The 118,435-nt window shown below is 48.2% G+C and overlaps 1 protein-coding gene across 1 annotated transcript; it reads right to left on the bottom strand.

The window, feature by feature from the left end:
• Nucleotides 1-1,412: 1,412 nt before the first annotated feature.
• On the bottom strand, nt 1,413-99,735 carry IGSF3 (immunoglobulin superfamily member 3). The gene is made up of 11 exons (XM_082664686.1): nt 99,430-99,735; nt 45,301-45,678; nt 37,135-37,545; nt 32,147-32,536; nt 30,712-30,771; nt 27,593-27,994; nt 24,286-24,690; nt 14,691-15,101; nt 10,841-11,248; nt 6,242-6,718; nt 1,413-4,404 (listed from the first exon to the last, which is right to left on the bottom strand). The coding sequence occupies exons 1-11, from the start codon at nt 99,470-99,472 to the stop codon at nt 4,154-4,156; spliced, it is 3,636 nt and encodes a 1,211-aa protein (XP_082520812.1). The 5' UTR covers nt 99,473-99,735; the 3' UTR covers nt 1,413-4,153.
• Nucleotides 99,736-118,435: the final 18,700 nt, after the last annotated feature.

Below are 118,435 nucleotides of genomic sequence, written 5' to 3'. Positions count from 1 at the left end.
GCCACTCTAGTTCTCTGGCTCTAGTTCTTGCCAAGCTTGGAACTACACCCAAGAAGCTTGGGAATCCTAGAAAGACAGAGCAAAACACTGATTCTAATCCTGCATACGTGAAAATCGTCCTTGCCCCATATGGAAGTGTATATTCACTTCATTTATATCAACCCTGGGCGGATTTGCACCAAGGGTGTGTGTGGGGGGGGGGGTAGTCTTTATTCCATAATACTGTTTCCCTTTTTAAAATGCTCCCTGGCAAAAAGAGAGCATTTGGAAAAAATTAGGCAAAAATAATACATAAGACTTAACATGGAACCATTCTGGGTACCCAAGAGATAAACAGTCACATTTCAACTCCCGACCAAGCCAGCAGCTGCAAGAAGTTGATAAGGATGCAGCAAATGGGGCTGGGGAGCAGAGGAAAGCACATATTAAAGCTTTTGAAAGGCTTGAGTTTTAAAAAGAAGAAGAAGAAAAGGAAGTACCTCCTTCTGCTTTTTACCTCCATCTAGTTCCTTTTGCATTCTGTGAATTTTAAAGAATTACAGATGGGTTCTGACTAATCACGTGTCGCTGCTATAGCTTTAAACATTCTATTATTCTTCTCAATTTGCAGATGTGGTGAACTCCCCCCAAAACCTCCCAGCATTTGAGTTGTGCAGGGAACAGAGATGGGTGTGTTCCGTGGGCTCAGTGCACGGGAATGCGCAGCTCCTGTGCTTTCCTCCATCCTGGAAAAGGCTTGCTGAGCATTTCACTGTCAGGACAATACGACAGAGTCTGAAGAAGATGGTGTGCTCTTGCTGCCAAGACAAAGGAGAACGTTGTCCCAGGTTCCTGCTCCCCTCCTCTATCAGTCTCCTCTCACTGCATCCTGTCTCCCCACCTCCACCCCACTCCCACCCAAAAGAAAGCTAGATTCTGAACTGGCCTGTCAGGCCTCCAGGCCTGTGTGTTGAGCGGTGCACGACTCTGCCCTTGACAGTCAGGGTGGATGTGTACGTATGTATGTATGTGTGATACACGCACATTTTCAGCAGCTGAGAGTAAAGTGTCTTGAGAAAGGGGTGGTTTTTATCACTTGTACAAAGGTGCCACTTGCACTGGGGGTGAGGCGTGATAATAGAAGCCGCAATTCACAAACCCTGAGTTTAGCAAGCCAAAGTCAGGGGCAGAACTCCAGGCCCCCAGGGCACAGCTCCGTAGACAGAGTGGCTGATTAGCGAGGAGAAAGAAGGACAGTGGACTCTAGTCAATGTAAACAGCCATATTTTCAACATAATTTACTACAGGTCTCTGAAGTGTATATAAAACATTTTAGTGCAACATCTTACAAATAGTTTTCCTTTAAAAAAACAAACAAAAACAAATCAACAGCTCTCTACATCATGCATGGGTAGTTTGCCTACCCTACCTCTTTTTTTTCTTCTTCAAAAGTTAACGCAGAGAAACCATTGTTTGAAAAGAATATGAAAACTTGCTACAGAAACACCCTAGGGAAAGAGGGTGTGGTCATATCCATGTCCTGGAACGGGCCTAGCACAGTGTCGTTTTTCATTAATGCAACATCGTAGATGTAGATAAGTCAAGAGAGCAGTCGGCAGTTTTCCTCTGCGTGTCTCTCCTGTAGGCAACTTGCAGTGAGGTTTCCCAGCCACCGGAGGCCACCATTATCACTCATCTGACGCCACATTTCCATAGAAATGGCCAAAGAAAGAAGGTCCTGGGGATTTTCATAGAAAGCTGAAAAGCTCACCCTTTGACAGTATCCCCTGGCCCAACAGAAAACGCACAGAAAAAAAAAAAGTTATTAAAATACTGGCTTCGGTTTCTTTTTTCCTTTCAAATCTCCTGCAAGTGCTTCACTTACTTATGTGCAGCACTGGCTTTTCTTTCTTCTGTGAACCAATTCAAACTCAGATCTTCATTATGTGTCCCAGTTCCAGCCAGCCCTCCGGCATCTTTCCTTTCAGACAGAGGGAATGTACATCGTCTTCTCGAGCTGACTATGAATTAAGGTCCAGCAATTTCCCACTGAAAGCCCACACCCTGAAGTGAAGAAATGGGGCCAAAGACCGCCTTATGTCCTCAACACTGCACCTGCTGTGTAACCTCTACAGCATTGATGCAGCACAAGCAATGGGGATGAGCACATGAGGCTTCAGTGGGATTCAGGCGGCCGCACCTACACAGTCTCACAGGAGAGGACTGGTGTATCTGGGAGGGAGAGAAGGCAGGCTATGCAAGCCCCTCAGAAGACGGTTGGGCAGTTGCCTTGCTTCCCCCTTGGCTATGACACATCAAAGCACCTGCCGAGCACCCAGGCCCCCTGCACACCCGCACACGCCAATGAGGGTCAGTACCCACGTGGCCTGGAATCCTATAGCGCTCCCCTGGAGTCTGTTCTGTCCCAGAACAGGGTTTCACACTAATCTCTCTGGTTAGACCTAGTTCCAGAATCCCTGGAGGTTTTTTCCAAAGTGGGAACTCCCTTGGGATTCAAACTGCAAGTTCATAAGGAAGGGAGATGAAACTTGTGGCCAGCAAAATTTGAGAAAGCCAGGGCAGGAAGACATCTTCATGGAGTGCACAAAAGGAAACACTTGCAACCGATGATGCTCCGGAGCCCGGCATCTTGCCCAGCAAGTGTGAAATAACAGGTGACACTGGCCTTCGCCAGGCTTTAAGGGGCATTCAAATGAAAAGCTGCCATGACAGTGAACAACCAAATCACCTAAAGCCACAAACAAGAGCTAAGAAAGGGAAAGAGAAAAAATCCACGGACAAAGGCATGTGATCACTTTCTGCTGAGATGAGGTAATCCATAAAGATTACAAAGGGCCGCGTCTGGGCCTCACCTGGGCAGATATTCTTATGGCAGTGAGATGCAGGTCAAACGGCGAAGGAGAGAGACATCTGTATCTTTGAGAAAAATCTAATTGGAAGGAAGAAGGAAAACCTAGTCTTCATATCTCCAGGGAGGTAGTTATTCCTCCCTGTTCTACAGTGGCTGGCTCTGGAAACCCCCCCTCACCGCTAGCTGACTGTCCCAACGTTCACGAACCTTAGCTGTCAGCCAGCCCCCAGTGCCTCCCGACAGTGTATGTGGGGGCTGCTGGGCCCTCTGCAGGCTCACTGGCCATTTTCCCTTAAGAGTTTGGCAAAGCACCTGAAAACAGAAGCCCACCTGCTCGCAATTATCAGTCAGAGACTGCCCTTGAAGAACAGACCAAACCAACGACCAGCCTTGGTTCCTTCTTTCACTAATCAGTGACTTTGATCAATCTGAAAGTCAGTAGCTGCTAAAAGCAGCCCTCTGCCCACTTTAACTTGCAAAGTGTGTGCTGTTTGGAGCTTCTGACTCGTTCTCCAACAGAGTCTGCTCATTTTTTGGCAAGGTTGGGATGAAGCCTATTGCCTCCCCAACAGATAGGCTAGGCTGGGCGCTATCTACTCCTAGTGGGGTTATGCAGGATTTACCTTGTACATACAGTTCTTTGAAGCAAAATTCAATGCTTTCATCTTGACTACAAAGTGGTTCCAACAACTCCAGCTGAGGGAAAATATAAGATACAAATTGGGCCCACACTACACATAATTTTCAAGTCTCGTTAAGGAAGTAAAAAATGTTTGGGTATATTTTGATCCATGGGTGGCATTTTCAAGTGTGCAAAAATGAAAAAAAGTCTTGGAAGAGATTCCTTTGCTCTATAAAGTTCGTCCTTCCTGCTGCCATCAGTCGTATTTAAGGGTAATTTGTCCACAACATGACGGAATCCAAAAAGCGTAAACCAAAGGGATTGAAAAAGCGTCCCTTACAAAGAATAAGAACCCCTGTAACATCTATATCTGAGAATGCTATATAAACCAGTGAGTAGACGTGGCACCAGGAGCTACTCACCACATTACCGAAAACAGAAACAAGCAACCTAATTCGGCAGGATGGCGCCACCTGCTCGAAAATAGCTATAACCAACCAAGACTGCCACCTAGAGGCGGTCCGCCTCTGGCTGAGCGGCGACTCCGAACGCTTCGCAAGTCCGACCGCGTTCCGTGGGAGCGCCCCAGAGGTCGGGTGCTGTCCGCTGTCTGATCGCAGAGCAAGAGGCAGTGGGGAGAGCCTCAGCTCCTCTGTGGCTTATGACCGCCAGGGGTCCCCTTAGTCTATGGCTCCTGGGTGGATACTGAGCACAGGGGGCTCCAGGCAAGTGGGGGAGTAGTTGAGGTGTGGTTCCTTGATCCACAACAGGGGCACCCCATTCTTCCCGTCGGAGTTCTTGCTGGAGTTCCGGCTCTTGAAGCGCACCAGCAGGATGGTGATGATGAGGATGCCAAAGATAGGGAAAGGGTAGAAGAAGACGAAGTAGAAGAGCGCGTCGTTGGAGCAGATGATGGACTGCAGGGTGGAACCTGAAAAGGACCGAGAGGGTGACAGGACAATGAGGGCTGAGGACCTGGACTCTCACTCACTCCTGAAGACCCCACCCAACTGCATGGATGCAACTTGGCAGGACTCCTGCATCCACCCTGTCTTTCCCCTCCTGCCACTACTGGAGGGCAGACTACCCTGGTATTCTTGTTTTCACAACCGCATCTCTTCCAACACAGCTGGAAGTTCAAACAAAGCCATGCCTCCATTTCCCACTAGGAGTCAGTTGTATTGCTCGGAAAGCCACACAAGAAAGTGTTATTTATTGATTGTGAACTCAACTGTATCTGGGGTGGTGAAGATGCTAAATCCACTTCAGCCTGAACCTCCTTCCTGGTTGTATTTTACGTGTCCCTTTGCACTTAGTTCTGCTGCCAATGTCCTTCTTTGGAACAGAACACATTCTGTACCCACCAGCTTCTGAGAGCAGTTTTACCAGAAATGATGCTCATTTGATTAATGTTATCAATTAAAAAGTCGTTATGGACCACTTACAAATGTCTGCAGTGTATCTGTGGCTGCACAGAACACAGTGTTAGTCATTCCTGGATACAGAGGAGAAGGAAACCTCACACCCCTGACCTCATCAAGGACTGCTGCTCTGTGACAGGAGCCTGGGCTCTGGGAGGCTGCATTTTCTCTGTAAAGTAAGGCTGCTGGATGATCCCTGTGTGCTATGAAGTTTACTAAGTTTGGACAGCCACCGTGGGCTGAAAAAAATGTGGTCTAAACACCTTCCCTTGTACTTTTGGACAGTGGGTTATTCAGCAGATCATTAGGGGGTCTAAGTATGATTTAGGGTTTTTTGGGGGGGTTTTTTGGGCTTTCCTTTCTACCGCACAGCTGTTGCTCATCAGTATTATTAAGAAAATTTAACGTACACTTACTAGATTTCCAAGGTCTATGAGACTACTGATATCAAACACTTTTGACCAACGAAATCTCAATTTCATAAGGTTCTATTTAATAAACAGGAGGTTATCAAAGAAAAGAAAAAGCTGACAAAACTGAAAATGATCTGATAAAATGTTGTGATTGAGAAGAAGTTGAAATTTTTAGCCGATTTTTAATTTCTGTATCATAGGCTAATTCTACTATAACAAACACCATTTTCAGTCTGATAAATTCCACATTTTGACAGAAGGCCAACCAAAAGAGCTCCTCGTTAGAGCTAATAATTCAGGTCAGCAAGAATTTCCTCCAGTCTCTGTTCATGAGTCCCTCGGTATTATAAAAACATTGGGTTCTGGATCATTCTGTAGCAATAGCTGTTGGCTAACAGAGCTGCTGCCAAGCTCTTTCCAGATGCTCTGTAACATTACTGCCCTTCTAGGCTGGTCTTCCCAACTAACCATGCAAAATCCACCTAATCCTCCAAGTTACCCTCCGAAATAAAAATGACTCAGGAACTTGAGAAAAAGGGAGAATGGCAGTGAGGTACTCAGACTTCATTTTATTTTTTCTTCCTCTTCTGCTGCTGATTTGCTAAGAAGAGACTAAGCTGGCTATTCTAACGAGTTAACAAGGTAACATCTAACAATACACTTGTATAATGAAATCCAACGAAAATTGAATCTGGTGGAGCATCAAGCTTATTATAAAGATCATCACTTCAATTATCACTTTAATTCCTCTCTCTATTTTTCCCAAGGGCAATCAAGGGTCAGTTTATGAACTGGTTTGTCAAATCCTAAATGCCCACAACAGGCAAGAAAACTGCTTAGTAGTCCACCATCAAGCTCTGATTTTATCTTCCGGACAGCTGGAATCAACAGTGACCCCCCCCACACACACACCCTGAAAACTGGAAAAACTCACTTGTGTCCAGAACCCGGATGCCGATGGGGGCGGACTCTTCCTCCGTCAGCCGGTACCATTCCTTCTGAGGGCTGGGCAGCCACTCCTCCACGCGGCAGGAGTAGTTGCCCGTGTCCCGAGGGCTTGCCTGCAGCACTGTGAGCCGGTAGAGTAGCGGGGAGAGCCTCTGGAAGCGAAGCCTGCCCTCCCAGGGGCTGCCCTCTGGGCCGAAGACAGCGTCTGGGCCCACGCTCAGCAGGGCCGTCCGCTCTGTAGGGTCCTCTTCCTCCTCTTCTTCCCCCTCCTCCCCTTCCTCCTCCCCATCTTCCAGGCCAGGGCTGCCCCTTTTCCCTCCAGCTTTAGTCCTCAGGGAGTACCAGGCCACAGCGAAGCGGGAGTCCTGGCTGGAGCGAGACACGATGCTACAGTCTAGCTGGAAAGCCGCCTTCTCGGACACCGTGGCATTGGGGACCACCGTGTCCACCTGCAGGGCGGCATCTGGGGGAGATAAGGCTGTTTTAATTTCTGTTCAAAACAACCTAAATGTCCGCCACTAAATATGTTCTAGTAATATACAAGAGGATTCTACGTATCCACTGAAAGGAACAAGGGGGCGTTGTGTGCAGGGAGGTGGAAGGAGATTCAAGAAAAATTGTTAGAGTACAGCACACTGCGTACTCTACGCATCATCGAGTGGAAGAAAAGAGAAAATAAGTTTTATACTGACATAAGAATCTGTTTATATTTGCATGGAATATCTGGAAGAATGCACAAGGAGCTGGTAACATGGATACTTATAGGAATCCAGGGAGGGAGGGACACTTATTTTCACTGTAACCCCTTGCAGTGGGGTTGAATAGTGTCCCCCCAAATTCACGTCCACCTGGACCCTCCGAATTTCCTTAACTGGTAATAGGGTCTTTGCAGATGTAATTAGTTAAGATGCACTCATATACTGATTTGGGGCAGGCCTGGATATAAGAAGAGGAGAGGACACAGAGAGACACACAGAGAGAAGGACACGGGAAGGCAGAGGCAGAGACTGGAGTGACGCAGCCACAAGCCAGGGAACACGGGGCTGTGAGAAGCTGCAAGAGGCGAGGAAGGACCCCTCCCTAGAACCTTCAGGGGAGCAGGGCCCTGATGACACCTTGATTTCACACTTCTAGCCTCCAGAACTGAGAGAGAATAGATTTCTGTTGTTTGAAGCTACAATGCTTGCGCTAATCCGTTATGGCAGCCCTTGGAAATGAATTCACCCCATCAGCAGCTTTTGAATTGAAACCGGGTGCATGTAGATTACTGCCTACACCACAGGGAACCAACCCAAGCAGGTAAAACTTCTCCAAGGATTGAAGCTAAACAAAAGACAATAAACCTGAAAGGGCCCCTCACCCTGAGTATGGACCCCCAGGAGGATAACACAGACAGTGTCCTGACAGAGGTGGGAGATGCAGACTAGCCACGGAGAGACACCTGAGCAGGTAAAGCACATCCCACAGACACCACCAGACAGCTGTATCTGTTTCTTTCTTTCGCGGGTTTTGGCTCACTGGGGTAGGTTCTAAACAAGTAATTCACTCCCTACCTCCTAAAAGGCCTCCCTTTGGCTCTGTTTATGAAATGCTCATGAAAGATGCCAATGTGGCATCAACGAAAGCAGAGAGACCAAATCGGATTCTGCTTGGACGACAACCAAACAGGAGCATTTCCCAAGTACCGTCCTGGGCTTTCAATGAAGTGGCTGAATCGGCGTGCCAGCGAACACAAAGCTGGTTACCACTGCTTCCGTGGGGCTCTAACAAGCCCCTCCCCACCCCCCTCAGCACATCTGGAACCTTGTGTGCACCGCTGGACACAAAAGCTTAGGAGCCAGCTATAGGTGGCAGCCAGCCCAGCTCTCACCGGGGCTGGGGAGAGATGCTGGAGGGCGGGAAGCGGCAGGACGGGAAATCAGTTCACAGGTGACTCAAACTCCCTCACTCATCGCCTTATCCCTCCAGGGAGCAAGGCAGACGTGCCAACAGAGAGAGATGCTGTGCAGTGAGGCAATGGACCCATCATGGCAAGGTGGTCAGGGACCGTGGGACATTCAGTTCCCCATCTACTCTCTCTTTGCTGTCTTCTTGTCTAAAGCTCACAATTTTTCGGGGCCCCTTCAAGTGCCCTGTCTCTGTTAATGCTCAAGTTTTTGGCTTCCCGTGTCTGTCCCCTTCTAGAAGAGGCCAGAGTATCTCCCTGGTCAGCCTTTGACACTCTTTCCTTCCTTTTCCGTGTGTAAGCTACAAGAAATAAGTTCGTCCCTGCCCCTCCCTGAGGCCATGCTGATGCTCCCATGCTGTGACCTTGACCAGTGACTCTGGGCTGTGGGTGAGGAATGTGGTTCTCTCTCCTCCCCAGTGAGCCAAACACAACTACTCATCTACTCAGCTACAATCTCACCCAGGGTAGTCCTTCAGTTTGTATATTTCGTACTACGGTCGCCCCTAAGCAATGCAAGGCGATTCTTAACCCAACTTTTAGAGCTCTTTTATTTCAAGTCTTCTATATGTTCAACTTATATCTCAGAAAAAAAGCTTTGAGGTACATCTACATAATGAATGTTATGCAACCAGTAAAAATGGTGGTCATGAAATGCTTTCAATGACATGGGGAAAGGCTCACAAAAGAATGCTGAGTGGGGAAAAAAAAATCACATAGAACAATAAGATCCTGACTTCGTTTAGAAAGAGAGAGAGAGGGAGAGAGACAGAGGGAATATGAAGATATGTAGGTAGTGAGATTACACATAACTTTTTGTTTTTTTTGGCTGTAGGGCATGGGGGATCTCAGTTCCTCGACCAGGGATTGAACCTGTGCCCCTTGCACTGGAAGCACGGAGTCTTAACCACTGGACCACCAGGGAAGTCCCCACAGATAAATTTTCTTTTCAAAACTATATTTTTCTGTTTTCCAAATGATCACCTTATATAATCAGGGAAGAAAGGAAGGAAGGAAGGGAGGGAAGGAGGGGGGGAGGGAGGAAGGCTACTCAACTGACTGAACACAAGGCAGCCTCAGGGCTGCAGACTTAGGGGTCACATTGTGAGCACACAGTGTGGCGGGAGGGAACCTTGGGCGACCACCCAGTCTGCTCGAAGTACTGGCTGTGCGACATTTCTCTTCAGGCTTCAGTTCCCTCGACAGTAAAACCTACCACTTGGGGCTGTGGTGAAGACTGAACATAAACAGCCTCACTGTGGCTGGGGCGCAGCTGGCTGCCTCCTCCCACGCTGCCTGGGGCCTCAGTGTGCGGATCTCCATAATGGGTGGGAGGTGGAAGAGGAGAGTGCTCAGCTGCTGTGTTTACCATTTACCTTTGGGAAAAGACACGCAGCAGCTTCTAAGCAAGGGGGACGGGGGAAAGAAAGCTCATGGGAAGTATGAGTGACTCAAAGTAGAGGCAATTTCCTCTCCAGCTTAGGCAAGACCCGGAGGAGAGAGATAATGTCCCTCTCCTGTAACAAAGGCTGTATGCACTCCCCGAAGTGTGTTCATTGATGTGTGGGGCAGGCACAACCGTGAAGCTCCAGGATTCCACCAACAAAAAGAGCTGTTCTACTTAGATGTGAAAACATTATGAAAGCTTCCAACGGTGCCCACGACCACAAACAGCACCCCGGATGCTCAGAACACAAGACAAAGCATTCACAGTGCATTTCCGCTCCATGTCCTTCAGGGGATCACCGACTCTTTGCTCCGATATGAATGAAGGATGATGTGATGTTTCGCAGGACATAGGAACCCTGCACATCTTTGCTTTGATTATGTGTGTGAATGTGGAACAATAATTCTACCCAGTAATTATATGCATTTGGGTACTTTAGAAGCAACAATAAAGAAAAGCACAAGGCCACAAAGAACAGTCATTAGTACCAATAAAATTATTAGGAAGTGAGAGTATAACGGCTGCAGTTACGTCATTTTCCATTTAAATCATATGAATCAATTCTTTTCCATTGAAAATCCACAAGCTGAATTTTCTGAACCACATGGCTACTGTTTCAAGATTTTTTTTTTTTTTTTTTTTGTGGTACGCGGGCCTCTCACTGTTGTGGCCTCTCCCGTTGCGGAGCACAGGCTCCAGACGCGCAGGCTCAGCGGCCATGGCTCACAGGCCCAGCCACTCCGCGGCATGTGGGATTTTCCCGGACCAGGGCACGAACCCGTGTCCCCTGCATCGGCAGGCGGACTCTCAACCACTGCGCCACCAGGGAAGTCCCCTGTTTCAAGATTTTTGCCACTTGTCTGAATCTGAATGTATTCTTTAAAAAGAAAATATTCTAGGCTCTGCAATAAATAATTGACAAATGCTACTCTAGCTAAGAAACAGAATCACCTTAGGCCAAGGCCAGATGTGCAATTTTCCATTCACTAGGGGAAAAAAAATCTCAGACAACTGTGAATGCAAATGTACAACGTAAATGCTCATATATTTAACTGCAAGTAACTAATTAATTGGGTTAATTTAATTAACAATTAGTTCACTTTAAAATTAACTAATTTTATGCAGTGCATAAAATATCACACTTAGAGGGGAACCACCAAAGAGGGCGGAGGCCTGGGGACATTAACTCTCACCTGGTCGCATGACTTGAACAGCCGTCTGGCCAGCGGTGTCCTCTGCCCGTCTGTACCACGTGCCACCAGGGCTGGGCAGCCACTCCTCGACGCGGCAGCTGTAGGTTCCGCTGTCCTGCACCGCCACGTTCTGGATGAAGAGCCGGTACACGCCCGGGGAAGGGCTCTCCAAGTGCAGCCGGCCCTTCAGGTTGTTCTTGGCCGCCTGCTCTCCGTAGTGGAAGGTGGCATCGCGACTCAGGCGGGCCAAGGTCTCCCGCTCTGGGTGATTGGGCTTCCACACGAACCACTCCACCAGCAGCTGGGAGGCCGCGCTCGTGCGGTTCAGGACCACACACTCCAGCTGCACCTGCCGCGTCTCCAGCACCGACAGGTTGCCCTGCGCCTGGCTGAGCTTCAGGCGGCTGTCTGCAAAGGCGAGGAAAGAGATGTTGCCAACAAGAAAGCAACGAGCCACGTGCATGCACCCCTTCCCAGCGGACGTGAGCGGGTGCCTTCCAAACGCAGGAGGACAGCAGCACGTTCAATCAGCAGAAGCACTGCTCAGGCGCACACCCTGAACGTTCTGAGTTCTTGATCACGGGTCTGAGTGCCTGAGTTTCATGGAGTTCAATGTTACGGTAACAGCTGCCCCCTAATTTATAACTCTCATCGGTTCAGATGCTTAGGAGAGGACAAGCGTGCATGGTAGATGACTCCACGTCCAAGGGACAGCAGACCACAAAGAGTATGGCCAAGGGGAGGGCGTGGCTGGGAAGGGACAGCAAAGGGCATGGTGAGAACCCTGCTGGGAGAGCAAATTTTTAAAACTGACCACATGATGGCTAGAATGTGCTGGGCTGTCAGCCTCAAAAGAACTGCAAGGGAAAGCCACGTTAATACGTTCACCAGCTGGCCCTGAGAATTGCGGTTCTTACTTTCTTTACCAAAAACACCCCACACGGGTTCCCTCTCAAGGTGGAAACAGAACCGATCTGACATCAGTAAAGAAAAGACTGATACTGATGGCTGTTTGAAACCTCAGCCAATCAGATTCTCCTCCAGAGAAAAGGTGTCATTAAACGCGGTACACTCTGATCACATACAACTTCATAAAGGCCCCAAAAGCCTCTTTGGACCCGAGGGGTTAAAAAGCTATGACACTGTAAGTGCCCAGAAGCCCCTGAGAAGGACACCTCCTGAGTGATATCTGAGGAGGGAGGGACTTTCACTTTTCCAGTTTAATACTGTCAGAATGTTTTCTAATGCACATTTATTTCACCTTTGTAATAAAAGGTCAAAAAATTTAAAAAAAAACAAGAGAATATATTTCAAATAACCAGTCTCTGAAAATATATACTTGGGAAGATATTAACTCTGCTTGTCTCTGGGTTGAAAGGTTATTTTCTCCTTTGTGCTTTTTTAGTATTTTCCAAAAGCTCTATAAATGTATGCTTTCTTATAAAAAAGGGGGGGGAGGGGGGGGACTAGACGAAGTGGGGCGGGGGGGGCGAGAAAAACACACAAATTAAAAATCTCAACGGAAAAGGGGGAGTGTGTTGTTTTAATGTGTCCTGTGAGTTTTCTGTTTATAGTGTTACTATTCCCCATAAGCAGAGATTTCACTGTTTTGACAAGAATCCTTACAGCCCTAGTGCACTGCCCCAGTTAGCTTGCGGTGAGTCTGTTAACCTCCAATGGGGAAATTCCCTTGATAAATTTAGCAACTACCAAGAACCTCTTAGTTTCAGCACAAATGAGAAAAGGGAAAGGCAGAATGATGACTAAGAGGAAACACGGTGGGGGAGGGTGACCATGACCTCCCAACGGGGAAAACGGTCAGAACTGAGAAAAGACAGGAAGAACAGAAACCTGAAAGAACATATGTGGGCCTAATGGCAACCTTCAGTTCTCAAAAGCCCCAGGGACTGGCCTGCAGGCAGGACGTAGGTCACTGGAAATACCAACAGGAATCGCTTAGACCACAGCTTCCTATTTTATGCACCAGAAGGGTCGGCATGAAATGTCACCGTGGGCAGACCTGAATCCCTGGATTGGGGCAGCGTGAGACATACAATATCCTGAGGAAAGGAGGGGACAAGCCCCATGGCGTTCAGCAAGGGCCAGGCCATATCTGGACTTCTGCATCTGGTTCCATTTGATCACAGAACTTTTTTTTTTTTTTTTGGCCATGCCGCGCCATGCGGGATCTTAGTTCCCCAACCAGGGATCGAACCCGCACCCCCTACAGTGGAAGCACGGAGTATTCATCACTAGACCACCAGGGAAATCCCAGAATAAACTTTTATTGAGGCCTCCTGGGAGACAAGCCGTGAGGATAGCATGGTAAAGAGAACAGGACCTGTGCTCACTCATGCGGCTACCCGTCTAGTGAATTTGAATATATTAAGAGTGAACAAGTGATAGTGTTCACTACAGTGAACATAATAACCAATGATAAATGAATTTCCATGAGTATAAAATCTGAACAGGTAGTTCATAATTACTCATATGAATAGGTATGCCAGGCGGTGACATGTGCTATGAAGGGGCTGGGGAAAGGGGATACAGAGTGACTAGGGTGCCATTTTAGTTCAAGCGAGCTAGGAATGCCTCCCTGAGGAAGAACGAGATAGATGGACATCTATGGTCAACACATTCCAGGTTATGAGAACAGCAAGTACAAAGGCCCTGGGGTGTCAAGGAAAGCAACCATTTATTCCTTATTCAACCAGTATTTATTAAGGGTGTCATGTCAGTGGCTGGAGATACAAAGACACAGCACCTGTCCTCAAAATGCTTACGGTATAGTGGAGAAGAAATGAAAGTAATTATTACATTATGTGTTTTATACGGAACTCCTGGTGATATAGGAGAAATCAAGGAAGGCTTCCTGGAGGTGATGCTGAGTAAAGTCTTAGGAATGGGGTGAAGACAGGGGAGAAGCCACAGGAGGGGTGCATTCCAGGAGGAGAGGGTAGCATAAGCAAAGTCAAGGAGCTCGGACTCAGGGCGGCAACACAGCATCCCACAGCTCATCGGGCACCAGAGGTAGGGATAACAACTAACTATAGGGCACGCAGGAATGACGGATGGAGAGGGAGCTTAGGGCCACACTATGTGAGAAGTTCAAAGAACTAGAGCTTTTCAACAAGGAGAAAGGGCTCCCTTCACATGTTTGAAAGGATATGACTCAGACTAATCTTGGGTTGTTCTCGGGCAGACCTAAAACCTGAGAGGGACATTACAGGGAGGAGGAACTTTTCAACAACCAGGGCTGCCCAAAAGTGGAACTGAGGGCTGTGGAGGCAGTCAGCTCTCCTGCCTGTGAAGTGCTCCGGCAGAAGTCAGACGCCATCTGTCAGGGAGCCGGATATAAACGGAATAAAGGCTGCACCCACAGGGTCTGAGAGGGGGCCAAAGGGTGGTTCTGTTCAGAGACAGGAAGGGCTCATCCGTGGGCTGTGCGTGGTACGGAAGAAGGGGAAACCAGAAAACGCCCTCCAGGCAGGAATCCTGGGTATGGAGCCGGCACCAGCCCGAGATCCAAGGTGCAAACTGCAAACCCAGAATGAGATCCAGGCGCTGCCAGGGATCCTGCCTTGCCGCACCTTGCAACCCCCAGCTGCCCCTCGGGCCTCTCCCGGGTGAAGATGCTGCGTACAACAGCAGATGCTGATAGAGGATGCGTCTCTGAGTTCGCCATCAGCACCAGGACCCGCTAGGTAAGGTGGGTGGGCCTGCAGTGAATGAGGATGATGCTCTGTACCACATGCACATCCCTCATGGACCCCGCAGAGCCCTGCCGCACCCCCAGGCAGTCTCTGCCCTCAGCCTACTGGCCCAGGCTGGCTGCACCGTCTATCCTTACCTGGCTGCTTCACAGTGACTTCCGTGCGCCCCGAAACCTCCTCTGCCAGCTTGTACCAGGCGTAGTTGGGGCTCAGCAGCCACTCTTCCACATGGCAGTAGTAGCTGCCGCTGTCGCTGACCTCGGCTCTCTGGACAGTGAGGCTGAACAGACCCCCAGACACGTGCCTCTCAAACTGCAGCCTGGCTCTCAGGCCCTCCTCCTCGGCGTAGGTGCCGTACTCAAAGGCGGAGTTGTGGGTGGTTTTGAGGATGAGTTTGCCGTCGGCGTCCGAGGGCTTGTGGACGTACCAGAGCACGGCGAAGTGGGAGTTCTGGCTGGTCTGGGACTTGACTGAACAGTTCAGCTGGATGGGCCTGTTTTCCACCAGGGTGAGGGTCCTCTTTGATTTGCTCACCTGCAGCTTTGTCACTGCAAAGCAAAAGGGGATGCTTCAGTCGAATCACCACACACCCCTGGAATGTGGCCCGAGTCCCGCCTCCAGGCTCCCCGCCTGGTTTTGTCCAGCACGGCTCCTAGAGGACCAAACACTGACGGGCTTCCCCCAAAGCGTGGCTCGGCGTGAGGACAGCAGAACAGAGCCAATCGCACCCCAAACAACCCTCCGCTGGCCTCCTCCTTGCCTCTCCCTGGCTCAGGTCCTCGCCGTCTCTCCTGCCAGCTCTCCCTGCCATCATATGGCCGCCAGGGGCATCCGGCAAAAACACACCCAGCCCGTATCAATTCCCTGCTTAAGAAGTTTAATGGCTCCCAACTGCTTATAGACAAGAAAAACATTTCCTTTCACAGTACAAAGTCCCTCCAGGATCTGGCCCTCACCCCGCTGTCCTCATCACCTCCAAGCCTCCCCCGTCACACCCACACCACACCTCCCCATGCCGCTTCTCCCTGAGCTCGGTCTCCGCTCAGCTGTCCTCCCTGCCTGTCTCCTACCATCTCCCCTCCGACCCTTCTCCCTACTCACCCTCTAGTCCTCTTCTCCCTCACTCCCATCCCACCGGGTCAGATGCCCCTCTTCTGTGCTCCCATCAGCACCCTTACGCATCTTCAGCTTGTTTTTCCTTACGTCCCTCCCATGCTATCCATGAGCTCCCCGAGAGCAGAGATCAAGCTTTCTCCATTCGATCTGCAAATACTTAGAGTGTGCCCACTCCGTGCCCCTCACGAGGCTAAGTGCTGGGGGTGCTCTGAAGAATAAGACGGTCCTGCCTGGAGAGGTTCTCATCACCGCACCCCCGGATTCAGGCTTTGGAGAGCACCCACTCAATCAACGTTTGCTGGGATGTGTGAGTTAGTGACTGAGTGAGTGGGTGAGCGAACGAGAGGGAGCTGGAGAAATACGGTAGCAGGTGGCTGGAGGATGCTGGGGTGCTCTTCCTGGAGGATGGGAAGAGAGAAGGCAGAGAAGAAAATGACAAACAGTGGGACAGAACAGAGCCGACTCCGCCTCCCCTTCCCCTCACGATCCTGCTCCTAAACCAGAAGGGAGGGCAGACTCCAGAGGGCCTCCCTACCTGCTAATTAATGACCGTGCTCTCCTTTAAGGTGGCAAGAAGCCACGGTCTAATGAAATATATCTTATGAAGGTAATTTGAGATCTCACCCACTCCATCATTATTATACTTAGCTCTGCTCCCCCTCCCCACCATCCTCCCCCTACTGAAAAAGAGAAAAAAGGAAAAAGTCACAATTCCAAGTTCCTCTTACGGAGCTAATAGTAGAAGCATCATCCCACCCTCACCTTTCTCTTTACACTTCACTTGTCGAGGACTAAATCACTCGTCAGCTGAGAAAGGAGCCCAGGACGAGCCACAGACCCTGACAGGGAGAGCAAGCTGGGCTTCCTCCAGTGACCCTGCCCAGACGGGAGGCCAGAACAGGTTGGCCTGGGCCCTTCTCCAGCACCTCTGCTGGTCATCTCTCTTGATCTAGACACAGGACTGAGCCCACTGGTCGTGCCTGGGCCTCCTCTGCCAGTGCTGGCTAGCTGGCTCGCTTAGAGCTTAGTGTGGAAAGACAGGATCAAGGTCTGAGTTCCATGCACCAAGGCAACTGACACTTCTGAAAGCCCCAGACTGTCACCTGGGCACTGGGGTAACCCACAGACAAAGGTTCTGAGTGGCTGAGAGGATTCAGCGAGCTAAGTACGGCAGAATCGGACGCCCAATACCATGACTGCGAAAGCAACTCGGAGGCTGTTTCCCGGTGCTAAATCAGGGGACACTCTTCACAAAGGAAGCTGGATTCACGTACCTACAGACCTTCTCAAGCCATCAAGAATGCACCCGGCACCCGTCTGAGAGAAATCCCCCGGCCCATGACCCTACCCTTCTGGTTTCATCTTTTTTTGGGAACAAGCCCAGTCTCCCGCCTTCTCCCTTCTTCAAACGCACAAGTCCTCCAGGGCACTGGAATACAGGGCAGGCTTTACCAGCAAGCACCCAAGCTCTGGAAACTAGATTCACCTTAGCTTGCCAGTCGACTTTTCCTATCCGCTGCCTCTAATACTTGAAACAACCAGCTCCCTTTTCATTCCTTTCCAACCCGATTCGCCGCATGCAAATGATATCTCTATCAGAGCAAATGACACCACCTGAATTATCTGGTTCTGGGCCCAAAAAACTGGGTTGTTCAGTGTAGAGTAGAAAGAGCTTTAAAATGCATTATTAATTGGGGCCAGATTATTTTTGCAACTGTTACTAAGGAAACCTCCATTGCTATAGTAACCGCATATATTAAACTGGATGCCTATGACTAAACTTCAGCTCAGTCACATGGTCTGAGAACGAGAATCCAAGGAAGAGAATTGTTTCAAAGCATTTCCATTTTTTTCCCTCCTTCCCACGTCAAAATATTGTGAAGTGTTGGAAAGCTTGAAAGAGAGGCATTTTTGAAATTTGGTGCATGTCTGACAGGTAGGCAAGGGGTCAGCTCCTCTTCTACGCTCTGAATCTCCTCCCGCTTCTCAAGGACAGGGAGGACCTTTCCTGAAGCCCAGGGGAGACAGCAGCCTGCACAACTAATTAGGAGGCACTCACACATCCTGCCCAGCACTGCCCTGGGCGGTGCGCGGCCTGCTGGCCCCACCTTCCTCCGTGGGGTTAGGAGAGCCCAGCCCCCTTAAGAACCGTAGGTATTCTCATCTGCAAGATGAGAACAATCACAGCATTGACCTGAGAGCAGTGCTGTGCAGATTAAAAGCAATACTCTACAGTAAGAGTTTAGCACAGAACCTGGTCTATAATCAACACGCAGTATGTTTTCACTATTTCCGTTTCTTTTCAGTTTCCGGGCTCAGTCCCATGTTCAAAGCTCCATATTAGATAGAGAACTGCCAAACCTGAGTCGCAAACTTGCTACTGAAAGTATCGTCCACGGACTGGCAGCATCCGTGTTGCCTGGAAGCTTGTTAGAAATGCAGACTCTTGGGCCCCACCCCAGACCTCCTGAACCAGACTCTGCCTTTTAACAAGACTCCCAGGTGACTCAAATGAACCTGAAAGCCTGAGAAACCTTGGACTTGGCTGTGTGAGTGAATGGACTTAGGCAATAAACACAAAGGTGAAAGACAAGACGCTGAGGACTTGGTTGATCGCCAACAGTGAGTCAGCAGGACGAACAGGCAGGAAGAAGGGTGTGAGGCTGTGGGCCAGGCCCCACCTTTCAGCACCCCACCTGCGAGCACAGACTCCAGCGCACCCAGCAGCTGCCTTCTCAGGTACCTCACGACTTCCAGAGCGGGGCTGTACCCTGCTGGAGGGAAGGGCCCTTTCTTTCTCCGTCTGGAGAGTTTCCTTCTGAGGCCTCCGATCCCCTGTGGCCGGGCAGCATCGGCACCACCTGGGGTGGAGACGCTGACTCACAAACGCCACAGGTGAGGCCCAGAGACCTGCGGGCTCACGTGCCCTCCAGGTGATTCTGATGCGCTAAGTTTGAGAAGCCACAGGTGTGGCAGTGAGGGGGCCACAGGTAACTCTAGAGACAGCAGTTTCTGTGCAATGGTGCAAGCAGCGGTCAGAGGGTAGCATACAGGCACTGAGGGAGCAGAGGGAGAAAAGGAAGACTCTGTTCTTTATTATAGATCCGTGACAGGAATCAGTCACGTTAGGTGGAGAGGGGGCCAGTGGCTGGACAGCAGAGATTTTTCAAACTGAGGGACGCAAGTCAGCCAAAAGACTGGGAGAGAATGAAGGAAGAACTGTGGGGGGGGGTGTGTGTGTGTGCGCGTGCATGTCCATGTCCCACCTGTCCTCATAGAAGGAGGGTTACTGCCTGCCTGCCTGTGTGCGTGCGTGTCCATGTCCCACCTGTCCTCATAGAAGGAGGGTTACTGCCTGCCTGCCTGTGTGCGTGCGTGTCCATGTCCCACCTGTCCTCATAGAAGGAGGGTTACTGCCCTGTCTGCCTTACACGTCTGCAGACACAGCAGTGACCCTTGCTCACTGACTCCAAATAGGTGCACCTTGTGTTACCATGACAACGAGGCCTGAGGCGCTGGGGGGGGAGGCGCGGGGGAGAGGGGGGACTCCTCTAGGGCTCCTGCTCTCGTGCTCACTCTATCTGTTAACAGCCAGCAGGCAGAAGCCACATGCCCCTGGGATGGAAGGAGAACCCCAGGTTCTCCTGAAAGAAAGGAGGGGCCAATCGCTCTGAAGGATGGGGCAGCCTGTCACCTACTGGACTGTGACAAGGAGAGCCACTGTCACAAGCCCTGGACTCCTGGAAGTCAAAGAAAAAGCCCTCAGCTCTGCCAATCTGCCAGGTCAGCAATAAGAAATTGGAGAGAACGGGTTTGGCAGCATCCGGAGGGTACTGAATATTCATCCTGACTGCCCATCAGTAAAATCCCAGCAGAATACACCCACTGACAAGTCAGCTTTCTACACCGAAGGCTGTCCTCCTGCAAGCGTGTTTATTGCTTTGTCAATTTTAACGTGCAATGTTTAATAGCCAAACCAAGATACAGTTGTAAATATCTGGAGTATGAGCGCTGACATTTCCCTTATTCCTCTGTATTTAGGGAGATGTAATTGGAGGGTGTTTTGGGTGCTAAAGAAAATCAGAAGGAAGCGCAGCAATGCTTCAAAATTAAAAGAGAAAAGAATGGATTAGGAGCTAAGAATCGAATATGTTGAACTGGCTTAAAGGCTTGCCTACATGCCCCTTGTGGAGTCACACTCTGCCATCGATGGCTAAGGCTAAGACAAATCAACAACAAAACAGGAGGGATGGCGTTCCTTGAAGATTACCTTAGGGATGTGCATTTGGAACAGGAAGTCTGGAATGGTCAATAAGAGATCCACAACACGTTCATCAGGCCATCCAGCCAGAGATTTTAAAGAAACAAATACCCGTGATGTGGTCAGGTCAGCAGGCGGCTCTGGCAGAAGGACTGGTCTGGGGCACAGACCACACAGAGCCTTCTTGGAAGCCGGCGACATAAGCTGTGTGGAGGGCTGATAAATGGACTGGCATGAGCGGGCCAACGGTCCCTGGGTTTCTGCTTCCTGCTGTCGGAATAAGAATATTGGACAAAATCATCTTCTAAAAGGGTTGGGGGCAGGGGGAGGGCGATGATATTCCTGTGGAGAACAACAGAGCGGGGAGAAGAATCCACGTTTTGAGAGGCAAGATATGGAAGGAGAGCAGCCTTAGAGCCCCCAAGCCTTAGAGCCACCTGGTGGCAGAAGTTAAAGAAATAGAGGCATTCGAAGAGGCACAAAAACTCCTACACCATTAGCAAACCGTGTCTTGAGGAACCTCTACAGGGACCTTGTGACCCCAACTTAAAAAGAACAAATTTAAGTATTTGCTAAAGGGGCTCAGGGATGGTAAGCCAGAGAGAGCGGGGATTAAATCAAAGTATATGGTACCAAAGAGAATTCCTGAGGGAAAAAAAAAACAACTACCATAATAAAATGAAGAGCCTGGACTCTGGAGCCAGACTGCCTGTCTGGATTTGCCTCTTGCCTCTGCCACTTATTATGACTCACTGGAGAATTTATTTATCCCCTGTGTCAGCGTCCTATAAAATGGGTGAAGCTAGCACCCCCTCATGGCATTGCATGAATTAAGAACGAAGAATGTTACTGTATTTAAAGCATTCAAGGTGGTAATGGGCATGCTACGAAAGCTCAGCAAAGATTAGCTACTATCGTTACTGTTGTTACTTCTGCCGCTACAGGTGCTGAGACGCCTCCACACAGCGCTCTACAAAGAGAAACCGCCTCTGTAAATGATACTATTAACTGAACGCTGAAAGGATAATTTTTCCCCCCTTTTTTAGGCTGCGCCGTGCAGCATGCAGGATCTTAGTTCCCCAACCAGGGATGGAACCCGTGCCCCTGCAATGGAAGCGCAGAGCCTTAAACCCCTGGACCACCAGGGAAGTCCTAGGAAGGATAATTTTTTATTATATGGCCTTAAAAAAGGCTGAAGTCTTCCTCTCATCCACCCCAACTGCTTTTTAATAAAGTTCATACCTGGGTTCCCATCCCCACTTCCCACTCTCTATTTCTTGACTCCGCCAAGTCCCAACCTCTCTGAGGCTCAGTTACTCCATTTATAAAATGGGAAAGCAGTAGCTTCTTCCCAGGGCTGCAGCAAAGGTGACTGAGGTCATCTACACCAAGTGTCCAGTATACTCTCCGGCACGCGGTCAGCCCTCTGGTATTTTTCCACTTCTACTTCCCACAAATAAAAGTACCAGTACCAACCAGGGTGTGTGGGGGGGAAAAGAGTAAAAATGAACATGAAGCCCTTTGGAAAATAGTAAGTGCTCAATGCATAAATATTTAATAAGGAGAGATTGTAACACTTAAGGAGGATGCACTCTCCCTGGTGCCACAGCCCTTCCCGGGGGCCGCGCCCGCCCAACCTCAGCACCCCCCCTTGCTCTCTGCGGCCCCCCAGAGGGCCAGCCAAGTGCCTTACCATGCACCTCTGAGGAGAGGCCAAGCACCCTGGTGCTCGTTCCCAAGGTTCCCACGCCAGCTAGTTCTTGCTTTACATTGAAATCACAAACAAACGGACTCAGCATAAGCCACAGGAGACACGAAGACAATCCTCAGAGCAGATCCCGGGTCCCCTAACTATTCTCCAGGAGGCAATAAAATGATGTAATGGAAAATAGAGATACATGGACATCGGAACGACCTAGGCTCCAGTCTTGTTCCGATCTGTTTTTCATTTGGCAAGCTGGCTTGCCTCCGTCAAGGCTCCCAAACACTGGGAGCCTGGGTTTCCTCAGGAGCAAAATGGGCATAAAAGTATCTACACGTTATTTCATTGCTGGAAAAATTTAAAAAGAAAACAGAGGCACTAAGCACAAAGCCTGGCACCCAAGACGTATTTAATACATTTTTGCCCCTTTTCCCCTTGAGGAGCACCATGAATTGATCTGAAGCCAAATAACGAGAACCTTCAATGACCTAACTCCATTTTCTTCCCTGAGGCACTCCAGCCTTAGATTCTAAGTCGTAAGACAAACAGGCAAATATTAGGGATTTATTCAAAAAGGCAAGGCTAGGCAAGGTCCTGGAGTCAGCACTTCCTCTACCTTCTGCAGCCAGAACCACGTGACGGGCACCAAGGAGGCCCACAGCCCGACCCTGAGGCCAGAGGAGACCACAAAGGGTGCAATTACTCAGCGAGGCAGGCAGGCGAGTCCCTCGGCACTTTCCACGACAAGGGTTCACACGAAATGGGGTCTTCCGCTTAACCTTCCATTAACCTGAAAATCCACTTCAGCAGAACAGCCTCTTCCCTGGCATCTCGTTGTCCAAGTTTAGGCTCTAATTGGCCAAGGAACTGTCCCATCATTTATACAATTCACTTGTTCCAAACTGGTTCGATACAGACTCCGTTATGGGGTTAGAAGAGGCGAAGGATAAGCCCAGACACTGCCATTTCGTAACCTCATGTTGCTGAAAATAACAAGCACTGGGACCATCTGCAGTGGTGGAGCAGACCGGGTTGGGCACACATCGTGGCTGTGAGCAGGCAGAAAAATCCTTTTTGCAAGGTGTTCAAACCATCTTTGCAAAGTGGGTGGGGCAGAAAGTCAGAAAGAAGTCTTTGCAAAGTCACCTCCCATCCAGCCCCCACCCTTCGTCTCACGCATGCCTGTGCTCTCCTGCTTGGGGCCAGGCAATGGAGGGAAGCAGGAGCCAGGGCCGGGGTCCACCCTCCGCCTGCTTCCACCCTAACCGGAGACAGGTACAGACACGGAGGAAACCATAGAGCAGCACTAACTTACCCTCTCCCCCGTGTTAGGGGAAGGGCCTGATGACGGTGAGTGTTTGCACAACGTCCCCTGACTAAGGCTCCCCAGATGAGTGCATCCTTATCACCTGCTGCGAGACAGACTCCGCCTGCCTGCTCTCATGCGCTCAAATCCAGGGCAGGGGGACAGGGTCTGGGTCAGGGAAAGTGTCGAGGAAGGAAGGACAAGGATTCAAACCTTGGCTCCATTCACCAGCTAGGCAACCCTGGGCTGATCACTTAATCTTTCCTGAGGCTGTTGTGAAATTCTCATAAAATAACCAACCCTAAGCACCCAGCACAAAGCAAATACTCAGTAAGTACCTGTTATTTTCCCTTTTGCCTCTGAGGTTCCTTGTCTGCAAACGGGGGGGGGGGGGGACAGTGGTACCTTGTTCACATCACTGTTGCAAGGATTATAGGAGATGATATTAAGAGACGGAGCTTTCTGCAAAACAGCCTAGTTGGCCTGCACACTTCACAGATATCAACGTCTTCACACACATGCGCACGCATGCACGTGCGGCTGGGGAACTACTGTAGATTAAAGGAGTCTAAAAAGACATGACAGGGACTTACCTGGTGGCGCAGTGGATAAGACTCCGTGCTCCCAATGCAGGGGGCCCAGGTTCGATCCCTGGTCAGGGAACTAGATCCCACATGCATGCCACAACTAAGAGTTTGCATGCTGCAACTAAGGAGCCGGCGAGCTGCAACTAAGGTGCCCGAGAGCCGTAACTAAGACCCAGTGCAACCAAATAAATAAATAACTTTTTAAAAAAGAAAAGAAACTGCCAAATTATTAAAAATAAATAAATTAATTAAAATTTAACAAATTTTAAAAATTAAAGAAAAATAAAGAGACATGATGACTAAATACAATGTGTGACCCCTGACTGGATCCTAGAAGGAAAAAACACTATAAGGGGCGTTTTCGGGACAACTGCGGAAATGCTGGTACTGTCCTATAATCACGTCACATTCCCAGAGTCTGATTACACTGTTGTGGTCGGGTGGGACAAAGTCCTGATCTCCAGAGATACACACTGAAGTATTTAGAAGGAAGTCTCCTGATATTGGCAACTTACCCTCAAATGGTTCAAAAACAACAAAAAATTACACACGGAGGGAGAAACAAACGTGGTAAGATGTTAACAGCTGGTCATCATGAAAAGGGAATACGAGTCTTGCAACCGCCTACACACCTGAAATTTCTCAAACTAGAAAGTTGGGAAATAAGAGCAGCCGGGCCGAGGGCTCCGCGCACGTCACTTCCTGCCTCTCTGCGGCTCTCCTCAGCCGGAGCAGGCGTGGGGGACCCCGGGACCCTCACCTGGCTGCAGCACCCTGATCTCCAGCAGGTTGGAGGTCCTCTCGGCCAGCCGCGTCCAGCTGTTGTTGTAGTTCCTCCGCCACAGCTCCGCCACACACTGGTACTTGCCCGCCTCCGTGTCGCTGGCCCGGCTGATGCTCAGCCGGACGTTGTTGCTGGACTCAGCCTTTTCAATGGCCGTTCGGGTCCGGAAGCTGGAGGACCTGTCCCCCCACTGGACTCCTCCATCCCGGGTGAAGGTCACCAGGTCATGGAACTCGGCGGTGCCCACCGGCTGGAACCGCCACGTTACTGACACGGGGACCCGGGCGGGGTAATGGGGTTTGATGATGCACTGCAGGTCAAAGGAGTCACTGTAGGTCACCCCCGGCGTGCGGGAGATGGCAGTGACTGCAAAGCCCGTTTCTGGAGAGAGAGCAGAGAAACTCAGGCCAGAGGAGACACTTGGCCTTCTCAGGGCCCTGTGACACGGTGACAGGGCTCCTGGCAGAAGCTAGCAGGACAGAGCAAAGGCTCACACGTGGGGCTCTCTGGATGCCCAGGCCAGTATTACTTTTGCTAGCGTGTTGACACACAAACCCAGCAGTTCACAGGACCCCACAGAAAGAGGCCGGCAGCAATCCTCACGCAGCACTAGCGAACCCTTCCTGATGAACCCTCACGTGGATCTGTGCTGGCTCAGTCCCACTCACAGGGACTGAGTGCATGTAGGCGGGACCATCCCGAGATATCTTGGGATTCCGTGCTGAAACAGGAGAAAAGAGCCTCAGGGCCGATTTCCTTCACCACACTCAGGTGGATGCACCCTGCCCCAGCCCGGACGGCCCCTGTGCCTGGCCCACCGCTGCGTCAGTGCTGGAGCAGGGGAGGCAGGTGGAGCAGGTGCCTGTGTTCCCCGGGCTGGGCAGCGCCGGCTTGCTCTCCAGTCCCTCTTCTACCTCCCCACAGAATCCACGGCAAAGAGGCAGCGAGGGACCCACAGCAGGAGGGACTGACCTTCACCAAGTAGGACCTGGGGTGAGGCCCTGCAGGTATGCTAGGCTGAGTCTGTCCGTATTCCAGCATCACTAATCCCCAGTACTGACTCCTCAGTAGAAGTGATCAGAGTCCCTTCAGCCTTGAAATACGACTGACTGTTACCACATTCGTTATGCTCATAAAACTGAGAGCAGCCAGTATTTCCTGAGCACTATGGGCCAGGCATGGTGCCAACTGCTTGGCTTTCATCACACTTCACTGAATCCATCACCCCTTTCTTCCAGACAAGGAAACTGAGGCTCAGAGAGGGTAGATAAATTGTCCACTATCAAGCTGCCAGTGAATGGCAGTCACGCTACTAATCTGTGTGCCACTGATTCCGGGGGACTTATTAGGTTGCTTTACTCCCAGGAAGCATAAGACAGTGGTTAAAGGCACAGACCCTGGAGCCAGATGCCCAACTTTGGCACTGTCTAGCTATGTGACGTTGAGCAAGTTACTTAACTTCTCTCTGCCTCTATTTCCCCATCTGTAAAATGGGTCCTTGTGAAGATTAAATGAGTTAGTATTTATAAAATACTTGGAAGGGCTCCCCTGGTGGCGCAGTGGTTGGGAGTCTGCCTCCCGATGCAGGGGACGCGGGTTCGTGCCCCGGTCCGGGAGGATCCCACATGCCGCGGAACGGCTGGGCCCGTGAGCCGTGGCCGCTGAGCCTGCGCGTTCGGAGCCTGTGCTCCGCAACGGGAGAGGCCACAGCAGAGAGAGGCCCGCGTACCGCCAAAAAAAAAAAAAAAAAAAAATACTTGGAATAGTACCTGACACACAGTGTATACTATATTTTGTTAAATATGTAGTTTGTTTAAAAAAAAAATAGACATAAAGGAAAGTACTTTAAACTTCATAGGTAAAAAGGCACCGAATGAATCTTTCGGCAGAGCCTGGCCAGAGTCCCTTGGTAAGCTCTGGCTATGGGAACCACAGACATACGGTGAATATGAAAAAACTCAGAGGACAACCTCATGCTGAAAAATTACTTCTAACCCTAACCACCCCTCAGACATTCCTAGCCTCACAGGATGGGAAAGACTCCCTCTGCTGGACACCCAGGACTTTCCTCACAGGTTCCATTTCCACGTGTCCACATAGGGTACTGAGCTGAGAGAGACATGGGGAGTGAGTTGACCTGGAAACTCAACCACTGGATGAGGTTTCCAGAGACAGAAATCTGATTGGGATGATGAGTGCCGAAAGCAGATCAACCTTTGGGATTAAACTTATGGAAAGTAAAAATAATTCTAATCTGGGGTGAAAAAGGACTTTGTTGGGGGCAAAACCACTTGGCGTTGCCATCTTTACTGGGGTAGGATGGTCCAAAGCACCACCAGCCCTACCTATGAGGAAGGTGGCAGCATGGTCCCAGGGGTGGGATGCAAAGTCACTGAGGACAACTGATGTCACAGTCTCTTAACAAACAGAAACACCTAACATGACAAGTTACCTCCCCAGCAAAGTAGCAGATTGGTCTTTTAATATACTGATTCTATTAGGCAGATAAATGTTGATAGAAGCCTCTTCACCCTGTGAGAAGCAAATCTAATATTCTTTGGTTTTAGCAAATTTCAAGGTATCTTTTAATTTCATGCTAATCAGGAAATGGTTTTCTTTAGGAAGAGCCTTATAGAGGAAAAGGTAAAAACACGGGCTTTGAAAAAAAAATTTAAGACAGATTGCTGGTTTCCTGGGTTCAGATTGTGTGTCTGTCACTTAAAAGCTATAGTCCTGGGCAAATCAGCCAACTTGTCTCACTAGTCTCCTTGTAAAATGACAGTGTCTATCTGTAGGCTAGGCGAGGATTCCAAGGGACAATTAAGCTTAAGTGCTTACACTCAGCCAGGAAGGGTAGTAAGGGCTAAATAGATGGCAAAAGGTGATTTCCTACCCTTCTCTGCCCTGCTCTGAATTTTCAGGAGGGCTGAGCCCCTGCACAGGAGGGCCTGGGGTGCAGGAGGGAGAGGATTTGTTCCCGCTCTTCCAGGTTAATTTTGGCAGTGGCCTTTGTTCCTCCACCTGGGGCCACCACTCCCCAGGCCAGAATCCTTACAACTTCACTCCTACCACCCAGACCAAGGAGTAGTAACAGCGCTCAGCTGTTGCCCATCCCCAGGGCCCACCATGGAGAACCACTGTTGGTTCCTTGAACCCCATCCACACTTCCATAAATACTTTCTTCAATCAAACCCTTTGGAAGGTGCCGTCTATCTCCTACCAGAGTCTTGACATGGGAGCATCTCCCCAATGGTCCCACGAAAAGACTGCCGAGCTTACTTACCGAGAGCCGTGATGGACACGAGGGTGCTGGCCCGGCGTTCCCCCACGACCTGCCACTCGCCATCCACTGCACGCACCCATTCGGTCACGTGGCATTCGTATTGGCCCTCGTCCTCCCTCCTGCTGTTGAAGATGCCCAGGCTGAACGAGTTGGGCTGCACCTGCTCCATCTGGACGCCCCCAAAGCTGCTGCGCTCCCAGTAGGACGTGCCAGGCTGCACGGTGCCGTCCCGGTCCAGCCACATGATGTTGCTGCGGCGGTTCTGCCTGTCCACCAGCTGCCAGATGACGGAGAAGCGGCCTAGGGGTCTACCCGCTGTGCGGATGCTGCAGGAGAGGTGTAGATTCTCACCCTCCAGGACGACGCTGGCATTGCTGGCCACCTCCACTGAGATGCTGCTCTCTGTGCAGAGGGAGAGAGTGCCACGCTGGGGCTTTCTGGGCTCCACTGAGCCCTCCCCACTGACATCAAAGGAGGAGGGGTACAAATGTCACTCTATTCAGGTACAAGGGGACCTTGGAGGATGCGAGCACTCTGACACTTGCTGCTGCTGCAAGCCCTGGCTGCTTCTGGGTTTCGCTCCCTGTGATTTTAGAGCTGATAACCTAGGAGGCCCTTTACTGGATACAAAGATAACGTGTGGGATCATGAGCGTCTAAGACCTGAGACTGAATCAGAACAGAAAGACATTACCCTTAGGGCACAAAGCAATTCATCAGGCCCTCCACATCCACTGCTTCCACATCCATGGATTCAACCAACCATGGATAGAAAATATGCCAAAAAAAAAAAAAAAATTCCAGTAGGTTCCAAAAGGCAAAGCTTGAATTTGCTGTGCACTGGCAACTCTTTACATAGCATGTACATTGTATCAGGTATAAGTAACCTAGAGAGGATGTGCACAGGTTATGTGCAAATCCAATGCCATTTTATATAAGGGACTTGAGCATCCGCAGATTTGGGGCGGTCCCAGAACCATTCCCCCTCGGAATCTGAAGGATGACTGTAACGTGTTCAGCAGGGTTCAAGAACTTTTGACCTGGATTTTCAGTACGTTGAATACCTTGAAAATTCTACTTCACCGAATCTTCCCATAATTGAGGGGCTGCAGCAGTCACATAAAAGCTGAACATCCAAACATGCCATCTGAGTCCTTCAGGGCAATATCAGGAGATAGAAAAAAAAAAAAAGTGACAGGAAGTATTTGGAGGACAACACGTGCTTGCTTGGGTGTGGGCAGTAATAAAGCACAGATGGCCTCATTTCACAGCGTGTGTGGGGAGCAAGCTTTCATACTTTCATTAACACACAGGAACAGACCAAAGCCGGTGGCTCGCCTTCCTGCTGCTGTCCACCTTCAGCCCTGGGGTTCCACTGCTCTTGACCTTGAGTTTCTGCCAATCAAACTCTGGGATAAGGATTCCTCTCTCCTTCGCTCCTCACTTAGCTATATGAACTCCCCCAATGGAATTATTTAAGCTCTACACGCCTTCTTCTATGAGATAGGGAGAGTGCTACGTTTTTCAAAGGTTAAAAAGTAAATGAGACAATGTCTAGAAATCACCTAATACATAGGTTTTCAAAAACTGCTTACCATGATCATAATTAACTTTACTACTCCCATTAACTCTTCGTTTTTATAAAGAATGTGGATACTTTATCTTAATTATGCGTAGATTATTTTGTATAATTATCTATAGAGCTCCAAAAGCCCTTCAGTGTTAAAAAACAGAAAGTACCAGACGAATTCGGCTCCAATTTTCTGGGCACCATCCACATGAAACACATACATCAATTTTAAATCAATCAGTAAATCAAATCCCAGATTAAGAGGCACACCCAATTACTGAGGGGAAAAGCATACCCACGACCATGCATTTGAATCAATCTTTTCTCCCGTGTGTTTCCCCCCAGGCAGAAACACACAAAGATGAGCACTGAGCCCAGGCATGGAGCTCTTGCTATAGTGAACGTGTCTTCCACCCATTCTGGGTTGGCTTGTTTCACATGGAAAAAGTCCGGACAGACAGGGTGGGGAATAGGAATTTTCCCAGGAGCCATATCTAGATGAGTCATGGAGATGACAGGGCTCCCGAGTAGCTACATCTGTAGCAGGAGTGGCTGAAAGCAAGGATTTGGAGGCAGGCAGACCACGCTCAGGCCCGGGTCTACTGCTTCCTAACTCTGCAATCTTGGGGCTCTTACTGAACCTACCCAAGCTTCCATTTCTTATGTGCAAAATGGAGATACTAAGAGTTCTACTTCTTAGAGTCACGACACTGAGGGTATTAGATGGGGTAATTATTTTTCATCATCCTCATTAATAATAACAATATTCCTCTTCAGATTAAAGACTCATTAATGACTCACTTCCAGCGTTATCAATTCAAAGTGAGGAATTGAAGGGCAACTTCGGCATCAATGGAAAAAAAATCCCTTTGCTTGCCTTAAGCAGAAGAACGACTTGCAGGGCATCACTCCCACCCCCTACTGTCACCCCAGTGGGCTCTATCTTCTATAAGCCCTGGCTTGTTTGTTACAAGGGCTGCTGTTTGGTGCTCTGTTACTTGAGCAAGCCTGGAAAAACCACGCAGTTAGATGTGAAACTACGAGAAGCAAAACCATTCCACAGCCCAGGCAAAGGCAAATGCAGACACGGTGCGGACTGCCCGTTAAAGACTATTTACAAGTGTTCTCAGGCCTGAGAAAAGGCAGCCAACAATTTAAAACTTTCTGGATTAAATGAAAACTAGGACAGAACTAATGAGAATCTGAGTGCACGGTTACAAACGAAATTTCCAATCAGGAGGTTGATGACGGAGCACAGGCTAAGCGCAGAGCAGTGAGTCTGGAGTTAGAAGCAAATACTTCCCATGCGATGCAAGCTCGACCGACCACTATCAGACCAGCTCAGCCACTTCCCTGTACGGTGCTCTGGCCTCTTCATTCACAGGATGAATAGAATACTGGCCTCTCCAAGGATTGGAGGGGTGGGAGTGGAGAAGGAGATGATACACGCAGAAGCACTTTGGGCTCTTGAGAGGAAAAGCGCCATTAAAATCTGAGTTTTTATTATCACCATTACCGATGTGATCACTGTTGTTCTTTGGTAGACTTACCCAAGTGGCCTTGGGGCAGGATCTGGTGGTGCTGGGGGACTTTAACTACCCAGTTATCTGCTGGAAAAGCAATATAGCAGGCCACAGATCATCAAACAAGTTCTCGGAAGGGGATGGAGGAAATCTCTTAGTACAAAAAATAGGGAAGAGTACACAGTGTGGCTGCCCTTCACTGGATCCTTATAGAACAATGAGGAATTAGTTGCAGATTTAAAAGTAGAGAGACCGTGGTTAAGGCAGGCGCAGTCCGACAGGAAAATACTAAAGAGAGTGGGCATCCAGTTTAACCAATTCCATTCAGCAAGCACCTACCCTACGCAAAGCACCATGCTAGGCATTGCAGGGGGAAACAGTCGAAGAAAGAAAAGAATTTCAAGATGAGATGTGTGTGAGAGAGAGATTTAAAAAAAAAAAACAAAGCACAAAGGAAAGTCATCCTGTTGGTGAGAAAAGAAAAAAAGAGTGGCAAGACCCCTGTTGTCTGTTTCCTTTCTTCACACTTGAAACTATATTAAACATGTAAAAGTGTAAATAAAAATGAAAAAGGAATCATTACAGGGCTAAGAGAAAGAACAGCTTGAGCAGTGGAGCAAAAGGTTAAATAAAGGTTAGTTTAAAAACGTCACCATCTTGCTTAAAATCAGGGCATTCTAAGCATTCTCATTTTACTAAAAACAAAACTATGAGAGAAATGAGATATTAATGAGAACATCCTGATACTGTGGATAATTAAACCCAACATAAGCAAACACAGGCAGTCCCCCGAGTCCCCAGTCCTGACTGATTCCCACCCAGACAATGCCAGCTACAAGGGGGCGGGGAGCCCACCTAAGCATCCTTGGAAATAAGCTAAGCTTTAAAAGCCTGTGCTCCAGGAAGATGTGAGAGGTCCCATCCACTGACTTTTAAAAACCCAGTTCCGACAGGGGATGGACAATTAGGGTAATGCCAATCCCCTATACCTCCAAAACCCAGAGAGCGAATCTTTCTTAATAATGCACGTTAGCATTTAAAATCCTCCCATAAAAGACCAACCCTCTTAAGTGAGATTTCAAGACGGGCATCCACCCACTTCTTCTGGGACTTCATTCCCACACAGGAGCAAACAGCTGTCCTGGATTCCTGGTTGGCATCCAGGCTGAGCTGGCACTGCAGGCATTTACACAGAGCTGCTAGCGCTAGGATCTGCCGTGCCCCTCTCCAGCCTGCAAACATACACCCGGCGCTCTGCCTACCAGGGTTGCTAAGTGTGGGCAGGTGAGCTGGAGAAAGGAGAGGGGGTAACGGGTTTTCTCTGCCAGCTCGGACTGAATCTGCCCCGCCCTGCCCTTCCCTCCCCACAGCTCTTCTCCTCTCCCCCGACTTCTGTCAGATGGTGCTAGCTACTGAACCAGACGAGTGGGAGGAGGAGGAAGCAGCACATCCCTGCACTTACTGATGGGGAGGACGATGATGGGGATGTTCTTGGGACGCTTGCTCTCCTTGTCGATGAATTCCCCGGTGACTGTTTTCTCTCTCTCTGTCACACGACAGTTGTATTTCCCACTGTCCTCCTGGCGGAGGTGGTAAATCTTCAGCACGAAGATGTTGTCGCTCTCCTTGGCCACTTTGAGTTGGCCCCTGGCCTCCCGATGGGTGAACTCACTGTTGAGGACCGGCACAGCATTCGGCCCCATGCTGGCAATGAGCGAGCTGTTGAAGGCCCAGGAGACGGCAAAGTAACGGTCGGGAGTGTTCTGCCCCTCCAGGATGCACCTGAACTCCGCCGGTTCACCTACCGTATACAGCCGCTTGTCGGTCTCCAGCCGAACGGTGAACTCTTTGTCTGAGAAAACAAATAACAAAACGTTTGCATTCTGGGTGACCGAGGGCACCAGCTCTCCAAACTGCATCAGCAAATTCCCGCCACCCACACCTTCTCACCAAGATGACTACTGGGAAGGCACCTCCACACTTGTCTTGAGAGAAAAACTCTCGAATATCACAGAGGGAACTCCAAGGTAGCCAGACCCAGAGAGTCTAAAGGGCTTGTTGTCCCAGTCAAGTCGACAGGGCTCTGTCTGCAGCGTATAACGCCCCAGGTTAGACTCTGAGATCAGCAAGCAATATCACTCCTAATTTCACTTGCACAGCAGATTACAAAGGTCCATCCTTGATCTATATGCCCAGAACTCCATTAAAGCATCAGGATTACAAATATTTTCAGTAAATATTATAGACATGACCCTGCTGAGACTTGTGAGACAAATTACCCGGTGCCCCAGGTGCTGACCCCAATCTAAATAAACATTCTATCTATCTATCCATCTATCTATCTATCTATTTATCTATCTATCTATCTATCTATCTGGGGAGAGAGAGAGAAATCTGTCTATCTATCTATCTATCTATCTATCTATCTGGGGAGAGAGAGAGAAATCTGTCTATCTATCTATCTATCTATCTATCTATCTATCTATCTATCTATCTATCTGGAGAGAGAGAGAGAAAGATGTCCTCCACCCCCAAGTGAATACTGGAAGTAAGACACAGGTAAGACAATCCCTAACAAAACTGCATAGGAAAAGTGAAAACTAATGTCTTTTCACTAATCTATCACCTGTCAGATCAAATCTAGAAAGATGGAGTGGGAAAGTACCTACTTCCAAGGACAGCCAGATGACCTCTGAAATGGTCAATGAACCCAAGCACGCTTCAAAGAGCTGGGAGTTAAACCAGGCATGGGGTGGGGGCGTGATCAAAGAAGGGCTCATCGCCACTAACTGTCCCACACACCATGTAACGGTGCACGGTAACTGTCAATGCCATGAGATAATGATCGTATCTCACAGGCACCCGTGGCAGAAGACAAAGGAGTGAAGGGTCCTGGAAAACAGAGTCACAGAGCCTTGGGTGGGAGAGGCTTCAGTTGTAAGTACTGCCCAAGTCCTTCCCCTCCCAGTTCTAGCTCTATGCCTCTAAAGAAAACATTGACTGGAGAATCACATTTACAGGGATGTTTGAATTCCTTGTATAACCATTAGCTCCAATTTCGACTGTCTTCCCCACACTGGCATTTCCAAGCCGTTACCGCTATCTTGAAGTGGTATCTTATCTTTAAGGCCCTTGCCCCATTCTTATCCCCCTATCCCATGCACTCTTCAAGCAGATGAGAATCCTGTTTCCCTAAAAAACACAGCAATCACAAGAGTGCTGCTTCCACATTCCTATTCTCCAGCTCAAGTTTGGCTTTGTACCCACCTGTTCCTCAGGCTCTCCACCTCCTCCCCTCCCACATGAGCCAGGGTCTTGCCCCCAACACCCATTTTCTCCAGTGAATCAGCTTCTTCCTTTATTACCCAAACTTCCTGACAAAGCGAATTACCCTCAACGACTCCAAGGGCTCACTTCTAAAGTGACAGCTGCTGCCTCAGCTTCCCTTCCCAAAAGAACAAGCTGAGAGACCTGGGTTTCACTCTGCCAACCTCTGCCTAGAGGCATATACCCACGTGGGACGGAGCCCATGTCATTTGCCACATACTGGCTTTCTGGTCAACCAGATTGCAGTAATCTATACCTCAACATCAGAGATTTTAGGGGGGAAAAAGAAAAAGCACCCCTTCCACATAAATGCCACTGAAGACATGCAAACAGGTGCCCCAGACCTCAGACTTCCTACTTCTTCAGAGTTAGGCTGGCTGCAACAGTGGCTGTCTTCTTTTGGCGGCCGAAGAGTCTTCTGGTCTCACAGGAATCTCCCCATGGCTTGATGAAGCTTTCACATTCCCAGGTTGAAGATGAGATTCAGGGCAAACCATCCTCTTTTCTGCACAGCCATTTGCCCTTGTTATACCCAGTCAATTAAACCTCCATAAATCGATTTATGCTTTTTCCAATACCCCCTCACTCCTCAGCTCACTGAAATTGGGCTTTGGGCCTTCTCCCACACTTCACTGACCCAGCAAATGTCCCCAGTGACACCCCCTGCCCATCACAACCAAAGGCCTTTCTCAAGTATGTTTTAGCCTCTGGACCAGCTCTCCTCCCTTGGGTCCATGACACCATCCCTCCTGCTTCTCCCGCTGGCCTGACCACTCTGTCTCTCGAATCTGCTCCCCTGACCACCTCTTACTGCCACAGTTATCCTGGGCCCTCATCGCTCCCAAGCTCAGCCTCTGAGTGCCACGTCTGATCACATGCTGGGTGCTTCACATGCTGAGCATCTCTATGAAGGTCTGCTTGCGGCATGGACTCCTTGACCAAAATTTACAAGAACAAATGCAAAGACACCCAGTGCTGCCACTGAAGGGGAAGCAGAGGCTCTCAAGCAAGACTTGGCACATTGCCTCATCCCTCCTTATCACAGTTCCAGGTATCCCCCGAAGCCCCAGCCTCGGATTCCTCCTTCCACAATACTCTCCATTCTGTTGCCTCGAGCACCCACTGCCCGCTTCCTAGGTCACTGCCACTGAGCTAGCCCTGGCCTTATCAGCCCTTCCCTACCTGGTCTCCCAACTTCAGACCCAACCTGTTTAGCCAACACTAGGTGGCCTCCATGGTTGTTCCCTTCTAAAACCCAGGCCCGACTGTGTCACTCTCTGCTTAAAAATCTCTATTCCCTCCTCCAAATGTTGGCAGCAGTGGTTTTCAAGCTATGCTCAGGCAGGGCTGTAGCGGGGAGCCCTTCCTTTCCTCATACAAAGTCTTTTGCTGCCCAGTACAGAAAACATTTGGTTCCGGCAAAGGGGAAACACCGCGGCCTTCAAACGCCCTCCTCAAGCACCCCATGGCATGCATCCATGCACATGAACACACACGCATGCCCACCCACAAGCGACCGCTCAGGCACCTCTACAGGACTCCTAAGATTCTAAGGAGAACAACTTGAAATGCTCGGACCACAGGGTCAAGGCCAAGCTCACACTCTAGCATGTGGGCTTCAGGCCACCTTTCCTATCTCCTCTCACCACTCCTGATCCGGAACTCAACATCTGCTCACCCTTGACCTCTCTGTGCTTGTCAAGCAGGTCAAACAATTCTGTACCTTCATGCGTCTCCTCCTGATGTCTGCTCAAGCTTCAAGGCTCAGCTCAAGTCACCAAATGTGTTGGTTTCCCTGAATTTTCCTCAACCACCCCAGCCAGGGAAAACACTGTTGCAAGAACACTTCCCATTCACCATGTTCCCAGGGCACCCTTCACTCAGCCACTGGCTTTCACATCTGTAGTTCCCCGAGTGCAGGGACCAAGCGTTATTCATCTCTGAATCCCCGATGCCTATCGCCACACCTGCAGCGTTGCAGAGGCTTACCAAGTGTTGACTGAAATCAACTAAGAGAAGGGCAGCATTGGGGCTGCAACCACTGAACCAGAGCAGCACAGACACGGAGTGAAGTCATCAACTATTTTTTCACCTAGTTTTCCCTTTGCTGGCTTCGTCTGGATACATTTGCTGGGCAAGTTCAAAAAAATCCTCATTCCAAATTGGTAAGATTAAAATAAAGAAGATTAACTGATGCAACCTAATTTGAAAGCGCTAAGACTTAAAATCTGGCCCAGACTTTTGAAGCTGCTCTTAACACCCTCCAGGAAGGGAAGGGATAAATATGAAATAAAGTGCCTTCTGTAGGTTTAGTACCGGAAGTTCCAGAAGCGGCTAAATGCTCTGGGTCCTACAGAGCAGATAAAGTGCTCCCAGCGCGGGAGCCCAACCCTTCTCGTAAAAGCCCTCACGCCCATTAGATGTCCAGAGAGTCGCTTCTGCCCTTTTACCTCTAGCTCTGCGTCTGACAAAGCACAGACGGTGGAAGTGTACTGAAAATCCAGCTTCCCGGGTCCCACCCCAGAAGGCTGACTCAGGAATCTGCACTGCCTGAGCCTGGGCATCTGTGCTATTAGGTAAGTCTGAAGCACACCCTTAGGATGGCAGAAGACCAGGTGGCAGGAAAGCTATGCAAAGACCAAGACCACCGCCATCTGACTGGAGCAGATGGGATGGGGTGGGGTGGCGGGGTGTCCAACTACAGGTCCCGAAGGGGGCCCCCCACCTGTGCCTCAGATGCCCCAGCTCACCTCCCACAAACCACAGGTCCGCTCACCAGGACAATGGCAGCCCCTCACTGAAGGTGAGCAGTAACAAGGAAAGGCCCTTGGGCACTTGCTGCAGCTCCAGGACGGCACGCCACCAACTTCCAACCAAGCCAGGGAACCGAAGGCCCATGGGAACACCCGCCCCTAGCCCAGCTGAGGCGGTCAAGCAATAGCTTTTGGTTCCGGTCGAGAGCCCAGCTGGACTCAGGGGCCGGGGGAGTGCAGCCTGAGAAGGTCAGGGCTTGGGCTACCTGGGCCCTATGTACCCCGAGTACTTGCAGAACCGCCAGAAGGGTCTGCACAGCCTGTCTGACCACCCTCCCTGCCAGACAGAGAGTGGGGACGAGAGACTGACCGGTGGGCTGGACGTTGACCACAGTCCCCTCAGAACGCTTGCGGGTCATCGGGTACCACGAGCCGTCTGGGTCCTGGATCCACTCGGTGGCCTCGCAGTAGAACTCGCCCTGGTCGGAGGGCTGCAAGTGGAAGACGGTGAGGCGGAAGGTGCTGCTCCCCAGCTTGTCCAGGCGCACCTCCCCCAGGCTCTGCCTCTGCGCGTAGTCGCTGCTCGACTGCAGCACAAAATCCCGGCTCAGGGCAATGACCTCCACCGGCTTCTCGCCGCCCCGCTGCCGCAGCCAGGCCACGGACAGGTGGCTGTGCTGTAACGTCTCCGTGGCCACCTCACACGTGAGCTCTAGGGGGTCCTGCTCCACTCTGTGCAGAGTGTGGCGCACAGCAGTGGACTGCAGGGAGTCCGGGATCACTGCAACACAGGAACAGCCATGGGACACGGTCACAAAGCCACAGATCTTACACTCGTGGGGCTGAGCTCCCACCCACCAGCCTTCGACAGTCCCTGTGTGGCCATGGAGGACCCCAGATGGCACAGAAACCGAACGAATTTTCTGTTTGGATTTGGACTGCAATTTTTTGGCGCTTACACTTACCTGGTTGATATTTCAATAACACTCAGATAAAAAAGTGACTTGGGGGCAGAGGGATACATTCAGAATTCGAGATTCACAGATATACACTACTATATATAAAATAGAAAACTACAAGGACTTACTATATAGCACAGAGAACTATATTCAATATCTTGTAATAACCTATAATGGGAAGCAATCTGAAAAAGAATATATGTGGGTATAACTGAATCACTCTGCTATACACCTGAAACATTCTAAATCAACTATACTTCAATTAAAAAAAATACATAAGTAAAATAATGTTTGTAGACTTAAAAGAAAGTGGGTCAAATTTCAGTTTATATAATAAATGAACTCCCTGAAAATAACATGTAAAAGGAATTCTCTGTCAGGTCAAATAAGATTTTGTTGTTCACGGTAGTATTGCTTCCAGACATTTTAACTTGGCTTCTCACTGAACTTCAAACAAAAAGAGTTCCTGGAACTTCGAGTTTCCCATTTTCTATACAACTTGCTCATTTTCTCCCTTCTAGCCACCCCACCCCCATGTCAGCAGTGCAGTGCACTAGGAAGGTTATTTCTTCTTCTTCTTTTTTTTTTTTTTTAAAAAAAGGACTTCCCTGGTGGTGCAGTGGTTAAGAATCTACCTGCCAATGCAGGAGACACGGGTTCGAGCCCTGGTCCAGGAAGACCCCACATGCTACAGAGCAACTAACCCCGTGCAGCACAACTACTGAGCCTGTGCTCTAGAGCCCACGAGCCACAACTACTGAGCCCACGAGCCACAACTACTGAAGCCCATGCGCCTAGAGCCCGTGCTCTGCAACAACAGAAGCCACCACAATGAGAAGCCTGTGCACCACAATGAAGAGTAGCCCTCGCTCGCTGCAACTAGAGAAAGCCCGTGCGCAGCAACGAAGACCCAAAGCAGCCGTACATAAATAAATAAATAAAGGTTGTGGTAGAGAGAGGCAGCAGCATCCTCAATTTTTTAGTAGGTTTAATTTTCATATTATTCATGTGTCAACATGTGTCATGTTCGTGGGCTGGAAGGAAGCCACGGTATGGGGATGAGTCAGGCAAGCAATGAGATTTCCTCTGTGGTCACCTGGTCAGCAGTTTCCTGCGGAGACTAAACATGACCCCCTCTCTGACGTGAAGGGTCGAAATCTTAATTTCTAGTTTTTATTATCACAATTAAGCCTGGAAATTATGACGTGGACAGAAAAACAGAACAGCCTTGATATTTCTGACCCTTCACATTGGCAAACACTGTGGCGCAGAGCCGGCCACAATGAAATCCCTCTCCCTTCTCCGCCACCTCCTCCATCATCCAGGGGCCAAGGGAGACAGCTGGTACAAAATTCCTCACCCTGGAGCCAAAGGACACACAGACCCACTTCAGGTCTGAGCATGGTCCTGCAGCTGCATCAGCTTCCTGACTCAGCAGCGCCCCAGGCAGCTCAGAGACACCTTCCAAAGGCCCATCACTGAGAACAACACCCAGTTCTACCCACCACCAGTCCCTCCCATCAGGAAGCTTGCACAAACCTCTAGATAACCTCATCCACCAGAGGGCAGACAGCAGAAGCAAGAAGAACTACAATTTTGCAGCCTGTGGAAGGAAAACCACATTCACAGAAAGACAGACAAGATGAAAAGGCAGAGGACTTTGTACCAGATGAAGGAACAAGATAAAACCCCAGAAAAACAACTAAATGAAGTGGTAATAGGCAACCTTCCAGAAAAACAACTAAATGAGTGGTAATAGGCAACCTTCCAGAAAAAAAAATTCAGAATAATGATAGTGAAGATGATCCAGGGCCTCAGAAATATAATGGAGGCGAAGATCGAGAAGATGCAAGAAATGTTTAACAAAGACCTAGAAGAATTAAAAACCAAACAAACACAGATGAACAATACAAAAACTGAAATGAAAACTACACTAGAAGGAATCAATAGCAGCATAACTGAGGCAGAAGAACGGATAAGTGACCTGGAAGACAGAATGGTGGCATTCACTGCTGCGGAACAGAATAAAGAAAAAGGAATGAAAAGAAATGAGGACAGCCTAAGAGACCTTGGGGACAACATTAAATGCAACAACATTCGCATTATAGGGGTCCCAGAAGGAGAAGAGAGAGAGAAGTGACCCGAGAAAATATTTGAAGAGATTAAAGTAGAAAACTTCTCTAACATGGGAAAGGAAATAGCCACCCAAGTCCAGGAAGCGCAGAGAGTCCCAGGCAGGATAAACCCAAGGAGAAACACGCCAAGACACATAGTAATCAAACTGGCAAAAATTAAAGACACAGAAAAATTATTGAAAGTAACAAGGGAAAAATGACAAATAACATACAAGGGAACTCCCATCAGCTTAACAGCTGATTTCTCAGCAGAAACTCTACAAGCCAAAAGGGAGTGGCATGATATATTTAAAGTGATGAAAGGGAAGAAACTACAACCAAGATTACTCTACCTGGCAAGGATCTCATTCAGATTTGACGTAGAAATCAAAAGCTTTACAGACAAGCAAAAGCTAAGAGAATTCAGCACCACCAAACCAGCTCTACAACAAATGCTAAAGGAACTTCTCTAAGTGGGAAACACAAGAGAAGAAAAGGACCTAAAAAAACAAACCCAAAACAATTAAGGAAATGGTCATAGAAACAAACATATCGATAATTACCTTAAACGTGAATGGATTAAATGCTCCAACCAAAAGACACAGGCTTGCTGAATGGATACAAAAAAAGACCCATATATATGCTGTCTACAAGAGACCCACTTCAGACCTAGGGACACATGCAGTCTGAAAGTGAGGGGATGGAAAATGATATTCCATGCAAATGGAAATCAAAAGAAAGCTGGAGTAGCAATACTCATATCAGATAAAATAGACTTTAAAATAAAGAATGTTACAAGAGACAAGGAAGGACACTACATAATGATCAATGGATCAATCCAAGAAGAAGATATAACAATTATAAATATATATGCACCCCACATAGGAGCATCTCAATACATAAGGCAACTGCTAACAGCTATAAAAGAGGAAATCGACAGTAACACTATAATAGTGGGGGACTTTAACACCTCACTTACACCAAAGGACAGATCATCCAAACAGAAAATTAATAAGGAAAAACAAGCTGTAAATGACACAACAGACCAGATAGATTTAATTGGTATTTATAGGACATTCCATCCAAAAACAGCAGATTACACTTTCTTCTCAAATGCACATGGAACATTCTCCAGGATAGATCACATCTTGGGTCACAAATCAAGCCTTGGTAAATTTAAGAAAATTGGAATCATATCAAGCATCTTTTCTGACCACAATGCTATGAGATTAGAAATCAATTACAGGGAAAAAACCGTAAAAAACACAAGTACATGGAGACTAAACAATATGTAACTAAATAACCAAGAGATCACTGAAGAAATCAAAGAGGAAATCAAAAAATACATAGAGACAAATTACAATGAAAACGCGATAATTCAAAACCTATGGGATGCAGCAAAAGCAGTACTAAGAGGGAAGTTTATAGCAATACCAAGCCTACCTCAAGAAACAAGAAAACTCTCAAATAAACAATCTAACCTTACTCCTAAAGGAACTAGAGAAAGAAAAACGAAAAAAACCCAAAGTTAAGTTAGTAGAAGGAAATAAATCATAAAGATCAGAGCAGAAATAAATGAAACAGAAACAAAGAAAGCAATAGTAAAGATCAATAAAACTAAAAGCTGGTTCTTTGAGAAGAGAAACAAAATTGGTAAACCTTTAGCCAGACTCATCAAGAAAAAGAGGGAGAGGACTCAAATCAATAAAATTAGAAATGAAAAAGGAGAAGTTACAACAGACACTGCAGAAATACAAACCATACTAAGAGACTACTACAAGCAACTCTATGCCAATAAAATGGACAACCTGGAAGAAATGGACAAATTCTTAGAAAGGTATAATCTTCCAAGACAGAATCAGGAAGAAATAGAAAATATGAACAGATCAATCACAAGTAATGAAATTGAAACTGTGGTTAAAAATCTTCCAACAAACAAAAGTCCAGGACCAGATGGCTTCACAGGTGAACTCTACCAAACATTTAGAGAAGAGCTAACACCCATCCTTCTCAACCTCTTCCAAAAAACTGCAGAGGAAGGAACACTCCCAAACTCATTCTATGAGGCCACCATCACCCCAATACCAAAACCAAACAAAGATATTACAAAAAAAGAAGATTACAGACCAATATCACTGATGAATACAGATGCAAAAATTCTCAACAAAATACTAGCAAACAGAATCCAACAGCACATTAAAAGGATCATACACCATGATCAAGTGGGATTTATCCCAGGAATGCAAGGATTCTTCAATGTATGCAAATCAATCAATGTGATACACCATATTAACAAATTGAAGAATAAAAGCCATATGATCATCTCAATAGATGCAGGAAAACCTTTTGACAAAATTCAATACCCATTCATGATAAAAATTCTCCAGAAAGTGGGCATGGAGGGAACCTACCTCAACATAATAAAGGCCATATATGACAAAACCACAGCAAACATCATTCTCAATGGTGAAAACCTGAAAGCATTTCCTCTAAGATCAGGAACAAGACAAGGATGTCTACTCTCACCACTATTATTCAACATAGTTTTGGAAGTCCTAGCCACAGCAATTAGAGAAGAAAAAGAAATAAAAGGAATACAAATTGGAAAAGAAGAAGTAAAATTGTCACTGTTTGCAGATGACATGATACTATACATAGAGAATCCTAAAGGTGCCACCAGAAAACTACTAGAGCTCATCAATGAATCTGGTAAAGTTGCAGGATACAAAATTAATGCACAGAAATCTCCTGCATTCCTATACACTAACAATGAAAGATCAGAAAGAGAAATTAAGGAAACAATCCCATTCATCATTGCAACAAAAAGAATAAAATACCTAGGAATAAACCTACCTAAGGAGGTAAAAGACATGTACTCAGAAAACTGTAAGACACTGATGAAAGAAAACAAAGGTGACACAAACAGATGGAGAGATATACCATGTTCGTGGATTGGAAGAATCAATATTGTAAAAATGACTATACTACCCAAAGCAATCTACAGATTCAACTCAATCCCTATCAAATTACCAGTTGCATTTTTTACAGAACTAGAACAAAAAAATCTTAAAATTTGTATGGAGACACAAAAGACCCCGGATAGCCAAAGCACTCCTGAGGGACAAAAACGGAGCTGGAGTAATCAGACTCCCTGACTTCAGACTATACTACAAAGCTACAGAAATCAAGACAATATGGTACTGGCACAAAAACAGAAATATAGATCAATGGAACAGGATAGAAAGCCCAGAGATAAACCCACACACCTATGGTCAACTAATCTATGACAAAGGAGGCAAGGATATACAATGGAGAAAAGACTGTCTCTTCAATAAGTGGTTCTGGGAAAACTGGACAGCTACATGTAGAAGAATGAAATTAGAACACTTCCTAACAACATACACAAAAATAAACTCAAAATGGATTAGAGACCTAAATGTAAGACTGTACACTAAAACTCTCAGAGGAAAACATAGGAGGAACACTCTTTAACATAAATCACAGCAGGATCTTTTTTGATCCACCTCCTAGAGTAATGGAAAGAAAAACAAAAATAAACAAATGGGACCTAATGAAACTTAGAAGCTTTTGCAAAGCAAAGGAAACTACAAACAAGACAAAAAGACAACCCTCAGAATGGGAGAAAATATTTGCAAATGAATCATCGGACAAAGGATTAATCTCCAAAATATACAAACAGCTCATGGAGCTCAATATTAAAAAGACAAACAACCCAATCCAAAAATGGGCAGAAGACCTAAATAGACACTTCTCCAAAGAAGACATACATATGGCCAAGAGGCACATGAAAAGATGCTCAACATCACTAATTATTAGGGAAATGCAAATCCAAACTACAATGAGGTATCACCTCACACCAGTTAGAATGGGCATCATCAGAAAATCTACAAACAACAAATGCTGGAGAGGGTGCGGAGAAAAGGGAACCCTCTTGCACTGTTGGTGGGAATGTAAATTGATACAACCACTATGGAGAACAGTATGGAGGTTCCTTAAAGAAATAAAAATAGAATTATCATATGACCCAGCAATCCCACTACTGGGCATATACCCAGAGAAAACCATAATTCAAAAAGACACATGCACCCCAATGTTCATTGCAGCACTATTTACAATAGCCAGGTCATGGAAGCAACCTAAACGCCCAGCGACAGACGAATGAATAAAAAAGATGTGGTAGATATATACAATGGATTATTACTCAGCCATAAAAAGGAAAGAAATTGGGTCTTTTGTTGAGACGTGGATGGATCTAGAGACTGTAAGTAAGAGTGAAGTAAGTCAGAAAGAGAAAAACAAATATGCGTTAATATGTATATTAACGCATATATGTGGAACCTAGAAAAATGGTACAGATGAACCAGTTTGCAGGGCAGAAATAGAGGCACAGATGTAGAGAACAAACGTATGGACACCAAGGGGGGAAAGTGGCGGGAGGGGTGGTGGTGGTGGTGTGATGAATTGGGAGATTAGGATTGACATGTATACACTAATACGTATAAAATAGGTAACTAATAAGAACCTGCTGTATAAAAAATAAATTAATTAAATTAAAAAAAAACAAAGGCCCATAGTTTCTTAGAGGTTCGGCCTCTCTTCCAGCTGATGTCACCTGCTTAGTGTTCCTCATCAGTTCTTCAGCTTATCAACCACAAATGTCCTTGCCTTATATTTTTATATCCCCTTTCACCAGCTTGAGGGTCAGTTGACCTTCTCTGAAATTCTTAACATCTGCATTAGATCTTCTTTAAGTTTTAGCTTCAGCTTTCTACTATTTACAAGTGAACACACAAACCTGGTTCACTTATGCTACCTGTTGACCTCTAAAATATTTGGGGAGCTTTGGATTCTCCTTTTAAAGTCAAATAAAACTGCACTATAAAAGAAGTGACTCAGTGTTATGGATTGAATGTTTATGTTCCCCCCCAAATTCCTGTGCTGAAACCTAATCCCCAGTGTGATGGTATCTGGAGATGAGGCTTTGGGGAGGCGATTAGGTCATGAGGGTGAAGCCCTCATGAATGGGATTAGTGCCCCCCACCTTTTTCTTTGGCTGCACCACACTGCATGCAGGGTCCTAGTTCCCAGAGCGGGGATTGAACCCGTGCCCGCTGCAGTGGAAGCGTAGAGTCTTAACCACTGGACCTCCAGGAAAGTCCCTGGGATTAGTGCCCTTATAAACGGACCCCAGACAGCTTTCTCCTTCCTTTCCTGCCATGTAAGGAGACAACAAGAAGTCAGTACTCCGCAACCCTGAAGAGGGCTCTCACCAGTACTAACCATGCTGGCACCCTGATCTGGGACTTCCAGCCTCCCGAACTGGGAAATAAATGCTTGTTGTTTAAGCACCCAGTGCAGTCTATGATAATTTATGACAGCAGCTCACACTGACTATGACACTCAGACAGAACAGCAGCCATGTGAACACAGTTATCTCCTTACCCATGAGGTTCATCTTGGCACTGTAACTCCCGAAGTATCGCTCATCGGTGTTGGGCGTGTGGCATTCATACTCCCCAGCATCCCGGGCCTGGAGATCGGTGATGTGCAATAAAGCCGAGTTCCCCTGGACCCTCTCCACGTAGATCTTCCCGCTGCGGACACGCTGGGTATAGATGGCGTAAGGGAAGGAAGAGTCCATGGTGCTGACGATCTGGACCTCGCGCTCAGGGGCGGAAGGCAGGTAAATGGACCACTGGAAATTCTGCTCAGAAGGCCCCTGGTAGCCACTGACGTTGCACCAGATGGTGATGTGGGAGCCCTCTGTGCGGTACAAGGGTCCTTCCTGGACGGCGACTTGCCGCTGTGCTGACACTACCCCTGTGGGGGAGACACACACAACAGGCTCACTTACTTCTCAGACCAAAATGCAAAGCAGGCAGCAATGTTCAAAGGTTTTGTTATTCGTGTGACATGGTAATAATATAAGTAGCTTACTGGCCCTTTCTGGGGCGCTCTTTGATTTATAAATATTAATTAAAACACTGTGGTAAAGCACTGTCTCTAATTTGCATATATGGGAATTTGATCACGCAAGGACATGGTTCTGTTACTTATTCAATGGCTGACTCTTGGGAATTTCATTTAGTCCCTCTGTCATTTATGCGGCAGTTTTATATCTATTTATTAATGCCCTTTATAAAGTTTTTTTTTTTTTTTTTTTTTGCGGTACGCGGGCCTCTCACTGCTGTGGCCTCTCCCGTTGTGGAGCACAGGCTCCGGACGCGCAGGCCCAGCGGCCATGGCTCACGGGCCCAGCCTCTCCGCGGCATGTGGGATCCTCCCGGACCGGGGCACGAACCCGCGTCCCCTGCATCGGCAGGCGGACTCTCAACCACTGCGCCACCAGGGAAGCCCCTTTTATAAAGTTTTTAATAAAATGAGCAGGAAAGTTGAATCCTTGGCACAAATTCAGAGGAAAACAAATAAAACCAACTGCCTTGCAATCTGGCTGAAACTAAATAAATGCTCCTTTCTTGATTAGAGGGCTGGGAGGAGGGAGTCCTGGGGCCCTTTCTTTGGTGCTGCACCCTTATTTGCAAGAGGTAGCTACTCCCATGACACTAGGTAGAGCATTCGTTACACCCTCTTTCCTCCATATGCGGAGGCAAAGCTGAGCTCCTGCAGGCCGCTGTTCGGAGTCCACATGAACAGGAATGGGAAGGGCTGACGCACATCCCTGACGCCCAGATGCCCACATGCCGCCGATGGGGGCGACTGACGGCGCCCCCCGTAACAAGGAAGTCGGGCTGCTCTGGAGACTGAGCTCTGATTCACCACCGGCCGCCCCACCCTCTGGCTGGGATATGCGTCTCCGCCTGGCCTCTGCCTGCCTTCTCCATGTTCTTAACATGGTCTCCGCTCGCAGACTCAGGGGCGGGAAATAGAGTGAGTTTGCTTACTCATTCCATGCCAGCACAACTGATTCTGCCTGAGCCACTGAGAAGGTGGGAGGGGGGCACACCCCTGTGGCCTTCCCCTTGACAGCAGGGGGCGCACAGCACTGTGGCAGAAAGAGCAGGGGAGGGCTAGTCACAGCTTTGCCAGGAACTGGAGCTGGCTGTGCTATCTTGGACAAGCCGCTTTTCCTCTCTTGTACCTTGATCTCTTCATCCACAAAATGATTTCTAAGAAGGCTTTGGAGTGGACTAGGCACGTGTGCCGATGCTGGCTTTGTCACTTATTAGATTAGTTGTGACCTTGGATAAGTTACTTAACCTCTCCAAGCTTCAGTTTTCTCATCTGTAAGATAGGGATAATCATGTGTGCCTCGCAGAGTTATCAAAAGACTTAATTAGATAACATATATAAAGCCCCTAGCATGGGGCCTAGCCCATAATTAGTCCTCAAGAAAGAGCTGCTAGCTAGGGCCCCTCCTGGCCGGAATACTCTGTGGCTCTGGACCCAGAGAGGCCAGGATTTGGGCCAGGGAGCCCTTAAGGACACGCCAATGGCCTCTTGACGATGACACCATGTGTGGGGTCACCCACCTCCACCCACAGCTGCAGCCCACTCCCACTCCCATGAAAGCTTCTCCCACTCTCCCGCCAAAAGGCCATCACAGCTGCCCCAGCTTAGACTTATCTGCAATGGATCCAGCTGGGGAACAGCCGGGACAGCTCAAATCCTAGCAGGATGCAGCTCTAAGCCCAGCCCGGGGGATGCCTGAGCCTCAAAGCAAGCTGATCTAATCTAAAACAGACGCTACAAGGAAAGGCCTGTGGCTTATAAACTTTCATTCGTGCACAACCTTTTCTCCCAAACAAAATTTTACAGGGAACCCCACCTTGGCTTAAGCAGCAGAAGCAAGGAAAGTGAAAAGGGGGGTGGGGAGAGGTGGCAAATCAACAGATGGACGTGGTACGTGAATTGACGTGATACATTCTGGTTGACAGCATTCACAACTATATTGAAGGTCATGGAGAAGACAGCTCATTAGTTATTTTCAGTATGTTAAAATTTAGTGTGTAACATTTTTACTATGTGTCCTACAACAATTTAAAAATATATAGATATGTATATAATGACACTTGAACCAAATGTTTGCAGTACTCCAGAGACGCAGAACTTTGAAAACAATGTAACTACATTCATAACTTTTAGGTCTCCCTGCATTTCAATGTTCTACGACAAAACAGCCACAACCACGCCCCACCCGCTGCAAAGAAGGCTGCAAGCAGGTCAGGGCCAGCCAGCATCTTTGTTAGGGCACTACTTCTCAACCTTAGACCCACACTGGGATCACCTGGAGAGCTTTAAAAACTAGCAGGGCCCGGGCCCCACCCCATGTAACTGGTCTGGTGTGCAGAAGCCTGGGCATTAGGAGTTTTAAAAACTCTAATGCAGAGCAGTGTCCAGATGTCTTTATCGACAGAGTGCCAGCCAGGTGCCCAAATTAAAGACCAGATCCTGGTTTAAGACTCTCAACAGCTTTGAGCTCCTCCCTTTGCTGATTTGGGTCAAGAAAGTTTTATTCTCCTCTAGTGAATGGGCAGAAGAAAGCAGCTGAGGCCCATCAGATACTGGCTATGATGATGCAATACTGAGCTCACCTAGACTGCATTCTATTTACAGACCTTACAAAAGCACTAGATCGGAGGATCATACACATCATTCCCCTGAAAGGTAAACAGTGTTAAGTGGCCTGAATGAGCCAAGGCATCAGGGTCAAAACAACTTGTCTGAGTCGGAAGCCGGTTAGAAACAGTCATGACAAATAAATAAATAAATAGATACTAGACTGTACTTTAACCATACACATTCAGCTGCACCTGCTTATTAAATATCTTCTGCATTCCCTTCCGACCCCACAAAGGGCCTCTGACCCTTAAAAATAATGCTGCTCTTAGGAAGTGGACCTTAACATAGAAATAGAAATTAACTTTTTCTTCACAACAGTTTAATTCCCATTCTATACCCCACATTCCCCATTTCCTTCTCCTGGCACTGCCCCTGCTGTCCGGATCTCATTTTCCTAGATGCTGCTACCTTCAAAAAGACAGAGCCCCGGGCTTCCCTGGTGGCGCAGTGGTTGAGAGTCCGCCTGCCGATGCAGGGGACACGGGTTTGTGCCCCAGTCCAGGAGGATCCCAAGTGCCGCGGAGCGGCTGGGCCCGTGGGCCATGGCCGCTGGGCCTGCGCGTCCGGAGCCTGTGCTCCGCAACGGGAGAGGCCACAACAGTGAGAGGCCCCCATATCGCAAAGAAAAAAAAAAAAGAGCCCCGACCCTGGCCAACGCATCTCCTGACTCCACTGTCCCTTCCATCTTCCCTCTCAGCCTACACTAGAAGGTTCCTCTGGGCAGGGATCAAAAATAACATTTTTTACTTTAGACATTTCTGTACTCTTTGTTTTGCAATAAGTAAGTTATCACTTCTCTAAATTAAAATGATCCAAGTATTATATATAACTGTATAAAAAGGACTAGACACAAAAGACATAAAAAGAGTGGGAGATAAAAATAGGAACAAAAAACAAGGGCAACAAAAAATAGTAATGAATATGGTAGATATTAATCCAACTATATCAATAATCACTTTGAATGTCAATGGTCTAAACGTACCAATTAAAAGACAGAGATTGTCAGAGTGGATTAAAAACACTACCCAACTATATCTTGTCTACAAGAAACCCACTTTAAACATAAAGACAAACATTAAAAGTAAATGAATGGAGAAAAATATACCATGTTAACACTAATCAAAAGAGCTGGAGTGGCTATATTAATTTTAGACAGACTTCAAAGTAAGGAAAATTATCAGGAATGAAGAAGGACATTACATAATGATTAAAGGAGTCAATTCTCCAAGAAGACATAACAGGTCTTACTGCATATGCACATAACAACAGAGCATCAAACTACATGAGGCAAAAACTGATAGAACTGCAAGGAAAAAAAGATGAATCCACTAGCATAGTTGATGATGTCAACACCTCTCTCTCAGAAATGGACAGAATCAGCAAGCAGTAAATCCATAAGAACATAGCTGAACTCAACAACACCTTCAATGAACTGGATACAATAGACATCTACAGACTATTTCATCCAACGACAGTAGAATACCCATTCTTCTCATGCTCACATGGAACATTCACCAACACAGACCACATTCTGGGCCATAAAATACCCCTTAACAAATTTTAGAATACAGAAATCATAAAATATCTGCTGGTAGACCAAAATGGAATTAAACTAGAAATCAATAATAGAAAGATAACTGGAAAATACCAAAATATGTGGAGATTAAACAACACACCTCTAAATAACACACGGGTCACAGAAGAAAATCTCAAGAGAAATTTAAAAAAATACTTTTAAACTATCAATAAATGAAAATTAAAATATGACTTAGCAAAACCTATGATATGCAGGGAAAGCAGTGCTTAGAGGAAAATTTATAGCATTGAATTAGAAAAGAATAAAAATCTTAAGTCAATAATCTAAGTTTCTACCTTAGGAAATTAGGAAAGGAGGAGTAAAGTAAATCCAAAGTAAGCAGAAGAAATAAGAATTAGGGTAGAAATCAATGAAATTAAAAACAGAAAATCAACAGAGAAAAGTCAATGAAACCAAAAGCTGTTTTTTTGAAAATATCAATAAAACCAATAAGCCTGTAGCCAGGTTAACAAAGAAAAAAAGAGGGTACAAGTTATTAATATCCAAAATGAAAGAGAGGAAATTATAAGATTCTATGGAAATTAAAAGAATAATAAAGAAATCCTATGAACAACTGTATGATCACAAATTTGATAACCTAGATGAAATGGACCAATTCCTTGAAATATACAATCCGCAAAAACTCACACAAGAAGCAAAGATGATCTCAATAGGTCTATACCTATTAAAGACACTGAATCAATAATTAATAACCGTCCAAAACAGAAAGCACCAGGCCCAGATGGGGTCACTGGCGAATTCTACCAAACATTTAAGGAAGAAATTATACCAATTCTCTACAATCTCTTTCATAGGATGGAAACAGAGAGAATACCCCCTCCTAACTCATTCTATCAGGCCAGCATTACCCTAATACCAAAATCAACAAAGGCATTATAAGAAAACTACAGACAAATATTTCTCATGAACATAGGTGCAAAAATTCTCAACAAAATATTAGCAAATTGAATCCAAAAAATATAAAAAGAATTATATACCAGAACCAAATGAGATTCATCCCAGGTGTAGTTGTTCAACATTCGAAAATCAATCAATGTATTATAACATATCACATCAAACTAAAAAAGAAAAACCACATGGTCATATCAACAGATGCAGAAAAAGTATTTGACAAAATTCAACACCCAGGGCTTCCCTGGTGGCGCAGTGGTTGAGAGTCTGCCTGCCGATGCAGGGGACACGGGTTCGTGCCCCGGTCTGGGAAGATCCCACATGCCGCGGAGCGGCTGGGCCCGTGAGCCATGGCCGCTGAGCCTGCGCGTCCGGAGCCTGTGCTCCGCAACGGGAGAGGCCACAGCAGTGAGAGGCCCACGTACTGCAAAAAAAAAAAAAAAAAAAAAATTCAACACCCAATCATTAAGAAAACTCACAGTAAACTAGGAACAGAATAGAACTTCCTCAACTTGATAAAGACTACCTACAAAAAACCTATAGCTAACATCACACTTAATGGTGAGAAACTCAAAGCTTTCCCACTAAGATCAGGAACAATGCAAAGATGTCCCTTCTCACCATTCCTTTTCAATAAGGCAAGAAAAAGACTTAAAAGGTATATATATTGGGAAGGAAGACATAAAACTGTCTTTGTTTGCAGGTGACATGATTGCCTATGTAAAAATAAAAAAGTTTTTATTGACAAAGAAACTCCTGAACTAAGAGATTACAGCAAGACTGCAGGATACAAGAGGTTAATGTACAAAAGTCAACTGCTTTCCTATATACCAATAATGAGTAAATAGAATCTAAGAGTAAAAGCACAATACCATTTACATTAGCATCATAAATAGAGTCAACTGATCTCTGACACAGGTCAAAGGAAAAACAGTGGAGTAAAGATAGTCTCTTCAACAAATGGTGTTCAAACTACTAGACACTCACATAAAAAAAAAAATGAATCTAGACACAAACCTTACACTCTTCACAAAAATTAACTCAAAATAGATCACAGACCTAATTGTAAAATGCAAAACTATAAAACTCCTAAGAGTGGACTTCCCTGGTGGCGCAGCGGTTAAGAACCTGCCTGCCAATGCAGGGGACATGGGTTTGAGCCCTGGTCCGTGAAGATCCCACATGCCGTGAAGCAACTGGGCCCGTGCGCCACAACTACTGAGCCTGTGCTCTGGAGCCCATGAGTCACAACTACTGAGCCCACATGCCACAACTACTGAACCCGCATGCCTAGAGCCCGTGCTCCGCAACAAGAGAAGCCACCGCATTGAGAAGCCCACGCACCGCAATGAAGAGTGGCCCCCACTCGCTGCAACTAGAGAAAGCCCGCGTGCAGCAACGAAGACCCAATGCAACCGTAAATAAATAAATTAATTAAAAACTCCTAAAAGATAACATAGGAGAAAACCCAGATGACCTTGGGTATGGTGATGTCCTTTCAGCCCTAGTACCAAAGGCATTATCCATGAAAGCAATGAATGATAAGTTGGCCTTCATTAAAATTTAAAACGTCTGCTCTGCAAAAGCCAATATCAAGAGAATTAGAAGACAAGCCACAGACTGGGAGAAAATACTTGTAAAAGACACATCTGATAATGAACTGTACTGTAAAACATAAAATGAACTCCTAAAACAAAGAAAAAAAAAAAAACCTGATTAAAAGATGGGCCAAAGACCTTAACAGACACCTCACGAAAGAAGATATACAGATGGCAAGTAAGCATATGAAAGGATGCTCCCTCCACATCATACATCATCAGGGAAATGCAAATTAAAGCAAAAATGAGATACTACTACACACCTAGTAGAAGGACCAAAATTTGGAATGCTGACAACACCAAATGCTGGTGAGGATGCAGAGCAACAGGAATGCTCATTCACTGCTGGTGGACATGTCAGGGGAAGCACTGACTGAAACCGCCCACCCTGGCCAGGCAAAGACAGTAACAATTTGCATGAGTTATCTTACAACAGAAGATCTGGTAAGGAACACATAACTAACAAGCCACCAACAACCGGAAGAATTCGGGAAAGGTCAAAAGGAGAGAGAAGACGCCAGTCCACATGTCCTACCAACCTCCCAGAATCCTCCTCGCTGGAATCCATCTTGGCTGAGTGACGTGCATGCCACCGGGAAGGACGCTGAGTCAGAATGATTGGCTAGAAACAACCCGGAAACTAATCCCATCACCATAAAACCTGAGACTGTGAGCCACGTGGCAGAGCAGTCCTCCTGGGTTCCCTTACCCTCCTGCCCTCCGCCCAGGCGCCCCTTGCCAATAAAGTCTCCTGCTTTGTCAGCACGTGTGTCTCCTCGGACAACTCATTTCCGAGAGTTAGACGAGAGCCCGCTCTCGGGCCCTGGAAGGGGTCTCCCTTCCTGCAACAGAAATGCAAAATGGTACTGATGCTCTGAGGGACAGTCTTGTGGTATCTTGTAAAAGTAACCATATTCCTACCAAACAATTCAGCAATTGCACTCCTTGGTATTTACACAAAGCAATTGAAAACTTCTGTCTACACAAACACCTACACATGGATATGTACAGCGGCTCTCTTCATATCTGCCAAAACTTGGAAGCAAATGAGATGTCCTTCAGTAAGTGAATGGATACATAAACTGTGATACATCCAGACAATGGAATATTATTCAGCAGTGAAAAGAAATGGGCTATCAAGCCATGAAAGGACACGGAGGAACTTGAAAATACATATTATTAAGTGAAAGAAGCCGATCAGAAAATGCTACACACTGTATGATTCCAAGTAAACAACATTCTGAAAAAAGCAAAACTATGGAGACAAATCAGTCTCCATAAAGATCAGTGGTTGTGAGGGCAGGGATGTGAACACGGAGAGCACAAAGTATTTTTAGGGCAGTGAAAATACTCTGTATGATACTATCAATACAATGATGGATATATGTCGTTCATTATACATTTGTCCAAACCCACAGAATGTATAACACCAAGAGTGAACCCTGAGGTCAACTATGGACTTTGGGTGATTATGATGTTTTAATACAGGTTCATTCTTGGTTAAGAAACATACCACTCTGATGAGTGATGTTGATAATGGGGCAATTTATGAATGTGTGGGGACTAAAGGTATATGGAAAATCTCTGTATCTTCCTCTCAATCTTACTGAAAAACCAAAACTGCTCTAAAGAAAATAAAGTCCTTATAAAGAACTCATACAACTCAACAGCAAAGAAACAATCTGATTAAAAAGTGGGCAGAGGATCTGAACAGATGTTTTTTTCCAAAGAAGATACAAAAATGGCCAATAGACACGCGAAAAGATGCTCAACATCGTCAGGGAAATGCAACTTAAAATCACAATGAGGCATCAGCTCACATGTATTAGAATGGCTATTATCAAAAAGACAAGAAAAAACAAGTGTTGGTGAGGATGTGGAGAAAAGGGAATCTCTGTGCTCCGTGGGTGGGAATATAAATTGATGCAGCCGCTATGGAAAACAATAATGAGGTTCCTCAAAAAAATTAAAAAACAGTACTACCGGGCTTCCCTGGTGGCGCAGTGGTTGAGAGTCTGCCTGCCGATGCGCAGAACACAGGTTCGTGCGCCAATGCGGGGGACACGGGTTCGTGCCCCGGTCCGGGAGGATCCCACACGCCGCGTAGCGGCTGGGCCCGTGAGCCACGGCCCCTGAGCCTGCACGTCCGGAGTCTCCGCAACGGGAGAGGCCACAGCAGTGAGAGGCCTGTGTACCACAAACAAACAAACAAACAAACAAACCATTGGGGAGTTTGGGTCTTTTGTGCATTAGGCGCCTGCAATAAACGCTGTACCTTCCTTCACCACAACCCAGTGTCAGTAGATTGGCTTTGCTGTGTGCATCAAGGAAGTAGACCTGAGTGTGGTTCAGTAACAATTTCACAACATCTACAATACCGAATCATTATGTTGTACACTTGACACTAATATAATGTTAAATGTCAATGATATCTCAAAAAAATAAATTTTTTAAAATAAGAAAAGAGACTCTTAAAAAAACAAAGAAAGAAAAGGACGAGAAAGAAAATACTGGGTAATAGAATGGCAAGTGATTAAGGAATGCAGGAACTGAGGAGGAGCAGCCGTGGGGCAGGGCTCCACATCAACAATACCTTTGAGTTCTTCTGCAGGTACTAAGGTCCCCACCCAGGTGGAGGATGGTAACTTCAGGCTGAGCACAAGATTCCTGGAGCACTGGCCTGTTACTTCACCACCAACCAATCAAAAGAAAGTCTGCAAACAGTGGAAGGTAACAAAGACTCTGACCCCCTCCGCAAATGATTCTCCCTTTCAGGGTCAAGCAGAATCTTGGAGCTGGGTTTGGCCAGCCTCCTGAATAGAGCAACCTTTCCTTTCCAGCCAACATGTGTCTCTTGTATTGCCTTTCAAGCAGCAAGCAGCCAAGCCCAAGTAACAAGAAAGACTATATATTTGGTCTTTGTCCCCTAGTTCCTGGCCCACAGCTCCTAAAACTCCGGGAATTTCCTTAGTTATAGAGTCTTTTGTTATTCACAAGGGGACTCTGACCATACAGAATTCGTTGCTAATGAGGTCATTCAAGGTAGGCCCTTAGATATTTTCAAGAGAGGGCTGGAATGTTCAGTCCCACCCTCTGAAGTCCAGGGAGGAGAAAGGGGTTGGAAGTTGAGTTTAATCACCAATGGCCAATGATTTAATCAATCGTGCCTATGTAATAACACCCCCGCCCTCCAGCCCCAGATAAAACCCCTAAATGACAGGATTAGAACTTCCAGGTCGATGTGCTGGGAGGGTGGCACACCTGGAGAGGGCCTGGAAGCTACCCCCCCATACCTTGCCCTAGGTACTGAATACAGCTGACCTGTGTGACCAAAAGGAAATGCAGAAATGATGGAGTGTGATTTCCAAAGTTGGTCATAAAAAAACACGGGGGTTTTCACCGTGCTCTCTGGGATCACATACCCTGAGGAAAGCCAAATGCCATGTCATGAGGACATCAAAGCAGCCCTGTGACCAGGTCCACGTGAAGCCTAGTGCCGACAACCAGCGTATAACTAAGCCTCCTAGGAGCTCCTTCCTCCAGCCCTTGCCAAGCCTTCAGACGACTGCGGCCCCAAACGACATCTTGACTGAACCCCCCTGGGAGCCCCAGTGTCAGAGTTTCACGGTTAAGATGCTCTTGAATTCCTGATCCACAGAAACTGTGAGAGATAATAAATGTTAACTGTTGTTTTTTTGGTTTGGTTTTGGGTTTTTTTGTTTTGTTTTGCTTTAAGAATTATACTCACAATTGCAATAACTACTGGTTTAGCAGAACACAGTTTCTCCCATCAAGATTTTTATTTTAGGACAATTTTTATTTTAAGAGCAGTTTTACATGTGCAATAAAATTGAGAAGAATTTACTGTTCTTTTAGTCTTAAGTGTTGGAGTAATTTGTTTTGTACCAACATGTATCTAATATAGACACCTGTGGGTCCTAAGATTGAAAGAAAAATTATATTACATGCACTTGTGTGTGTTCTTCTAGAAAAAAAGTCCATGAACTTCAAAAGATAAAGAGATTCAAGACCCAGAAAAAAAGATTAAGAATCACTGATTTAGACAATAAATGGTCAGTGGGAAAGGCTACATCCTTTTAGATTAGTTTTGGCAGTCTGTAATCCATAAACACATGATATCACTTAACTAGTTTTTCAAGCTATTGCTTGTCCAAGTTTGCTCCCACTTTTTCCTTCGTGCTGAGTCCTAGACAACCTGGCTAGAGGCAATGTGATTCAGGAGTTAGTGAGCAGGGAGGTGTGGCTGCGCCTGTGAAAGCCAGCTTCCCACGCATTTTTTGAACATGCCTGGGCGCAGGGACACACATCTCTAAGCACGGGATCCAATTTCTGAGTTCAAGATGCATAAGTGAGCATGTCAAAGTGTCAGAAGGATCTAGCTCACCATTCCACATCTCCTGTTCCAGTTGTGACCTCTATAATCCTCAGAGCTCAAACAGCACACAGTTGTTAGGAATTCTGCATGTGCCTCGGCCCCACTAGTATATTTCTTAATCTGTAAAATGGGAATAATGTAAATGCACTATATATCAATCTCAGAGGTAATCCTAGAGATCAAATAATACTGTGAAAGTCAGCACATGAAAAATTTTAAATTTCATCTTGTTTCTACCAACGTGAGATACTAATCCAAAACCAGGAAAAAATCTTTGTTAAGTACAAAAGCATGAAAGAGAAGATTAACGTTTGAATTTCAGTTAAAAATGAAAAACTGCACACACAGTAAATTTATGTTAAAAAAATATATACTGTACCTAGAAAAATAACCAAACAAAACATTAATGGTACTGGGCTGAATCTGAATGGTGAATGATTTTTCCCTCTCTCTTTTCCTTTCCTCTATTTTACCATTTTTAAAAATAAGCAAGTATATGTTTAAAATGAAGGTGAAGGAGGATAATGATTAGCACCTTAGTGTGTCAGGCATACTCTGCCCGCGTCATCTCATTTAATCCTCACAGTAAATGAGGTTGATTTCATCATAGCCACATTTACCCGAGGAGGGAATGGTTTTTCAGGTTACGTCACTTTCTCCATGACAAAGAACATGGCTAATCGTTTTCTTAGTCTGTGGCTCATACTGAAGGTGCCTGGTGAGTATCAGTGATGAGTGATGATAAACCTGGGTTTCCCTGCCAACTTGGTCCTGAAGACGATGATGGGGAGTGTGCAAGGTCTCATGTTAAAAATGCCAAACAGACCAGCCATGGGGTGGAAACCAGGCCACCTCAGGGCCTCACAGAACGGAAAGGCTCCCAAGAGAGCAGTCAGGAAGGCCACTCCAGTGACAAGGCTGGGGATTCTCACATTTTAGCCTTCAGCCAAGGGAGGACAAGAAGGGGCATGAGCTAAAACGAATCCTCACTGGATCCCTTTCTGGGTCAGGGGACAGACAGACACGGAGCTTGGCCCTTACCACCAAGAGCCAGCAGTTGCTGGGTCCCAATCAGGGACAGTAAGTTATGTGTATTAATATGTCAACGAAGCCAGGCTGGAGACACCCACACTATGGAAAACACCTTAACAAGGAAGGCCCCGCGAGGTCAATGTCACTGCCTTCCGGAGGCAGCCTGACCAAGGTCCACACACACGGGGGAGCCACAGAGCCAGGACAGCTCATGGCTCAGCTTCCCCAGACCACGAGCACAAAGACCTGCACCCAGGTCCTTACTGCCATCAAAAACATCCCTTGAAATAGCCATGCAGTGGCACAACACAGCAGCAGACCTGAAGGATGGAGCTAATTCTGGAAGCTTCTCCCTCTCTGACCTCTCACAGCACAGGCAGTAGCTGGAGACCCTGGCTGGTCACTTAACCTCTCTGTGACCCAGCATCCTTATCTGTAAAGTAATATGATCTTCACAGTATTGTTGAAGGATTAAATGAGTTAAAACCCTTAGGACCTGGCCCACCATAAGTGCTCAGTATGCATTAAGCCAGCAACTGTAGTTGTAGCAGTAGTTGTGTTAGTTCTAGCTGTGCAACTAATCTCTCCCACACACCAACCACGGCAGTTTGTATTTTCCAAACATGGCAGTAACAATATCTCCCGTCCCACATGCTCCTCTGCACTGTGACCAAGAGATGGAGTTTATACCCTTCCCTTTGAATCTGGGCAGGTTTGTGACATGGTGTGACTTTCAAGGCTCGGCCATAAAAAGCAATGCAGCTTCCACTCTGCAACTTGATGCCAACATGGAAGAAGTCCTGAGGTTGCCATGCTGTGAGGGAGTCCAAGACATGGAGAGGGCGCTCCAGTCCACAGCCCCAGTAGAGCTCGCCATCAGTAGCCAGCCAAGGGCAGGAACCAGCCTTCATGATTCCAGGCCTGAGCTGTGAGCCGCCTCCCAGCCTTGGGATCCTCCAAGCCGAGGCCCCCGACATTGTAGAGCAGAGAGAAGCCACCCCTGACAGTGCCTGCCCAAATTTCCAACCCACAGATGCTGTGAGCCTAATAAAATGGTTATTTTAAGTCACTGAGTTGTGAAACAATTTGTTACACAACAAATGTAACTAGAACATGTGTTATACTTTCAGCCAACATTTTCTGAATACCTATTATATGAAGGGGACCAGCACAGAAACCATGAAGGAGAGATGAATAAGACGTAGTTTGATCCTAAGTTGACAATTCCCAAAGAAATACTCATAACTAATTAATACTATACAACGGGATGTGATGGCAGTGAGGTGCAAAGTGCAAGGTTAAGACCCCTCAAAAGGAGAAAGTAAGGACAAAGAGGCTTCACAGAGGCAGTAACATCTGAACTGGGTCTTGAAGGAAGCAAGGTGAGGTACATGCCATGTGAAAACATTGTACTATGTCCCAGGATTATTAGCAAGAAGTTTGCCAAGGTCTCTTTTGTCACGTGACTGGGGGGCACGTCAGTGCCAGGTGGGAAAGGGCACTGAAAGTCATGCAAATAAAATCAAACCCCTCCTCTGGGACCAGGGCAGCTGAGAAGAGGCAAGTGGGAGACAGGTCAGGTTTTATGTTTCTGAATCATCACTCGAGTGGCAGGGGGAGGACAGAGTAGAGGGCAAGACTGGAAGCAGGGAGACCAAATTAACAGTCAGGTGAGACAAGATGAGGGCCTGACCTGGTTTTAAGTTCAAGGACAAAAATATCACTCATTTAATCCTTCATTCTTCTTTTAGTTTAAATCTCCAGTGGTACCTAAAAGAGATGTTCTAGAGACAATGATGAATAAATGTTAAATTATTGATGCTACTTCTAAGGTGTGACTACCAGCTCCAGAAGCAGCAAAGAGGGCTGCAAACAAGTGAATCACTTCGTCCCAAACTGACTTTGATCTCCATGATGTCCGCTGAGTCACTAGGTGCCCCACCATCCCAGGACGTTTAGCTACCAAGACTCTGGGCTGGGTCCCTGCTTCTGAACTGTTGTCTAATTCACTCATTACTAGATGTTGAAGCTGCCACCTTAGAGGACTGCTAAACTATGACTTCAAAAGTTTTTTAAACATTCTAATACTTTAGACAAAAATTTTTAGTTAAAATATTACAAGCTTTTAATCTCTTCTGACTACTAGCTAGAATCCTGCTTCCCCCTCCTTTCCCCAGAGATTGGTACAGTTAAGACTTAGGGATGGATCACTCCTGACTTAAAAAAGGAAAAAAAAAAAAAATATATATATATATAGTAAATATATATTTATACATATATAAAGCCATTGAAAATATACACTATTGATCAGCATTTTTTAACATAAACATCATCCTTTCATACAGAAATGTTCCTTAGTTTTCCTCCTCAACACTTTTGAGATTGAATAGAATTCTGGGTCTTTCCTTTTATACAGCTGTATAGTATTCCACAACAGGACGACACCCCATTTTATTCATTCCCATATTGGTGGATATTTAGGTTTACTTTTTTCTTTTTTGGGGGGGGTGGGGGCTATAACAAACAAGCCCTTCTCTTTTCACATGCCTTCAATTTCTTGTCCTTTTCTCACCTGAATTTATGAAATCCTCCAGCTCTCCTCTCCTTCACTATTTAAACCATAGGGAAGACCTGGGCACTTCCAGGATGTCCATGGCTCTTTTCATCCCATGACGTGCTTGGCACGAGGACCAATCCAAAGACCACACCTCCCTGCTCTTCCACCTCAGCCCCTCCTCTCCTGGCACTCACCTCTTGCCACTACCCTCCACTCCTTTCCCTGAAAAGGCAGGAATAACACTCCAGAGTCCTACCCAGCCCATAATATTCCTCACCTGTATTCCCCCTCACCCCCAAACCAGGAATGGCATGGAAGCAACATCTGGAAGGACAGGCAGCCAAGGGGGAGTCCTGCAGCCCTGCCAACCATGCCCATGGCTATGAGATGGACCCGTCTCCCAGCTCCACCAGGACTCAAGGCAGCAAATCCAATGGAAGATGATCATAATTGAATATAAGTACCTGTATTTGCCTTCTGTTTTCCAGAGGGGAAAAAAATTAAGATAAAAAGAATCACATTACTTGCCTGTAAATGCTCTCGCTGTAGTTACCCTAGATCTACTGACCACTGTTTCCTTCCATCCGGTCTCAAAAATAACACAAGTGGGCTGAGTGTCAGGCTGATTCTTTTTAGTAAGAAGGCGGCCTCATGGCACAGCAGTTCCTGCCAAGTCCAGGGGCCCAGGAACCACAAGCTTACAGTGAGTTCTAGAAAAGGACCGTCCCTCAGAACCAGCAGATGCCTTGGTCCTTCTCACAAGCATACATTTCAGGACTGTTGCCGCTGCTGCTCGTTTAGGCTGCATTTCTGGACCTAGGATGTCTCGGTTGCTCCAGATTTTGAGCCAGATCGAGAGGTGTCTGCTGGGCTTCACAACAGTCTCTTTACTGTCTGCCCACCCTCCCGGCACACGGGGCAGAACAACTCCTCCGCGGCTGCCCTCACACTCAGCCGTCCTGTTTTTTCTCCTGGAAGCTGGCCAGTCCCATCAGGAAGAGGACCACTGAGCCCAGGTCCTTCCTGAACAATCTCAAAGGGCTTCTTTGGGCAGCAGAAGGAAGCAGAAGACCTTCCGGGGCTTCCCCAGTGACATCAGGAACAAGACCTGACGTGAAGGGGTCCTTGACACACGCCCCCCGCTTCTGCCTCTCAGCACCCAAGCCTCGGAGACACAGAGCTAGAAAGTGGGGGCTGCCTTGCTGCCCAGGGGCGCCCAGTTCTGAACGGGTTGTCTGCAGGGGCCCTCAGAGCAGTTTCCCACTCCAGGTGCAGCCCCTCCAGCTCCGACCCAGTAAGCCTCCTTGTGCAAAACACAAATGCTCTTCTCAACTCCAACCAAGGCCCCTGCCCAGAGCCTTCTCCTCTGGTCCCCCGGCCGTGCAGTGACTCTCAGGGCTGGAGTCACCAGACAGTGACCAACTGTGTCTCTCTCTGTGAGGCCCTGGGCAGAGCCCAGCACTGGGCTTAGGAGAGACTTCAGTAAACATTACTGATGGATGGGTGAAGGAGTTCGATGACTCCAGCAGGGCACTGGCTCCCAGTGCTCACTTCCCTGAGGTGAGGAAAAGCCCTGAACACCCGCATTTGGTTCCAGAGGTTCCCAGCCAGCTTCCTGTGGGAAAGGGCAGGTGGCTCTGGGAGCTGGGGTTGGCTGCATAGGACAGTAAGGGCAGCAGCTGGGCGGGCAGCAGAGATGACCGTTCTCCTAGACTGCAACCATCTCCAACACACGCGGGCTGTCCTGTTGGACGGTGAACAGATAATCACAGGAAGCTGAGCCCATTCGACTAGCTCAAGTGTGTGCCGGGGAGGAGGGTGGAGAAGGGGGTACAACTCAGAGTGGAGGTTCAGAGCAACCCGAGAGTACAACCACAGCACAGCGAAGCCCTGGAAGGCCCAGAACTGGAAAACCTGCATGACCTAGGCCCCCTCCCCACAGACAGCTCCACTCCACCCTTCAGGGATGTGCTTCCTGCCCTTGGCCTCAGTTTCTGGGCTCCGAAAACGCAGCCTACACACGTGCCTACTGTCGCCGCTGCACTCACCCGCAGCTCCCCGCTCTGTCTCTTGGCGCAAATTACCCAGACAGCAAGCTCAATGATTGAGCAACTCTTAACCAGCCCTCCCAAGCTGTAGACTTGGGGGCCCACCCAGGTCCAGCCAGACTTGACCAGCTGGGCATCTGTACTCCATGACCTGGCATACAACCACTTAGGGCAGCAGGGACCACCCGAGGAGGGGGCCACTTTGCTTTGAGTGTGGGCGGCCAGTAATAATTAAGTACCAACGTCTACACTCAACAAAAACTTAAGAGTCAAGTGCCCTGACATGGCTTCTGGGGATTTTCCCAGGCACGTGTTACTCAGAATAGCAATCCGTGGCCCTTCTTCATCTCTCAGCTTTGACTTTCCTTGTTGGTGGTTGAGTCTCTTGCTCTTTGCCCTCCTCTGTGGGCAACTCTGGGGTTGAATCTTTTCTTCCCAATTCAATTAGAGGAACATGCTTCGAGCATGACTGTGAACAGGTGATAGGCAGTGGGCCCTGCCTGTTCTTACTGGGGGGCACGGGCACGGAAGACAGAACCACGGTGGCAGAGATTAACTCTGCAGCAGCCCCGCGCAGAGAACTGAGGTGGAGTAGTCTGGACACAGTACTGGAACGTGGAGGGTTGTGCTGGCACAGAGTACGGGAACCTTCCAGAGGGAGGGAGAAGAACGAGCAACACACCCCTGGGGCATTCCCAGAGCAAGGAAAGGTCCACCGGGAGACTCGGTTACGTAAATTACAGCACCTCCCCGTGAGGTGAAATACTACGCAGCCATTACAAATCACAGAGAAAAACACTGATGAACACCAGCACTGCTGAAAGCGCATTACTAAGTTAGAGGAGGAAAAGGCTCTAAAAGGGTTTGAACGTGTTTTTGTAAAGACCCCCCCCTCACACCCACACCCACACCCACACACACACACACACACACGGGTGGGGAAAGTGCTGAGCGAACACACAAGAGAATGCTAAAAGGCAGTAAGGTAACAAGTGACTGTTTTCTTTGCACTTAGTGTTTTCCCACCGCTCTGCACTCTGCGTGGATTACTCCTGCAACGAGGACAAATGCTCCTAAGTCATTTCTCAGACCACCTTCCTCCTCACTGCCCCCCAGAAAGGAGTCAAGAGGGGTGAGCACTCTGGTGCAGATGAGTCAGAGGTTGTATAAGCGGCGGAGGGGGTTGATGTGAAATAGGGAAGGGGCTGAGAGAGGAACTGATGCCCAAACGAGCAGGGGCCACACTGGCCAAGTGGCCCAGCAAGTGTGCGACGTGTCACGTGTTTAATCAGTCGCCTTCTATTTGAGCTACCTACTGCTCAAGGACCTGGTTGAACAGGTTTGACCTCATCTCCATTCTTTTAAAGCTGTTTAGTCACTTCCCTAAAACTCCTTTTTTTTCCAAGTTATTAAACTTGCAATTCCAGGTGGATCTCTCTAACACATCTCCCCTGCTTCTTCCCACTGGATGCCTCTGCACGGCGTTAATAGATACCATGAGCCGTGATGAAAATCATCCTTCCGGGATACCACAGAGAAGGCACCTGAGGGACAGACAGTTGGAGAAATCCTGAGAAAGCAGAAGTCCAGGCATTAACAGGCAGGCTGCCACTGGTTTACACAGGGCCCAGGACACGACAGCCCACGCAGGGCCGTTTCTCAATCCCTGCTGGCAGCCAAGCGGGCACTCCAGGCCCTGGAGAAACTTGGACAAACAGGATTCGGGTTCTGAACGTTTGCTGAGGCCTCCACAGAGTAAGGAGGGTTCACACGCCTTTGCCCCCTGGTGGCAAACCCAGCCCTCCTGCTGTAAGGCACCCCCAGGCACACACACACCCCCGCAACAGGGGCAAGATGAGAAGCCCTCTCTGAGAGGAGACAGAAGCACAAGGTGGTCATGAGACTCATCACCGCGAAATGGAGACTTCCTCCCCAGCTGTCAGCTGAGGTGGGCAATAGGGAGCGAGTCCCTGCTTGGCTCCAGACACGCGCCAAATCTGCGCCACACTAGCCTTTTCCCGGGTGTCTTCTCATTTTAACTTCACAGCCATCTCGTAAGAAAAGTGTACTGTCCCCATTTCACAGATGAGATGAGCAAACTGAGGCTCGGAGAAATTCAGTGTCCTAGTAGGTGCAGAGCCAGCACCACAACCCCCAATCTCTGACTCCAAGCTCCTTTCTCATCCATTCTACAAATACTGATATATCGTGCTCTTCTTTGCCAGGCGTTGCGCAGACCCAAATCCCCACGGTCTAGGAGGGGGAGATAGATGTGTAAATGGAGGCTGCAACGTGCTCGTGGCACGGTCAAGGACGCTTGGAGGACGTGGAGCAAGGGTCCCCTCTCACCAGGGGAAGTCAGGAAAGGCTTCAGAGAAGGAGCTTCCTTGAGCCAGGTTTTAATTGAGAGGAGTGGGCATGGCTGCTGGGTGACGGCAGGAGGACATGTCGCAGGATCTCAGCACAGAGCAACCTGAGTGTGCGCAGAGCTACAGGAGAGAGCCAGAGGGGCCAGAGTGCTGTAGCAGTTTGCCATTGACAGGTGAGGGGAAAACTGAGGGGTAAAGGAAGACCAAGAGGAAGCAACAGAAAGGGGCGGATCAGGGTGTGGCTTGCATGCCACGCGAAAGAAGCTTCGGCCCATGGACCACAGGCAATGGGGAGCCACTGAGGGGTGTAAATAAGGGAAAATCTACCTATCTATCTATTTATCTATCTATCTATCTTCTGAATCAGGTCTCGGGAAGATAGTTCTGGCAGGAATGCTGGGAAAGGGGCCCCAGCAGAAGGCTCCGGCAGTGAGAGCTGCTGAGGCCCCAACTAGAGCAGAGCACAGGGGGTGGAGGGGGTGTGGTCTGGCAGGAGAGATGCTAAGGAAATGACATCAGCAGTCAAGAGCGCACGGGGGTGTCTAGGGAGCTGTCGAGAACAACCCCCAAATCTTAGGCAACCGGGGTGGGGGGGGTGGCGTGCAGAATGGAAACAGAGGAGGGGTAGGCTTAGGGGGAAGTGGATGATGTCATCATTGGACTGCGAATTTATTCCCTGGGCCCATCCAGCTCTCTAGACCACCGCATCCCGTGCAGCGAGAAATCATCTCCTCCAGCTAGCCCTTGGCAGGACAGAGGGAGCAGAGAACAGTCACACGACTGATGGATAGCAAGCGTTCAGACAAGAGGGGCCTCAGAGGTCATAATAAACCATCGATCCGTTTGAGAAAGTTGCCAGAAGACTGTTCATTTCCAAGCTGCTCCCAAATACTTGGCATTCAGTCCTCCAGTCTGCATCAGTTGCAGACCCCGCAGCTCCCAAATGGGTATCGTCAGCACAAAGGTCAAGACATAGCAGAAGTCAGCAAGGGCAGAGCCCATCCCTGGAAGGCAATCAAGGACTCCAGGCTCACGCGACCTAATCAAGGAAGGCTTGACTGAGGAAAGAGAGGAAAGACAACCGAGACGTTCAAAACAGAAAATGATCCCAGTGATGAGGGCTCTGATGATACGGCTGTGGTTATTGCTTGGCTACAGCTGCACCTTGAAAATACCGGACAACGATGACCACCCCCAAAGGTCTCCAGCCCACCCAGTGCTGAGAACTGGAATGATCAGTTGCCTTTTGTGTTGGCCAGATGAGATGCGGAGCCGGTGTGGGTCTGGGCAGGGGCTGTCAGCATCTCTCAGCACAGCAGACTGTCATCGCATGGTGACACATCCTCCAGGATTGAAACAGCATCTCCGAAACCACTTTCAAGACCACTGTGGAATAACTAACCACACAACATGCTGAGTGAGGAGCCCTCGGAGCTGGGACGGAGAGCAAACCCGGAAGGCAACAAATGGGCACGTGGACGCTGAAGGATTAGTTTTTAATCCTGCCCCACAATCCTTTTTCAGCCATATATTTCTGTCTCTCCAAAGTTAGGAAAGACTTTTAAAAAATCCATGTTCCAAGGGAGGGAAAGAGAGATTGTACTCATTAACTCAGAGCTGCCCTTGTCCGACAGGATTAACTCACCAGACCTGCAGGGCCAAGAGAACAGGCCCCAGGGCATGGGGGGCACTTTTGGGGGGCAAAGGAGCTGCTGTTTAAATGCTTTTTACAGAACCTCCAGCCAAATCCAGAAAGATGAAGGGCTGCAGTGAGGAACAGGTGAGGCAACAGATAGAAAGGGGCTTTGAAAAAGTTCTAACTCCCCACGGGTAGGGACCGTGACATTAGCGTGTTTACAGAGTACTTGATTCACTTGCCAAGGCAGAATTCCAGAAGTGTGAGGCCCTGGGACTGGAGTGGAGCATTTCTTCACTGCAGCTATCCCTGACAGGCTCATTGTAAAGTAATGCATTTTGTGGACACGCAGAGAGAAAAAATAGACTCGAACGCTACGGATCGATGCTGCGCACTGCAGACACAGCCTCGGGTTTCTAGGAGCTGCACTAGGGTCTCGGGCAGAGTTCAGCTGCAATCTGTCCCCCTGAAAGCCAGCTAAGGAGAAGTCAGCCCCAAGCCTGGACACAGCACCAAACATCCCCACACTCGGATCATCTAGAATATCCCGGGTTCAAGCATTCCTGTCCAGAGCTGGGCCAGGTACTTCCACCGCCTGCACCAGGGAACTGGGAGGTCTCAGCAGGTCACCATCCATCCCAGGAAGGATAGCAGAGTTGGTTTGGGTTTTTTGGTTTTTTGTTTTTGGCGGGGGGGGGGGGGGGGGGGGGGGCTTTAGACAATATTTTAGTTTCCTGTCTAGTGCTGAATACCCTATATGCAAAAAAAAAAAAAAAAGCTTTTTTAAAAAACATTTTAAACCCAAACAAAAAAACACAAAAGGGAAAACACCTAGACAAGCCTTAAAGTCCCTTTTCAGATTGTGTGATTTTGTGATACCAAAATTCAGAGCCCCAGGACTCCCCTAATTATATATATTTTCCTCTTTCAGGAAATTTTACATGTAAATGATAGAATGAAACCAAATATCAGAATCACCACCTTGGGAGTAAAAGAACACTTAGAAACCATACAAAGTAGAAATGAAGAAACACCATGAGAGGAATCTGACCTGAATTAAGAAGCAACATTTAAAATTCCAGGTTCAGAAAAGCTTGAACAGAATCCAGGGCTGAAGTCAGCCCTGAGCCCGCAGGCCCTGCCTTCCTGCAAAGGTGGGTAGATTCTGGTCTGCAGAGGAGATGCCAGCTAGGGAAGGGCCTCCACCCCACCCCACCCCACCCTATGCTGTGGAGGCTGAAATGGAGGCCAGAGAGCAGGAGCCCACAGTCAGCATCACAGCAGCAACACAGAGAGAGAACACTTTTTGAAGGAAACATGTGAAACCGAGAACACCGGTGACCTCTGGGGGGGATGGGGTGAGAAGCAGACACTCTGCACAGTCTACCTCCTAAGCTACCCTTTGTAATTGCATTACCTATTCAAAAATAAATGAATGAAATACATGGCATGCCAAAATAAAACAGGAAAGCAATAAAAAAGACAAAGATAGTTTAAAACTTCTCCTAATGAAATGTCATTTCAAAAGCTAAGGGGAAAATGGGGCTAGGGGAGGAGGATGCTGAGGGCTCAAGCTAGTGAAGAAACCAACTTGATAGACAAGAGCCATCATCCTGGCCAAACCCACCACTCTCCGGTCCCCACTGTTCACATCTGCCTCGGAGCTCCCACAGCAAGCCCGGCTCTGCGCCCAGAACACCTGGTTCTCCTCCTCCATCCCTGCCCACATCTCCTCAGTAATTGGTTACGTCCCCTCCTGCCTCCTGCCCAGAGACTCAGGTTGCCCACCAAACCACAGGAGGTGCCCTCCACGCTCCTCTGCTGTAATCATACTATTAGGAAGTTCACCTGTTCATACGAGCGCCCCACCTGAGCCCAGGTGTATTTCCCAAAGTTGCCTGTAACGCGATCTCCCATCCTGCCAGCTCTGCCTACGTGACTTTGACACTGTTCCCATCCAGAAAAGGGATCTGTGTTTCTTCCCCTTGAAGCTGGGTGGGCTCATGACTGTGAGAGCAGTGACCCTCTGTGACTTCAACTGGAGCTCTGAGAGCCACATAAGCAGCCGGACTGCTCTGAGCGCCCCATGCTGAGGAACCCAAGTCACCGCCCGGGGGTGACCCCGTGAAGACAGTTAGATGGTGGCCCTGCTGTTCCAGCTCGCCAGTGGCCCGGCCCCAGCATGAAAGACACTGACACACAGCCACCAGCCAAACCCTTCCCGGAATCCTGAGCTACAGAGAATTCCTGAAAGACAATAAAATAATTTTTAAGACACAGATTTGGGATGACTGCTTACAAAGCATTTATTAATTAATTATTTTATTAATTAATTAATTTATTAACCTGCCTCTAAACAGCACAATCCCAAAGCCCCATCTCAAACTCACCTTCGGTTCCCACTTCTCACTGGTGTTAAGGCACTGAGTTTGACAAAGCTCTCAAGCCGCCATCTCCAGAAATTTGTTTACGTAAATTCATTGTGTCTGCCCATAATGCCTATTCCTCCAAAACTGTCCCCCCGATGTCTACCTTACTCAGTTCTCTTCCTGGAATAGAGGAGTCCATGGTCTCCTCCACTCCTTGGTTAATTTCATGCTCACTCATGCAACTGTCCCTAAACTCTGCGTATTCATAGGAACTCCGCCCGGATCCTTTCTTGCCTTCCTGCGCTCACATCTCCCTCCATTGTCCTAGGCCTCTGCGCCCAGGGCTGTGTCAGTCACCTCGCTGCCCCTCATCCTTTCCAACTCCCCACACACAGAACAGGAAAGACTATTCTGTTCGTTTGTTTTACACCCACGATGTTTCAGAAAAGACTGGAGGCAGCGTAAGCACCGAGAATTCTCATCCTCAAACACAGGGATGACCGTCCCCTCGCGGGGGCACTGAAGCAGTATATCCCACAGAGAACCAAGAATCCCGTGAACAACATCTGGGTACGGGGTCTCTGGCCTCCACTCACAACATGAAGGTAAACTCGGGAAGATTTCAAGGCTCCTCCCCTGCAATGGCCTTCTCTCTACTCCACACCCAACCAACTCCTAGTCACACTTTGAGGCCCAGCTCATTTGTCATCCCTGCTGGGAAGCCTTCCTCGCCCCCTTAGGCTGTCAGTCACTCTCTCCCCGTGTGGTGTGCCTGCCCGGCACCAACATTTATCTCCACGCTCGCCTGCCTGAGTGCAGACTCAGGGCACCTTAAGTCAGAGCCTCACCTTAACTCATCTCTGTGCGCCCTCCGCACTTCGGACGGTAGGTGCCCAGTGAGTGCTCGTGGGATGAACTCAGTTGGCTGCTCTCTGGGAACCCCCTTTCCGTGTACCCACCCTCCTCACAGAGGCTGACATCACCCCTCACCCCACTCTGAGGCCTCCCTCAGCCTCTCCTTGAACAAAGCAGGACCCCTCATCCTGCTGAGAGCCCCGCTCCACAGCCATCTTTCCCGGGAAGAATGCCCCACCCCAGGTTTACGATTCCTTCCAGGCTGGAAGGTGCCTCTAGAAGCATCTGTTCAGCTACCCAAGCCTTCACGGCTTGATCTTCATGCACTTCTGAGTCAGCCCTACTTGCCCTTTAGGTTTCAAGCACATCAGCTGGAAGGCTGGTGACAACTTCCCCCAGCTCAGAACAGTTTTCCCACATGCGGTTCTTATGCCTGAAGGCAATGCTGTGCTCTCCAGTAACATTAGTGAAATGGATGGTGATGTTCTTAGCATCCTAGGTCTTAGACTAGAAAAAGCACCAATACTGCCGAATCCCCAGCTTCAAGAATGGTGTGTGGGGCTTCCCTGGTGGCGCAGTGGTTAAGAATCCGCCTGCCAATGCAGGGGACGTGGGTTCGATCCCTAGTCCAGGAAGATCCCACATGCCGTGGAGCAACTAAGCCTGTGCGCCACAGCTACTGAGCCTGCGTTCTAGAGCCTGCGAGCCACAACTACTGAGTCCACATGGCGCAACTACCGAAGCCCACGTGCCTAGAGCCCGTGCTCCGCAACGAGAAGGCACCGCAATGAGAAGCCCGTGCACTGCAGCCAAGAGTAGCCCCTGCTCGCCACAACTAGAGAAAGCCTGCGTGCAGCAACAAAGACCCAATGCAGCCAAAAATAAATAAATTAAAAAAAAAAAAAAAAGAATGGTGCCTGGCACTTAACAGGAGCTCAAAAATACTAGCTGAATGAATGAAAAAATGAACAGTTACCTGGCCCAGCCCTGACGTGGAGAAGCTGTGGTCCGCCGGGCCGCTCCACACCAGGCCCCAAAGCATAAGAGGTTGTGCAACTTCCCCAAGGTTATGAGCAAGCCAGCGAGGGAAACTGGAACCCCCGTCTCTTGCCTCCCAGCACATGGCCCTCCTTCTGCCCAAGTGGGCAGCTTTCTCACCACCCACCCCTTCCACATTCCAAAGACAGCATCTCCACGAGAAGTTCTGGATGGCATCCAGGAGTATTTTTCTTCCTGGCTTTAAAACAAATTGTGACAAATGGCTCTGCAGATCTACTGGGCCATGAAGCCAAGCAGATGGCACTGCAGTTCGCACTATTAACTTAAATTCTACTCGATGCTATTTCAAATTAGGGCATTTTACCTAGAAATTGTAAAAAGCACCGTTTTGGGGACGGGGGTGTGTACTGGTAAGTAAATTTGCCATCAGATTCATTTACAAATCTACTTGCTCCTGGCCACCCTCAATGATCACACATTTTTACCCACTCCCCCTTCCTCTCCTCCACCAAGAAGTCCTGACTCATGTAAACAATGATAGCTTCTTGGGGCCCACTGGTCTAACCACCCACCTAAACTTGACTGTGCCTGTGGACATCCCCCTGGCAGAGGCACATCGCCGCTGATGGCAGCCCAGGCGGGGAAGCTCTATGGGAAAGTTCTTTACTGTGAACTGAAATCGGGCTCCAGGGTCCTGGACAAACCCAGTCTCTCATTTATCCGTTCAATGGGCAATAAACGAGCACATTCTAGGCACTGGACACTGAAGCAGACACTGAGGCTACAAAGAGACGCACAGAACGATCTTGAACCTCAAGGAGCTCGCCATCTAGAAGCTCTGAAGCTTCTGTCTCCAGCTGAACAGCTGGACATCTTCCGTGGCTGTGCACGACATGGATTCGGTTCCTCCCTGTTTCTTACAAACGGGCTCCAGTTTGCCTCTGTCCCGCCAAGCGTGTCGCCCAGAACTTTGTGCTCTTCCCCACGCATGGTCTGGTCAGCAAGGAGCGAGCAGACCACTACCCCTCGGCTCTAGACACCACAGATAAGACAGATAAGACAGATTTGTTTGGTGGCCACATCACATGGTTGACGCCTGCCAGCTAAAGCCTTCCATCCTTCCACCACCTGCCCTTCCCACACTTGTGCAACTGGATTCAGAACCTTGCACTTATCCCTGTCCGTCCTAACAGGAGCCAGCCCATCAGCCCATCTCTTTCTTCCTTATCAAGCCACATGCTTGCTGTCCTTTCTTGTTTTAAAGTGATGTACATAACTCTAAATGATTTGGAGGAGTATGACCTCTACCTTCATCAAAACGGACTAGAAAAATGCAGAGAGGTCGAGGACAGAATCCTCCAACACCTAACCCAGCCAGAGAGCTCTGACGACGATGCTTGGGCACATGTCTCCCGGCTCTTGTCCTGCCTGTAAGTGTAGGAGCGCATGGTGTCTCTAGCTGGCATCCGCAGCAGGTATTCTCAATACATACACCAATTTGATGCCAAATCCTAAGCCATTCCACATGTATTAAAACTAAAAATAAAATTAAAAAAAAAAGTTATCTCTGCTGTCTTCCCTCTTTTTGTGGCTTCCTGCAGCCTACCTCTACCGCTTCACCCAAGCCTGCTCCTTCCTCACCAGAACCCCTCCTGTTCCCCTGCCACCACCAGCAGCCCTGTCCAGCTGTCTTCTCTTCAACCTTAAAGGTCTTTAGCATATTTTAACACTTGGCTCCTTACTGCCACTCTCTCCTTCCGCCCCAGCCAGTCCACCCACTAACTTACTGTCTCTTATGTCCCCCACTGCAGTTTCCCGCCTCAGGCACAATGGCCCAGGGGCTCCACTTAGCCAATCCCTTCATGTCCAACTCCTCCTCTTGGTGTTCTAGGCTCCCAGATTCTGGCCTCGCTCCCCCATCTATGTAATCTGATTCCTACCAGTCCTTCCACAATTTGCCTTTCCCCCCCCCAAGCCCGCCGTGACTCATTCCCACCTATACATTTTGCTTCCAATGTTTTCCATCTTCCGGTGTTGAAGAGCTAAACAAGATGGAAAAAGAAGGGCTTCCCTGGTGGCGCAGTGGTTGAGAGTCCGCCTGCCGATGCAGGGGACGCGGGTTCGTGCCCCGGTCTGGGAAGATCCCACGTGCCGCGGAGCGGCTGGGCCCGTGAGCCATGGCCGCTGAGCCTGCGCGTCCGGAGCCTGTGCTCCACAACGGGAGAGGCCACAACAGTGAGAGGCCCGCGTACCGCAAAAAAAAAAAAAAAAAAAAAAGATGTTAAAAGACAGAGGAAAGAGGGAAGGGAGAAGAGGAGGAAGAGTGAAAAGAAAGAGGAAGGGAAGAGAATGGAAGAATGACGACAGCAGCACCAGCTAACTCTCGCAGAAGTATCCTGCCAGGGCCTACTCTAAACGCCTCATACACGTGACAACATTTAACCCTGACAACAACGACAGGAGGCAGGTGCCATCCTTATCCTCATTTGCAGGTGAGTGCGGCGCCCAGAGGTTAAGTACTCTGCCCCGGGCACACGTGGGGTCTGTGCTCTGAACCACGCCACTTGCACGACAGGTAGGGAGATGAGCATGGAATTAAGCCACACACAAGCAGCGAGTTGTACAGGTACTGGGGGAGGCGGGGTCAGCCTGGGGAGTCAGGGAGGGGGTCGCACGCAGCGCACCTTGATCTGAGTCTTGGAAGCAAAAGTCAGGCAGGCAGCCCAGGAGCAGGTACAGGCACTCATGCCACGTGAGAAGACAGGGCACGGGCAAAGCCAGAGGCCAGAGAACCAAGGATGAGTTCACTCACAGGGCTGGTGTGGGCTCTCTGGCTGGAAGGGGAGCATGAATGGAGGTGGGCAGGGAGCAGAGGTGAAGATGGAGGGCAGGGACTAGGTCTTGAGAGGTCTGTCTCACTATAGATGGGCCCTCAATCCTGCGACACATCAGGTCAACCACTTCTCATTATCTAAACCCTCCCTCTTCCAAGGCCCATCCAGCCTATTCCAGTGCAAACAGGTGTTAACCAACTGCAGATGAAAGGGAAGAAGCTTCATCTAGGACCAGTCCCCATACAGGCAAGACAGGATGCCCTCCTCAGTCTCCCCTCTTCACACTGTCCTCACCTTCTCCAACAGGAAAAAGAAAATACAATGCAATTGCTTCTTCTGTAAGCTTGTTAAGTCCAATCCTTAGGGCTTCATTACTTGGCTTTTGCTATCAATATGAGCGTCTGGAAAATACGTGGAGTCATGGACTTCTAGGAATCCATTAAATTTAGGGAGAAACTGTGATCTAATGTCATTAGATGACAAAGAAAATAAGCATTTTCTCAGGACTGGACAAGTTTTTGAGCTTTGGTTTAGATGCTGACAACATCATGTGACACAGTGACCATCTCAAGCTCGTCAGAAGATGAAGGACAATTACACATTTCTTAAATTTACTTCTTGAATGAGAAAGCATTTAAAATATATAGAAAAGTATAGAGAATAATAAATACCTGTATACATCCAAGACAGTCAAATCCTCATTTTTGCCACATTTGCTTTAGATTTTTTTTCAAGAAAGAAGGCTTTATGGGATTTGCCTGGTGGTCCAGTGGTTAAGAATCTGCCTTCCAATGTAGGGGACGTGGGTTCGATCCCTGGTCGGGCAGCTAAGATCCCACACGTCATGGGGCAACTAAGCCCACATGCTAAAACTACTGAGTCCGCGCCACAACTAGAGAACCCACACGCCGCAACTACTGAGCCTGCACGCTCTGAAGCCCGCATGCCTCAACTAGAGAGAAGCCCGCACGCCGCAAGGAGGAGCCTGCATGCCGCAACGAGAGATCTCGCATGCCACTACTAAGACCCGATGCAGCCAAATTAATTAATTAATTGCAAAAAAAAAGAAAGAAAGAAAGCATTAGACATTGATCAAGTCCCTTCCCAATTCAATTACCCCTACCCACCCCAGAAATAACATTCTGAACTTGGTATTTATCACTCTCATGCATTTTTACGCTTTTCCTATATATGTATGTATCCAAAAACATATTAATAATTTTTGCATGATTTCAAACTTTGTAAAATGGCATCACACTGTATGTACTCTTCTGCATCTTTCTTACTTGACAAAACACTTTGGAGAGTAATCCTTGCTGACATATGTCACTCTAGTGAATTCATTCTGGTTGCTGCAGATCACAGTTCATTGCAGGAATATTCACCACCATCTGTATCACAAATTTTAAATTCATTTTCCTGTTGATGAATTTTTCAGACGTTTCCAACATGTCACTGCAATAAATACGCTTGTAGATGTTTGTCTGGGGTATCTCTGGTCACAGGAGACATTGCCCAAATGACTCTGCAACACTGGTACACCAATTTTATATTCCCAAGGTCAGTGTTTAAGTATTCTTTTTGTATCTTCATCATCTCCTGGTATTGCTCGACTATTACAGCGTCACCAATCTGATGGGGATGAAATGTTATCTCCTTGTTATTCTGAAAATCATTTTTAAATGAGAAAATACATTACTAATAAATGCAGCTTAGTGGGCAAGAGTTCTCAACAACACATGGGAGTAGAGTAAGTTTTCCTTGGATTTTCAGGAAAATAATACAGAAAGGATACAGAAGTGAGCAAGGGTACACATAAAACAAGACTGGCCATGAGCTGATAATTGTTAGAACTGGGTGATAGGTGCATGGGGGTTCATTATCCTATATTCTCCACTTTAGTGTATATTTGAAATTTTCCACAATACAAAATTAAAATAAGGAAAAGCAGCAGCTGCATTTGGAGCAAAGAAAACGCAACAAAGAGGAGCCCCTGTAACAGTGGAAGGAAGGCAACCTTCAGAAAGGGCAGAGCCTGGAGCCGCAGGTAGAAGAGGACAAAAGGAAGCTGGAAGAGGGGGCTTTCAAATTGTGTTGTGATTTAAGTCAGAAGAGTTAGGAACATTATTTCTCAAACTGGTGTTTCTGATGACCCTTTACAATACTGCAGCACCTAATAAAATGTTATCAGATTTTAAACTAGGATTGATAGAATGATCACCATTCAAAATCACTCAAGTGTTTGTTCCATGAAATTTTACTTTGAATTACAGAACATTTGTTTTCATACTCCCAAGTTTGTTGTTTAATATGTGCATGAATTACCTGTTAACATCATTAAAAAAAAAAACACACACACAACTTTTTAGTGAAAAAAAAATGGTCCTTAGGCTTTTAAGTCTGGAATGACTTCAGTAAGGATAAGAGGTCATACTGTAGGCTTTTGAGTGAAACTGGAATCATCATGAACCATATTAGAATTCTGGATGCCTCCAAGCAGGTAGGACCTGAGTCCCCACGCTTACAGGGCAGGGGTCCAAGCAATGGAGTTGGTCAGGATGCCTGGGATATAAAAGATAAACCCCGAAGAAACACAGTGGAATTCTAGACAGAGCAAAACTTGACCTGAGAGGGAGCTAAAAATTCCTGTCACATAGGTAGGAAAAGGCAGATTAGCTCAACTGGATTAAGAAAATGTGGAAAAGGGAAAGCCTCAACCAGAATTATAGCCAGTGGTTTTCAACTGGGACGTAGGATGTCTGAAGTGTACTGAATGGCAGGGCGTGGCAGCGGCAGGTGCAGGGCAGAGGCTTGGCCGCAGCGACATCAATTACGGCTCCAGCGGGCCTTGGGAGCTCAGGGCCACCAGGGCCACCTGCCATCGAGCCTGCAGCAAAAACCACTTAGCAAGTCGTTTCCAAGTTCCTCGGAATGCTGTTGCCTAAAATCATCTCACACACGTGTGTCCCACACATCTTCACTCATAGTCGTCACTCGCCCACCTCTGCCCCTGAAGCAATTATCATTAACCACAGGCATTTAGCAGCCAGTAACAAAGCCCACAGGTCCGGAAAGCACGGTGTGAACAGTGAAAGGGGCCGGGCTTGTAGCGCCAGCTCCTCTGCAGAGGCAATGCACTCCAGAGCTGAGGTCAACCTGTCCAAGGTCACACGACCAGTTCCTGACAAAGGGACTTAGAGAGGCCAGGTCTCCAGATTCCCAGATCAGTGCTCTCGTCCCTCCCATGGCACCACGCGGGTCCTTAGTTCCCCAACCAGGGATGGAACCCACGCCCCCTGCGGTGGAAGCACGGAGACTTAACCACTGGACCGCCAGGGAAGTCCTGCGCCTCCCTCTTCTAAAGCATCCTCCTTGCGCTGGAATCCCGGCAATTGTTCTGTTCACACCCCTGGGCCACTGAGATCTCATCTGGATGGACACTCGTGGCAGGACCTTCAGGGGCCTTGACTCACTCCCCTGCAGTCCTTTGTGTCCTCGACTCTGGGCCGCTCGTCAGCAGCTCTGTCCTCTTTTGTGCATCTATTCCTGCCAGTCTAAGGGAGCAAGCAGGAAGTTTCCAGGCCGGGTGCTCAGAGGCTGACCGTTCTCAGCAGACGTCACCTGGTGCCGGCCTGCCCCAGGGGCACCCATCCATGCCTGGTCCTCCTGGGGGGGGGGGGGTGCTGGGCAGCAATCAGATCCGGGGGTGAGGAAGGGTGGGGAGCTGAGGCCAGGTTATAGCTGCAGGAAGGGACTTCACGCACTCAGGAGGATTCCCTGTGGGCAGGGCGGTTGGCATCCAAATCCCTGGGCCACCGGGATGTTGTTCCTACTCCTCAGTGAGGAGCTAAGGGCCAGGGAGTCAGTGACTCACCCAAGGTCATCAAGTCAGTAGGAGTCAAGGCAAGGGCAGCAGCCAGGGCGTCCCACTCCGAGGGCAGGGCTCGTTCTGCCCCCACGGGCGGGTTTGCCAGCGGGCTCTGACCTCCCCAAACCTGTGGCCCCAACGTGGCGAGGCCCCTCTGCGGTCCACGTGCCGCAGGACAAACAGCTGCGCACTCTCACTCCGGCTATCACTCCTTTAGAAAGGATGGCCTGTGCTTCCTTCCATCCTGACCCCTACCAAGAACACCACTCCGGAAATGTTGCCACAAGTGAAGAAAAAAGGACACCCAACCACAGGTCCTCAAACTCCTCCTCTCCATCTCCCCCAGAGGCCGCACCAGGGCGAACTGCATCCACCGCTACCATTTACGGGCTCTGTCAAAACCTCGGCACGAAACAGGAGAAGAATCCAGGCCACCGCCGTCGCTGGGTGCCTGTTCATCAAGCTCCAGCCCTGAGACGCCCGTGAAACCGCGGCCGCCAAACGGCTGCCCAGGCCCCAGCAAAACGCCCTCCAGCGCGGAGCCTGCCCATGGCTCCCAGTGGCTGCCGCTCCCGCTGCCGCTGGGGAGAGGGCGTCTCCAACTCCAGCTCTGGCCTGAAGCTAGCCCACAGGGCCACGATGGCTGGGGAAGGGAACAACGCATGTGCAGAATGTTCCGGTGTCCACCCTGCAAGAGGGCCCCGGTTACAGCAGCGCAAATCCACGGGTGACTGTGAATTGCGAACCGAGGTGACGGCCAAAGGGAAAGCCAGCAAAGGAGGACGTCCGTGGAGTACACGGCCGTCAGAGGAGAAGGCTGCCCTGCCTGGCCTTCCCCGTATCAACTGGCTCCAAACACTGAAACCTCTCCAGACACCCGCTGTTAGAAGGGCCGGCTCGGGACTCGTTAACCATCCGCCACTAAAACAGCAGCGAGTGACACTACAGTCTGACCAGAAAGGTCCGAGATTAGAAGTCAAATGCACCGGGTCCCTTTCATTCTCTGCTGGTGGGAACGTGAGATGCGCCTCACCATGGGAAACGATCTGGAAGTTTCTTATAAAGTTCAACACACTCACCATATGGCCCAGCAATCCCACTCCTGGTGTTTACACAAGACAAATGAGAACCTACGTCCACACAAAGACTGACACACAGAAGAGCAGCTTTATTCATAATAGCCTCAAACTAGAAACAGACCGAACGTCCATCAGCTGGGGAGTGGAGAAACGAACGGGGATACATTCATGCGATGGAATACTACTCAGCAATCAAAAGGAATGAACCAGACCCATACAACCACATGAATGAATGTCGAAAGCACTTTGACGAGCGAGAGAAACCAGATTCAAAAGACTTCGTACTGTAGGATTCCATGTGGACCACATGCTGGACAGGGCAGAACTGCAGTTACAGAAATCAGGTCAGTGGTTGCTAGACCTGGAGATGTGGGGAGGGAGCTTTTGGGGGTGATGGGAGCATTCTACATTTGTCTGTGATGGTGGTTTCCATGACTGTTTACACTTGTCAACACTCAACGAATTATACACTTAAAATTGGTGAATTTTGTTGTATGTACATTATACCACAATAAAGCACATTAAAACAATACTAGGTTCCTTTTCCTTAACTGGAGCTCAAAGAAGTGGCCCATGCTGGCTGTGACTTGGAGAAATCACATAACCTTGCCGGGCCCCAACTATGCCATCTGTACAGGGGCTGCCTCACGGTCCCCTGGCTCGAAACGACAAGAATGAAGTCGGAGGATGTGAGCGAATGTACAGACCTGGGGGTCCATGAGCGTCAGCCTCTGCCCACCCGCCCTCCCCAGTGTAAGTGAGCGACTCCACTGACCCACAGCCTTCAACCAGCCGGGGCCGGGGATGAGCCGGAGGACCCGGTGAGGAACTGAAACACTGCGGAGGGTGAAGGACAAAGGCCGCAGCCTGGGGGGGGAGGGGGGGAGGGGGAGCTCGTGGAGGCGGCTGCTGGGGAAGGGGCTGAGGCTGGGGACAGCACAGAGGTGGGTGGGACAGCCCCGCGCTTGACCATTTTGCTCAAGGCCGGCCTGGCTGCGGCCTCCAGGTCTCTCATTTCCTCTCCTTTAACGAGGGGTCACAGAAGTGCTTTCCCACAACGGCATCATCTCCCTATAAAGTCGTCAGCTTAAACACAGAGCCAAGCTGGGGCAGGACAAAGTCTCCTTTATGACACATTGCGGTTCATCCCCACCCCTTTGAACCCTTGGGCTCTGACACAGAACACAAGCTCCAGCCACTCCCCGTCACTTCCCACAGGCGCCAGGACGCAGCATTCCTTTCCCTGGCTTCTGGTTAAATGCCATCGTCAGTATCTTTAGGAGGAAGCGGGGGGACTTGGGGGTGGGTGGGGGTGGGGTCAAAAAGAGAGAATGGATCCAAAGGACTTCTAGGAACTTTAAAAGGCTTGGAAATTCATGGTGCCAGTTCTTTACTACGTCTAATTTTACTCTGAAAGTTCCTCTTAACACAAAACATGTTCCAGCCAAGACAGGGTTAGTTTGGGCTCATGAATAATGAAGGCGAGGGACTGCCCCTGGAGGCGCAGTGGTTAAGAACCCTCCTGCCAATGCAGGGGACATGGGTTTGAGCCCTGGTCCGGGAAGATCCCACGTGCCGCGGAGCAACTAAGCCCGTGCGCCACAACTACTGAGCCCGCGCTCTAGAGTCCGTGAGCCACAACTACTGAGCCCTCGCACCACAACTGCTGAAGCCCGCGCGCCTAGAGCCCGTGCTCCGCAGCGAGAAGCCACCGCAATGAGAAGCCTGCGCACTGCAATGAAGAGTAGCCCCCGCTCGCCGCAACTAGAGAAAGCCCACGTGCGGCAACAAGGACACAACACAGCCAGTAATTAAATAAAATTTTAAAAAGAAATAAATTTTAAAAATAACGAAGGCAAGAATTTCCTCAGTTCTCTGAATGGAGCTGGAATGAGGCAGAAAGCGGCCCCAGAAGAGAACCCACAGGAAACTAAAGTTGCCCGAGGCAGAATCAAGTGAGCTGTCAGGGGTGAAATGCAGAGAGGGCATTAGCTGCAGACAGCTAAGCTGGGCAACAAAGGAAACTGGGAACAAGACTGCGGGTCCTTCAGGAAAGCCGGGTAGAGCCTTCTTGCCTGTTAGATGCCTGTGTTTCAGGTGACACCCAGTCGGGTAAGGCTGCTATCTCCGCAAACCCTCCCCGCCACCCAGTGATAAACCACTCCCTTTCTCCAGGACGGTCTAATTACATCCTTTTTGCTTGACACTCACAGGGCCAGGGCAGGTTCTCTGGAGTAAAGCCCAGTACGGTACACAGAGGATGTCAACACTGCTCCCTGAAGCACTGGGAGAGAACGCAAAACGAAGGAAACCTTGAAGAACAGGCAAGAGACAGCAGTGTTGACAGGAACAGGTGCTGGAGGAGATGGAGAAGGGGGAACAATGGTTGACACACTGGGGGACATCAGAGGCGGAGGTGTGGCAGGTGGTAAAAGAGGTGACTGCTGCAGGGCAGGGCAGGGGAGACCCAGGCAGCACCACCCAGACCATGGCGGGAGGACCCCTCAGAGCCACCCGATGCTGTCAGCATGAGAGAACACCAAAGCTGGGGAACGCCCAGGGGCCATTTGCTCAAAGGCTCAGAGATTTCACCCACAATGGCCTCGCCAAGACTGAAACAAGAACAGCAAGATATCCCGAGGGAGGTGACAATGTGGTCCAAAGGTGGTGTCTTAATGGCTCAGCAGTATGTACTGTGGCCTAAATCCAACCTCCAAATGACCACGTTATCTAAGGCCAACCTGAGGCCGTCAGCTGACCAGGGCGGCACCCTGGTCCTGAACAACAATGGTGACAACTACCACTTACGCAGCATCTCCCACATTAAGACTCTCCCCTACGGTTCCATTCAAGTCTCACGATAACCCAAATGAATGGCTCCTGCTATGTTCGGATAAGGAAATGGGCGCTTAGAAGAGTTAAGTAACTTGCTCCAAATCACACCGCTGGCTGAATAACCAATGCTTATCGAGTGGTGGTCGGGTGGACGGATGGATGGATGACTGGATGGACAAAGGAAAGGCCAGGCTGACAGACAGCTCCTCTTGGGACTAGACTTGGCCCTTCTGCGCCTGTCAGAGGAAGCAGGGAGAGTGGTGGGTAAAATGAGCCCATGAACAGGACAGCATCGACAAATATATATGACAGCCCTATTTTGCTGAAAGTGGGGGGAAAATAAAAACACCAACCCTCCACGAGAAACAGTCTGTCCCGGTCTTTAAATTTTCAAATCATAAAGAAGAGCCCCAGTGGCCCACGCCGGCTGTCCCCAGGTCTGAAGGGTTTTCCTCCGAGTATTTATTTGCAGAGTCAAAGTTCTCAGTTAGAGGAGAAACAGGACACAGCAGAGATTACATCGGAGCAGGAGAGGCGCCGCACAAAGGCCCTTCCTTTGTGTCTAACTCTGCTTTGTTTAAAGCAAGATCAGATTCAGCATCTGCACTTTTACTCGCTGCCTGACGAAAACCAGATGCCAAATGCCTCGCAGCACTGCGTCGGGGCCCCTGCCCTTCGGAAAACGACTTGAGTCAGGCGGGCCAAATGCACCCGGCACTGAACAAAGCGCGCCTGTGCTTCAAGGGCCGAGATCTGCGCTCCTGAGCCTTTAAGAAAAGGCACATTCGGAATCTTTTCAGGCTAGGAAAGGTGAAAAAGACGGGCTTCGTACCTCATTCTTCGTCTAGTCTAGAGGCCTGGAACTTTTTCCTGAAGCTCCACCTATAGCTGGATGGTTGAGATGCTCAAGCTGGTCACCAGTGGATACCAGTCACCAAAACATTCCCCTCTGCAAGCCACTGACATTCTGGTGACCGATGGGAGAGAGCAGCCATCTTGCTGACACGGCTCAGGGACAAGGATTCCCCCTAAGCTAAAGGGCCTTGGGGGTGGCAGTAAACTCACCCTCCAAAAATACTCAGAGCCCCAGAGAGAGAATAAACACCAGCCAGCAAGCTCTAGCTCCTGGATCTCTGAGCAAATCAGGTCAGAAGTAAATCAAGTCAGAACACAGATCTCTGAGCAAATCAAGTCAGAAGCAGATGGAAAAGTGTAACCTGAAGACCACTTATCTATCACCTGGATCACAAACAACCGTCAGCGGCGCCACCCTGTTACAGCTCCAGACCTGGCTTCCCCAAGGATCCCCAGCTAAAGGTGGAGCGATCCAAGTCTGATTCTGGAAGGAGGGCACTCCTCCCTCTGTGGCCACACCCCCGGCCCCTGGCCCTGGGCCCCAAGGATGCTGTGGCAGGGGAGGACAAAATGAAGGAATACAGGTTCTTAGCTGCCTCGGCCAGGAGATGACACCTGTCACTTCCTCACCCGTTTCACTGGCTCACATTAGTCACACAGTGTCAAAAAATCTGCACAAATTTGGAGGGGTGTGTGCACATCTGGTGAGCTGTTGTCTCTGCCACATCGTCTAAGTCCTAAGACTTCTCATTCCCAAGGTCAAGCCCCTATTTTCAAATGAATTCAAGGTCTCATCACTTAGAGCTTCCGTCATTACCTCAAAACCCCAGTGGCAAAAACAGACAGCATCTTCCTAAATTCGGTCCCCTCTTCCAAATTTCCATTTTATGTCAAGTCATCACACTCAAACTCCTACAGTCATCTTCTAGACGCAAGATTCAATCATCTCTTCATTCAATCCTCCCTTCTTTCAACAGTTACTTTCCTTTACAGTTTTCCTTTGATATTTTCCCCCATTTCCTACTACTTCCAACTCAAATCTCACCACCAACAACTGAATTATTCCAGGAGCTTAAACTGGTCACTCGGCTTTTATTTTCTTCCCTTGCCATCGACCTGGTACGCGGCTGCCTAATCCTCCCTTCCAAGGTCCACTTTCTTAGTTTCTCCCCCGCTCAGGGGCCCACAGTCCTCCCCACTGTGTAAATCAAGGGTCACCTTCTAAGCCTGCAATTTGCAGTGCTCTAGAATCTGCCTGTGGAATTAGGCAGGACATAACCTCCCTGTTCTCTGCCACAGCCATGTCCACTCCCATCTCCACAGGTCTGTTCATGCCACCCTCCTACTCTTCTTGTGCAAATCCTAATCCTACCTCATGATCCACTCCAAATACGACCTCCTCACCTGACTCCTTCCCACTAACATACTTAACCTCCTTCTCTTCTGGTTTACCACAGGGCTAAGCGCTGTCTCTGCCTAGTGTGCCTTCTCATGAGAATCTACATTGTACTGTTTTACAAGTGTAAATCCTATTTCCGGCTCCTTTGAGGGAGTGTCTGATGTAGGTTGCCTTCAACTGTACGTAGTGGAAAACGGCAATTCTCTCACCCGGAAGACTGGGTTTGCCTCTTGGTGGGTGTTCAACCAAGAAAGACACAACAAAGCCAACACTCAGGAGAAGGAAGGATTTATTACTTGAAGCAAGTTAAGGAGAACACGGGGGGGTCTTTCCCAAAGCAGTGTCACCCTGAACAGCAAAATTAGGATAGTTTTAAGCTCAGGGTACACTGATATTCATGGAGGGGCTTGGGTGGTTGAGAGTCTAAGCTTTAGTTGACTGAAGTCACGAGGGTCAGAAAAGGTCAACAGCATCATCCCTTAGGCTCCAGTTGATCTGGTGGTTGAGTGCTTCAGGCTAATCTTCACTATTGAAAAAGAAGTGGGAGTCTTTATAACTGATCTATTATCTTTGTTATATACTTACTATCTCTCGCCTGGTAACAGTTCTTGCATTCTTTTGTTCCCTTAAGATTATTAACTACTGAGGTCTGTTCAAGGGCAAGCACTGTGGCCAGGCTCAGATCCCAAAGTAACTTAGGCCAAAAATGGCTTCTCTTATGTCAAGAAAGCCACGCCTGGTTCTTTTCCTCCGGGAACTCCTTACCCTAACTGCTTACAATTCCTTCGGCTGAAACAGTGATGACAGAAAGTGCAAGGTCGGCCTGCTCAGTCTTCAGTGCCTCTATCGTCAAGGACCCTGGTTCTTCCCATCTTTTCCCCTCGGATGGCCTCAACAGATTTGCTTTTCCTCGTGGTGACAAAATGGCTGCCTCTTTTCCAAGAATCTAGTGCATGGAGCTGTCCCTTCTGTGTTTCCTTTTAAGAGAGAAAATGTCTTTCCCAGAATCCACTCCCCAACCTCCCCAGAGGACTTCTCATATCTCACTGGCCAAAACGATGTCACACGCCCGTATCTAGACTATGGGCGTCCATGACTGGCTTGGACCCATCAGTTTTTACCATGGAGCTTAAAGCAGAGTTACCTTTCCTTGAGTAGTTGGCAGGGAGGTGGGGAGGGAGGCATGACATTCAAAGGAAACCAGAGCTCTGCCAACAAGAAGAGAAAACAAATGGCTGTTGTGTAGGTAACCAACAGTGTCTGCCACGGGCAGGGCCCGGCGTCATGCATCCTTGCGTCTTCCCTCCCTGGCCACACCCGTCCTGCACTGGCACATATGGACGCTCAACAAATATCGGTGGAATTCAGCCAAACGAGGAATTATCCTGTGGGTGTGAGAAAACAGTGAGCATTACAATAGAGTGGCACAATTGGACATTTGTGCATAGAAAGTGGAAAGAGGGCCATGAAATCCAAACAGATGCAAAGAAGTACTTAGCAGAGGAGGTGGGGAAGCTCCGGTCCAAACCCTAGGCTGGGCCTGACTGGCCTGACTCCCAGTTCCACATCCAGGGAGCGGGCCCCAGGCCAGAGGGCTGGGCCTCTCCCAGCAGGGCCCAGCTGGGCCTTCTCCTCATTTCAACCCTTGCTTCCACTGGGCCAGGGGTCTACATCCAGCCCACAGCCTGTCAGGCACAAAGGAGGTTCCCAATGAGGCCTGCCAGTGCCTAGCTGCTCTCTGGGCACATCATGGGCACCATAACTCTGTGGACCAAGAATACCTTAGCACAGGAGGTCTGGGCTCTGAAAACAAGTCCTCCCTTCACTCAGGGTCAGGGACAACTCCTTCAGCTGGGCTCACAGGTCTCTGCACCCTCGTTCCTCTTCAGGCCACCCTGTTCCTATCCTTGCCTCCCAGCTCAGCTTTCCAGCACATTCTCCCAGATTCTTTGGGCTACGGACAGCAGTCCAGACCCCAAAGGCACATGCCTCCACCCTTGAGTGGAAAATGCACAAAGAACTGTATAGAAAATATACTGAACACAAGGCTCTGAAGTCTCACAGATGCCCTACGTCTACATCACAGGTCCATGAGTTTTTACCTATTGGAAGTTTTGGAGTTCCTTTTCAAATACTGTAGAGCTGGGATTTCAGTGGCTAAAGAAAACTGTGTTGAATGCAGCCACTCTCAGAACTCATGACACGTATGCAACATTCGATACACAGTGACGGAGCAATATTAGGTCGAACTGTATGACACTGCCGATATTCGACCGTTTTTGACCTACGAACATGGCAATGTCACACAGTTCAACCTAATATTTACTCTGTGCCAGGCAACTGGCTTGGGACACCATGACCAACTACACAGCCATACTCCCTGTCCTGATGGAACTTACAGTCTAGTGCATTAAACCATTAACTAAAAAGTCATCTCGGGTGGGAGGGAGGGAGACGCAAGAGGGAAGAGATATGGGAACATAAGTATACGTATAGCTGATTCACTTTGTTATAAAGCAGAAACTAACACACGACTGTAAAGCAATTATACCCCAATAAAGATGTTAAAAAAAAAAGTCATCTCAGTTTTTAAAAAAAAGAAAAGAAAGGAATACACAGTTTAGCTGCACTATTATAATTAATTATATGCGTATTTATGTGTTTACTGCCTGACTTCTTTGCACGCCTATAACCCACAAGGATGGCTCTGTCTCCTCTATATAACACACAGCCAAACACGTAGCAGAAAGCACTGGATATCTGTTAAACTTATTAATTCATGTTACAGTAGACAAGTGCAGGTGCTGTGGAAGCATCCGGCAAAGTGATCTAACTAATTTGGGGACGTAAGTGTAACTAATTTGGGGACGTAAGTGTCAGGGCCTTCACCAACTTGGAATTTCTAACATTGCTGATAAGGCTGAATTAGGTCCTCGAAAGACAGCTCCGTATACCACACAGATACTGCCAGCAGCATAAGTACATGGGGTTTCACGGGGATTATTTAAAATACTTAATAGAACAAACTGTTTTTAAGCACAGCCCCGTATTTCAGAAATGCCATTTACATAAACAATTGGTACGTTAATTGCAAATCATTCTTATTTCTCTCCTAAAGCAGGATGCCCCCAGGATCTTCAGTAGGTGCTCTATTAGCCTAGTCTGAGTTCCAGTATTTACTTAAAAGTACGAACAGCGAAGTTCTGGAGAAATATTTGGTAACTCGGACATTTTTCTAATTCAGACTAACCTTCCTCGTTAGTCTACGTTGTTAGGGATTTTACGATCCTATTAAGACGAAGCATCAAAGGCTGCCCTTCGAGGAATGTTCACCAAATTCTTTTGCAGGACACTTCAGGCAGCGAGAACCAGAGCTAACATCAGAGAGCGGGTGGGAAAAAAAATAAAGAAATGACAATTTGGAGAGCAGCTGTAATCCAATTCAGCCTAATACGTGACACCTAGATGAAGTCACATTGAAATTCCAAGCAAAGCACGTGAAAACTTTAGGCCCCGCACCCCTGATCTTTTGATTGACCTGATGTAATTTCATGAAAAACATCGGTGAACACCACTAACCGGCAGGCCTCCTATCTATTTTGCGGCATCTCCGTGAGAGCCAGCCCTTGACACACTGCAGAGACATCAATGAGCCTGGACGGTATCTTCATGCGTGTCTGGCCCGTCACTGCTCGCTGTACCAGCACAGAGATTTGGTAAAACACTGGTCACATTCATGGAACGTCTTAAACTCTCTTGACATAGCAAATGATCAGCAGGCCCTGTCCCCATGCCAAAGGCAAACAAAACTCTGTCGCCAGCAAGGACACCCGGTCTCTCCGAAGGACGCCAAAGTCCCTGTCCTGCCTCCTTTGCGGAACCTTGCCAATCTCTGGGATGCAGGCATGATCAGGGGCTAGGGGAGATTATGCTCTGAATGTCTTAAGTGATTAGTTACTTAAAATCCTCCACCTGACTTCAGTCATTCCCCGTCGCAGATGACAGAGAAAAAGCCTACTTGATTAAAGCCTGAATGCCTATACATTTAAAAAAGGGAAAATATGCAGAAGAAAACAAGAGTCAGATTACTGATGGGCATAGCACCAGCCCCAGGACATCAGGGGCTGCTGAATAAATTATGACAAGGAAGCACATACATTAACCATAGATTCGCCAGAAATGCCTCCGCCCTTCCGGCTCTCACAGTTACTTACTTTCCCCCAAAGCATAGATTGAATCTGGCCTTGTCCTCAAGCGTGGCCTGGCTCTTCCTAGATTCCAAATATGGGAAATTACAGCTCTTCTGTGGTGGGGTAAGAGCGGGAAGGCAATGTTTGTGTTGCGTAACGTTTTAATTAAAACAAAGACGACGTACCCAGAATTTCTCTCTTCTGCTGGGAGAGTTTTCCAGGCCTCCTTCCACTCTCTCCCCATCCAGGCCATCAGTCTTTTCATCACCTCCAGAATAATTCCCCTTTTAAATAAGGGGATTATGCATAATGAGATCTGCAAAGAGTCTTCTAAAATAAATTCAAGTCTAGAGCCACATTCGTTTTCACCTACTTTCAACCTTCTTAGAAATCCACACTTGGGCGTGGGGGGTGGAGTGGATGGACCTGGACTCGGAGTGTGAGAGAGAAAGGGGCTACGACGCGTGCTGCTTCTCCCAGCCGAGGGGTGCGGGGACACCCAGCTAAAAGTCATCCCCCATCCTGACACAGGGAAGGAGAAAGACCTGGGCCGGTGCTCCGAATGCAATCTTGCTTTTTTGTAATGCAATACCAGTAGACAGATTGCCAAACTCTCCAGCAAGCTACCTTACTGTACTGAAACATCAGAAGACCTTAAGAAACTGCTCAGCAAATCATCTCTGAACAGCGTCAGGGAGGGTTGTCTAGCTTGGGGATGAGCCAAGAACAAACTTATCCGCACAGTCCCTCCTCTAATAAACCAACAGATGTGTCCATCTGCGAAGCAGAACCCCCCCAACGGACCATCCATCTCCAGACCAACACAAAACCACCGCAGAACAAAAGCACTGCGGAAAACCAGAAAGGTCTCTGAGGAGAGCTGCTCGTGGGGAGAAGGCTGGCCCTGCGCACAGGCTCCTGGGAGCAGCCCTGCCTGCTCCGGGGCTCAAGCCATCGCCACCGGGCACAGCTTACAACCTGCCTGGGACCTGCAGACTTAGAGTACGTGGGCGAGAGGGGAGAAATACCAGGGACGAGGGAGAGAAGCGCAGATCAGGGCTTCTTAAGGTTAACCCCATGTCGAGGGAAGGCCCCCGGGAAGGTGCAGATCTGGAAGAGTCCGTCAGTGTGTCCCGTGCCACCCGGCTGAGCTAACCCAGCAGCTTCCGGAAAACAACCGTGGTGAGAGCCTTGGGCTCCGGACAGGAGTTAAGGGAGGCCAAGTACCACGTAAGGGTGATCAGCCTTAACACCACCATACCCCTAACACCAGGGTCCTCAGCAGAAAGCTGGCTGTGGACGCTGTCTCCTATCTGATGGCATGCAAAGTATGTGACTATTCTAGGTCTCCTTTGTTCTGACTTCCTAGAAGTTCAGAGCTAAGTATGCAATTCCCAATTCCAATACAACATCCCCAGCAGTTAATAAGCACGTCTCCCACCATCATTGGTACCCTTCTCCTACTCCTATAGGCCCTTCACCAGGCCTGCCCAGGGCATGTGTAATTCATGGCTGCTAATGAAGAGTTGAGAACAAAACAGGAAGAAAAGATGTAAGAAATAGTCAGTAAAAAGACTTACCTTAGGAAAAGAGTTTCCTTACGTCAGAGTGTCTTTAATTAATCTTTCTATTTATTGAAGATTAAAAATACCTATCAGGTGACTACTTAAAATGTTCATTATGATTTTAGCTTTCGGTTCTTGGTATTTGAGATAACAGAACGATGACTGCTTGTAACAGGCACTCAAATATTTGTTGAAGGAATAGATGGAAGTCTTTTCAGGAAAGTACTGTAAGGAGATTCTAGTGGTCTCTGGATGGGTGGTAGCCAGGTCAAACCCTGATGTTTAAGAAGGCTTGGCTGTGATATGTGAACCCGACAACCACCCCTCCAAAACAGCGACTCTTTTAAAAATCAGGTCTAAAGGTGAACCATCCAGGAAACCTGCTTTTGCCCCCAGGGTTTTAAAGAAAGTCACACCAGTGAACCTGAGAAGTAACCAAACACTTTGAAATGATCATCTTTTTACAGCAATAGTTGCTCCTGCAGGGTTAAAGAAAAAACATTCTCTTCCTTTGGGTTAAGGCCTTGAAGGTCTGGTAGCCAGCAACCTTAAAGGTTACTCCAGTCCAGCTCACTCTAAATGGAAGAATCATGTGGGAGTTGAAAACGCAGGAAAACGTCTCATTTTTTTCCTAGTCTATGAACAAATAAGAACAGTTGATTGAATTGGATACAAAATCCAGTATTTAACGACTGTCCTCTTAACAAGTTTTGAATGGGCTTTATTTTAATTCAAGATTATAACTAAGACGGTCAATAAAATATGTGTGTGCTTAATTTGTTAAATGTATGTGTTTCTAGAGAACATATTCAGAATAAACAAGTCAATTATTTCTCTTAAGTACATTAAAACTTAAGGGTAGTGTTTTTATTATGACTCTTGCTCTTGATACAGCAAGACAAAATCATTCTGTTATATAGCTATTGAATAAGGCTCACTACTCCCCAACGATTTCACCAATTACAGCTTCTTCTAGCTATAAAATAACCAAATCAGTTCTGATATGGCCATAAAACTGAGACTGAAAAAACAGTGGAATAAATCACCCCTTTAAAATCAAGTTGTTGAACAATATGTTCTGTATGAGTCCATTTATGTCAAAAAAAAATCTATATTTGTGCGAGTATATGACTAGAAATTATAGAAAAAAAGCCGGAGAGAACATAGTGTATCAAACTGTAAAGAATATATTTCAGACTCAACAAGGGGCTCAGGGCAGAGAGGAGAACTTTCACTTTTTACTTTCTGTCGATACTGTTTGGATTTTTACAACAGAACTATATTCACATGTGACTCTGTCCAAAAAATTAGAAGTCAAAGAAACAGAGCAAGCAAAAATAAGCTATCTTGTGAAACTGCAACTTACAGCTCATCACCTTTCTGTTATGTAACATTCTACCCTGAAGCACTTTATTTGTTTTAAATTATGCCAAATCTTCAGTGAAAATCGAGATTTCCTTCCTGATGGGGGTGCTACATCTAAGAGGTTGTGAAATTTCATTCTCTGGAAGTCTTTAGAAAGGCTGGGTATGTGGGGTGGGGAAGTGGTAACTGGCCAGGACAGGGAAGGTGGGGTTTGCCCTGAAGCAGCGATGGTTACTCACACACAGGTCTCCAGTTCCTGCTCCTCCTAAAAGCCCTTCCCAGCAACAGGTCAAATCAAGGTTGCCGATGCAACCAGTTGATGGGCAAAAACCCCTAAGTAAGTTACACAAGTCCCTTAGGGCTCTCAAAGTAACACTTGGGGTGAGGAAGCTGGCCACCTTACAGGTTTCAAAAACACCTCACCATGATACCACTTTCCCTAAGCTGCGGACACAGGGCTAAGGTACCTAATGGGTCCAGGCTATGTCTCCTTTGGTCACTGGCAACCCCGAGCACCAAACTAGTTTTGCTTTAAAACTGGACTACTGTATCAAATGTGAGGGGTCACACTGATTATCACGTAGAAAAAACAGATTAATACTACTTAATCAATGCTGCCTGGCTGGGAGACAGAAGATTTCAAATTTATGGGGCTCTTGGGGGAAGGAGAGTTAATAAAGGGGGTCCCTGAGAAGGAGGTAGGCAGCCCATCTCATGACATGGCTCGGTTACCAACATAACACAAGCAGGAGCCAGTGCCCAGCTGAGAGCAGAGAAGGTGTTTGCAGAGGCTGCCATGGAAAAGGAGCAGACCGTACCCCAGAGTAGCGGAAAATGGGTGTTACGAGCAAAAGCAGAAACAAATACATGAAAATAACACCAACTTAAGGCAATTCTGAACATACTCCACCATATCAAAGAATCATAATGGGGGACTTCCCTGGTGGTGCAGTGGTTAAGAGTCCGCCTGCCAAAGCAGGGGATGCGGGTTCGAGCCCTGGTCCAGGAGGATCCCACACGCCGCAGAGCAACTAAGCCCGTGCGCCACAACTACTGAGCCTGTGCTCTAGAGCCCGCGAGCCACAGCTACTGAAGCCCGCGCACCTAGAGCCCGAGCTCCGCAACAAAAGAAGCCACCACAACAAAAAGCCCACGTGCCACAACAAAGACCCAACGCAGCCAAAAATAAATAAATAAATTTATATAAAAAAGAAAGAATCATAATGGGAAAGTACGCATAGCTGGTATCAGATTTCTTCCCTCTGTTTTAATAAAGGGAAGGTCTGGGGACCTGTCAGTTGATGGGAAGAGGTCCCACGAGAAGACTGGACACCAGTCTCTTTGAGTTCACAGTTTTGTTAGAATGTCTTTGCTCTGATGATGTTTTGATGGACACACAAAAGCTCTTCCTTCGGTACAGAAACAGGTCCCCTTCACTTCCACTCTGGACCCCCCACCTCCAGTAATGCCCCCTGCCCTCCCTGCCACTTCTCCCGCTGGTCCTCTAGGACACCTACCTACAGCTCTCTAGTGTCTGCCACCTGTCTCTGATCCAAATACCTAGACCTCACACCAACCGACTGTTGCAGTTCTTCCCACCAGCACCTCTAAGGGCCCAGGCCCACTGACACTCGGGCTTCTCCACCCCTTTAGAAGTCTTCTCAAAACAGCCCCTTGTGCCCCGGTGTCCTCCACCCCACAATTCTGCCAGGACCTCACTCTCCTATTACTTAAATAAATGCCTAAAATTCCCGCCCATCCAGAAAGCCCTTCCAGACTGACCACTCGAGAGCTACTCCAGTCGCATCCCTCTCCTGGACAGAGCATTCCCTTCACTCCTCCTGCTAAGCTGAAAGCAAGACCAAACTTGCCTCGCCTCTCCTTCCCCAACAAGACAACTGTCCTTGGAGAACACGTGGTATATCACTGTCTCCTTGTCCACCTGCAAAGTGATCTACCCCTTTTTTACCCCAGGCTTTAGATTATCATCTCCTAGAGGGGAGGGACATGGTTGTGTTCCAGCAAAGCCTGCATCACCTGGATGAAGGGAAATAGGGTATTCGGGTGAATTTCATAGAGGGTTAATAGAGGGTTAGGCAGAACCTTTGTTTCAACTCTCATGATCATAAAACTTATTATAAAGCTTTTTAAGATACATCTGACCACTTCCCAGGCTGAGTAGAGTTAATATAATTTAATCTTTGATTCAGAATCTTGCAGTGCCCCCAGGCTCATGATTCTCTCCTGCTACTGTAATTACAGATGCAGAAGATGTAGAGACTGGGCTGATGGTGGCCTGGAAGCCAATTTCTAGAATCAATCCCTGCTACTACATCTTGTGATTTTCACCTTTCTGAAAGTGGAGCTCAAAAGTAAAAACAAGGGCTTCCCTGGTGGCGTAGTGGTTGGGAGTCCGTCTGCCGATGCAGGGGGTGCGGGCTCGTGCCCCGGTCTGGGAGGATCCCGCGTGCCGCGGGGCGGCTGGGCCCGTGGGCCGTGGCCACTGGGCCTGCGCGTCCGGAGACTGTGCTCCGCGGCGGGAGAGGCCACAGTGGTGAGAGGCCCGCGTGCCGCCAAAAAAAAAAAAAAGTAAAAACAAAATCCCACTTATCTGGGATGGGATTCTAGTTAAGGGAGGCCCATTGTCATGGTCTTTGTTAAGTGCCTGCCACTGTGGCCCACAATTAGTCACTTAATAAAAGGGTCTCGATGAGGGAATTTGGCAACATGTGATTTTCTACAAATATAAGCTTGGTTTTCATGCAACCATTCATTTCTTTGAAAAATCAGGGTCATTCACACACAGGTGTCCTAAATTTCCTTAAATTAAAATCCAACCCTTTACAAGGAATAGCTGTGCTCACATCAAAGCAGCAAAGAAACAGGTGTCCAATCACGGTGAATGAGGAACTCCCAAAGGAACCTACAAATACTAATCAAGGAGCCATAATTCAGGATGCACAAGGCCAGGGACCATGGGAGGCCAGGAAGTGGAGCCACTTCATCTAGTTCCCAGGCCAGGGCTCAGTGGAAGTGGTCTGCCTGGGCTCCAGGCAGACCCAGTCTAAGCCCAAATCCCAAACTCATTACAATCTGAACTAATTCTCTGTGTCCGGCATCATCCCACATGAACTGGTCCCTGAAACTACTGACAGTCATTTCTCCAATCCCTAAAGGGCCACTCTGCCACCACTATGACTGCTGACTCCTCTGCATTGGCAGGACTCTCATGGGAAGAGAATGCCCTCCCCATCCAAAGACTGCCCATTTCTGAAAGCCCAGCCCAAGTCCTCACGCATAGGTCTTTCCCAGTGACCTATGGGAAACAACAACCAGTGACCACATTGAACTTTACCTTGAACTTCCCGGGAGTCCATGGACAGACTTCAGGAGGTATGTGAACTTGAACGGGAAAAAAAATTACATCTTCGTTTTCACGAACCTCTAAGTTAACTGTTCCTTAATTGTGAATGTAGGCAAGCATCATGGTAATGTTTCCAGGACCTGTGACTGTCACAATACAAATCATACATACTTTCATATCACATCACAGTGGATGCAGATACCTCAAAATATCATTTTCACCCTTCACTACAGCAAAATTATGTAATTGTTAGATCTGCTGGTAGGTCTTGTTATTAATGTGTTATTAAAGAAGCACCCTGCTGTACCATAATTTTAAATATTTTGATGGCAGCGTTTCAATATAATTGATTTTCTCTGTTATCCTAAGTTTTTATTTATGCATTTGAGAATGTTATCCTAAGAAGGGGTCCATAGGCTTCACCAGGCTGCCAGAAGGATCCACGGCACAAAAAAGGTTAAGAACCCCTGGTCAGTGGAGTAAAAGCATGAGCTCTATAGCCAGACAACCTGGATTCAAAGCCAAGCCCTGCCAATTTCTAGCTCTTTCCCTTTGAGCACAATGATTTGAACTCCCTGAGCCTTGAATTTCCTCATCTTGATCGAGGGAGTCAATATAGAAACAACACCTACCTTGTGAAACCATTCATTCATCAAAAATTTAACTGAATACCTACTTTGTGCCAGGCACAAGGCTGAGTTCTGGGGCTACAGTAATGAACTGCACAGAGATGGTCCCTAAGCACTTTATACGGAAGATCATGCTCTATAAAGTGTTTGGCTGTGACTGGCACATAAGCATTCTATAAACACTACAGTACCACTGTTAAAACCACAATATTGAGCATTCAATTGTATGCTGATTTGCGTTGCTTCCCAGGTAACAAGTGTTGGTTCATCTAGCTCACGCCTTCCCAAAAAGGCTTCCTGGAGGCCCGGGGCGGGGCCTCATACTCAGAGGGGCAACTTGTTAGATGCAAGAACACAGGATTTGAACCAAATGGTCCTGATTTCAAAACCCTGTTCTGCCACTTCCTAGCTTTGTAACTGTGCCAGAGACCAAGAGCTGTCCCCTCCAAAATTCTGTTCTCTCCTTCCCCTACAATAATAGAGCCCCAGTTTTGGCTGGATACTTAGAATTAAGGATGACATTTAACAGCCTCCGTTGCAGCAAAGTATGGTCATGTGATCAAGTTCTAACCAATGGGGATATAAGCAGAAGCAATGTGTGCACGACGGCATGCCCTTCACCAACCCTTTTCCTCCTTCGTAATGGTTGGGACTAGCACAGCCATCTTGGACCATGAGATGACCTTGGGAATAGAGGCATGCACTTGGAACAAGACAGAAAGGACCTGGATCCCCACCCCTGTGGAGCACCATTTCAAACGATTTCAGGCAAGTTCCTTAACCTCCCTGGACCTCAATATCCCCATCTACCAAAGAATGATAATATAAGGTGTCTAGCTGGCAAGACTGTTTGAGGATTTAATGAGATAGGACTTGCTTCACAGTAAGGGCTAGAGTTAGGAGAGGTGGTAGTACTGTTATTCTCTTGCTGCAATGACAAATGGAGGGGATTGGGACATCTTAACACAGCCCTGGGTGCCCAGGGGTGGCTCAATGATTCACACAGTTGAAAGGCATCTTAGCAAGCCTAGTCCTGACAAGAATTCCCTTCTCTGGCACCCTTGTCAAATGGTCCCCAGAAAAGGGAAGGGCACTGCCTCTGGGACAACTGTGGGGACAGTGGTGTTTGTTCATCCGTAAATCACGATCTTCATCCTCTTCCTTCCAAACCCTTCCCCCGACTACCCCAGGCCACCTCGCTGCTCTCCACTTCCTCCTCCTTCTCCTCTGCCTTTGATCACCCAGTCCTGCCTCTGAGCTCACTCCCCCCAGAACATCAAAGTCTCTTTCAATCTCTTTTGGAAGCACCCTCTGGCCTCTCCCCTAAGAAGCCTTCCCTAACTAACTGGGAAGGTCGTGATCGCTTCCTCAGTCCCAACCTATTCAAACAAGAGGCTTTTCAAACTCTACGAACGAATTTCTCTCCCACTGGAGAAGAACACAGATGACCATCTGACATCTACAAGTTCTCTGTGTTGAGCCAGGGATGTCCCCATTACTTACGTTTTTCATTGCTAACACTTTCAAAGCTATTTCATCTTGTTTGCCACATCAGCACTGGTCTGGAAGGCCTAACTCCTCATGGTTACGCAAAATCGAAATCTGCCTTATGTGCCTACAGCTTATATTCAACTCCCCTGATTATTCCCTTCCTGCTCTTGCAGACACAAATGCTATTGTCTCCCCCACAGTGCTGTCACCTTCCCATGTCCCTGTCACTCACACAGGCTGCTCCCTGCCCCGGGCCTAGGCACAGACACAACCACCCTCTTCTCTCCTCATTCCCTCTTTCACACTCAAGCCACGTCCACACCAGCCCCTGTTCTCTACTCATCTTCTGCCCCTCCGGCTCCATCCATTCTCAGTAGCGGAGACTCTACTATCCTCTTGGCTCAACCAAGCCCATGCTTAAGACGGCTTTCGAACTGGAATAAGGGTGGCCATGGCAGCCGATGGTTGCCTAGTTGGGTGGGGCACCCAGAGCTGCAACAGGACGGAACAAGACACGGTGGTCGAGAGGGCAGGAATCGGTACCCAAGCAGGCAGAAAAGGAGGAACCTGATCCAAGTCCTAGACGTCGGTAACGGAAGGGAGTGGAAAGCACGGGTCTGATTATGTCGAGGGAGTCACAAGCATCTCAGATCTACCCTGTACGCCCCTCACATACTGTCACAGGGTTTTCTCAAATTGCCACTTCTGGAGGCTGGCAGCACCTGTATCAGTCTCACTTTGCAGAGCACTTAAACTGGTCCTACTTTTTACATACAAAATTTTATTCCAAGCGTGTGACCCACCCGGACACAAAACCTTGAGAGTCTCTGCTATTTTCAATTCATATTACACATTCATTTTCATTACACAGCCAGAATGCTGACACATGAATCCGATCACACCAGATCACAAGCAAGAAATAAGACCCCAACCTGGGTTCTGCTCCCTCCACAAAGACCTTCTAGTCTCCAAGGTTAACAAAGTAGTAGCGAGGCCCCCTCCGTGCCATGCTGCCAGCCATCGAGTGGTAAGAAAGGGTGAGATTTCACCAGTGGGGATCAAAAACCCAGGCATGTCCAGAGTTCTAAACCTCCCCACTCTCACCCAGGTGTGCTCTTCGGCCGCCGTTCCCCTCTGACACCACCTTGACACTCATTTTCCTCCGTGGCACCTGTTTATACTTGAGGCTGGGAGTGGAGGAAAGATACTAGTGCCCAGTGCCAGGGCTCCACTCCAGGGTGGCCCAGAGGGTGAACAGAAGGGGAACCAGCCAGCAGCCTTACATTTCTGGAGCAGCCAGGAGAAACAAAAGGCACAAATGTCACATTGCCTTGTTTGCCCATTGGTGATTCCTTCTCCTGCCCTGGGCCCCACCCTTCCACTCAGCCCTCTTTCCCGCCTTAGCCACACCATCAACCCCATGCCCAAGCCTCCCGGAGGGCTCGCCTGTTGGTCCTCTTGTATCCACATGAATCGCTAATTACTGATTTAAACCCACACACTAAGTGAATGACAAATACCAATACAATACTTAGGACTGGCGAATGGAGAGCTACCTGTCTTCTTGACTCTGCCTGAGCATACAGGAGACACAGACACTGTATCCTGACCCACACCTGAGCAGAAGACTGACTAAACTTGCCACCAGACTGGGTGTCCCTGTGAGCGCTGAGGAGGGGAGGGCAGAGCTGGCAGTGATGAACTCACACACCGGTTCTCCAACTCAGCTCCACACTGGAATTGTCTACGAGAGCTAAGACTCATGCCTGGGTCACCTTCCCAGAGAACCTGGTTTAATTGGTCTGGGGCCGCTGCCTGGACATCGGGATTTTTTTAAAGCTCCCCCAGTGATTCTAACATGCTCCCAAGTTTGAGAACCACTGATGGCTCATACTTACGTGTTCCTGACATTTTTCAAAGCAGTCAAGACCTTCAGGACACCTTATAGCCTTTAACTGTCAAGACAGCCCTTGGCGGTACACCCCATTTTACTGTGATTCAGACGTCAATCATAGTCAGACTGAGATCTGAACTCAGGTTCTCCACCGCAAAGTCCACTCCTTTTCCACTCTTCTGTGAACTCTTCTTGCAAGGGTGTAGACAACACATGAAAGCAATCTCCACTGCCACTAGATCACAAGTAAGTCCCATAAATGCAAGACACCTAGATGTGGAGATGCAAACACCACAAGCAGCAGTGATAACCTCTTCTGAATGCAGGGGACTGAGCTGAACCCAGAGGGCAGTGGGGTGTGCTCACGTGCGAGGTCTAAGGCAATGGAGGGAGAGGATGCATCAGATCCCGGGCAGGGAGCTTATCCTAGACCCAAGATGTGTCCTGAGATACCACACTTAAGAGTAAGACAGCATTCAGTGGCATGGAAAGCACTGTTGAATGGGAGAATGTCGGGCAAAGGGGGGACTCTTCAATGGGAGGGAATCTTAAGAGAGGTGTCAAGGGTTCACCTCTCAGACCCCAGTTTCTCCATCCCGATCTAACCATCCTAACCTTCTGTGGGTCACAAAACCCAATCCTAGCACAGCCCCTACCAGGCACCACTCCTCCAGTCTCTCTTCCCCCCAGAACTACAATCTGAGCTTCTTTGGTGAGGGGACATATGACTAGACCCTCAAACATTTTTAGTCTACTGATCACTTAGGTAGGGCAAAGCATCCCTTCAACCCCTATTCCACCCATGCTTACTTCCCCCTCAAAAAAACCAAAAAACAAAAAAAAAAAAAACACCATCATTATCACCAAACCAACTTTCCTGAGAGTGGGAATAACGCTGCCACTTCGGATCGGATTAGGAATTGATGTGGACTGACACAGACATGAAGACGCGGAAGCACCATGTTTATAAAAGACAAGAAACCAATCCACGATCCACACGGAGTCCCTAAAGCGTCGACATAGATGGGGGACCCCACGGCGGGGCCCGGGACAGACACTGAAGGACAGCAAATGTCCCTCCTTAAAGACAACAAACGATGGGCCACCTTTCCTCCTGGGTCAGAAATGGGGCTCTATTCCAACCTGTGACACACACCGCTGCCTCCCGGGGTCCCCCAAAGCCGAGTGTTGATGGCAAAGAACCACAAGGAATTACAGGAACCAAGAGCAGGTGAAACTTTCACATCGATCGCGCTGATAGGCAGCAGCCACTTACCCAGCACAGCCAGACAGCTCAGCACTGGGAGAAAGCACTTCATGTCGGCAGCTGAGAGGAGACACAACACAGGGCGCTTCCTCTTCTCCCAGCACTTAATCTCTCATTTCTGGCAATCCACTTAGAGCTCCAGAAGACAGTTTTGGAAAGAGAACTTAACTCAGGGAATGAGAACAGGTTAAAGAGCTCAGCAGGAGGGAGTGGGGGAGGGGCGGCGGGTGGCAAGTGTTAAACTCCCCTAGGCTAAAGGAAGGGTCCAAAACAATTCGGACGGCGCTGGAGGCTCGTGCCACATCCTGTGCCTTGTGGTTTCCACTGTAATTGTAGATTGCGGTGGATTAATCCTCAAGGAAAAGGAAAGAAAGAGTCTGAGAAAATCCTTTCATCCACTGATTATACAGAAATGTCCTTGGCTTCGCAGTGAAGGTGTCTGTAATCTCCCTCATTCGGATTCCCCAAAGGGAACGGGGCAGGTTTTGTCAAAACCTTTGACAGCCAAATCGCCCTGGTCGGCATCGACTGCTCTGGGTTTCTTCATCAAAAAGTCCGTCTCCACGCATGATGGTGGATCACGGGGCTACCACCTGCCCCAGACCTGCCCGCAACACACGAAGCAAGTTGGCGTTCTTTCGGCAGCCCTGAAGCGGTCCCACAATGCCAGCAGCTCTCTAAAACAAACACAACAGAGATTTATCAAAGGCAAGCACGGCCGCCGCAAAAGCGAGAGGGGCAGAGCGCCAAGCTGGTCCGGGCACCTGGTCCTGGACCAGGACGGTCAACCTTTGCAGTCTGACCTTGGCCAAGTCGCCACCTTAGCCTCCACTTCAGTTTCCCCGCACAGAGCCGAGCAATTGTGGGAAGCCCGATTGTTCCTGCAATACTTTCACCAAATGCTTCACTCCTGGGAATTCCTTCCGCCTCCCACCGAGCCCCGGCGCCGCGGGTAGCCCCACCCTCCGCGGGGGCAAATCGGGAAGAGGCTCCGAGGTGGGGCCGCCACTCCCCGTTCCACCCCCGGCCCTCGCCCCAACGTGGGAGCTGTGCGCGCGCCGCGTCCCAGGTGGCCCCGCTATTGTTTTACCTCTCCGGGTGTTTATTTTTCGCTGATTGGAAAGAAAAGAGAAGGAGGGAGAAGGGAGCCCGGGGCTCCGCTTTCGCTGCCAGGGGAGGGGTCTCAGGCCGACCCCCCGAGCGGAGCCGCAGCCGGGCCCACCGCCGCCCCTCCCACCGCCCTCCCCCCGGGCTCCGGCTCCCCTCGCTGCCGCCCTCCCCGCGCCGCGCGCGCGGTCGCCGGATACCGACCTCGCCGCCGGCCCTCTCCCTTCGCGCGTCGGTCCGTCGGTCCGTCTGTCCTGGCGCACGCCCCTAGGGACGCGCCACCTCCTCTCTCTGCTCAGGCAGCGGCACCGGCGGCCGCGCTCCGGCCCCTCCCCAGTCCCCGCCCCCTCCACCCGGCCCGTTGCACCCGGGCCAGCCGAGCGCGGGGCGAGGGCGGTGGCCTCGGCTAGAGGCACCGCCCCCGGGTCCGCCCCTTCCCCCCAACCCCGGGCGGCCGCGCTGGGGGCCGGGCGGGGGCTCAGGGTGCGGCTGGTGGAGCCCCGCCCGCACCTGCGGGTAGCAAGGGCCAACCGAGGACCTGGGCGCAGCTGGCGTGGGGGCCGGGCAGCGCCGAAAGTTAATCAGGGGGCTCACACGCAGACTAGCCGGCCGCGGGCTGGATGCACAGGCCCTTCCCAAAGCCCAGCAAAGGACCCCTGAGCCTGGAAGAGGGCGGACCGAGAGCGCGTCCCCTCTCTGGGAAACAAAAACAAAGCCCTCTGCAGGAGCCTTGAATCTGTTCATATAGTAGAACCCCACATTGCACTTCACTCTAAAACAGAATTTCCTAGACGTTGAGACTGAATTGGAGTCTGGAAACAGTCTGGCTTCTAACCCCGGCTCTTCCACTTCCCTGCTGCAGACCTTGGTCGAGTTACTCAATAGCCCTGTGCCTCAGTTTACCCACCTGTTATATGAGGAAATGGCCTATGCTTAATAGGGATATATGAGATGTCCATGGCACACTTGTAAAACACTTAGGATGGTGCCTGCTACATCTTAAGCACTCAGTAAATGCAAGCTATAATTATTTTATGAGGAACACTCGTATCCAAGCAAGTGCATTTTCATTCATTCAATACTTGTCTAACACACGCATGTACTGAGTAAGCACAGACCCGAGGTAACCAAGGTAGAATAGGACAGTCCTGCCCTCCTGGAGCTTGCAGTCTAGTAAGGAAACCATAAAACAGGTATGGCAGGAAAAGAACAGTGTTGAGGAAGCACATGCAAGGCCTCTGACCCTGTGTTGCGGGGTCAGGGCATGAGGAGGAGGGGGGTTTGATCAGATCAGGCCAGGTGCCGGGAAGCCTTCTCAGAGGAAATGAAAACTAGGTAGAATCCAAAAGAGCAGAACGAGGCACCAGGGGGAGAGAGAGGAGGAAGGGGAGGACTCACAGGCCCTGGAATCAGTATCCTTGAAGGCCCGGAGCGGAGAGAGAGAGTGGCCCAGGTAGGGGATCAGAGATCTCTGTTGGGCCCAAATTAGTCTGTAAGAAAGAAGTGGCAAGAAACGAGCAGAGAAGAAACCAGGTGTCAGAACCTGAAGGGCTTTGTATGATGTGTTAAGGGGTGTGGACTTTAGCCCAGAGCCATAGCAAAGCCCCTGCAGATTTTGAGTAAGGCAGTATTGTTATCAGAAGTACATTCTAGAAAGCCCACTCTGGCCTAGGTGTGGAGGATGGATGGGAGGGGAGTTCTACAGGAGGCTCGACATCTGCAGACGAGAGATGATGGTGACCAGGACCACAGAAGTAGCAACAGGGAGGGAGAGGAATGAGCAGGTCAGGAGCTAGGCTCTGTGGAGTGCCAGGTTGAGGGTGAGGCATGGAACACAGTGCAACCTCAGCAACTGAGATCACAGTACATAGGATCAGATTGGATGTATTGAGCTTGAGATGCTCAGGAGGCATGCAAATGAAGATGTCCATGTAATTGGGGTGGGGGGTAAGGGTAGAGCGGAGTTCAGAAGTCAGAAAGGTGCTACGGCTTTGTAAGGTATTTTCCACCCCATTGGACAGTGTGATGGTGACAGTATTTAGTGAAGAAGTAGTCTGATAATTCACTGATACCCAGAAAAAAAAAAATGTTAATTACCCCCTCCCCTCACCAGGGTGCAGGGCAATGAAGGTCATGCTATGGGGATGCAAAAATAACTAAGGGGTCTTATTTGCCCTCACCCCTCTCTCTTGGCTATAAATTTCTTGTGGGCAGGATCTACCCTTTAATTATCATTTACCCCAAACAGCTCTTGACATTGTGATCTGCATACAATAATTACACTATTAATACTTCGACCAAATTGAATTAAATTAAATATTTATCACATCTGCCAAGTGTTGTATTGAAAATCTCTTCTTGAGTTTAATATTACTTCTTTCCCCCAAGACAACCCTGACTCCGGCATCTCTCACTTCTCCTTATCTGCTAGACCCCTTCCTTTATTTATTGAGCGTCTATTATGTGCCAAGAAAACTCTCTGCTCTCACTCGTGGTGCTTACATTCTCACGGGAAACACAGACAATGAGACAAAGAGATATATGGCATAATGTGACATATTCTGAGGAAAACTGGGATAAGGGAATATGCACGTATGTGTGTGGGGTTAGGAGGAAGATTCTGCTCTAAGTAGGCGGTCAGGGAAGGTCTCACAAAGGCAGTGACATCTGAGCTGAGATCAAATTAGAAGGAGTGAGTGAGCCCTGGATATTTCTAGAGGAAGAGCATTCCAAGCTTAAGGAAGAGCAAGCACAAAGCCCCTTAACATGCTCTGATAATAGAAGGTGTGTTAGTGTGCCTGAAACGGCAGAGGAGGGAAGGAGAAGGAGAAATATGATCAGGGAAGTCGCAAAGGCAAAATCCTGTAGGACTTTGCAGGCTTGGGGGCAGTCTGGTGTGGGGGGGACTACAGTGTTGGGAGATAGGAGTGGAAGGGGCACACTGAAAAGGCGACAGAGGATAGTGGCTCAGACTAGGGTGGTAGAGACACAGGTTGTGAGAAATGGGTGGCGTCTGGAAGCATTTTAAAAGTAGATTCAATGGAATTTTCTGGACAACTGGATATGGAAGGGGTGAGAAAGAGGAGAGTCGAGGATTCTTCCAGAAGATCCACATGAGCCTGCAATGGAGCTCTCAGCCCCACCAGGCTGCCCAACCCCTTCTCCGAGACCACGCTTCCCAAGCATGCAATCCCCAGTCCTCTGCCCAGGCTACTTCCTGCATCTTTGAACCCTGTACTCAATTATCCCTTCTCAGTTCTTTCCTTCTCAACCCACCCCACCTCCTACCACCTAGACCCCTGGCATCCGTCTGGATGATCTGTCAACCCTAGACTTCCCCAGATACGTCATGGCTGGTTCCCAGCCTAGTATCTTTCCTATTTCCACATTGATATTCAAAGAGCTGTGCTGTCAGGCGGGGAGAGTAAAGTACAATTAAAAGGATGCCTCTGCCCTTCGGACAGAGGAGCAAGTACATGAAGTAAGTGCTGAACAGTGGCCCTTTCAGGAGATCATCCACAGGCCAAGAGAGACTCAAGTCACAAGGGAGGGGGAAGCACCCAAGGAGAAGAGGGGACAGGAGTCCCCAGTCAGCAAATGCCTGGTGCCCAGGCTGAACATTAGCAACTTGCTTCAAAACATCTTACGCTGGAATGTTGACGCCTCTCCTGGACTGGTCTGGAATCGGGTGGATAGTTTGAGTGTTTTGGAAAACTCAATCTTCTCCCTCGGGGAGTCAAACGAAGAAGCCTACAGAAACACAGCTCCAGCAAAGCGCTGCACTCGAAAGCAAAGATCCAATATTGCCTGATTTTCCTACTTTTCAGGAAAAGCGGTAGATCCAGACGTTCACTGAATTCTTCTTAATTTTATTTGTTGGAAGCTAGTGTTTAAAAATGAACACTCTTGGGGGACAACAGCACAGAATTTCTTTGTGGATAAATATGGCCAAGTGGTTCTATCTGTTTTGACATCTCCAGGCCTGTTGTGGCTGCAATCGAAAGACTAATATAAAACCACAAGTGACAGAAAGTTCTATTTTTTAAAAAAGGAAAAAAAGGAAGGGGGCATTAACCTCATTCTCTGTTGTCAGCTGAAAGAAAGTGGAGGGCAAGGCATTTTGCCTAAAGATAGCCTGACACTGCGTGCTCACAAGCACTGATGTTAATTGCTCCTAATGCATCTTGAAATACTGGGTGGAAATAGCAATGCCTTCACTAAACAGCCAAGTCAGAGCTCAAAGTGCCACTGAACAATCTTCCTGGTAGAAGCTTCCTTCTTGGTGATTACCCTCCTGTGCGGGCGAGGATCCCCAGAGCTGAAGACTAGGAATTGCTTACTCAGGATACCGTCTGTCTTTAAAAAATATAGAGTTGACTCTTATATGTTGAGATGGCGTGGTGAAGGGGTAGGCCCCTTAAGCTTTCCCCACAGGTGGGTGCTCAGAACCCAAGGGGTGTCATCTAGCGTTAGAGAAGGGTCTGGACTTGCACCCACCCGCACCTGGAACTCTGAAGGCTGGTTCATCTGAGATGAAAAGTAAGATTCATTCAGCGAACATTCTCCTTCCTCCACAAACCCCCACAGCTGTGCTTGCTTATTCTCCGGCTGACAGAGAACAGTGGACCTGGAGAAGGGTGCCTGGGTTTGTATGATCTGCACTTACTGACACTCAACTCTGGTCAAGTTACTTCACCTCCTTCACCCTAGGTTTCTGGTTTGTAAAAAGGGATTGCAATAGCATCTGCTGTCGCAAGGAGCTTGTGAGGATTAAACGAGCTGATATGTAGAAAGAGCTTAGCAAAATGCCTGGTACTTAGTTCTCAGTGCTCATTAGCTATTCTCTTCACTGATTATAAACCTCACACAGTCCAAGGAGCCGGGAACCGGGAGCCAGAAATTCGAGCTTTCAGTCCAGGCTCTGCTGCCTACGCTGTCTTTTGACCTCTCTGGACCCAAGTTTCGTCTTCTGTACAATGGGGTTGGTCAGATGAGTCAGAAGGTCCCAAACTGCTGTGCTTGAATTACTCCAGAAGCATTAAAATCCAGATTCCCAAGCCCCATCCCAGAAGATTCAGTCTCCAAGCATCGGTGTGAGACTGGACTAAATGAGTTCTAAGGGCTCTTCCAGCTCAAAATTTTATGACGGATCTTTCCATCATAAATGGAAATTCAAGATCCAACTCCTCTATCCAAGTCCATTTCTGATTTTGATTGGGAGGACCCTCAACTACAATAGCATGTCACCAAGATCAAAAGAATTAGAAGAACCCATGATTTCCACCACTATTCCATTCTAAACTTAGTCCTGACCGTGTCAAGAGGTTCACCATCCTTCCCACCCCAAGCCTTGAGCATCTCATTGCTCTTCATTCCTCCTTTCCAAAATCTCAGCAAGTCCTAATTTTTTTGTTTGTTTGTTTAAACCCAACAACAGCCTTAGATGGGCTTCTTACACCCAACTCTGGCTCACCACCTGTGCTCTTCTCTCTCTGCACTCTCTCCCTTTGCTAAAGAATGGAAATAACCCAGAGCCTCTGGGTAGGCAAGGATTTTGAGCTCAGGCTGAACACTGTGGCACTTGTCATGTTGGAGTGATTCCTGTGAGTTAGATTGGCTGACCCCAATCTCTCTCTCACTCTCTCAGTGTCCCAGGGCAGCCGGCTGGCGGCCAGGGCTGGCTGCCACTTTCAACCATGCTGTTGCCCAGGTGGAGGACTCTTAAGAATTTGGCTTGGCCTCTCTTGTAAAAAAAAAAAGAACATTAGTTTGATCATAGAGCCTCCGTCCTCCTACAGGGGAAGGTGTGTCACCATAGACGTAAGATTCTAAGGATTAAGCAACCATGAGCTTAGAGCGGAACAGAGCCTTCTGGATGTGGAGGTGCTCTTTCTGAGACATCTGTTACCCCACTGATCACCCAGCCTGTCTGGCCTGGTCTGGCTGGCATGTTGCCTGTTCCTATAAAAGAGTACAAAGACATTGGCCAATCTCACCCAAATATATATGGGCCCGGCTGACAGTTTCCAAAAGTTCACTTTGAAGTTAATTATTTGGAACTCAGAACACAATTCCCCATAAGAGTAAGATAATAAATGGTGATTATATTTCCAGGCTGACATACAAGTCTATTTAACCCTTTATATGCTTAAAATACTACATATTTAAGAGGAAAAGAGCAGTCAGCCAGCAATACAGTTGAAACACCAGTGATTAAGTAATACTGAAAAATAACATCGGGACAGGATTGTTTTTTTAATGTAGCAAATATTTAGTTAACATAAAGCACTGTTCTATGCCCTGAAGTGCTGGAGAAAGCAGGCATGCTTCGTATCCTCGTAGAAATTGCACTGTGTTGATTCTTCTGTTCATTGTCTGTCTTTTCCTGAGAATGCAAGCTCCCTGTGGGCCAGAATCTGGTCTGCCTTGTCCTCTAGTGTATGCCAATGCCTAGCAAAATGCCTGGCGCAAAGAATGTGCTCAGTAAATAAATATTTGTGGACTTGGCTTCACGTCATCTGGATGCGACAGGAGACCTTGAGCCTAGAACTTCCATGAAAGGAGTTGCAGACTGCAAGCGGCACCAGGCACCTTCTAGAAGCAAATGAAAATCCTTTCAGGAGGGAGATCCTATTATGATTCTACAAAGAAATTTCCAGCATATAATCATATATAACCAGGAAATAAGACAGTATGAGTGAGAACCAGTAGAAACTGCAGAAAACTAAAACAGGCCCACACATCCTTAAGATATCGGAGTTACCTGACACAGCCAATAGAATAACTATGCCTACTAAAATTCAAACTGGAAAATTTTGTCAGAGAACTGGATGCTGTAGAAAGATCTAGAGGAAGAGTATTCCAGGCTGAGAGGAAAACATGTGCAAAGGCCCTGAGACACATTTGAGGGAGAGAAAGTCAGTGTGGCAGAAGCAGAGTGAGCGGGAGAGAGAGAGAGTGGTGGAAGGTGAGTTCAGGAAACAAGGCAAAGTCAGATCATGTGAGGAGGGGAATTTGGGTTTTATTCCATGTGTCAAGGCAAACCATTGGATGGCTTACAGCATTAAAGTGACATGACTTACTTTACTTTTTTAAAAGGCCAATCTGGCTGTTGTATAGGAAATAGGCTACAGGGACGCAAAAGTAGAAGCAAGAAGACGAATTAGTAGATCATTGCAAGGTCCAGGTGGGAGATGATGGAGGCTTAGACTAGGGTGGTGGTGATGGAGGTGGTGAGAAGTGAATTCAGGATATACTTTGAAGAGGGAGCTGACAGCTCTTCCTGATAGATAGGACATGGGGTATGGGAAAAAGGCCAGAATAGCTCACCGCCCCTGTGTACTCTCTCTATGACCCCGTTCTCCCCCAGCCCCCGCATGGGCTCTACTTCTCTCTCAGTAGACAGCTTCCTAATGGTAATTTTCAGCCCAGTCCTTTTTTCTGAGCTTTACCCCTATGGAGGAAACCGCCTTTTGAGACCTTAGACTCAACATGCCCAAAACTTAGCTCGTCATTTTTCCCTCTAAAGTTTTTTTTTTTTTTTTTTTGAGGTACACGGGCCTCTCACTGTTGTGGCCTCTCCCGTTCCGGAGCACAGGCTCCGGACGCGCAGGCTCAGCGGCCATGGCTCACAGGCCCAGCCGCTCCTCGGCATGTGGGATCTTCCTGGACCGGGACACGAACCCATGTCCCCTGCATCGGCAGGGGGACTCTCAACCACTGCGCCACCAGGAAAGCCCTAAACTATTTTTTTTCTCCTCAATTTCCTGTCTCAGTTAATGATACCACTTTTCACTGGACAAGTCAGAACCTTGGGACTAATTTTAGACTTCTCACTTTCCAGGTCCAAGTGGTAACAGGGACTGGCGACTCTACCTCCTTCCTTAACATCTTCCAAAGCTGTGTGCTCCTTTCTGTTTTCATGGCTTCTGCCCTTGCTCAGGCTTCATCACCCCTTTCTAGACTCTTGTCATGGTTTCCCACCTGGTCTCACTCCCAGCCCATGCATCCTTCTAAAGTACACATCTTTCTAAAGTGCAGTGGAACCCTTCTGGAGCTTCCAATTGCTTACAGAAGATTCAGACCCCTTAGAATGGGTTACTGGCCTCTCCTCCAATACCCCCATCCCCACGCCCGCGCTGGAGCCATTTCCAACTTCTCTATGCCCTTGATGCTTCCCACTATGATACGATCTGGTCTCACCCAGTTACCTATGGCTTCCTGGATGTGCCTTTATATACGCCGTCATCTGCCAGGTATGCCCTTTCTCCTTCCACTACCATCAAACGCTCACCCTTCTAGTAGGAACAGTTGAAGCATCAGCTTCTCTATGAAGCAGACTTCCTCCCCTCTCCTTGCTTGCCTCCTCCCAGCACTGAGTTCATCATCTAGGAAAGCTCTGTGTAGACCTCTGGGCTAGCGCTTTTCCACTGATTAAGGTTATGTGTTTACTTGTGTATTTTGTCTAACGAGTTTCTTGAGGTCAGAGACTGTCTGATAGAACTGTGTCTTCCCCTCTCTGCATTGAGCCTGGCACCTAGCCGGCACTCAACTAAAGCTCTAGTGGCTAGGTGAAGGAGTGGTTATGCGAATACCCCGGACTGCATCCTCAAGCCCACAGAGTGGACCCCCAGCCCCTGAGCTCCAGGAAGCCACGGCAGCCAGGGGTTGGGGCATTTCATGAGTTTTATTCTGGGTGACTTTATCCATGGCATCTGCTTCTCTGCCCAGCTGCTCTGGATGGATGGTCCCTGCAGACAAGTAGGAGGTCAAATTTTTTGTTCCTACCTGTGCCCAAGAGCCTTCCTTTTTAGTTCCATCCACAAAGTCCCCAGGCAAGGGACATATGCCGTCCACCACCCCTGCCCATCTCCCTGGGATCCCCAAGTTCCACCCCAGCCCAGACCTCACGGCCCTTGGGACTTAATCAGAGACAGCATTTCTACTGGGTGGCTTTGGGTAAAGCTGACAATGTTTAGGAGCCCACAGTTGTGCCTGAAGTTCACAGCACAAATGACCATACATGGATATTAACAAGCTTCTTTCATAATCACGTGTGATTTCTATAACACGTCTCTGACACCCGCCCCCCCGCCCCCCGGTCCTCTTTCCACTCTTTTCCTCACTTATAATTTTCTACTTATGGAAAAAGTGGTAGGGAGCAGCAGAAAGGGAAGAACTTGGAAAAGAGAGAATGAACCAAAGAAGAAAAATTAGGAAGGGAGAGGAATGAAGGAAGGAGCAGAGGGAAAGAAAAGAAAGAAGGAAGAGAGAGAAAGAGGGAGACAATGAGAGAGAAAGAGACAGAGAGAGAAGAAAGAAAGAAAGGAAGAAAGAAAGAAAGAAAGAAAGAACCTTAAATTAAGTAACCACACATGTCTCTAAGAAACATATCTAAAGTACCTCTACTTAAACAGCAGGGACCTCATGGCAGATATTATACATTTAATTGACTAGAGAAACCAATCACAGAACAAAGCCCCTTTCTTTGTGAGCTGTCATATGATAACCCAAACACAGTAGTTGCTAGTTTTCTGCAGACACTACCCAACCACAGCCGTCTGTCTTGGTCCTAGACTGTTTAAAAAAAAGAAGAATTTTTTTTTTTTAAGTATGTGCGTGTGTGTATCAGTCACAAGACCATCGCAACAATGGCTGCCCTGTGGAATTCAGCTGGGCTGTCCCAGCCCACAGCCCGCTCCTGGCCGCCAGATGTCAGCCAGCCAGAGGTTCCCTTTCATCCTCACCCACCGCAGAGCCATTCTGGTCTGTGCAGTGGTGAGGGCTGACAACCCTCTCCAAGCTCCACCCCAGATCTGAGAGAGGCCTGATCTTGCCTGAGGCCAGCTGGGGGTGCAGGGTGAGGGGGTGGGGAGGGTGAGAGCAAAGCCTCCTGGGAACGGAGATGGGGTGGCTCAGGGCTGTTCTCAAAGCTCAGCACCTGCTGCTCATTAAGAGGCTTGTTTTCAACCTAGGAATCCAGTCGTGACCATCAGGGAAAACCAGGACAGACCTCACCGCCAGGGTTTGAAAGAAGCACCAGGAGCTGGGGTGTGTGGTGGGAAGCACACACGAGTCCTCCGCCCGTGGGCGCTTCCCGGGTGCTCGTGGGTCCTACTGTCGAGGCAGGAAGCAGCTGGATGGCTCCGGACCCCACTACTTCCACCGCTTCCTCCATCCCTTTCTCTCCCAACGCTTTCTTCTTCTCTTCTTCCTCCTCTTCCTTCTCCTCCTCCTTCTTTTTCCTTTCACACTGCAGATTTGGAGCAGCAATGGAAGTCCAGCAAGGCAGTTGGAAGGCTCACCACGCGAAGATGTCGCCCAGAGGGCCCCAGAGCTCCCAACCCCACCTCTGGGCTGTGAGAGAACACCGTAATGCAGTTCAGCTTTCGGGGAAGAGCTTCTTCCTTCACTGGCTACGTGTCCTTAGATAATTTAGTTACCCTACCAGCCTCAGGTTCCTCACCTTCAAACTGGAGGTAATAGCACCTGGTTCACGTGAGGAGGTATCCGAGTGCTTCGTTCACAGGGTTAGCACAGGGAGCTCAGGGGTAATACGGTGGGTAATATCTGTAGCACGTAGTAAATGCTTAAAGAATTCCGTCATTTAACGGATATGATTAACACCTACTAAATGTCAGTCTGTGTTCCAGGTGCTGGGAGAAAAAACAGACAAAAAGAAAATCCCGATCTCATGGAGTTAATATTCTAGGAGGGGGAGACAGACAAGAAACAAGTAAATAAGTAAAATAGACAGGATGTTAGATGATGAAAAGGGCTGTGGAAAGAATAAAATCAGGGAGGGGATAGGAGTGCTGGAGGAGGGGGGATTTGCAATTTTCAATCCAGTGGCCAACACTCCCTGGAAAGTGATATTTGAATAAAGAGCTGAAGGAGGTGAAAGAGCCCAGCCTGCAGATGTCTGAGGGAAAAACCTTTTGGGTGGGGGGTGGGGTGGGGGTGGGGGAGGGACAGCAAGTGCAAAGGCCCTGAGGCAGGAGTGCACCAGGTGGGGCTAAGAAGCATCTAGGAGGCTGGTGTGGCTGCAGCTGAGTCGGGGTGGGAGAATAGTTGGAAATGAGGCCAGAGAGGTAATGGTTCGCATGTGCAGGAGGGTAGGGTGGTAACAGGGAGTGCAGTCATGTAGGGACTTGTTGATCATTGTAAAAACTTGGGAGAGTTTTAAGGAGAGGAGTGGTATAATCCAATTAAGGTTTTAACAGGAGTGCTCAGGATGATGGGTTGAAGGTAGACCACAGGGGTCAGAGTGGCAGCAGGGAAACTAGTTAAAGGCCAGTGCAGTAGTAGTTCAGGGGAGAGACGGCGGTGGCCTCGATCACGCGGAAGAAAGGAGGTGGTGAGAAGTGGGTTGGATTCAGCATATGTTTTTTAAGGAGGAAGTGACAGAATTTGATGACGGATTCCATGAGCAGTGTGAAAACAAGAGAGGAGTTCTAGAATGTCTGTGAGAGTTTTGGCCTGAATGAAATTGCCATTTAGAGTAAATGCTCTGAGTTCTGTTTTGGATATTGTGAGAGACTGTTGCCTCAATGGCTCCCAATGAGTCATGCACTGGGGCTTGTACCCTGGGACTTGCCCTCTTAGAAGGCTGCCTCAGCCATGTGAGAAGCACAGACTGTCCTGCTGGAGAGGAATATGGAGGACGACCAAGAGCTCCAGCTAATGGCCCGACATGTAAATGAGGGCATCTTCAACCATCTGGTCCCAGTAGAGCCTCCAGAGCATTTCAGTCTCCTGAGTGATCCAGCTGGTCCAGCCCAAAATGCCACGAAGCTTTAGGGTTTCTGATGAGCAATAGATGATAACTGGTACAATCACGTGAAATTTGAAACGTCTTATGGACATTCAAACTGGGATGTCAAGTAGGCAGTTGGATGTATGAGTCTAGAATCCAGGGGATGTCCAGGCTGCAAACACATCTTGGGAGTCATCAGCATATCAATGATAGTTAAAGCCATGAGACTGAAAGCACCAACGGTGTGTGTATAGGTACAGAAGAGGAGTGCAAGGACTGAGGCCCGAGACACCATAACATCCAGAAAGGAAGAAGGATTGCAAATGTGACCGAGAAGGACCAGTCGGTGCAAAAGGAGAAGAACCAGGCATGTGTGGTGTCCTGGTACCAAGTAACAGACTGTGTTACTGGTAGAAAGAAGGAATCAATTATGTCAAATACTGCTAATGGATTCAATAAGATGATGACTGAGAATTGACCACTGGATTTAGTCCACGAACGTTTTTAGTTAGCTTGAGAGGAACAGTTTTAGTGGAGTGGTAAGAGTGGAAGCCTGCTTACAAGGAATTGAAGAGTGAATGGGAGGAGAGGAACTGGAACCACGGCCATAGAAATCCCCTTTGAGGGATTCTGATATAAAAGAAAAATAGGAAAATGCATCCATAGTGGTAGAAGGATGTGCAATCAGGGAAGGTGTCTTAAGGTTGGGAGCATGTTGTTTATGGATGGGAATGATTCAGTAGAGAGAGGAAAATCAAGTGATGCAGGAGACAGAAAGGAGATTCGCCGGATGATGGCCTTGAGTTGAGTGGAAATAAGACGCAGGGTATAAATGGAGGCACTGGCCTTAGCTGGGAACAAGAATGGACCATACATAATGTGGGAGGAAAGGCACAATACGTGGGCACTGACGTAAGCTAGTGAGTAGATGTCGGTAGAAGTATACGAAATTTCACTGCTTATGTTTTCCTGGCAAAGTCATTGGCTGAACTTGAGGATAAGGGAAGGGGTGTTGGAAGGTCAAGGAGGATGGGATAGAAATGAATGGTAGCCATCGTATGATCTCCCTGTGAGCGGTGAGCGTTCCCATCCTACCCATTACTCTCCAGGACTTTAGGACACTGGTAGATCCAGGCTTTATATAGCCTGGAATGTAGAGTGACTTTGGTAGGCGCTACTGAGCCTAGACAAAGCCATTGCTTACTTCCTCCTTGACACAGAACCCAGTTTTGTTCAGTTACATGGTGGCCACGTGCTTAGGGGAGTCTGGGTCTTTTCCCTGACTAGGGATTAGACCCTAGTCTAATTGATTAGTGTGAGCTGATCAAGATAATTCTGGTCCCTCTGCCAGCAATTGTTGTAGGCCTGGACATGTGTTGCGATTCTGATCAATAACATGTGAGGGGAGATCTGTTGGCAGTCTCTTAGAAAAGATTTTCCCTTATGATATAAAGAGAATCCTAGAAAGGATATTTCTTCTCTTAGCTCCCCTGTGTTATCTGTGTATAGAACCTGAGTCTGAAAGCAGCCACACTGAGGCCAGGTCTAAGGGGGGCCCACATGGAAGAAGGAAGGTCTTTCATGACATCACTGAGGCACTGAATTCAACCCGGGAGCCTCCCTACCTCCTGCCATCTTAGTATGTGAGATATTATCAACTAGTTTCCTTATTGACGCTGCCCTTTTGTGTTGGTTCATCTGTGTTTTGCAACTGGAAGAAATTTGATACCCAGAATATCAGCAAAATAGACGGAGAATTTAGCTTGGCTTTATTGAGGACACCAATTCAATTCGATGCAACATAGAGAAAATGAGAACAACGTGCCAGGCATGGTATCAGACACAGATGAAAAAAACTCCCTTACCATAAAGTACTTATAACAAATCTATGTGTGTTTGTATTGGGGGATGGGAATAATAAAATATAAAATGACTCTTCTAGAAAGCAGAATGTGTTAAGTGCCTTGAAAGAGATACAGGAGGTCAAAGAAGATAGTGATAGCATCCATTGGGGGAAAGTGGGCTAGTCTCCATGAAGGAAGTAGAGTAGAAGCCGGGTCTTGAAAAGTAGGTAGGATTTTTAGAGACAGAGTGAAGGGCTTTCCAGGTCTAGAAACTAGGAGTCTGTGCTAGGAAAGGCAGAATCCAGAAAGTGGACTGGTCTGGAAAGCCAAGTGGAATATCCGGTTCAGCTGGCATATGGATAGTGTGTAGAGGAGGGGTGGAAATAATGTTGAAAAGTTACACTGGGTCAGGATCTCAGACGCCTTAAATAGCAGGCCAAGAAATGAGGGTCTGCTTAGGTTGCAAAGGGCGGCCCCTGGGGATATTCTCAATAGACAGGTAACAGGATCAGAGCTGAATGTGGGGAGATCCATCTTTAGTAGACGGACTGAAGCCTGTTCTTTTTTACCAAATAATAACTGTTTTAATTATTTGCCACACCCTCAACACACACAGACATTAATATAGATGCACCTAAAGCCTCAGCAAAAACAAACAAGAGAGAATTACATTCTCAGACCCAAGCCATGGGAGGGAGGAACAGGGACAGATCATTTGCCCCGGTCTTGTACAAACCTCTCCAACCCTTCTTCCTGGATTCCGCTTGCCCCTCTTCTTTTAGGCTCCCTATAACAGGAAAGAATCACCATTCTGTTCATTTATTTATTTATTTTTGGCTGCGTTGGGTCTTTGTTGTTACGCGCGGGCTTTCTCCAGTTGCGGCGAGCGGGGGCTACGCTTCGTTGCAGCGCGCAGGCTTCTCATTGCAGTGGCTTCTCTTGTTGCGGAGCATGGGCTCTAGGCACACGGGCTTCAGTAGTTGTGGCATGTGGGCTCAGTAGTTGTGGCTCGTGGGCTCTAGAGCACAGGCTCAGTAGTTGTGGTGCACGGGCTTAGTTGCTCCGCGGCATGTGGGATCTTCCTGGACCAGGGATCGAACCCATGTCCCCTGCATTGGCAGGCGGGTTCTTAACCACTGTGCCACCAGGGAAGTCCCCCCCACCCCCCATTCTGTTTACAATCTGCCCCCAGAGCCCACATTTGCACCAGGACAGTGGTTCTCTATCTTCTAGTCTCTAATGTTTTATACAGTGGAGCTCCTATTAATCACGGTACCCTTTTCAGAACACCATAAAATATTGATATATTTAAGTCCAAAATACAGCCTATGATTTAGCACAAAATTAGATATTTAGGTACTGTATGCTTAAGTTGCTTAGAAATGTTAAATTTAATTAAATTTACAGACACTAACACCCAATATAAAACCACAACCATAAGCCCAAACACCTGTCCATAGAAAAAACAAGCTGTCAAACTAAGTGCTGGCGGCTATGTCTGGGTCCATTAATATTCATTTGCTACTTGCTAATTCTCTCTGTCATCTGCTAGCACTGGCCAGTGGACAAGCAGTAACAGGTGCCAAAGATTTAATAAAAATGTAGAGAGCAAAAAACAAAAAACTGGAGAAATTCTATTCATTAACTTAATTTTCTGGGAATTAGCCTATTTCTTCATTCATTCAACAAAGACTGATTGGGCAGTTACTGTGTGCCAGGCACCGTGCCAGGCGGAGGAGACACACAGAAGTAAGGTGCAGGCCTGCCTTCCAGAAGATGCCTAGTCATGGCTGCGGTCGAGAAAACGCTAACAGGACCAGAGGAAGTGAATGCCGTGGTGGAAACAGTGGAGGGACCTACGGAGCCTAGAGCCCAGGGCCAGGGAGGGCATCCTGGAGGATGAGCCATGAGAGGTAAGTCCTGAAAATAAGCTCAGGTAATCTCAGCCAGTGCTGGTCAGAGACCAGCACAATGTTCATGGCATCATTGGGGAGGGCAGGGCCACTACTGGGTCACCGACGTTTACATTTTGTGAGATAATGATCATACAAAATATCATAATTTTATAGATGAAAGGCCTTTTAGTACCTGAAATTTAAAAAGAAAGAAAGAAAGAAAGAGAAATCAGAAGTTCATAACTTCATTACAGATCTAGAAAACAAACTTATGGTTACCGGGGGAAAGGAGGGGGAGGGACAAATTGGGAGGTTGGGACTGACATATACACACCACTATATATAAATTAGATAACGAATAAGGACCTACTGTATAGCACAGGACACTCTACTCAATACTGTGTAATGACCTATATGGGAAAATAACCTAAAAAAAGAGTAGATATATGTATATGTATAACAGATTCACTTTGCTGTACACCTGAAACTAACACATTGTAAATCAATTATACTCCAATAAAAATTAAAAAAAAAGAAATATACAACTTCAGAAAAAAGGAACGTCCTGTACTTGGTATAATTTTAACTTTGTGAAGAAATCATCACATTGTTCTTACTTGTCTCACTTGGCTGCAGATTCATGAAAACATGAGTCCTAGAGCTGCAGTGGGGAGAGAAGCTGGGGAAGGCGCAGCAGCAGAGCAAAGGAACGTGGACAGAGGTGCTGAGGCGTATGGGACCTTCGTCTTTCTGGGCGCCCTGGGTTTGGGGGAGGGAGGGGAGTAGAGGCAACTAGCCCCCAGGGCTGTGTCATGACCTTCCAGGGCATGCTTTCCTTGGGGGTGTGTAGGGAGCAGGTCTTCTCCTATAAAAATATTACAAATTATGTTTTATGACTATGTTGGAATAAAGAATATAATCTTTGACCCTAACAGCTCATTTTTTCCCCTTTGATGTTAAAAGAAATTAAAACATTTTTGTGGGCCCCTAAAAGTATTGTGGACTTAAGGTTCTTTGTCCTCTATGCCTAATGGGTAAATCAGGCCTGACAGTCCTAAAACTAGGGGCAGCATCCCGTGAGGTGGGGTGCCAGAGGGCCTCTGTGTCACCATCAGGACATTGCTGGTCCTGCCTGTGGAAAAGTCGGGCCCTGCTTGGGGAGCAGGGGTGTACCAGAGGAAAGTTGAGGAATGAAGTCACAAGACAGCCAAATACCATAGAGGTGTGTGGATCTGGTAAATGAGCACAGCCAAGACTGGATACCCCAGAGGACAAAGGGCCACTTGCCAATGGCCAGTAGGACAGCCTGGCCTCTTCCGGCTTCAGGGACTAGACACAGCAGGGACCAGCCCTTCCTAGAAATTCTGCCAGATGGTCTAGCATCCTGGGCTTGGCCTGATCTACATTTTCTCAGCCAGGGCCAGACCAAGCCTTTCAATTCAGAGCCCCTCCCTCTACCACGATCCTTCCCCAAATACCACCTCTACTGTGGACTGGATAAACCAAGGCTGAATTTTAGTCCAGCTGACCCTTTCTGTCCAAGTCTCAGGTGTGTGTTTGTACAAGGTAGGCTTTGGGGCTGTGACTGGTGCTTTTTCCCTTGCTTGGCTCAAGGGAAGTCTTGTGTAGGGTATACAGGACTGGAGGGCAGGGACCAAGGTCGTTTAAATGCATAGGGCACTTGAGGTCGCTGATGGGAAGACACGAGAGGATAGAAAGAGAGAGAGAGAGAGAGAAGAGGCACAGAAGGAATCCACAGCAGGAGCCCAGATGATGTTTTTGAAAGAATGATGTATCCTTACAAATATATGTGCTCTGATACATTACCCTAATTTTTCTAATTTAGCCTAGGTAAAAGGATTCCAGAGACAAATGCATAGTAATAAAAATTGAGGGAATCAAAATGGACAAAATGTAAATGTCTAACTAGAATAGTGTCTAAATAAGTAAATAGGATTTTCATGCTCTCTGCTAATGTCTTTCTGCCCAGTATTTTTGTTGTTGTTGTTGTGGTACGCGGGCCTCTCACTGTTGCGGCCTCTCTCGTTGCAGAGCACAGGCTCCGGACGCGCAGGCTCAGCGGCCATGGCTCACGGGCCCAGCTGCTCCGCGGCATGTGGGATCTTCTCGGACCGGGGCACGAACCCGTGTCCCCTGCATCAGCAGGCAGACTCTCAACCACTGCGCCACCAGGGAAGCCCTGACTTTTTTTCTTAATGACACTGATATTATCAAAGAGTTCAGCTGGTTATCCTGTGGAATGTCCCACGATCTGGGTTTTGCTGATTGTTTCCTCATGATTATATTCAGGCTGAGTGTCTGAGACAAGAATACTACACAGGTGAAGCCGTGTGCATCCCACTGCCCACATCAGGAGGCCATAACGTCAGTTACCCTCACTGTCTGTGATACCA

This window comes from Grampus griseus, assembly GCF_964374135.1.
Source record: "Grampus griseus genome assembly, chromosome: 1".
NCBI lineage: Eukaryota > Metazoa > Chordata > Mammalia > Artiodactyla > Delphinidae > Grampus > Grampus griseus.
The sequence above is the reverse complement of the archived record's forward strand: the minus strand, read 5'-3'. Positions and strand labels throughout refer to the sequence as shown.

Excerpts from the sequence above, each read along its gene's own strand:
- IGSF3 (XM_082664686.1), bottom strand. The coding sequence starts at position 99,472 with ATGAAGTGCTTTCTCCCAGTGCTGAGCTGTCTGGCTGTGCTGG. Across the intron at positions 11,249-14,690 it reads AGTCACTGTGAAGCAGCCAG|ACAGCCGCCTGAAGCTCAGC; the intron begins GTAAGGATAGAC and ends TCGCCTTTGCAG. Across the intron at positions 6,719-10,840 it reads TGTTCAAGTCATGCGACCAG|ATGCCGCCCTGCAGGTGGAC; the intron begins GTGAGAGTTAAT and ends TATCTCCCCCAG.